The sequence below is a fragment of the Miniopterus natalensis genome, chromosome 3 (genome assembly GCF_054644295.1).
Source record: "Miniopterus natalensis isolate mMinNat1 chromosome 3, mMinNat1.hap1, whole genome shotgun sequence".
NCBI classification, from domain to species: Eukaryota; Metazoa; Chordata; class Mammalia; order Chiroptera; family Miniopteridae; genus Miniopterus; species Miniopterus natalensis.
In genome coordinates this window covers 97,088,107-97,223,733 of record NC_142083.1, presented here as the reverse complement: position 1 = coordinate 97,223,733, position 135,627 = coordinate 97,088,107, and the positions used below count along the sequence as shown (strand labels likewise).

The 135,627-nt window shown below is 51.0% G+C and overlaps 11 protein-coding genes across 16 annotated transcripts in view; 8 read left to right on the top strand and 3 right to left on the bottom strand.

The window, feature by feature from the left end:
- Positions 1-890, top strand: part of QPRT (quinolinate phosphoribosyltransferase) — a 14,082-nt gene extending 13,192 nt beyond the window's left edge. Inside the window, exon 3 of the mRNA XM_087815161.1 lies at positions 194-890. Coding sequence (XP_087671287.1) covers positions 194-616 — 423 coding nt within the window. The 3' untranslated portion in view covers positions 617-890. The remainder of the gene's footprint in view (positions 1-193) is intronic.
- Positions 891-10,825: 9,935 nt separating this feature from the next.
- Positions 10,826-12,177, bottom strand: C3H16orf54 (chromosome 3 C16orf54 homolog). Its single transcript, XM_016218549.2, has 2 exons — positions 12,121-12,177; positions 10,826-11,732 (listed from the first exon to the last, which is right to left on the bottom strand). The coding sequence occupies exon 2, from the start codon at positions 11,730-11,732 to the stop codon at positions 10,983-10,985; it is 750 nt and encodes a 249-aa protein (XP_016074035.2). The 5' UTR covers positions 12,121-12,177; the 3' UTR covers positions 10,826-10,982.
- Positions 12,178-32,862: 20,685 nt separating this feature from the next.
- ZG16 (zymogen granule protein 16) lies at positions 32,863-37,313 on the top strand. The gene is made up of 5 exons (XM_087815160.1): positions 32,863-32,907; positions 33,511-33,512; positions 35,733-35,794; positions 35,948-36,080; positions 36,998-37,313. The coding sequence occupies exons 3-5, from the start codon at positions 35,740-35,742 to the stop codon at positions 37,311-37,313; spliced, it is 504 nt and encodes a 167-aa protein (XP_087671286.1). The 5' UTR covers positions 32,863-32,907; positions 33,511-33,512; positions 35,733-35,739.
- Positions 37,314-50,253: 12,940 nt separating this feature from the next.
- On the top strand, positions 50,254-64,734 carry KIF22 (kinesin family member 22). Of its 2 annotated transcripts, XM_016218579.2 has the most exons (14): positions 50,254-50,332; positions 55,962-56,157; positions 58,183-58,310; positions 58,401-58,555; positions 58,781-58,990; positions 59,071-59,301; positions 59,440-59,593; positions 59,708-59,843; positions 61,555-61,723; positions 62,252-62,420; positions 63,050-63,117; positions 63,856-64,068; positions 64,169-64,228; positions 64,311-64,450. In XM_016218579.2, exons 1-14 carry the CDS (start codon positions 50,275-50,277, stop codon positions 64,359-64,361), a joined length of 1,998 nt encoding a protein of 665 aa, XP_016074065.1. In that variant the 5' UTR covers positions 50,254-50,274; the 3' UTR covers positions 64,362-64,450. The 2 variants fall into 2 exon arrangements, with proteins under 2 accessions (XP_016074065.1, XP_087671919.1); XM_087815793.1 differs by having other exon boundaries at positions 50,267-50,332; positions 63,856-64,228; positions 64,311-64,734.
- A 968-nt stretch (positions 64,735-65,702) lies between these two features.
- Positions 65,703-70,193, top strand: MAZ (MYC associated zinc finger protein). Of its 3 annotated transcripts, XM_087815790.1 has the most exons (6): positions 65,703-65,936; positions 66,020-66,876; positions 67,274-67,337; positions 67,609-67,780; positions 68,586-68,810; positions 69,115-69,194. In XM_087815790.1, the coding sequence occupies exons 1-5, from the start codon at positions 65,745-65,747 to the stop codon at positions 68,786-68,788; spliced, it is 1,488 nt and encodes a 495-aa protein (XP_087671916.1). In that variant the 5' UTR covers positions 65,703-65,744; the 3' UTR covers positions 68,789-68,810; positions 69,115-69,194. The 3 variants fall into 3 exon arrangements, with proteins under 3 accessions (XP_087671916.1, XP_087671918.1, XP_087671917.1); XM_087815791.1 differs by lacking the exon at positions 68,586-68,810 and having other exon boundaries at positions 65,704-65,936; positions 69,115-70,193; XM_087815792.1 differs by lacking the exons at positions 67,609-67,780; positions 68,586-68,810; positions 69,115-69,194 and adding an exon at positions 67,472-67,599.
- Positions 70,194-71,165: 972 nt separating this feature from the next.
- Positions 71,166-74,792, top strand: PRRT2 (proline rich transmembrane protein 2). Of its 2 annotated transcripts, XM_016218600.2 has the most exons (3): positions 71,166-71,324; positions 71,976-72,919; positions 73,270-74,792. In XM_016218600.2, exons 2-3 carry the CDS (start codon positions 72,041-72,043, stop codon positions 73,462-73,464), a joined length of 1,074 nt encoding a protein of 357 aa, XP_016074086.1. In that variant the 5' UTR covers positions 71,166-71,324; positions 71,976-72,040; the 3' UTR covers positions 73,465-74,792. The 2 variants fall into 2 exon arrangements, with proteins under 2 accessions (XP_016074086.1, XP_016074085.1); XM_016218599.2 differs by having other exon boundaries at positions 71,976-73,355.
- Positions 74,793-74,888: 96 nt separating this feature from the next.
- PAGR1 (PAXIP1 associated glutamate rich protein 1) lies at positions 74,889-77,506 on the top strand. Its single transcript, XM_016218601.2, has 4 exons — positions 74,889-75,045; positions 75,362-75,863; positions 76,067-76,149; positions 77,093-77,506. The coding sequence occupies exons 2-4, from the start codon at positions 75,382-75,384 to the stop codon at positions 77,290-77,292; spliced, it is 765 nt and encodes a 254-aa protein (XP_016074087.1). The 5' UTR covers positions 74,889-75,045; positions 75,362-75,381; the 3' UTR covers positions 77,293-77,506.
- Positions 77,507-78,042: 536 nt separating this feature from the next.
- On the top strand, positions 78,043-99,221 carry MVP (major vault protein). Its single transcript, XM_016218593.2, has 15 exons — positions 78,043-78,123; positions 85,089-85,237; positions 85,425-85,620; positions 90,356-90,479; positions 90,582-90,713; positions 91,270-91,364; positions 91,664-91,900; positions 93,396-93,677; positions 94,453-94,694; positions 94,769-94,966; positions 95,886-96,272; positions 96,979-97,095; positions 97,427-97,553; positions 98,078-98,266; positions 98,962-99,221. Exons 2-15 carry the CDS (start codon positions 85,113-85,115, stop codon positions 99,178-99,180), a joined length of 2,670 nt encoding a protein of 889 aa, XP_016074079.2. The 5' UTR covers positions 78,043-78,123; positions 85,089-85,112; the 3' UTR covers positions 99,181-99,221.
- A 4,908-nt stretch (positions 99,222-104,129) lies between these two features.
- Positions 104,130-108,216, bottom strand: CDIPT (CDP-diacylglycerol--inositol 3-phosphatidyltransferase). Its single transcript, XM_016218547.2, has 6 exons — positions 108,110-108,216; positions 107,882-108,016; positions 107,032-107,185; positions 106,492-106,573; positions 106,000-106,081; positions 104,130-105,864 (listed from the first exon to the last, which is right to left on the bottom strand). Exons 1-6 carry the CDS (start codon positions 108,150-108,152, stop codon positions 105,719-105,721), a joined length of 642 nt encoding a protein of 213 aa, XP_016074033.1. The 5' UTR covers positions 108,153-108,216; the 3' UTR covers positions 104,130-105,718.
- Positions 108,217-109,600: 1,384 nt separating this feature from the next.
- Positions 109,601-116,148, top strand: LOC148093587 (putative protein T-ENOL). Its single transcript, XM_087815789.1, has 5 exons — positions 109,601-109,696; positions 109,950-110,100; positions 110,365-110,398; positions 110,587-110,644; positions 115,855-116,148. Exons 1-5 carry the CDS (start codon positions 109,616-109,618, stop codon positions 115,888-115,890), a joined length of 360 nt encoding a protein of 119 aa, XP_087671915.1. The 5' UTR covers positions 109,601-109,615; the 3' UTR covers positions 115,891-116,148.
- A 1,153-nt stretch (positions 116,149-117,301) lies between these two features.
- Positions 117,302-135,194, bottom strand: SEZ6L2 (seizure related 6 homolog like 2). 2 transcript variants are annotated; one of them, XM_016218594.2, is made up of 18 exons: positions 134,542-135,194; positions 133,496-133,627; positions 132,527-132,826; positions 132,091-132,230; positions 131,606-131,807; positions 127,456-127,641; positions 126,636-126,804; positions 125,825-125,988; positions 123,900-124,100; positions 123,310-123,448; positions 122,511-122,707; positions 122,183-122,377; positions 119,650-119,841; positions 119,375-119,566; positions 118,818-118,856; positions 118,541-118,658; positions 118,323-118,419; positions 117,302-117,861 (listed from the first exon to the last, which is right to left on the bottom strand). In XM_016218594.2, the coding sequence occupies exons 1-18, from the start codon at positions 134,618-134,620 to the stop codon at positions 117,832-117,834; spliced, it is 2,772 nt and encodes a 923-aa protein (XP_016074080.2). In that variant the 5' UTR covers positions 134,621-135,194; the 3' UTR covers positions 117,302-117,831. The 2 variants fall into 2 exon arrangements, with proteins under 2 accessions (XP_016074080.2, XP_016074081.2); XM_016218595.2 differs by lacking the exon at positions 118,818-118,856.
- Positions 135,195-135,627: the final 433 nt, after the last annotated feature.

Genomic DNA, 135,627 nt, shown 5'->3' with positions numbered 1-135,627 from the left:
ATCCAAATGCCAAATATTGCTGATATTTGGCCATTTTTTTTGACCCACCAGAGTGGCAATTTCATGTAGTTTCACCTAATATGAAAGAAACCACCCCAGTACCCGGTTTCCTCATTGGCCCCAAGCTTGTGGTGCCCCCGGGACCTTCTGAATGCCAGTCCCAGCTGGCTCACGCGTCCCTCTGGCCCGTCAGGCAGTGGGCCTGGCGCGGCGGGCCGCCGACTTCTCCCTGAAGGTGGAGGTGGAGTGCGGCAGCCTGCGGGAGGCCCTGGAGGCGGCCGAGGCAGGAGCGGACCTCATCTTGCTGGACAACTTCAGGCCGGAGGTGAGGTGGGGCCTGCTTCCTGGGAAGGGCCACATTAGGGGCTGTCACCTCCCCTCGGCTTGTGTCCCGCAGGAGCTGCACTCCACGGCTGAAGCACTGAAGGCCCGGTTTCCCAGCGTGGGCGTGGAGGCCAGCGGGGGCATCACGCTGGGCAACCTCCCTCGGTTCTGCGGGCCGCACATTGACGTCATCTCTTTGGGGATGCTGACCCAGGCTGCCCCGGCTCTGGATTTCTCCCTCAAGCTGTTTGCCGACGGGGCCACTCCAGTGCCCCATGCCCGCGGGTCCTAAAACCGAAGAGGATGACACCAGCAATGAGATAATGTGGTTTCTTGGAACTTTACCTTTGCTCACCTGTTTCCTAATCTGTAAAATGGGTCTCATAAAAGATCAACCTTATAGATTTATTTGGTTAGTAATTAAACATAGTAAGTGCTCAGTAAATACTGGGAATGACCAGAGTTCATCTCTTCTGACAGGCACTTTTTTTCCGCACTCTGCCTTCTCTAAAGTCAAGGTGTGTCTTTAATCAATGTGTCTAATGGCCACTGTCAACCAGGCATCGGCCTTCAGGTAGCCGTTGCGGCCTGTACTTGCAGGTTATAGATAAAACCTGATAATCTATGTTGAAATAAGTCCCAAAGAGCTCTTTCTACAAATATAAGATATAAATAGTGAGTGATAACAAAGCTTTGGTCATAGTTCCATAGTATGGTAGTATGTGTTTTGCAATTGACATTAGATTTGAGGACATGGCATCAGGTATGAGATTCGGCTGGAACATTCTACTTGATTGATGCTGTAGTTGTACTGGTTACTGTCTTTGCCTCTCACCTCTGGCTACTGTTACCACCTCTTTGGTGGAGGTGAGAACCTGTCTCTTCCTCACTTGGGTCCCCAACAGACTTCACCATGCACCCTCCCCAAATGAAAGACCTCTATTTGGTGCTATACACCTTTTCAGGTCTGGTTCCATGGGGCCATCAGCTGGGAAAGGACAGTTGGTAGAACAGTTGGGCCAGAGCCAAGGTGTGTTGAGGGAGTGAGGGGTGGGATGGTGGGGGTACATGTTCAGAGGTGAAATTTCCTTCTATGCAAAGTCAGGACCCAGAGGTCTAAGCAGAGAATCTGAGTCCTGCTCCCCAAACACACACACCTGAGGTCTCACTCATCTGTGTGGCCGCCCCTACCCTTACCTCCAGCCCAGGGCTCATCTCTCTCTAACCCTTCTGGGTGGTTCTGTGAGGCACTGGATGTGAAGGCTCCTTAGGATGAAGGTGGCCCCCGAGGTGACCCCCACCAGAAGGATTCCAGTCTGGAGCCTCCTCTCCCGTCCCAGAACCTACTTTCTTCTCCACCCTTTGCCAGGAGAGAAAACCAGCTCTCATCCCCAAAGGCTACTTCCCCAGGGGGAACTGGAGTCCCACTCTGCCTCTTGGGAGGTAGCCTTCCCTTAGCCCCTTCTCCCACCCTGGAGACCAGCAAGGGGCCTGGGAAGGGGCCAGATCAAGGAGCTCACCCGAGATGTGAAAGCCCAGACACCTCACAGACCTCCAAGAGCAGGCTCCGAGCTCTCGGCGCAGATTCGCCTGGCAGAGATGCCGGCCGAAGTGGGCGCTGCCTTTGGTAATACCCTGAACTGCAGGGGTCCTTTTCACAGGACACACCTGGAGCTTCTCCTGTCCTCGAATACACACCTCCACCTCTGAATCCTGTCCTTTCTCCAGGGGGAACATGAACAGCTCAGCCAGGCAGCCGTCCCCACTCCAAGAACTTAGATCTCTGAGCCCAGCTCCTCAGACCTGAAGGGGGAGAACTGAACCCCCATAGAACCAGGGGGTACTTCTGGGTGCCAGCACAGGGGAGTTGGGACCATGGATGAGCTGGAAACTGGAAAGCAAAACATGTGGGATCCAGGAGGGAAGCAGCCTGATAGAAGCAGAGGGAGAAGTGCACCAGGAGTCTCAAACCCAAATGCCTCCAGGACCCCGGCAGATGAAATAAGTGGGGGGAGCTGGAATAAGACAAAGGGGAGTGACAAATGAAATCTACCAGGCTGAGTCTCAAGCTCACCCGGAACCCAGGAATGGGTCAGCCCTCAGTCACCTGCAGAGGAAAACTGCATCCTGGGCAGGCGAAAGCAACACGTGCCCCCCTGCAGGCAGAGGAGACGGCTCGGGCAAAGCCTCAGAGGTAGGAACGGCTTGGACTGTTTGGTGTAAGATCTGAAGCTGGGATCAGGAGAGATGAGATGGTCAGGAGCTGGGCTGGGTCCAGACCACAAAATGGTAGGTCAGAAGACTTGGATCCTGTCCTGAGAGCAATCAGCTTGAAGCTGGAAAGTGAGATAAGCACACTTGCAATTAGGCCTCGTCAAGTGCAGGAAGATCTATTTGAGGAGCTGGAGTGGCTCAGGGAGACCCCGAGGGGGCTGGAGCAGCACTCAGCAGGCTTGAACGTGGGCCTCGGCAGCGGGGCTGGAGGGAGAATGCAGGCAGAGAAACAGCAAGCGCAAAGGCTCAGAGGGCACTGACAGCCCCCTGGGGGGGCAGCAGGAAGAGAGAGGTGGGTATGGCTGTGGGGGTGGGGAGACGGGGTGGATGGCCAAAAGGAATCGCACCCTGAGCCGGTACTGCCCTGTCTATTTGGCTACCTCCCCCGTGCCTGGCCAGCCTGCGACCAGGTTCGGATGATGTCCTCAGGCTGCTCCACACCCAGGGTAAGGCCCATGCCCATTATGGCAAATGTGCCCGTCCGATCAGGGGCTGCTCAGAGACAGCATCGTCAGCACTGGCTGCTGCGTGAGGGGAACACGCACTGGCTGAGTGCCCTTGCTCAGCACAGGCAAGTCTCTTTCCCTCTGGCAATGCTCACGGGGGTGGGTGCTAGCGTCTCCATTTTACCCATTAGGAAACCCAGGCTTTATGAAGTTAAGAGAGCTGTTCAGGGTCAGACATCAATAAAGTGGTGGGACAGGGTTTGAACACCTACTGTGTGCCAGGCAGTATTCTAGACAAACAAATATACAACGAGTAAACAGACAAAAATTCCTGTCCTCATGGAGTTTATATTCTAGAGTGGGGGAGGGGTGGAGTCGGGGTGGGGGGGTGGGGGGTGGAGGACAATGAAAAACTGCCTGAGAATACCAAATGTCAAGTCCCCTCTTGGCCACCAGAGGGCACTGCAATTCCGCCATCTTCCACTCTCTGATTCCATCTCCCTTTCCAGGTTCCAAAGGTAACCGCCAAGGAGGCTATGCATACTAGTTGTAGCATCTGCTCAGGAATGCAAGCTGAGATATGTGTGTGTGTGTGTGTGTGTGTGTGTGTGTGTGTGTGTGTGTGTGTGTGTGTGCATGTGCGTGCGTGCGCACGAGCTCGCAGCAGTTCCTTGTTTACCTACCTTTCCGGCTTAATCCCTTATCAGATCGCCATCCAATTGCCCACTTACTCAGCTTTTATCTATCTTAATTCTCACCTACCCACCCCATCTACCCACCCTCCTTCCACCTCCCCATCCCACTTCCCACACCTCCACCCTCTCACCAACTGGGACACTCAGTCTAGAGGGTCTGGGAAGGAAAGAGGTCAAACCAGACTGACAGTGAACTCAGTGGGTATAAGTTTTAGAGTGCCAAGGCCAGTGAAAGCTGAAAGCATTTAAAAATGGCAAGACATTATTACCCAACCAAACTGTATCTGAAAGCAATTAAACTTTGGATCTCTAAAATATCCCACTGTGGTATTATGTGGTGTAGACACATGTATTAATTTATTGATAGCCCTTCAAGACAATATGGTAGATAAAATTCTATAAATGTTTCAGCACCTCTGTACTTCGCTCCAATCACTTCCTGAGTAAGAGAGCATTTGGGCAGTTACTCAGTAACATTTAAGACATGCTTTCTGGGGCCCTAAGTAGCTCAGCGTGTAAGACCAAACTACAAAGTACTGAAGAAAAGCTGACCACGAGGCTCTGAATAACAGTTCTATCAGTCTTATGTTTATGAGATTTGCCCCAGACATGTGGCTTTCTTTACTTCAGGTATGTAGTGCTCTTTGTTTTTATTTTTTAAAAATATATCTTTATTGATTTCAGAGAGAGGAAAGGAGAGGGGGAGAGAGAGATAAAAACATCAATGATGAGAGAGTCATTGATTGGCTGCCTCCTGCACGCCCCCGACTGGGGATCAAGCCCACAACCTGGGCATGTGCCCTGGCCAGGAATTGAACCCTGATCGCCAGGATCCCAGGTTGACACTCAACCGCTGAGCCACGCCCGGCTGGGCTGTAGTGCTCTTGAGATCACTAGAATCTAGCACAGCACACCCAGAAAATGATCGGGGGCAGAGATCCTTTTGGTGGGTCCCTGGGTGGCCTCTTTCCTCTTTCCAAGCTAAAAGATTCAGAAGCCTTAGCACCAGCAAAGAGTTGTCCAGTCACTTGCTTCCTGATATTTGGCTGCTTTGTAACCAAAAGAAAGCATCTTTTGTTGTTTTATTTCTTTGCTTTGCATGTATAGCATGAATTCAAGCCTAAACTCTGCCTTGAGGTTTAAAATCTCATTACATTCAAACACATCAGGTTTTTGCTGCAGAGCTGCCTCCTTGAGACCTCCCTCCACCGTCCACTGGGCCTTCCTTCACGTCTTCCTTGGGCCGGGTCCCTAGTTTCCTGGGTTCTGTGTCTCCCCCTTTCCTGCTTTATCCCTTGTTTGGGCTGGTCTATGCTCTAGAACCTTGATAAGCGAGGGTACATTTTCCAGTGTGGCTGGTGGGAAAGACCCTGGCCTTGTGTGAGCCCTGAGCATGCTGCTCCCTCTGATTCTTCAGGTGGCTCTTCCACCCGGGCCTTGGGTGGTTTCCTCACACACGTGTGCTGATTAGTGCTCTGCTGAATACTCAAGGGGGCCTCTCTACAGATCTTGGGGTTCTCTCTGGGCAACTCTCTCTTCTCTGCGTTCTGATCTGCAGCCTCTAGCTGCTGTGGTCTCCCTGGACTCTCAGCCCCCAGAAGTCCTGGGACTCCCGCTTCACTCCCCCTGACTCTGCCTGCAGTTCGGAAATTCTCAAAGCAGTAAGCTGGACCATCCTGAAAGCGCCGGCCTTGACTGTTTTCCTTTCTTTCTGGGGTTTCATTGCTTCCTTACTTTCATTGCTTGGCGTCCAGTGTTTTGAAAACAGTTATTTCATGTATTTTTGTCTGGTTTTGTCTGGCAGTGGTGGTTATTTCGAGCAGGAGGGTGACCTCGGTGGGAAGCGGGAGCCTGGGCAGCGGTGTTTCTAAAGCTCCCTGGGTCATTCCAGCGCACAGCCAGGTAAGGGCCACGCCACAGACCTTTCTCTACTTCAAATGGTTTCCCAATCAGACAGTCTTGGGGTATTTCCTTCCCTCTGTTTTCTCTGGAGCTTCCATTAGATGAGCATTGAATGGAATGATCCTTCATCTCTTAACTTTTCTTCATATTTTCCATTTCTCTGTCATTTTGCTCTACGTCCTGAGAAATGTTTAAAACTCTTTCCTCCCATGCCTTCCTTTGGTTAACTTTTTAATTTGGTTAACTTTTTAATTAGTTCTATTTGTAATTTGCAGGACTCCTTCTGTTTCTTCGACTGCGGCGCCTCCCTGGAAGCCCTGCTTCTTTACACCCCCACCCCCACCCCCCGGCTGGCTGTTCTGTCGCCTCGTCTTTTTCCTTTTTGGTGCCCTTGGTTCCCAGCTGGCCTCTCCCTGGAACAGGCTCCACGCTCCGCGGGCAAGTGTGTTAATTCATTAAACTACTTCACTTAGATCAGAGGTTCCCATTCTCCTCCCCTCCACCCGGGCAACATTGGTGATGCCTGGAGACATTTGTGGTTGTCACAACTAGGGGACCCTACTGGCACCTAGTGGGTAAAGGCCAGAGATGCTGCTAAAATATCCTATAGTGCACAGGAAAGTCTCCCAGAGCGAAGAATGATTGTTGGTCCCAATGTCAGTGGCGTGAAGGCGGGCAGGCTGCCCCGCCTCGAACCACCCAAGGCCAGGATAGTGAGGGACGCTTCACACCCGCTCCAGGAGCACTTGTCCAGGGATCTCCAGCTGATGGTCCAGCAGCCACATGTGGCCCACAGGCTTGCTTCACTTGGCTTTTATGGATAAATAAATTATCAATATATGTCAATATTTCGGTTGATTTTACCTAAAACCCCAGGTTTTTAGCTTCTGGTATAAAGTCAGAAGCATGGACGTGATTGGTAGCACCAAGTGGCAGATGCACTTAGAGAAAGCACGTGGTCTCTCTTTTTTTTAAAAAAAAAATATATCTTTTTATTGATTTCAGAGAGAGGAAAGGAGAGGGACAGAGAGAGATAGAAACATCAATGATGAGAGAGTCATTGATCGGTTGCAGCCCGCAACTCGGGTATGGCACGTGGTCTCTTCTCACCTCCGTCCCCGGGTTCACATCACTCACCTACATCTCTGGGCTTGGCCTCTTTATGCCTGTGAATTCATGACCCTCGCACTCTTTTGGAGCGGGGGCTGATTTTGTCCTGAGGACAAATACTGACTGTACCCAGGGATGGTCATGGACTGGTTCTGAGATAATCTTTTAGTTAATCATCTTGTTTTCTCTTCCATTGGTACTATTACTTTATTTATTTTTTTAATATATCTTTATTGATTTCAGAGAGGAAGGGAGAGGGAGAGAGAGAGAGAAACATCAATGATGAGAGAGTCATTGATCGGCTGCCTCCTGCATGCCCCCGACCAGGGATCCAGCCCGCAACCCAGGCGTGTGCCCTGACCCGGAATCGAACCCTGATCGCCTGGATCCTAGGTCGGCGCTCAACTATTACTTTAGAGTAACCGGAGAATATATACAGGAGGACCATATCTGCCACAGGTGGAGGTAGTGACTTGGGGCGTCACCAGGGCATGTGGCTTCTATGGAGAAGCCACAGCGTCAGCGAGGCTGCCCAGGAAGAGTGCGTCGAGGGAGAGCAAGCAGGCCAGGACTGACCGGAGGAAGGCAGCCAGCAAGGGTCGGAGGAAGGGCCAGGGAGAGGGAAGGGAAGCAGGGCTCGTGTGGAGTCGCGGAAGGCAGGGAAAGGGAATGTGTGAAGAACGGAATCAAAACATCTCATGCTGTCGACAGGAGGCTCAGGGTGCCCTTGGGTTAAGATACGCAGGCTGAGGTCTCTGTAGAAAGTGCAGAGGCGCTGCAGCCGGTTGCAGAGTGATGGGAGGTGAGAAAATGTGGGCTGCCGGCTGGCCAGACAGCTCTTTCCAGAAGCTTGTCTGTGAAGGAGGTGAGAAGCCATGTTGATGTGGTGAAGGGTGGAGAATTAGTTGTTGTTTGGCTGTTGTTGTTTAATCTTCACCCGAAGATATGTTTTCATTGGTTTCAGAGAGAAAGAAGGGGGAGGAGAAAGAGAGAGAGAGAAAGAGAGAGAGAAACGTCGATGTGAGAGAGACACATGAGTCGAAACATGAGTCGGTTGCCTCCCACACTAGCCCAGACCGGGGATCGAACCTGCAACCTTTTGGTGCACACGACAGTGCTCCAACCAACTGGGCCACCCGGCCAGGGCAGTTGGCTTGTGGTTTTAAGTGGGAGAGATTTGAACTTGTTTATAGAGGAAATAGCCTGGTTTTGTTGTGATACTGTGACTGTTACAACTGGACAAGCACATGCCCGCCATGAGACATCTAGAAATGCTGCATAAAATCAAACAAACATCCTTCAAAATGCACAGCTGTGTTTCAAGCAAGTAAGGGGAAGTCCCCAGGAGCCACACACAAGGAGGAAGTTGAAAACCAGAGCTGTGTGAGCTGCTGCGTGGTTGTGGAGCTTGGAAATGAAGGGGCTTGGGTTTTACATTCACCTAGAGGCTGGAGATGAAGCCTTGCCTGGAGTATCGGCAACGGAGACCCTAATATAGAGGTGAAACCCTCCGCGAAAGAGCAGGCCAGGGAAAAAAATCTTCCCATCAGCCCAGGGAGCAAAAAGAACCTTGTCTGCCTCACCCTGCGACCTGGGGGCAGTAGAAAGTCTCCACTGAGATTCGTAACCAAAGGTTTGCCCTCAGGCTTACACCATGGTTTCAGATCCCAAATAAAATTAACAAACAGTGCGGTCCAGCGTTGGCAATAGCCTTGAAGCATCCTAGGCAGGAGCAAACACAGAATCTCTATAGACACCCCTTCAAACTGGTCACATGGATTCCCGCTAATAAGGCCCTGCCGAAGCTGAGTTCACAGCCCGAATTAGAAAGCCTCGGAGGAAACCATCTGTCGTGAATGAGAGGACGGCCCCAGAACTCCAGCCAACAGAATGCGCGAGTAAAGGACCACGCAGTAAGCATGTTTCAAATGCCCGAAGACATAAAGGAAGGACTGAGCACGAGAATGTAATCGGATGGTGTTAAAAAGGAGAGGAGAGGTCTAAAATTAAGAGAAAGGAGCAAGGTTTACACTGACGCATCCCTTAGTCCACGCCACTCGTTCATTCCCTTTCCTTGGGCTCCGGTTATGTTCTAGACCAGGTTCTGGGGCTGGGAATATAAAGGGGACTTTGGGGATAGCAAAGTTGGACTCTGCCTCAGGAAGAGCTCATTCGCCAGAGCAGCATCCGTCTTTCATTCGATACATCCCAAGATGCCACCACTAGAAAAGTCCCAATAGGGCATCTCATTCTTGTTCAGAGAAAGAACTCGAGGCCCAGTAATATAAAAATCACTTTCCTGAAGTCTCCAAGTGAGTGGGTGACTGAGCCAGACTGAGAGCCGGGGCCTCGTCTCCAGTGACCCTTCGACGCTGTCCTGCTTCTGCTGAGCACTTGGTATGCAGGCGTCTAGGCTTGAAAACTGCACCTCTGTTCTCTTTCCCCTGTGGACTGATCACGGCTCATGGGCAGAGTTCCCACAACCCAGTCCTGTCAGCTGATCCTGATGAGAAGTGACATAATTACCCAGCTCATGAGAGAGATGGGACAGGAGCCCTGCCTTGTATCAGTTCTGAGTCCCTTCTTATCTCACCTCCCCGCTGCCACTAGAGAGACTGTGAGCTCCCTGAGGACGGGCACCAGGGCTGATTCTCCCACCCCCAGGGCCTGGTTCAGGGCAGGTGCGAAGGCCACATGCTGGACGGGTGCACCCAGGGAGAGGTCCCTCAGCTTAAGGGCTTCTCATTCCCCTGCTGCTCCCTCAACTTCTAGAATCCAAGGGTTGAGAGGGGAGGTCCAGGCCCAAGTGCTCCTGGCCCTCTGGAGCAGGAAGGGCCAAGAGGTGACCCCTGCCTGGCAGCATTTCCCCGGTGTGGGTGAACGTGGAAGGTCCCTGGCCGGCATTAAGCAGCACGGGACGGCCGGCCCTGCTTCCTGTGCAGGCCTTGGTCTGTCTCAATCCTTCCGAGGAGGTGTCAGGGTGGCAGCTAGACTGTCTAACACTTGCTGACTCACTCGGTCCTTTTTTCTTTTTTTTAACAAAGAAAGATCAGCCCTTTGGGTCTGTGCCTCCAGCAGGGAACAGTGTCTACTTAGAACTTAATGTCTTTGTTTACAATGTATTTATTTTACTTTCTATTTATGGCAAGTGATACTGGTTTTCCATTTACAAAGGTGACACAAGAAAGATTCCTTTTAAAATAAATTTATTAAGCAAACAGTAAACAAATTCAAAGAAAAATATAAAGTAAATAATAGTACAGGTGGTAAACCGATATGGCAAAAATCCTAACATTCATGACTGCAGGTCAGAGTGGAAACTCCTTGGCCTCCCCTGGCCCCTGGCTCTGCTCCCAAAGAGGGGGTCAGCTGATACAAATGGCTATAGGGCCAAGGACATTTGGGGGCTCCATTTCTCCCAGGTGGAGCGTTATAAGTAAGCCTGCCTGGAGGGGGTGGGGATCTGTCTCTCTGGAACACTCGGCAAGCTGGGAGGGAAGATGGCTGGGGGCTGCATTTGGGGAGCTGCCCTGACCTGGAATGGTGTCCCACTGGGTTCAACCTCAGATGTCCTTGGCCCAGGCCTCCCTCACCATGGAGGGGTAAGATTCAGAGGGCGGGGACGTGTCAGCCTTCAGAGACGGGCAGAGGAGCAGCTGGTTTTCTTTGATTCTAGGTCCCAGCTGAAGGCAAGAGAGGGCCTCTCCAGCTTAGCTCTCCAATTTTGCTGCTGTGAGCTGGGGTCAAAGTCACGGTTCATATATCATAAGGTGCTCCTTTATGTGTTTTCCTGGAGGAATGGTGGCTCTGGAAACTGGATTCCTGTCATCTCCTGCTAGCACAACTGACACGCGTCATCACCAACTCAGTCTGCTTTTCAGCACCCACAGACCCTTCCCTCCAGCACTGGCACCTTAGACGCACGGTGCAGGAAGGTGGAAGACTGTGTGATGCTCTTTCATGCCTGCCTCGTACCTTGACTTCTTAATCAGAAGTGTGATCTTGGCAGCTTCTGGCCCAGAGTCCGCCCCACCTCCACTCTTGGCACTGCAGCACCGCCTCCAGGCACCTAAGCTGAGGCCCCTGTGAGCTTCCCCAGTTGCATAGGCTCTGTCCACACCCAGCCTGCCCAGATCCAGGTCCAGATCCAGCTGAATTGAAACCCAGATATAAAAGGCCTGGGGCCTTCTTCCCTGGCCTCAGATGCCAGTTGGGTTCCCAGGCTGGAACATCAGGGACTTAAGGTCCCTCTGAGGTTGGCCTTCCTCAGAGGTCTCTGGGAAGCCAGTCCGACAGGCTCTGGGGATTCAAAACTGACGCTGGTCCGGCCTTCACGCCTCCAGAAAGCTGAGATCTGCTCCAGAGTGACCAGAGGCTGGAGGCCCCACTCAGGATCAGGGCTACCTGGCCGCTGCCTTCGGGACTGGGGGCTCCCCAAATTCATGCTGGCCTCTGGCCTCTGTTCAGGCTCAGCCCAGCTCACCAGGCCTGGGGCTTGGGGCCTCCCGTCCCAGGCCTGGGGCCCCCAGAAGGTACTTGGGGGTGGGGCCTTGGGTGGGGTCTGGGGAACTAAGAAGTAGGAAGGGGGGTGTGGAGTTGAAGGGGCAGGTGGGGCTGTTGCTCGGGCCTCCAAGGTGCCCCCAGGGGTAGGAGGATCTGGGGCCTGGTCCATCAGCAGGGGCACCGCGGAGCCGTACCAGTCCTCGGAGCGCTCGCGGGGGCTGCCTGTGGGCTCAATCCACAGCTCTCCCCCAGGGCGCCAAACCAGGGTGGGTGCGTGGGTGCTGGGGTCTGGTCGCAGGGAGCGGCGGAACAGGCGCTCGGCCAGCACAGCTGTGCTGAGCAGGAAGAGGGCGGCCAGGGCAGCCAGCGCCAGCATGATGGGGATGCAGGGCCCACAGGGCAGAGGGGGCCACGAGGCCGGCTCCAGCGCAGGGGGCCCCTCCATGTGCCCAGAGGGCTTCTCTGGAGTCCAAGGCATCTGGAGAGACAGGGATCGGGAGAGGAAGCACAATCCAGAGGCGGAGAGAGACAGCAAGTGCCCAGACAAGACTGACTAGCGAGACAGAGGTCGGGGGCTGGGAATCTGGCCTGAGAAACAGGCCCAGACAGGGACAGGAGCGGAGGGAACCCGGAAAGGGCCAGAGGAGCAGAGGGGGTGGGGGAGCACCCCTGGGCCTGCAGCCTGGCCTCCCTGCTCAGAACCCCCTTTCCCTCCCAGACCCCAGGTGCCTCGGACAAAGCTCTAAGGCCCCAAGGGCGCCTTTCCTCCGTCTCCTCAGCCCCTCAGGTCCTGCTGGGCCTAGAGGGAGGAAGCGGCGGGTCCTGTTCCCGGGTCCCCACCCACAGGGGCCTCCTGCGCGCCTCACCTCAGTCCTCGGCAGCCCGGCTCCCCTCTCCCTCCAGAGCAGCTCTTCCCTGAGCCTGTGGGAGGGCGCGGGGCAGGGCTGCAGATGCTGGCGGAAGGGCGGGCACCACCTGTTGCCTGGCAACTGTGTCCCAACTCCCCTGTCCCGAGGAGGGTTTCCACGGCAACCTGGGGGGATGTGGTCACTGCGGTGGGGAGGCGGTTCCTGGCAAGAGAGGTGGGGCCGGAATGGGCGCTGGCTCTGTTGAACTCAGTGTCACCTCATAGCCAGGCCCCAGAACATTCACCCTGAGGCCAAGAAAGAGGGGACGCAGACTCTGTCCTGTCCATTGCCCACCCCCTCCACCCAGCACCAAGGAGCCTCCCTCTGCCTGCTCTGTGGCAGTCGCCCTGTCCCTGTCCTGCCCAAAGGAGCTCCTGCCACCCAGCCTGCACGCTCTCCCTCTTGAGCTGGCCTTCTCCATTCTTTCCATGAACATGCACCTGTGTCACCTGTGTCTGCACACCATTTAGCCCCAGTTTTGGTTAGAAAATATCTGCGAGGTGAGGCCTGGGTAGCAACAATGTCAGGCCTCTGGGAAGAGTCCAGGGTCAAAAACAGGCTTGGGCATGTCTCCAAGATGCCTGACATTGGTCATCTCGGTTCCTTTCTCCTGCGGCTGAGGGTGGGAAGGGCCTGGGTGGGGATGTGAAGGAGTGTCATCAGCTCCTGGACTGGAGTCCTTTCAGATTGTGTAGTTTGACTCACCTACTGACAGATGACAAGTAAGCCCCAAATAAGGGAGGTGTTGTGTCCAAAGTCACACAGCCCATGTATGTAGGAGAGATGGGGAAGCAGAGATAAATTCCTGATCTGGGAGTTCCCTGAACATAACACAACTCTTACTAGGTATTAATATTTTGTTTTGCAAAATGACAGCCATTTAGTGTGAAAAGCTACAAAAGTATGTTGAAATGTTAGTGTCTTACAAAAGGTGGTGCCAAGGGCAGTCTGACTTGATGGCTCTGCCCTGGTGGTTTGGAGGAAAGGGCCAAAAGGAAATGAAGTGCAGCAGGAGTGGGAGAGGGTGGAAATGAAGAGCTCAGTGGCGCTGGGCCTTATGATGTATGCAGAGCCCTGATGAGGCTAGACTCTGATAAGATTGTAAGCCTTAAAATCTGAACAAATCTCGGAAGATGGCAGCACTGTGAGAAGCCGCAGAGTGACTCTGCTCCCAGCCACGGACTCGATTTAATCCTAAAATCCTACACAAGCAGCTTGAAAAACCCAGAGAAACACACCTGAGTGGACGGAGTGCAAGTGGGGAGCACTAAAGACACATCACGGAGTCCGGTAAGAGAGGGGGCGCGTAGGAAGGGGGAGGCCCCCTGAAGCCTGTGCTGGGCTCCAAGCCCAGAGGCTTGGAGGCGGCAAAGCTCCCTCCCTTCGGGAGTGCGGACCCGCATCCAAAAGCGGGGATCCCCACACCCGGAGCGAAGAGGGGAAGGAGCGCCCCGCGCACAGGGCAGGGGATCCTAGGGGAGCGCTGAGTCTGGGAGGGGTCGGCACCTTCCTAGGAAACAGAGCCTCTAGTCGCGCCTGCGACCAGCGTCTGGCGCTCGGGGTGCCGACCATAGGGAAGGCTGTCCCAAGGGCTGTGGCACTCAAGTGGCAAGGGATCAGAGGACTGCGCTGAGCAGCCGCACACAGGGACCCTCTGCCTCCCTAAGGGGCACTGTGTTGAGCCCCAAAAGCACGGACTCTGCGAGGTGCGAGGGAGGGGAGGAGCCCTCCCCGCCCTGAGCTCCCGGTGCCAGGAGGCTGGGACCTGCGACCAGCCCTGAGGGGCGCCGTGGTGGCGCATGAAGTCGCCCCAGTTTTGCTGAGACCAGCAGCGCAGGGAGCTGCGTGGAGCTGACTTTGGGTCGCCTCCCGCTGGGTGCCTCGGAGCGAGGGCGGCGGGACCCTGCAGAGCGGACTCTCTGCCTGTGTGTTGTTTTGTGCGTTTGCAAGTTCGATCATTTGCAAGTTCGATTGTTTGCAAGTTTGATCGCGGAACCGGTTCCCACCTTCCGGGCTGGCACTCTGCAGACAGACCAGGGGAGGCTGAGGTTCGGGTCTGCACTGGAGACCGTCTGAGGGACGGGCCTGGTGCGACCAGCCAACCAGAGCTGAGCAGGGAGGGGCGGGGCCCTCCGGCCTGTCCTGCAGCAGGAGCACCGCCCCCAGCAGGAAAGGGGCGGGTCCCGCTCACTGAGGCCCCAGACACCCCCGGGCACAGTCCTGAGGGGGAAGGGAGAGCAGCTCACAGGAGGACTTTATAAGAATAAGACTCTCAGGGACTGTTGTTTGGGAGCTGGAGGAAACGCTGCAAACCCCTGCTGGGGGCTGGGCAGGCAAAGGGCTCACCAGAATGTGTCTTTAATCGAACCCACTGGGCCCTGGCTGCCGAAACGGCCCAGACAGAAGAGGCAACAGGCTGAAATCAATCTGAAGCTGCAGCAGGACAGAGCCTGGGGAACAAGAATCAGAAGACAGGGGAGGGACTGAGGAGCTGGCGGTGGAGCAGAGACTAACTCCCGCAGAGTGAGGGCCTGACAGCGACACCTCTAGGGGGAGTGATACCCTGGGCTGCACTAGTCACCCTACACCCTAAAGACTCTACAGAAGGCTCTGGAGTAAGACCAGGCAACTACAAGATTGCAAAATAGCTGACAAGAGGAGGTGGTCCACAGAGAGCCCCAGATCAACCATCTACCTGAGGGCACCAGAGCCAAACCTAGATGGCTCCTCACATTGGGTGATACACAAGCACCTCCCAGGAGAACTGAAATCAGCACACAAAGCAGTGACCCTCAGACAACATAAGTTGCCCCGAAAAAAAAAAAAAAATACTCACCTGATTGACTACTTTTTTGTTGTTGTTGTTGCTTTTTTGCTGTTTTTTTTCTTTTGTATGGTTTTGTGGTTTTTTTGGTTTTGGGGACTTTTTTGTTTGATTTTTGTTTGTGGGCTCATTTTTTTTTTTCTCTTTTTTCCTTAAGAAGAAAAGAAAGGGGAGAAAACTTGTTTTTTATTCTTTTTTAAATTTTATAATAATTTTTTTTTCTTTTTTTCTTTTTCTCTACATTTTTTTAACTAATTTTTTTTTCTTTTTCTCCTTTTTATAAAAGAATTTTGTTTTGCTTTGCTTGTTTTTCAGTTTTGTTTTGAATAGTTGCTTTGTTTTCTTGTATCCTTGCTTCCAATATCAAGACTTTCTTGATATCCCTGCTCAACGACTGGGACTTTATCATTATATCCAAGTTTACTGCTTCCCTCTATAGTTTCCCCAAAATCTCTTACTGGACTCCCTCCCTGCCCGGCTTTATCTCTCTCTCCTCTCAATCCATTGGCATAACGTTTTTCTTCCGTTTCTTTTTTCTTTTCCTACTTTTCTTTCATTCTTTCATTAGGCTCCCTTCTGTCTTCCTGTCTGATTGTTAGTTTCTCCTATTCTCTTTATTGTATTTTTGTTTTCTCATTTTCAACTATCCTATTTCTATTCTCTCTCTTAATTCTTTGCTGGCCCTTCTTTCAGAATATTTTCTCTGCTTCTATTACCTCCCAGTAGCTTCTCTACTTTTTACATTTTAATTTATTATTAGTTTCTAAATTTTCACCAGTATCAACAACTATATACATCTCTCTCTCTAAGCGTTACTTTTCTTTTTTTGTTTTTGTTAAGCACCTTTTTTTTTCTTTTTTCTTTTTTTCTCTCTGTATGTGTGTGTGCGGGGGTGGGTGTGTTGTGTTCTCCCTTCACTCTCCCAGTTCTATTTTCACATGAGTTATTTTCATTGTTACTGTCAAGATATTTTGTAAAATACCTCCTGTTCCCTGGAAATTTAGTTGTGCATTGGCCTGCCTTCCCAGCACCCGTACAACAGCTTACACGTCGAGGTGGGGGCTGTGACACAGTTAGCCAACCTGAGAGAAGGGTCCTCCCAAGGACAGAGCAACAATAATCTAGACCCAACCACAACAGGAGAACATAAAGAAACCACAAAAGGGGCACCCACAAGAGGGTCACGACTAGAGCAAAGAGCTCAGAGGTATAAGGAAAACACACCTCTGGGATCCACTAGACCCACAAGACAAAATCCCATCCCACAAGGCTGGGGATCAGCAAATATATCTAATATATAGATACAAACACTAAGACCTACCAAAATGGGGAGACAAAGAAACAACCCCCAAATTAAAGACAAGGAAACATCGCCAGAAAAAGACTTTGATGAGATGGAGTTAAGCAAGCTATCAGAAATGGAGTTCAGAGTATGGATGGTGAAGATGTTCAAGGAACTTAAGAAGACTCTAGATGATAAGATCGAGGACCTTAGTGAAAATATGAAAAAGGAGATACATACCATAAATAAAACTCAGACAGAGATAAAGAATGCTGTATCTGATTTCAAGAATGCACTGGAAGGAATTAAAAGCAGGCTCAATGAAGCAGAAGATAGAATAAGTGACTTAGAAGACAAGGTAGAACAAATCACACAATCAGAGCAGCAAAAAGCAAAAACACTTAAAAAACATGAGGACAGTCTTAGGGAACTTTGGGTTAACATTAAATGAAACAACATTCGCATTATAGGAGTGCCAGAGGGGGAGGAAAGAGAACAAGGGATAGAGAACTTGGTGGAGGAAATAATTATAGAAAACTTCCCTAGGCTGTCGAAGGAGAAAGCCACACCAATTCAGGAAGCACAGAGGATCCCAAACAAGAGGGATCCAAAGAGACCCACTCCAAGACACATCGTAATTAAAATGGCAAATTGCAAGGACAAAGAGAAAATATTAAGGGCTGCAAGAGAGAGACAAGCAGTGACGTACAAGGGAACCCCCATAAAGTGACAGCTGATTTCTCAACAGAGACTCTTCAGGCCAGAAGGGAGTGGCATGAAGTTCTGCAAGTAATGAAAAGCAAGAACATGCAACCAAGACCGCTTTATCCAGCAAGGCTATCATTTAAATTTGAAGGTGAAATAAAAAGCTTCCCCGACAAAAAAAGGCTAAAGGAGTTCAGTTCCACAAAACCAGCATTGCAAGAAATGTTAAAAGGACTGCTTTAAGAAAAAAGAAGGAATAGTGAGAGAAAGGTACATCAGCATAAAGAGGGAAAATGGCATTAAATGAGTTGATATCAATAGTAACCTTAAATGTAAACGGAATAAACGGTCCAATCAAAAGACATAGGGTAGCTGAATGGATAAGAAAACAAGACCCAAATATATACTATCTACAAGAGACCCACCTGACAGCAAAAGACTCACACAGGCTAAAAGTGAAGGGGTGGAGTAAAATATTCCATGCAAATGGAAAGGAAAGGAAAGCTGGAGTAGCAATTCTTATTTCAGACAAAACAGACTTCAAAATAAAGACCATAGCAAGAGACAAGGATGGTCACTACATATTACTAAAGGGATCAATCCATCAGGAGGAAATAACCCTTATAAACATTTATGCACCCAATACAGGAGCACCTAAATATATAAAAAATTTCTTGGGGGACTTTAAAGGGGAGATTGACAGCAACGCAATCATAGTGGGAGACTTTAATACCCCACTGTCAGCACTGGACAGGTCATCAAGACAAAAAATCAACAGGGAAACGCAGACCTTAAATGACTCACTAGACCTAATGGATTTAATTGCCATTTACAGGACATTTCACCCCAAAGCAGCAGAATACACATTCTTCTCAAGTGCACATGGAACATTCTCAAAAATAGACCACATGTTAGGGCACAAGGCAAGTCTCTACAAATATAAGAAGATTGAAATCATATCAAGCATCTTCTCAGATCACAATGCCATGAAGCTAGAAATCAACCACTATAAAAAAACTCAAAAATACTCAAGCACATGGAAGCTAAATAGCATGTTATTAAACAATGAATGGGTTACCAAGGAGATCAAGGAAGAAATCAAACACTTCATGGAAAGCAATGAAAATGAACAGACAACAACCCAAAACCTATGGGACACAGCGAAAGCAGTCCTGAGAGGAAAATTCATAGCATTACAGGCACATCTCAAGAAACAAGAAAAAGATCTAATGAACCATCTAACACAACAACTAAAAGAACTAGAACGAGAACAGCAAGAAAAGCCCCAAGGAAACAGAAGGAAGGAAATAATAAAAATCAGAGCAGAAATTAATGACATAGAGACTAAAGAAACAGTACAAAAAATCAATGAAACCAAGAACTGGTTCTTTGAAAAGGTAAATAAGATTGACGCACCTTTAGCCAGACTCACTAAGAAACAAAGAGAGAGGACCCAAATAAATAAAATCAGAAATGAAAGAGGCGATATAACAACTGACCCAACAGAAATACAAAGCATTGTAAGAAAACATTATGAGCAACTATATGCCAACAAATTGGACAACATGGGGGAAATGGACAAATTCCTAGAAGCATACAACCTCCCAAAGCTGAATCAAGAAGAGGCAGAAAACCTGAATAGGCCAATAACAACTAATGAAATCAAAGCAGTAATCAAAAAACTCCCAGCAAACAAAAGTCCTGGACCAGATGGATTTACAGGCGAGTTCTACCAAACATTCAAAGAAGAATTAACACCTATTCTATTCAAACTATTCCAGAAAATTCAAGAGGAGGGAAAACTCCCAAACTCTTTTTATGAGGCCAGCATCATCCTAATCCCAAAACCAGATAAAGATACTACAAAGAAAGAAAATTACAGGCCAATATCCCTGATGAACATAGATACTAAGATCCTCACAAATATACTAGCAAACTGGATCCAGCAATACATTAAAAAGATCATACACCATGACCAAGTGGGATTTATTCCAGGGATGCAAGGCTGGTACAACATCCGCAAATCAATAAATGTGATACATCACATAAACCAAATGAAGGACAAAAATCATATGATCATATCAATAGAAGCAGAAAAAGCATTCGACAAAATCCAGCACCCATTTCTGATAAAAACTCTCAGCAAAGTGGGAATAATGGGATCATACCTCAACATAATAAAGGCCATATATGACAGACCTACAGCCAACATCATACTCAATGGGCAAAAACTAAAACCATTTCCATTAAAAACCGGAACAAGACAGGGATGTCCACTTTCACCACTCTTATTCAACATAGTACTGGAAGTCCTCACCATAGCCATCAGACAGGAAGGAAACATAAAAGGTATCCAAATTGGAAAGGAGGAAGTAAAACTGTCATTATTTGCAGATGACATGATACTGTACATAGACAACCCTAAAGATTCCATCAAAGTACTACTAGATTTGATAAACAAATTTGGCAAGGTAGCTGGATACAAAATCAACATCCAGAAATCAGTGGCATTCTTATACACCAACAATGAACTTTCAGAGAGAGAAACTAAAAAAGCAATACCATTTACCATCGCAACTAAAAAAATAAGATACCTAGGAATAAACTTAACCGAGAATGTAAAACACCTGTACTCAGAAAACTATGTGACACTGAAAAAAGAAATAGAGGAAGATTTAAACAAGTGGAAGAAGATACCATGCTCATGGATTGGAAGAATTAATATCATTAAAATGTCTATACTACCCAAAGCAATTTATAAATTTAATGCAATTCCTATGAAAATACCAATAGCATATTACACGGACCTAGAACAAGCATTTCGAAAATTTATATGGAACCAAAAAAGATCCCAAATAGCTGCAGCCATCTTGAGAAAAAAGAACAGAGTGGGAGGGATCACATTACCAGGCTTCAAACTGTACTACAAAGCCACTGTAATCAAAACGGCCTGGTATTGGTACAACAGGCATATAGATCAATGGAACAGAACAGAGACCCCAGAAATAGACCCACGCCACTATGGTCAGTTAATATTTGACAAAGGAGGCAAGAGTATCCAATGGAGTAAAGACAGTCTCTCCAATAAGTGGTGCTGGGAAAATTGGACAGGTACATGCAAAAGAATGAAACTAGACCACCAACTTTCACCATACACAAAAATAAACCCAAAATGGATAAAAGACTTAAACGTAAGGCACGAAACCATAAAAATCCTGGAAGAAAACATAGGGAGTAAAGTCACAGACATCCCATGTAGTAGGCTTTTCACTGATACAACTCCTAGGGCAAGAGAAACAAAGGAAGAAATAAACATCTGGGACTACATCAAACTAAAAAGCTTCTGCACAGCAAAAGAAAACAGCCTCAAAATACAAAGGAACCCCACGGTCTGGAAAAACGTATTTGCCAAGGATGAATCTGATAAAGGGTTAATTTCCAAAGTGTACAAAGAACTCATAGCACTCAGCAAGAGGAAGACAAACCACCCAATTAAGAAATGGGCAAAGGACCTGAATAGACACTTCTCCAAAGAGGCCATACAGAGGGCCCAGAGACACATGAGAAAATGCTTGACGCTAATCATCAGAGATGCAAATTAAAACCACAATGAGGCGTCACTTCACACCTGTCAGAATGGCTCCATCAACAAATCAACAAACGACATGTGCTGGCGAGGGTGTGGGGAACGGGGAACCCTAGTACACTGCTGGTGGGAATGCAGACTGGGGCAGCCACTGTGGAAAACAATATGGAGGTTCCTCAAAAAATTAAAAATGGAGCTGCCATTTGACCCAGTGATTCCGCTCCTAGGAATGTATCCTAAGAATCCTGAAACATTCATCAGAAAGGATATATGCGCCCCTATGTTCATAGCAGCACAGTTTACAATAGCCAAGATCTGGAAACAGCCCAAGCACCCATCAGTAGCTGAGTGGATAAAAAGCTGTGGGACATTCACACCATGGAATACTACGCAGCTGTAAAGAAGAAGGATCTTGTACCCTTTGGGACAGTGTGGATGGACCTGGAGAATATTATGCTGAGTGAAATAAGCCAGGCAGCAAAGACAAATATCACATGATCTCGCTTATATGTGGAATCTAAAGAACTTAATAAATTGATGAACAGAATAGAATCAATGACATGGAAGCACAGTTGAGACTGAGGAATGTCAGAGGGATGGAGAGGGGCGGGTGTGTGGAGGGGGAGAGAGTCACCAAAGAATTTATGTGCATATATACGCAACCCAAGGACATGGACAGGGGTGGGGAGAGGGACTGGGGAGGGGGAAGGGACGGGGGGAATGGGTCATTGGGGAGAAAAAGGGACATTTGTAACACTTTAAACAAAAATTTAAAAAAATAAAATAAAATAAAAAAATCCAAAGAAAATCTGAACACATACCGTTGAACTGGACACTTAAAAATCGTTAAAGACAGTAAATTTTGTTATATATATTTATGACAATAAAAATGTTGTATTTTTAAAAGTCCATGTAAGTAAACAAATAAAAGCTGAAAATTGTTATGGATGGTCTCTTTCAATTAGCCTTTCTTAAAAAACACACAACACTATAAGAGTAAACATTATTAAAAACCAGAAAGATCAAACATGATTTTTCGGTTTCTAAGGTTTCAAACTGAGTATTTGGATTCTTAACAGTCTTTTATCAATTAAAAAAAATAGCTTAAATTTTTTAACTGGTTCCTCAAAAAATTAAACAGAATTACCATGTGATCCAGCAATTATACTCTATGTATTCTACGCATATAAAGGAGAACTGAAAGCAGAGACTCAAACAGATATTTGCATACCAGTGTTTATAGCAGAGTTGTTCTCTATGAGCTGAAAAGTAGAAAAAACTCATATGTCCATTACTGGATGAATGGGTAGACAAAATGTCACACACACACACACACACACACACACACACACACAGGAATATTATTCAGCCCAAAAACAAAGGAAATTCTGACACATTCTATACATACATACATACATACATATATATATATTTAAATCCTTACCTGAGGATATGTGTTTTTTTTTAATTGATTTTTAGAGAGAGAGGAAGGGAGAGAGAAAAAGAGAGAAACATTGGCCTGTTGCCTCCTGATTGGTTGCCTCTCATACCCACCCCGACCAGGGATCAAACCCACAACTTTTGGGTGTATGGGACGACACTCCGACCAACTGAGCCACCAGGCCAGGCCATAGTCAACAACATGGATGACCCTTTAGGACATTATGCTCAGTGAAATAAGCCAGTCACAAAGGACAAATGCTGTATGATTCTACTTTCATGAGGTCTCTAGAGTAGTCAGACTCATAGAGACAGAAAGTAGAATGGTGGTAGCCAGGGCCTGGGGGAGGGGGAGGAAGGGGAGTTAGTATTCAATGGGGACAGAGTTTCTATTTGAGAGATGAAAAAGTTCTGGAGATGGATGGTGGTGATGGTTGTACAGCAATGTAAATATGCTTAAGGCCACTGAACTGCATTTATAGATCATCAAATGGTAAATTTTGTTCTGTATATTTTACCACAATAAGAAATTTCAATAATAACATAGAAAATGGAAACAGAGAGAAGAAAATTATTTCCCATAATCTCCTCACTCCCAAATAAACCTGCATACTTTTTTAAAAATATATTTTTATTGGTTTTTAGAGAGAGAGGAAGGGAGAGAGGGAGAGAGAGAAATATCAACGTAAGAGGGAAACTCTGATGGGCTGCCTCCTACATGCCCCCTGCTGGAGACTGAATCCAGAACCCGGGCATGTGCCCTGACCGGGAATCGAACCAGCAACCTTCCCATCGGGGCACGGGACGTGGCCCAACCAACTGAGCTACACGGGCCAGAACCAACCTGCGTCCTTGTTTACAGGCTCTGCAGGGTGGGGACCGGAGCCCAGGTGTCCTCGCTTCCAGGTTTCTCCCGCTCCTGCACCCAGGAATTTCTGCAAGAAGGAATCAGGAAGTTACCCAAGGAGTGGGAGCAAGAGGCAAGCCTCTGGGCCAGGGGTCTGGAAAACAGGTCTTCAGGAGGGTGTTCTGGGCTGTGGGGCGCGTGCTCCAGGGGCCAGGTGTTCGGGGGTAAGCTTGACTGCGCTGGGAACCAGGGGAAAAAACTTGATTTTTGTAGACGGCAGCTGGTGTGCTGCTGTGTGCAGCTCCGTCCTCGGTGCCCTTGCTCCCAGCTCTATGGGTGGTGTTGATGCAAAGTGCCGAGGGCTCAGAAAACCTCGGCACGTTGCTCTTCGCGTCCAAAGAAATCACTCGGAGGACTCGCTGTGAAAGACGTGGCCTTACTGGGACTTGGCGGCGCCGGGGTGGCCGACTGGTGAAGTTCACAGCCACTGGCTGCCACCGGTGAGGCTGAACCCCTAGGACCCGTGGGCCTGCGGACCGGAGGGGGCAGCAGGCCCACAGTGCTGTTGTTTCGCCACCGTCCAGACTTGCCCAGCACAGGTTTTGTAGAGCACAGAAGAGAGAAAAGCAAGGCACGCAGGGGGAGGGGGCCTGGCGCTGTGTGACTTAAAAATGCTGTGTTCTTGCCCGAGGAGCTGGCCAGGCTCCCAAGGTCTCGTCGCCTGCTTACTGATGGCCTTTGTTCAAGCATGGGAAGGCGCCCATGTTCTCATTTACCGTAAGGTGGTTTTAAAACATGTCTGCAAATTTCTTTTTTCTTTTAATTTTCTTTTTTTTAATCCTCAGTCAAGGATATTTTTTCCATTGGTTTTCAGAGGGAGTGGAAGGGAGAGAGAGAGAAACATGGATGTGAGAGAGACACATCGACTGGTGGCCTCCCGCATGCCCCCCACTGGGGCTGGGGATGGAGCCTGCAACCCAGGTACATGCCCTTGGCTGAAATTGAACCCGGGACGCTTCAGCCCACGGGCCAACACTAAACACTGAGCCAAACCGGCAAATTTCTTGGCACTGCCATTCTAAGATTGGGTCTAATCGCCACCTCTTGGATATAGGCTGGCCTTGGTGACTCACACCAACGGAATACAGAAGTGACAGCGTGGCTTCCAAGGCTATTTAAAAAGGAAGGATAGAGCTCCCACCTGCCCTGGGCACTCTCCTCCGGGCCACTCGATACACACCCTGGGAACCCAATGGCCATGAGTGAGAAAGCCCAAGATACTTGTAGGCGCCCTGGTTAAAGTCCCAGCTAGGGTCCCAACTGACGGCCCACCACCCAGCCCCTTAATGCGCAGCTCTTCCCAGCCCCAGCCTCTCAGCCACTTCAGCTGATGCCAAGTAGACCACAGGTGAGCTATCTCCCCGAGCCCTGCCCAAAACATGGATTTGTGACAAAATAAATATTGCTGTTTTAGTCATTAAGGTCATTAAGTTTGGGAGTGGTTTGTGACACGGAAATAGATAACTTGGGACATTCTATGTCAGTGGTTCTTTTTTTTTTAATGTTTGTGTTTTTTTCAAAATACGTTTTTATTGATTTCAGAGAGAGGAAGGGAGGGGGGGAGAGAGAGAGCCATCAATGATGAGAGAGTCATTGATCGGCTGCCTCCTGCACGCCCCCTGCTGGGAATCAAGCTCGCAACCCGGGCATGTGCCCTGACGGGGAATCACACGGTGACCTCCTGGATCCTAGGTCGATGCTCAGCCGCTGAGTCACGCTGGAGGGGCTGTCAGTGATTCTTTATCCCTAGCACCGTCCCCCTTTTCTGTCCCACTGTTTTAGGGTCTGAGTGGGGGAGGGTAAGGAGGAATACAGCAGTGAGAGCGCTGAGTTGGTTAAGGAATACCACAGGGGACTCAGCTGAGATCCACCAGCGCTGCTGTCCAATTGTAGCCACCAGCCACATGTGGTTCTTCAAATCAATTCAAATAAAATAAAATTAAATTAAAGTAAAATAAAATAATAAAATAAATAAATAAAATAAAATAATAAAAAATAAAATAATAAAATGTTCAGTTCTCCAGTCTCATTAGTTCCATTTCAAGTTCTCGGTGGCCATAAGCAGCTAGGCTGCTGTGCTGCGGGGCAGCGGCCCGCGTGCCGTCACCATAGGAGGGCCCGCTGGCGGCGCTGCATCGGAACCTCGCAGCCCAGGGTGGCCTGGGGCCCAGCAAGGCCAGCGTCACCCGGGGCACACGGGACACAGACCTGCGGGATCAGAAGCTGCATCTCCTCAGGATACCATGGTGATCTACAGGCGCATGAACGTTGGAAAAGCTTGGCGCCGGCCAGAAGGTCTCAGCCTTGGCTGTGCGTTAGAAGCACCTGGGAGCTTCTTAAAAAGCCTGAGCCGTCTGAGGTAGGAGAGGCGTCAGCCTTCGTTAAGGATTTCCAGGTGATTCCAATGCACGGCCAAGGCTGAGAGCCACTGCTCTAGTCTGTATCTCCTGGGGGGCCAACGGCCTCTGCCCTGGAGTGGGCACCTGCTGGATTCCCTGACCAGCGCCACTATTTGAGGAATTGTCTCTCCTGAATGGTTGCAGTAAGAGCTGTCACTTTCGTGCAATGTCATCAGCACCTAACCTTGAGTTCCTGGGATGGATGCCTCAGGCATGCTGGCTGGACTAATTACCGTAGTTCTTTCCCTTGGAGTTTTGAGACTGCCTGACTCTCTGGGTGATTGAATCTGTTAGATGTAAACGTTGGGAACTGTCAGTGGTCCCTCTCCTGTCACTTGAGCTGGAGAAGTGGAAGAAGCCAGCCAGCAGAGAGGAGCCCTGGAGAGAGAGATTTCTGATGGCGCCTGAGTCCTGGTTTCAGTTCTTAGCCAGTGCCCGGCTATATTCCTGTCCTTGGGTTCCTGTGTCCTTATAATACATTACCCTTTGTGCCTAATAATTTGGGTTAAGTTTCTGTGACTTGTAACCCAAACAGTGCTAATTTACATAATCCTGGCTCTGCTAACCGTGTTTCAGAACAGAATTTCTGACTAGACTCCACAGATTCCATGGTATCAAAGTTAATGAGTAAAAAACAGTTTTATGATTATTGTGCAGCATAGCACATTTCTTTTTTGTACTTTTATATATTGTGTCCTACTTCATAAAAAAAAAAGCTTTTTTACAAAAGCCACCTCCCCTCTAAGCTTATTGATGTCCATCTGAACTAACGGCGCCCTGACCTCCCAGTCTGCTGACCCATAAGGTGTGGGATGACCTGGAATCCTCTCCTTCTCACCCCTTTCCCAGTCAGCTGGTCCAGGAGACTGATGTCCCGAGGATGATTATAGGATTTACTGCATATGTAAAAGACCCCGCAGATGTGTCCGCCCCTTCCCATCGCACAGCCACCACCTGATTCGGTTCTCACCCCGTCTCCACAGCCTCCTGATGTGGTTTCCCTTCCTCTCATTTCTCCCCACCCCAGCCTTTTCCAGGTTAATCTTTTAAACAGACGGTTCTGATCCTATCACCTTTCTGCTTTAAATTTTTTGAGGGCCTACTGTTGCCAACAAGAATTCCTTGGCCAAGCACTCGAAGTCCTTCGCAGTCCAGCTCCAAACCCACTCCTCCAGTCTCACACTCAGACAAACTCAAGCTCCCGGAGCCTACTGTCTGCCTTGCTCGTGTGGTTATTTATTCATCCACCCATCCAATAAAAGCCCAGCGATGTGGCACTTTCCTGGGTGCTGGGGATACACAGTTTCTTTTCCTTTGAGATCAGAACAGTCCTCTATCTGGCCAACTTGCACTAGTCTGTCAAGACTCTGCTGAAACATCATTCCTTTGGGAAGCCTCCCGTGACTTCTCCAAAGACTATGAGCTGGAGTCCTCTTAGTGGTGGGTGGCAAGGGTGAGCAGGGAAGGCTTGCCAAGAGTAAATGATGCTGAGCTATTACCCAGGATCTCCTAAACAATAACTCCATTTCTGGGCTTCAAAGGAAAATGATTAGGAACCAGCCAGGATGGACTGGCCTGGACTTCCAAAGAGAGCAGCCAAGCCAGGCTGACTAGCAGATGCATCACCTGGAAGCGTGGCTGGACACCTTATTTCGGGAAGAGAAGCCAGTGTGGAGTGGGGTGCGTGTAGACAGGTGCGCTCCGCATGTGTGTGCGTGCATGTGCTAGTGCTCCCGCATGCCTGGGTGTCAGAATCCCCTGAGGACGAGCTCAGTGGAGCTGCAGCCAGGGGCACAGCTATGATTATGCTCTGGGGCATCTGGCTACTTTCGCATATGGAGTCCCCTAGGACTAAAATGCAAACTGTCAACCCCAAACTGAGTTGGGGACATTTTGGCTCCTAGTAAAATCACAAATCCAAGCAACATTTATTGAGTATCTACTGTGTGACATGTACAGGGATTCATCAGTGAACAATCAGACGTGGTCCCAGCACTTGTGGGGCTTACTGGGGAAAGGAAGCAGCCCAACGATTGTAGACCAGAGTCTTGAGCCCTAACAACCAACAAGGCCCAAGCTCCTGCTGGTCTCAGTATATGTTAATTATGTGCCCCTCCTTTGTGTGTGAGACTAGGAAGACTTCCCAGATAAAACTGCCCAAATTTCTTGGGGGTGGGCAGACAGGAGAGGAGGAAGCAGGCTTTCCCAGCAGGGCAGCCTCTCTGAGGAAACCTGTGTTTGCAGACCTGGAAGCCACAGTCCTGTGCCAGGTCCTGTCCAATCAGAAGGTCCAGGTGATGCCAGGTCTAGTGTACATGATCCTCAAAGGAACAGAGATTTGGGAGGTTGGTGAGCTACTCCCTGGAGTTCTGCTCACTCTCAGCCTAAAGGACTTGCTAAGTGACTGCCAGGTGCCTCCTTCACTTCTGGTTGGGGGCCCTCTGCCCAGTTTAGCCACCCTATACCTCAACAAGTCTCTGTAGCCCTAAACTGAAGCTGAAGCTGAAGCTCACAGGCCCCATCAGGAGATAAATGAGACCTGTTGGATCTCAAGGAAGCAATCAGTTGAGCTAAGTATGGGTAGGGGCCCCCTGCCCACTTGGCACTTGATGCAGGTCTCGCTTCTCTGCCACGATGCCATTTGGAAAATCACTGAGGCCCATTCCAGACTGAGTGGACGTGAAAAAGTGACGGTACTAGAGAAAAGGTATGACATCTCGTAACCTTGGTGCAATAGGAGCAAAGCTGAGGAGTACTGTGGATGCCAAGTCAGTGACTGGCTTCAGTTGGACACACACTGGGCTTTAGCTGGCCTGCAGTCTGTTCAGTTGAGAAGGAAGAGAACGGGATTGAAGCCTGTGTATGGAATGCTAACAGTACACGATTTAGGTTGATAACTAAAATATCAGGGATAGTTAGGAATTTTATGGTTTTCTAATTTCCACAGGATTTCCACTCCTTAGCAGGAGACTCGGGTTTTACTTGTGCTCACTTGATTCATATAGAAATATTTCCTTGGCACTCACCATGCACATGTCTGCTGGAGCTTTACTCTCACTAACCATTAAATGCTCACAGCAACCCTGAGAGGTAGGCACAGTTCTCTCTCTCTCTCTCTCTCTCTCTCTCAGAAAACAAGCAGAGAGAATTGAAATAACTTGCCCCAGGCACACGGCTTCTGAGCGGTGGCAGCTGGGTCCCCACACAGCCTGTGCTCTCCATCCATTGCTGTCTTAAGGCACTTGTGGAGAGAGCAGATCCACCACCATGTGTGAGAGCAGATGACTGTTTGAATCTCATGTGATATATATAAAGGAGGCCAAATCTGCTTGTATTTTTAGATAAATTCTTCCTGACGCAAAGCAAGAGTGAGTGCATCCTGGTAGAAGGACCTTGGCTCACTCCCACTCTGACGGCAGCTTGTCCAGCAGATATGAGCACTGGATCTGGCTGGTTCTAACCAACCCGGATGGAGGCGGACTTCATCCCTTCTAGTATTATATTGTCATGTGTTTAGAGAGTGATTATTCTTTGCCAGCGTGAAATAAAGGAAACAAAGGGAAGATCAGCTAAACAAAGGGGGAAAAAGTTGCAGTGGCTCAAACAATTCAGGAAGGGATGTGAAGACTGAGAGCAGTAAACCAGGAGGCTTAGAAAAAGTCACCATGTAACTATGCCTCAATAAAAGGACATTAAACCCAGGTTCCCAAGTGACTTTAATGCCAGTCACTCGGGCCAACTTACATAAATTCAGGTCTTATTGTGCATTTGACAACATCTCTATAATCCGTTTGTTGTTGTTATTTTTAGAGAGAGGGGAAGGGGGAGAGAAACAATGATTGAGTGCCTCCCACATGCTCCCCAACCCGAAACCTAGGTACGTGCCCTGACCAGGAATCGAACCCACCACCTTTTGGTGCACGAGACAACACCCAACCAACTGAGCCGCACCGGCCCCCGCGCATATCTCTAGAATCCGAACTCAAGCTAAGCCATAATTATTTTATTAGCTACCTGCGAGAAAGAGCATGGCTGCCCAGATCAACTTTACCTGAGAGACCGAAAAGCAAAGCTCTGTTGTGTGGAAGTCTGCAGGGAGAAGGGCGTAAGCATTTACTCAGCGCCTGCCACCTGCCAGGTCTCTACCAGAGGGGTCACAAAAATCGACTGGCCTCCAATTTACAGATGAAGAAACTCCGTAGGTCATGAAGCAAGTAAGGACTGGAATCAGCCTTGAAGCTCACGTCTCTTTATAATACAATATTCTGTCTGCGAGTTCTTAGTACATTGCTATTGGTTTCCGACTTCAGAAAATGACGGACTCATTTTGTAGCATATACATATATGAAATCAGTACGATGTATACTGAAATTAATATACTATTCTATGTCAATTACATCTTAATTTTATTTTTTATTTTATTTATTCATTTTTTAAAAATATATCTTTATTGATTTCAGAGAGAGGAAAGGAGAAGGAGAGAGAGAGAGAGAAACACCAATGATGAGAGAGTCACTGATGGGCTGCAGCCCGCAACCCGGGCCTGTGCCCTGACCGGGAATCGAACCCCGATCGCCTGGATCCCAGGTCAACGCTCAACCGCTGAGCCACGCCCGGCCGGGCTACATCTTAATTTTAAAAAATTAGCAGCATACACGACCTACAGTTTGGAAAACACTGTCCTTGAAGATTTTGGTTGATCTGGAGGCTGGTTTTTCTCACCTTACAAATGCAGAAATATTCGCTCCAAAGAATGAAATGACACCTCTAAGCTCACACAGCTAAGAGGTGTTGGATGGACCACAGCCCGGAATTCTGTCCTTATGTCTGGCATTCTTCTGAATACAGTTTCTCCAGAGGAATTGTAAATAAGAAGCTAAGGAGAGCCCAAATCCAAGTGTGCAAGAGGAGAGACCCAGGTGAGTGAAAAGACAAAGGAGGAGCATGCGACAGACGCCTCACTGCGGCCTAGGCATTCGACGGTCATTCGTGGGGCCCCTGCTCTGTGCCAGGTGAGAAGTAGGAGCTGGGGATCCAGAGGGAAGACAGTCCCTGCCTTAGAACGCGCTCAGGCTTAGCAGAAGAGGCATCCATGTCAACAGATAAATTACACTGCAGGGTAATTAGAACCCAGCCTAATGATGGAGGAAGCACAGCTGGAGACCAGGGCAGGGAAGGAGGAATTCTGTTTGAAGTGGAGGAGCTGCCAAGAGAGGAGATAGGCCTGAGGTGTTGGTGAGACAAGGCTAGGCGGTGGGTGCAGGGCAGTGCTGGCGGAGGTGGTGCTGTGGGCTGAATGTCTTGAGGGCACACGGTACTAGGTGGGCAGGAGGAGGGCATTCTAGGCAGCAAACCTCAGGGACAGGCACACAGGGCAGGGAGTGGAGGGACCCTCTTTGCAACTTAGTGAAGCCACTTCTGCTCACTAGACTATTCACTGGAACAGCGAAGGGTGAACGGATAAGCAATGTTCACATTTGTTTTTGCGGTAAAATCCTTTGTTCAAATGAAACTCTCATGGAGGCCCAACGTGCAAGTGAGGAGGCAGAGAATTGTGTTTTCCTTAACAGGAAACAGATGTCATTGTTTGGGAATTAAAAAAAAAAAATCCTTGATAGGGGATAAAGGGGCAGATTCTCACTCTGGGGTCTGAATTTGGACCAAGGCTTTAAGAAGAGGGTAAAGCTGCTTGGTCTGAAAGAGGGAGTAGCTCTCAGGCAGTCAGGAGGGCAGGAGAGAGGGCCCCAGTGAACCAGGGAGAGTTCCACAAGGCTCTGGCTATGGCCTCTCACCTCCACTCTTACCCACCCTGCAGGCCATTCTCTCCTGATCAAAATCCAGAGTGAGTAATCCTTTTAAAAGGCAAAAACCCTTCGCCCAGTCGGGCATGGCTCAGCGGTTGATCGAGGACCTAGGATCCAGGAGATCTCGGTGCGGGATTCACGGTCAGGGCACATGCTGGGGATTCAGGCTTGATTCCCAGCAGGGGGCATGCAGGAGGCAGCCAATTGATGACTCTCATCATTGATGTTTCTCTCTCCCTCTCCCTTCCTCTCTCTGAAATCAATAAAGATTTATTTTTTAAAAAAAGGCAAAAACCCTTCAATGGCTCCCCTCCCTCTCAAAAGGAATCCAAACTCGTAATCAAGGCCTCCCAGGCCCTGCACTCTCTGCCCACAGGCCGCTGTCCAGGCCTCACCTCCGGCAGGCTTCCTGCACTTGCACCAGCCCCCTGCCCTCCCCCCCCCTCACCTCCCCCCCCCACTGTTTCTAACTTCACCCCACACACTTCTTGCTTAGAGCTTCGGTGCTGCTGCTCCTTCTGCCTGACCGAGTCTTCACCCAAATATCTGCATTTCTCTCCATCACTTCAATCAGGTCTCCTCACAATGTTACCAGAGCAGAGGCCCCCAGCAGAGGAAAAGCCTCCCCTCCCCGCCCCCCACGCTCTCTGCTCCGCTTATTTCTCCAGGGCACGGATCAGGCAGTAACAGTAGTTGTCCATTTGTCAGACCGCGCACACTGGAGTGGAAGTGCCTGGGGTAGGATTTGACTCTCCCTCCCTGCCATCTCCCCAGCATCTAGAATGGTGCCTCCAACACATAAATGTGTGTTGAGTGAGTTGCTTTGCCAAGGAGCCCGAGGAGATCATCAGAGGGATTGAGACCGCAGGAAGCTGTCAGTAGCAGGAAGCTTTGGGAGGGTTTGGACTTTCACTGCCTGCAGGACTGGGGGTGGGGTGAGATTTAAGGCAACTTCATCAGGATTTTAGGGGGAGGGCAGGCTCCCAACTGGCATATGAGTTAATATGAAACAGGTCAGCCCTGGCCAGTGTGGCTCAGCTGGTTGGAGCATTGTCCAGTGCACTGGAAAGTCAAGGGTTCGATTTCCAGGCAGGGCACATACCTAGGTTGAGGGTTCTATCCCTGATCGGGGCAAGTAAGGGAGGCGACTGATCAATGTGTCTCTCTCACATCGATGTTCCTCCCCGCCCCCTTCCTTCCTCCCCATCTAAAATCAATTTTTAAAATGTGAAACAGATCAAGTGGGAGCTGGTGAGGTAGAAGCAGGGTGGGGCCTGGTGTCCCACTGCCTTCGCCTTCTTCCCTCTGGCTCTTCAGTCATGGCATCAGAGCAAACCCTAGACGTACCAGCGCTGGCTACCCAGTGGCCTTCCTTGTGTCTGGGACCCCTGGACGGTGAACCCGGAGACTCCTGCCACCACAGGAAAGTTATCTCTTACACTCTGGAGAGGGGGCTGGAGACTTGCTGTGGGGAACCAGGGACCAGTCTGCAGGCCTGGAGGAGACCCTGGGTCTCTGCATAGGTGGGGTCGATGCATCAGAGTGAGCCCATGACAAGGGCGGGGGCTCATATTCTGAGAGTCCCAGATGTGTCATGAATGGAAATATGAGGGCATTGTCCTTGGTGTTCACCCCACACCTCTCTGAGCTGCCACCACTGACTTCCTGTCTCTGGTCACGTACTGTGTGATATGCTCCTAAGAAGAAAGAGTTGGGATGGACAATAGTGTGAGGACAGGGAGGAAAGAAAGAGCTTGGGAGAAGTGGAAAGACAGAAGAGAAGAGGCAGAAGGAAAAAGTATGGAGAGAGGGAATTAAAGCAAAGCCCCAGAGCAGGAGATGCGGGAGGAGATCAAGACAGAAAGCAAAAGAGTGACAGGAGAAAAATTCTGAAGTGTTCCAAATTAAATGACAGCTGCCAGAGGGTAAGAGAAAGGGGCGAGAATCATTAACCAGCCAGGTAATAGCTGCGGCCGATGCCCAGGAGACGGCTGCGTCCGAGCGTGTTGGGGCTTCGACTCAAGCTCCAGGCATCTGCGGCCTCCACTGGCCACCACCGCGTCCCGAATCTGCACAAACTCTCAGACTCTCGCCTGGAACCGATCAAGAGCAGTGACTATTTCGTCCTTACGGACTGTGCGCTCTCCTAGAGCTGCCCCCTCCGCCTTTTCCCACGCCCCTTATCTGGAGCCAGTGTAAAGTCTTTCCAAAGGACTTACATCTTCCTTCCCCAAAACATAATGTGTAGCATTTATAAACATAGTGTAACTCCAGGACAGCCACAGGCTTGTCTTCTCCACCTGGCCCTGCTGCTGGAGGTTTAGACTTCATGCCCCGGGACCTGTCCTTTTCTGATGGCTCAGTCAACCCTTTCTTTTAAAAAGGCTTTCATCAGCCACAGAGGTTTTTATTTAACAAGAGAGAATTGGCAAAGAGAAGCAAACGCAGAGAAGTCAGGGATATACTGAACATTACGGCTGGGATGAGGTTCGGTCTTGGTAAAAGACTGGAGAGGTCGGAGGGCAGCTCAGACAACGCATCCTTGGCCTTCCTCTTGACACCCTGAATCTCCCTCCCAGGAGCTCCACCTTGTTTCTGGCTCCTCAGGGTGGGGCTCCCTTTGTTTCCTAGGAGTGTTCAGTCCCAGATGGTGAGCCTGTAAGGGGTGGGGTGCTCTGAATGCCCCACTAATGGCCATTAATGACTAAGGCTCCCTGCTTCTTTCTGCTGGAAGGACCTGCTGACTCAGAGGGTTAGAGGATCAACCCTGAGGGTCACGAAGTAGAACTCAGGAGTCAGTCCTAGGGATTATAGGTGGAGAGGAATCCATCCTGGAGGGGAAGGGCTTGCAAAGACCAGAAATCTCTGATGTCAACCCTGGGGAAGTTTCAGACCTGCTGAGAGGAACAGCTGTCCTGCGTAGGCTGAGGCCCTGCACCCGGAACGGCCTCCAGAGGAGGACCTGTTTGCTCTTAGTCCCTCAGCTTCCCACTTGCCCGCTGGACTAACTCTGTGTCCCTGAAGGGCATCTGCAGGTGTTCAAGTGTCCACCTGCGGCCCCAAGTCACCCTTCTCAGAGAGAAAAGGTTTGTGAAGGGTCTGGAAGTTTGAGAATGGATAGGTGGGAAAAAAGCAAGTACAGCAAAATATAACCACGGTAGAATCTACGTGGTGCGTATGTGGGTGTTCACTGTACAATTCTTCCAATTTTTTATGTTTGAACTTTTTCATATAAAATACCAGGGGAGAGAGAAAAAAATTGTCAGGCAAGTAGTGGGCACTCCTAAGTATAAGATGTGGAGGGTGTAATCCATTTCTAATGGCTGGAGAGGCAATGTTATTCTGAGAGATGACAGATTGCAGGTGAGAGCACCTGCAAACATCCAATAGAAGAGGGAGAACCTTAGGCCACACCCAGAGGTGATTTAGTAAGCTTGCCCACCCAAAGTTGTTGGCCCTTTGCTTGGTGATTTTTTTCTCAAGTTTATTTTGCCCCTCCTGAGATCTGGGCCTTGGCCTAGAGTGGACCCCACCCTGCCACCTGTAACCCTTGAGGGGAAGGGCAGGATAAGATGTTCCAGACCCCACCTGACAACTGACCCTAAGAGATTGATCATGTTTGCCCAGGAGGTGAGGTTCACACGATAAAGAGCAGGGGGAGGGCTTAGACCTACTATAAAAGATCTGGAGGATTCTGGGGGTTACTTTGCACCTGAAACTGCCAGGTAAGGGGTGACAGAGGCTGGTCTAAGAGGAGACGAGGATGCCTGGATTTGAGTTAGGGGGAATTCAAGCTGAGCAGGAGAAGAGCCTGCCTGGATTGAATGGCAGAGAGGAGACCTGGGTGTCAATAAACCGGGGCATCTGGATCTGAGCTAATTATAGGTGCATCAATATCTGGGCCTCAGCTGAAGAACTGGGGACACTTGGGATGCTCAGGGGCATGGACAGGGCCAAATTTGTGTTAGTGGAGAAAGAATTATGACAAATAGACTAGGCACCAGGGATCTAATATCTTGAGCTAGTTCTAACTCCTACAACTTGTCAGTCTATCCCACCTCCACCAGCACTGCTTGTAAACTAGTGTTGGCACAGTCTCTTCTCTCACTGCCTTCTCTCTGCAGGGGACTCAGGGACACACCTCTAAAGTGCTCTTTTCCTTCTGAGACCAGGGTGAAGCTAGGAATTTAAACTATGCCCCAGATGCCCCATAAGCCAGGCCAATCTATCCCGGGTGGACTTTAGTTAGGTTTTCTCAGACTCCTGGTTTGGTAAAGTCAACCATCTCTATGGTTTGGAGATTTCCTCTACTTCTTTAGAAAACTCCTTTCCTGCTTTGTGCCCAGAGGGAGCAGCACTCGACACAGCCTAATCCAGATACAGGGTTAGGATTGATCTCCTGGCTCGGGACAGAAGAGGAGGGTTGGCTACAGGCAGACCAGGGAGAGGCAGAAGGGTTGAGGACAAGTGTCTGCAAGGAACAGGACTAGAGGCCACGCCACCCTTTCAAAGCCAAGACTGGGTCGGCTAGGTCTGAGTCTCAGGTGGAGGACAGGGCTGCCTGGGTAAATGAAGTCCCGAGGAAAAGGGTACATCTTCACTTTCTCCTCTCTTCCCACGCAGCCCCAGGATGTTGACCATTGCTCTTCTTGCCCTTCTTTGCGCGTCGGCCTCCGCCAATGCCAGTAAGTGAGAAGCCGGGAGCCCAGGACCGGGGTCACTGCTGGTGGCCACGGCTTCAGAGGCAGGCCCGGGGCGGTGGGAATGGAGCTGTGGGAGGAAGGGGGAAACTGAGTGCTCAGGGGATTTCTCGCTCCATCTCTTCCTTTCCCCTGCAGTTCAGGCGAGGTCCTCCTCCTTCAGTGGAGAGTACGGAGGCGGTGGCGGACAGCGCTTCTCTCATTCTGGCAACCAGCTGGACGGCCCCATCACTGCCATCCGAGTCCGAGTCAACAGATACTACATCGTTGGGTAAGATTCTCTGAGTTTCTGTGGCTTGGGGACCTTCTGGGGTCTTACTAACTTGGGAAGTTCTCAGTCAGCCTGGGTCACACCTGTCTCAATCACCAAGTCCCAGGGATAACATGGTATGCAAAAGTTGCTAGAGGTTTGGATTAGAGACCTGTGCTGCTGAAACTTCTGCAACCCGAACATGAGAGACCCTGGGTAAATCACATACCATAAACTCTCAGGGGCCTGGACGTTGTCTAGTTTAGTCCCCAACTGAGGTTTATTTTTTCACTTTTATTTATTGATTTGAGAGAGAGAGAAAGAGGAAGAGAGACAGAGACAGAGACAGAGAAAAACATGGATTTGTTGTTCCACTTATTTATGCATTTACTCATTGCTTCTTGTATGTTCCCTGACCTGGGATCAAACCCGAAACCTTGGCATATCAGGACAACGCTCTAACCAACTGAGCTACCTGGCTGAGGCCCCACCAGAGGTTTAAATCCCCTTTGGCATCCTCCATCTTTGCATGATGCCTCTCCCAAAACATGTATCCTTTTGATCCCAGATCCACGTCCTGGGACAGCAGAGACAAGACTTTTTCCTCATTGGAGCCTTTCAGATGTTTGAGAAATTGCTTTGTTTCTTCCCAAGTAGGGGTGGGGGCATAGTGGGAGTCTAGACTTCAAACTCAAGTCTGACACTGTCTAGGTGATTCTGGGCAAGGTGTTTTCCCTCTGTGAGGCTGTTTGTGGTCAAAAGGAGGAGTTGAATTTCCCTGTATGATCTCCAAGGGCTCACCCAACCCTCACATACTGTGGCACTGGCAGGAGACTTATCATCCCTGTCACCAGTTTGAAGGTCTCGGGGTACAGGCCAAGAGGTCCGGAGTTCTCTTCACCCTACTCAGTGTCTCCTTTCCTGCCCTCCTTGCCCAGTCTCCAGGTGCGCTATGGCAAGGTGTGGAGTGACTACGTGGGTGGCACCCAGGGAGACCTGGAGGAGATCTTCCTGCACCCTGGGGAATCAGTGATCCAGGTGTCTGGCAAGTACAAGTACTACGTGAGGAAGCTGGTCTTTGTGACTGACAAGGGCCGATACCTGCCTTTTGGAAAAGATACAGGCACAAGTTTCAATGCTGTCCCCCTGCACCCCAACACCGTGCTACGATTCATCAGTGGCCGATCTGGCTCCCTCATCAATGCCATCAGCCTGCACTGGGACGTCTACCCCAGTGACTGCAGCAGCTGCTGAGCCTCAGCCTACTCCTAGGCAGGGCAATGCAGTGGGGGGAGGGGGGAGAACCCCCTTACCACTAACCCCATCCACATGACTCAATTAAAACAATAAAGGACATGGCTAAAGCTAGTGTGTATGTGGGTGTCTGCAGCTGGGATCTGCCTCCTTACTCTGGGTGTGGATGTGCGAGTCTCATTCTTGGCTCTCTGCAGGATGTTAATCTGGGGATGAGTGGGAGGATGAGGGGAAGGTGTGAAAGTCTTGGGCTTTTCTTTATTATTTATCAAAAGGAGATAAGATTCTGATTTGCACCAACTCATTTTCAAGGATAGCTCCTGAGAGTGTTTACCCAAATTGGAGTTCTGAGGCCGAGGGTAAGGCCCCGACGTGACTTACTGCCAAAACCCGAGATGCTCCACTCTCCAGCCCTCCCCTTCCCTCCCCTCCCCTCGTCCTCCCCTTGTCCTCCCTTCCCCTTGAGATACCACCTTTTCACCAAGGTTGTCACCTCACTCTCTTGACCTTACCCACTCACTATATGTGGGTGACCTGGACCATTATCCCCTGTTCTTTCCCAGAACCCACCTGCCACCTAATGTGTCAAGGCCTCTGCCTGTCACCCCAGCCTAGTTCCCCCCCACCTTTACCCATAAGCCCTGGTGTCCTTGCTTAGCTCCTTTAGAACTGAGGCTCCTTCCTTAAGAAGCCACCACCTCCTCACAGCTTCTATGCTGCCAATACCTCCTCAAAAAAGGGCATTCCAAAGTGGGGAGATTTCCACTGTGGGTTTCCATGAACATAAGGGATGGGTTAGAGTTCAGGGGAAGCATTAGAGTGACCGGATAGATTCAGCAATATAAAGATGCTTTGAAAATAATTCTTAGGACTCTAGTTCCAAGTCCTAAAACATTTCTTCCCAATTAGACAAAGATAACAGTCATGTACATGTAATTTTATAAAGAAATATTAACATCATAGAAATGAACTCATGCCTAGTCTATTTTTATAAAAGTTCCTTTGTCTTAAACAATTAATTCCATGGAATGGAATATAATGTCTCTGTAATTTTCTTTATTGAGATGTAAATCACATAATATAAAATTCACCCTCTGTGCCTTTTCAGTGGTTTTTAGTATATTCACAGATTGAACAACAATCACCACTCTCTAGTTCCATAATACTTTCATCACCTCAAAAAGAAACCCAAGCCCTAGTGGGTTTGGCTCAGTGGTTAGAGCCTCGGCCTGCAGACTGAAGGGTCCTGGGTTCAATTCCAGCCAAGGGCATGTACCTCTGTTGGAGGCTGGATCACTGCCCCGGTCGGGGCGTGTGCAGGAGGCAACCAAGCGATGTGTCTCTCTCACATCCATGTTTCTCTCTCTCTCTCTCCCCCCCTTCCACTCTTCTAAAAAAGAAAATCAATGAAAAAAATATCCTCGGGTGAGGATTGACAAAAAAGAAAAAAAAAAGAAACCCCGGGGGGGTGGGAGGGGGTGGAGGTGGAAGAGGGTATAGGAGGGATAAGTGGTGATGGGAAAAAAAATTAAATTAAAAAAATAAATAAATTTGGTTTTCTCCTGTGAAAGAAAGAAAGAAAGAAAGAAAGAAAGAAAGAAAGAAAGAAAGAAAGAAAGAAAGAAAGAAAGAAAGAAAGAAGAAAGAAAGAAAAGAAAGAAAGAAAGAAAGAAAGAAAGAAAGAAAGAAAGAAAGAAAGAAAGAAAGAAAGAAAGAAAGAAAGAAAGAAAGGGAAAGCAAGCCAAGAAATCCCACACCCTTTAAGCAGGGACGCATTCTCCTCTCCTGTCCCCTCGCTGCCGCTCACCTCCTTTCTGTCTCTATGGCTTTGCTTATCCCAGACATTTCCTACGGATGGAATCTTACAATGATGTGGCCTTCTGTGTCGAGCCTCTCCCTTTAACATGTTTTCAAGGCTCATTCATGTTGCAGCATGTATCAGCACTTCGATCATTTTCCCGGCAGAGTCGGAGAGCTTTTTGACAGGTCAGATGCCTGGTCGGCTTCAGGACGGCCTGCGAGCCAGCGGTCTCACTGCCCGCGAGGCGCTGGCGCTGCAGAGGCGCCGCAGCGGACGGCTGAGCGGTGGGATCCCTGGCTTTTGCCTAGTCGGCATAGTAGAATGTTGCAGAACATTTTACTTAAAGAAAACTGTCCTTTACTTAATGAAGTTTTTTTTTAAGTGCTGAACTGAGCCAGTCACACGTTTATCAAACATTCCCTGCTAGGTTCTAGGAACATAAAGACTGCTGAAGAATTGTTTCTTTTCTGCCAGTCAAGTGGTTTGATTGGTGCTGTAACAAAGGTGTTTTGCATAGGATGCTAAAGGAGCCAAGGGGTAAATCTCTCTGGGAGTGTCAGGAAAGACTTCGTGAAGGAAGGGGGCAGTAGGGGGTGCTGAGGCCAGCTTACGCAGAAATCTGAAGATATGGAAACTCCTAAGTGGTTCAGACAGCTAAAATGCAAAGTACAATTGGGAAAAGATGAAGTCTCACGGAAAGGCGGAGAACCCTGAATATCATGCTTAACTATTTAAACTTTATCTTATGGGCTACAGGAAGACACTAAACCGGGGGACTGATAAGATTGACAAGAAAATAAATTTTCTGGTGAAGGTGGGGGAAATGGACTGAAGGTGAAAGCAGGATAAGAAAATACTTAAGCCCGGCCGGCCGGCGTGGCTCAATGGCTGAGCGTCGACCTATGAACCAGGAGGTCGCAGTTTGATTCCCAGTCAGGGCACCTGCCCTGGTTGGGGGCTCGATCCCCAGGAGGGGGTGTGCAGGAGGCAGCCGATCAATGACTCTCTCATCAATGATGTTTCTCTCTCTCTCCCTCTCTCATCCTCTCTCTGAAATCAATAAAGACATATTTTTTTAAAAAAGAAATATTGCCTGGCCGGGCGTGGCTCAGAGGTTGAGCGTCGACCTAGGATCCAGGTGATCAGGGTTCGATTCCCGGTCAGGGCACATGCCTGGGTTGTGGGCTCGATCAATGACTCTCTCATCATTGATGTTTCTGTCTCTCTCTCTTCCTCTCTCTGAAATCAATAAAGATATAAAAAAATATTTTAAAGAAGAAAATATTTAAGAGACTAGGTCTGTGTCAGAAATGATAAAATGTCTGTATGAAGGCAGTAATATGAGGGAAAAAGAAAAAGGAAGAACTTGAGAGATTTGAAGGGGAGAGCAGACGTGGAAGAGCCTGATAACTGCAAGCATGAGGGGAGCGAAGGAGGAGGGTCTAAGAGAACCACCCCACCTGTGGGCAACCAGGATATTCTCTGAGGCAGAGGAGTACAAAAGGAAACCTTAATTAGCTTTTGGACCTGTTGTATTTTGAAGAACCCGTGGTACAGCCTGGTTGAGGTCCAACATCAGGCAGAGAGGTATTTGGGAATAAAGCTTTGGTACAGGGCTTAGATTCAGGAGACATCAGCATGTAGATAATGAAGTTCAGGTCATGAGAGCCAAGAAGTCCCCCAGGGAATGTGGAATACTGGACCAATTTTTGAAGCTTGGTCCAAAGAAAAAAAGAAAAGGGTGATCAGGGGGGCGGGTGGGGCGGGCATTGTAAAGGGAGCGAGGAATGGTGCACTGGAAGGCAAAGGAGAAATTTCAAGGAGTGATTAATGCCACTGAATCAAGAAAAGGACCAACTTCGGTTTCTTTGGCTTTGGCAATCAGGTCATTCATTATCTTGATAAAGTTTCAGTGGACTAGGGGTAGCTGGAGCGAGGCTGCAACTGGGTAAGAAATAAATAGGAAGTGGAGAAATACAGGCAGCAAGAGTCAACAAAGTTTGGCTCTAGTAAGCAGGAAAATAGGCTACTGAGTCATAGTTACAAGGGATGTAAGGGAGGAGAGACATGAGCATGTCTATATGATGAAGGGGTTAGAGGAAGAGGCTGAACCCTCAGGAGAGAGAAGACAGCTGATCGAACGTGGTGCCAGAGGTGACTGGGGAGGAGGATATGAAGGTGCTGCAGCGGGAAACTAAAAGGAAGAAAATAAATATGAGTGAAGATATTGGTTAGTTTCTATGGCGTAAACCTTGAGGGAGTTAATACCCAACCTTTACTTGTTTAGTTGAGTAAATAGAGCTAGTTGCTGTATCAGTCCGATTTTGCCAGAGAAAGCACCAGTGGGAGATGTATATACATACATGCATGAAGAGATTTACTGCAAAGAACTGGCTTATGCCACCGTGGAGGGTGCCTAGGCAAGTCTGAACTCTGCAGGGCAGGCCCACTGTTTGAAAACTCCCCTACCAGAAACCTCGGTTTTGCTCTTTTTTCCCCCCACAAATTAATTTGTTAGGTTATCAAAATTTATACTGTTAGTAACTTCATTTTCTTTTAAAATTTTTCAAGTTTTATTGAAGTACAAATGACAAATAAAATAGTAATATATTAAAGTGTACAGTATAATTTGATATATGTATATATTATGAAGGGATTCCCAAATCAAATTAACACATCCATCATCTCACATAATTACCCTTTTTTTAAAAAAAGGGTGAGCTTAGGATCTACTCTCTTAGCAAATTTCAATTATACAATTGTACAATACAGTATAATCACTGTAAATTATACAATCAACTATAATCACCATGCTATATCTTAGAGCCTCAGAATTATTTACCTTATAATTGGAAGTTTGAACCTTTTTTACCAACATCTCCCCAATTCCTGCACTTCCCAGTTCCTGGCAACCACTATTCTACTCTGTTTCTATGAGTTTGACTTTATAATTTTAGATTCCATATAAAGTGATACCAAACAGTATTGGTTTTGCTCTTAAACCTTTGAACTCAGTGGATGAGGCCAGCCAGATTATCCAGGGTAATGTTTACTTAAAACGATTGCAGATGCTAACCATGTCTGCAAAATAGTTTCGCAGCAACACCTACATTAGCTTTGATTGAATACTGTAAGATAGCCTAGCCAAATTGACACATAAACTACCTGTTGCACCTGATAAAACCTACTAGGACTGGGGTGGGGAATCGGGTATAAGGATTACTGAGTAATGTTGGGAACCTGGCTATCAAAGGTCCCAGTGGAGCTAGACCTAAGTTCTAGCTCCCCTAAGCTTTATGACTCCAGCCAAATCTCTTAACCTTTCTTGGTTTCAATTTCCCATTTGTAAATTGAGCTTATTTGGGTCAGATGCTCTCTAAGACTTACCTATCTAGCTCTCGCATCCTAGAAATTTAATTTTAGAAATTTATTGTTACATAAAAATAACTGGCCTCATTGTCCGGTGGTTGAATGTTATAAAGACCTGAGATGTGAGTATGGAGAAGGAGGGAGGTCCCAGACACATAACCCCAGATGGCCTGGAATGGGGGCGTGTCTGGAATGACTGCAGTCTGAGGCCTCCTCACATAGGGAATGCTCTGGATCATGCCTAGAGCGAAGGGCCCAAAGGCCACCAGCTGCAAAGGAGCCCAAAGCTCTTCTGATGATAGAGAGTTGAAAGGTAATCTCTCAAAAAGAAGACCTCCAGGCCTACAGGAGGTCACCAAGTTAACTGGGTGATGTGACTACATCCTCGTTTGGATCATCAGGGACTCCACAGTGGGTGGTACTGAGTCCTCCAGCTCCCGCTGTAGAGGGGAGCAGGGAGAGAGCCGTGCCAAGGGAACACAGGGCCAGGCCTCTCGAGCAGCCCCAAGAATAGAGAGCCCAACCTGCACAAGCTGATGTAGTCATCCAGGAGACAGCTGAGGTCAAGTCCCTAAACAACAGTTACCAACAGAATCCAACTCTGCAAGTAATAGAAGACTCCCTTTAGACAACAGTTCCTGGATTTCAAGAAAGTTTTGGGCATAATAAATTCAAGCCCAGCCAATGAAAGTGTGCAATCCTTGGCATTATGAATTTGGACTTGTGTGTGCTGGGGAAGGACAACAAATATAGATCGATTATTATTATTACTATTTTTTCATTATTTAGAGAATACTTTATTAGTTTCTGTAATCAAACCCATATAGATTAAGACCTTACATATTTATACAGTGCATTACCTCTGTACAAATGGAAAAAATTATGTTGAACGCTTCTAGACCAATATGGCTATTAATTTCTGTACAATGCCAACCCAACATGGTACAACTCGGATAGTTTTTCCAAAGTTGACAGCTCAGCTAAAGCTTCCAAAAATTCAAATTATATATATATATTTTAATATATATATTATATATGTAAAATTATATATATATATTTATATAAAAAGACCAATAGCAGTATGTTATGCATTGATAGCGGCAACAGCTCTTTCAGGTTCTGCAGTTATCTGAACAAAGTTATAGAGACATCCAGCACACTCCATTAAAAAAAAAAAGGTAAACAATTCTGTTCTGTTACTATTATGGTACCTGGCACCATTTTTATTTATTTATTTTTTTATTAGCTTCTCCATCATCATCTGGAAAGAAAACATTCTAGAATAACGTCATTAAAAATAGCTCTGATAAAGCACGGTCACTGCTATGTATCATAAAGCAGGAAGAAGATATTTTACATACACAGAGGCATGATACAGTCCTGCCCTGCATCTGTAATACTAGAGATACAATTAAAAAGGCATCGTTTGAGACTGATTCTGTTGTCCCAGCAGAGGTCCCCAGGGTGGAACGACAGCTCTGGGAAGAAACGCACCTTCTCAGACAGGCTTTCCTTTCATTAGTGGCATAGTTTTAGGTACTGACTTGCTCTTCCTGAATATCATCCAGAAACCGTTTAAGAAAGACCAAAGCAAACAAACAAAAACAACAACAACCCCCCCCCCGCCCCCCGCAACACCCCATTGGACTCATACAAAGATGACCAAGTGGAGACAGGCAAAACTAGATCAATTATTAACATCAGACATATGAGCGAACGTTTAAGGATAGCTTCAGACAGAAAGACTTTATTAGCACTCGTACATGTTGGGGGGTTATTTCGGGGAAAGCAGTAGGAAGAGATAAAGAATTGGAAGAGGCAACTAACTAACATTTATCGAGCATCCATTATGAGTTTAGGTACCCTTCAAAATTACCTCATTTAGTTGTGACAACAATCCTCTTGGAAAGTAGTAATATTATTCCCATTTTTCAGGTGAAGTCATCAAGACAGAAAGCAGCTGATATGTTTGTATGGGGTATGAGCCACACAAGGGCAGATGTCAGAGGTTGCTGTGTCCCCTTCTCCACCCAAACTTATACCCTTAACTATTCCCCAGTATTTAACAAACTCAAGCAAAAAACATCTTTTCTAGTTTCTGCTTCGGTTTGCCATCAAAGGGAAATTCACCCAGAAACCCTCTAAATCTTGATAGAGCAAATTAAAATGAGATTTGTTGGACTTAGTGCAAAACTAGAGCTCAGAAAAATTATATTACTTTATTCAGTCACATAAAAAACACTTATTAGGTGCCTATGATGTGTTAGGTACTCTACTAAGTGCTGTTACTTGTCCAAAGTCATAAACACAGCACGTAGCAGAGTGAGGGTTCAACTCGGGTCTTTCTGATGTTGTAAAACCTGGGCATTTTCTACCTGTCCATGATTTTCAAACGTCTTAGGAACAAAATCTTACACGGAATTCCTGTATGAGGATCACACAGTTGAAAGACCATGTCATGCTTTGACAAATGCCTATGCCTGTATAATCCAAACTCCTTCAAAGACATAGGACATTACTATCACCTCAGAAAATTCCCTTTGGGCCCTTCACAATCACTTCCTGCCCCCAACTCCCAAGGGGCAACCACTCTTCTGACTTTTTTCACAATACACTAGTTTAGCCCATTCTGTATTCAATCTGTTGTGACATTAACTCCACTGTACACTTATGAGAGAGCGTCATCCTGTATGCCAGAAGGGGTGGTGGGTTCGATTGATTCCTGGTCAGGGCACATACCTGGGTTGCTGGTTCGATCCCCAGTCAGGGTATGTGTGCAGGCAACCAGTCAATGTTCCTCTTTCTACCCTCCCTTCCTCTCTCTAAAAATAAATAAATATTTAGAAAAGACAAATAACATCTTGGCATTATTATGAAAATGGTTTTAACTTTGCAGAGGTCAGAGATCCCCAGATCACATTTTTTGTCTTCTCAAGGCAATTTTGGCAGAGCAAGCCTCATCCTTCCAGTGAGCACATCAAACTTGTCCCTGCACAGCGGCCACCAAAGCTAACTTCAGTGCTTAATGCCCTTTTGGAGAGACTGGCACCAGCTTCCTGGCCAGCTGTGGTGCTCTATTATCTAAGGCAGTGATTTTCAATCAGTGTGCTGGAAGAATTTTTAAAACATGCAACACCTAACTATTTAGGTCAGGGGCACTGACCTCTTTTCCCTTAGATTGTTAAATAAAAAAATGACAACAGCCAACACAACAATAGCCACCCTGTGTAAGTGAATCAAAATTATACCTCTTTTTTTGTCAGATGAACAAAAAATATATTTTTTGGTGTGTTTGCAGAATTTTAGTGATTAGTGTATGTGCCGTGAGATGGAAAGGTTGCAAATCACTGACCTAAGGACTCATTCTCCACCTGGCCCTCCAAGCATGGTCCTTTCTTTTCCAGCCTCCATTCTCTTCTTCATCACGGCCACAGTGCCTTTCACCCCAGGCGACCCTCATTTAATTTTCCCAGGCTTGAAGAACAGAATCACCTGCCTCATCCACCAGTCTCTTTCCAATTTTTATGGCATAAACTCTGTGTTCTACTTTCCCCTGCTCTCCTTTGCTTTTTAAAGGTCTAGCTTGGAAGTTAAAAATAATTCAGTTTACTTCTCTATGAATATCAGGTGTTTAACAACCCTGATTTCCACCAGGCAGATGCAGATCTTGATACCCATTCTTCCCTTTAAAGTTCTGTTTAGCCCTAGTGGTTTGGCTCAGTGGTTAGAGCGTCGGCCTATGGAATGAAGGGTCCTGGGTTCGATTCTGGCGAAGGGCACATACCTCTGTTGCCGGCTTGATCCCTGGCCCTGGTTGGGCCTCATACAGGAGGCAACCAATCAATGTGTCTCTCTCACATCAATGTTTCTCTCTCTCTCCCTCCCTTCCACTCTCTCTGAAAAGCAATGGGAAAACTATCCTCCGGTGAGGGTAAAAAAATTCTGTTTATTGTCTGTCACCATCACCCACTCACACACCCCTATCCCCACAAAAAACAAATTCCAGGCAAACAGGGACAATGTCTGTCTTCTTGTTTATCATGGTATCCCTACAAACCTAGGACAGTGGCTAGAACATGACAAGCAAATAATACACTGTGAACTGAATTATCTTACTCTTTGAATATTAGGTGTTTAACAATCCTAATTTCCACCAGGCAGATGCAAATCCTTAAACCAACCCTAGGAGGCAGATTCAACCATTATCCTCCCTTAAAAGCCCAGGAAATGGCCAGCCCGGCGTGGCTCAGCAGTTGAGCATGACCTATGGATCGAGGAGACCAGGGTTTGATTCCTGATCAGAGCACATGCCTGGGTTATGGGCTCCATTCCCAGGAGGGGGCCTGCAGCAGGCAGGCGATCAATGATGACTCTCTCATCATTGATGTCTCTCTCTCTCTCTCTCCCCCTCCCTTCCTCCCTCTGAAATCAATAGATAATATTTTTTTTTAAATCTGAGGAAATGGAAGCACAAAGAGGCTAAATCTCTACCATGGGTGACCTGGCACCAAAGTCCTGTACTTGAGCCATTTATTTATCCTTAGAACTCCTAACTCCTTGACCTATGCTCTTTCTTTTCTTTTTTTTAAATTACGTGACTTTTTTTTTTAAATCCTCACCTGAGGATATTTTTTTTTATTGATTTTAGAGAGCAAGAAACACTGATGTGGGAGAAAAACATCAATCGGTTGCCTCCCACGCTCACCCCAACTGGGGATCAAACCAGCATCCCAGGCATCTGCCCTGATCAGGAATCGAACCCGTAACCTTTTGGCGTATAGGACAACACCCCAATTGACTGAGCCACCGGCGAGGGTTAACCTATGCTCTTTCCACTATTTCTGGCAGGTATCTTACCAAATATCTGGGGACTGGCAACAAATGTGAAAACCTGAATAGCCCTTTCTGAAGTGCAGGGGAAACCAAACTGCCAATCCTCTAAGTCAGTGGTTCTCAAACTGTGGTCCAGGAAATTCTGGAGGTCCCTGAGACACTTTCAGGGGCGTCTGCAAGGTCAAAACTATTTTCATAATAAAACTAAGATGCCATTTGATTTTTACCCTGCATCCTATTTTTGAGTGGATGGTGGAGTTTTCAAGGGCCGATTTGATATGTGATAACACAAGAGACCAAATGCAGAGCACATATGAGAATGCAGCTATTTTCTCTTAAACCAGACATGAGATTTGCAAAAATGTAAAACAATGTCTCCCTTGTCGCATTTTTCCCCCTTTGGAAACATTAATTTTTAAATTAAAATGTTATGTTATATGTAATGTGTTATTTTAATTTTGGGGCAGATTTTAAAATGGAGATATAATTCACATGGCATAAAATTTACCATTTTAAGTATACATTTCAGTGGTTTTTAGTATATTCATTATGTTGTGCAACTATTACCACTGTCTAATTACAAAACATTTCCATCACCCCCAAAAGAAATTCCATACCTATTAGTGGTACCAGAAAGGGGGCCTGACTCTGAGTGGTCTGCCTTGGGCCCACCAGTAATGTGTGGGTTCTTGGCTTCGTGCAGGAAAGATTTCACAGCACAAGTCCAGGCAATTTTTAGAGGAAGTTTATTAAAGCTGGGGACAGTGAAGCAAGAAAGGACCTAGGATAGAGGAAGCAACTGGAGAGGGACTAGGTGGGGAAACGAGCTGAGGCTGGGCTGCTTTGGCTCACTAAGAAGTCAGAGACAGGGGGGCCTAGGGCACAGGTTCAGGGGGTTAGCCTGGGATGAGCTGCTGTTGCCCATTGCTCCCTGGTTCTAAGTCTCGTAGGGTCTCTTAGAGTTTAGGAGATGCATGCTGGTGAGGGAAGACAAGGGGAAGGGAAAGGCGCTGGCTGCTCCTAGGAGGGAGAGCCCGAGCTGGGATCTTCATTTTTGAGGAGTTTTAAAGGCTGGGAGTTTAGAGGAGGATCTCAAAAGAATATTCATCAGTTTTATGCTGATGTGCCAAAATGAGACATTCCCTTAACTCCCATCTGTCCTTTGGTGTGGTTGGCAAATGGCACTAATTGGATTTCTGCTATCTCCCCAAGTAGGGTGATTTAAGCTATTTACCCTCTGGTTGGGGAGAAGGGTAAACCATTTACTCTTAAGTGTCCTTGGTTTAGGAAAGATATAACTTTTTGATTTCCTAGATGGCTGTAAACTGCTTGGCCGTTTTTCTGTCTCAGTTTCCCTATTCTGCTTGTTCTGGTTTACTAGTCTGTTTTATTAACAATAGTCCCAATATACCCACCCCTCATCATCCTCTGGCAACTGCTAATCTACTTTGTCTCTATGTATTTGTTACTGATTTTTTTTTTTTTAATTCTCACCAGAGGATATGCTTTCATTGATTTTAGGGAGAGAAAGAGAGAAACATCGGTTGGCGGCCTCCCGCATGCACCCACAGGGATTAAACCCACAGCCCACGTATGTGCCCTGACTGGGAATGGAACCTGCAACCTTTCAATGCACAAGGCAATGCTCCAACCAACCGAGCCACCTGGGCAGGGCTGTTACTGTAATTTTTAAGTGCATTAATAAATATTTAAAATTTGTTTTCATTTCTAATATAGTAAATATGGATAGACAAAACCCATATAAACAAGATCTTTGGAGCTTCAATTTTTTTAAGAATCTAAAGGGATTCCAAAGCCAAAAAAAATTTGAGAACCACTGGCCTAATATCTGTATTTTACTTATTTTTTAATTTTCACTTAGATTTTTAGAGAGGGAAAGGGAGAGAGAGAGAAAGAAACATCAATTAGTTGCTCCTTGTGTGTGCCCTAACCGGGGATCAAACCCACAACTTTGGTGCATCAGGGCGATGCTCTAACCAACTGAGTTACCTGGCTTGGGCCTATTTTGTTTTTTAATAGGTTGGACATAATGTCTAAACAAGGGCCCTACCAGGAGCTAAAGATGCCATGACCTTCCCTGGGTAAGCTTCCGGAAAGGACAGGGAACTCCTTACCAGGGGGTTGAACCCATGGGATGCAGCGGCCTTGGGTGAAGGTGACTAAGAAACAGACTAAGCAGGCCTCCGGGGCTCACTCCGACGTGTCGGGCGCTGACAGGGTCTCCTTGGCTCAGACATGAGACATAAGGGGGCACATTTGGCCCCTGCACCTCACTTAGTGGCTTTGGGCAAAGTGACTGTCCCCAGCAACCTACAGGACTTTCCAGCGGTTAAAGCACCGCCGACTGGCACTGAGGTCAAGTCCCGCAGGCCACAGAACGAACCCCGTCTCACAGGCGCAAAACAACTTCTGAAGCAAAATCTGTATAAAGTGAAGATCGCTACCAGTCGTTTGGAAAAACCCCGATTCTAGGCAACATTTTCCTTATTCATATAATCGCCTCTTGCGCGAAAATATTATTTGGCGTGGGTAAATTTTTGGATAAATCGATTAATTGCCTTCAATTACTGTCTGCTTGATTCGTACCAAAACTCGCAGTTATTTGACAGGAAAAATTGGGCGAAAAGTCTGCACTTAAAGCAAGTCTACGCCTCGAAGCCGGGCGGCGCTCAGCAGCTCCCGCAAAGGCCGCTGTAGCCCGAAGCCCCGGGCCGGGGGTTTGCCCAGGAGCGCGGGCGCGGACGCGGACGTCAACGGCTGGGTAGCTGACGTGCGCGCATGCGTTCCGACAAGATATCTTGCAGGACTCCAAGGCGAGCCCTAGGGGGCGAGATAGCAGGGGCTTCCGGCGGCGAAGAGCCATGATTGGTGGAGCCAAGGGAGGGGCGGGGCACCGGGAAATTCGAACGGGAGAGGCGGGTCGAAGGAGGCAGTGGAATGGACGCCGGAGTCCCGGCGCAGCTGAGGCGACGCGAGATGGCGGCGGCGACCTCAGGTATGTGAGCCCGGCCTGGGCCAGGCGCTGAAGTCTGGAGCCTGGTGGGGGTAGTGCGTCGGAATCTGATCCAGGCTCCGGGGCCGTCCCCGAGGGGCGTGGGGACAGGCGGCGAAAGGTGGGAGTCGCAGGCCGGCCAGCCCACTTCGCTCTTCCCTTCTCACTGTTTTCTCCTCTGCGCGGATCAGTACACTCGGGTTGAGACCAGATCCCGGCACTTAGAGCCTCCTTTGAGCCCAGCGCACTTCTCTGTGAGCTCCAGTTTCTTTGTAAAATGGGGACGATGGCCCCATCTCAGGAGATTACGTGAGTAAGCGAGCGAAAAGTGGCAAACGCTCCAACCGTAAGGACAAAAACAAAGGAGCTGGATACGCGTTTAGGGGGGAAGGTTCTGTGTATGACGAGTTGTTCTCTCAGGGTTCGGGGAGATCCCTGAGAGAGTAGGAGGGCAGGCCAAGGTTTAGACGGACTGCAGCTGAGCGTGAGTTGACAGCGTAAGATGTGCAGAGACCACAGAAAACGGAAATGAGGGACTGTTTTCTTTCCCTCTAGCCGTGGAGGTCGATGCTATTTTAGAGTTGGAAAGGCTATTAGGACATTCAGAATCTTGTATGTATTTGTTTACATATGTCTCTGCTCCCTTCCTGCAGACTGAATTCTGGTCAGTGGTTATGGTGGGCACCACAGTAATTTATTCGAGTCCCTTACTGTTTGTCAGGCCCTGTGGAGAAACAACGCTGTTTAGTAGAATGTCAAACACATGTTGAGCCCTTGCTAGGTGCCAAGCACAATTGTTAGCACTTCATGGTGATGAATCATGTAATCTCCACATGCTGCTATGAGGTGGTTTACTATTATTCTCTGTTTTACAGATGAGGAAACCGAGGCATAGATGGGTTAAATAGGATGCGCAAAGTTAACACTACTGGTAAATATTGGGGTCTGAATTCACACTCAGGCAGTCTGATTCTAGAGCCTCTGCTCTTAACCATTATGTCCAAACACATAAAATTCCTTCTGTTTGAGCACAACCTGCTCTTACCCTTCCAAGACCCACTGTATCTGGTACATACTAAGTGTCATAAAAACACTTGAATGAATATGGTCCCTTCCCTAGAGGAGCTTATAGTCTGTTTTAGTAGATAATCATATAAACATATATTAACATGAAAAGCAATGAGAGATATGTATATATAAACTGCTATGAAGAGCACAGAATCTGAAGTAAACCCTTGGGTATTGTGGGAGGACTTTATTAAGAAAGCGATATTTGAGGTGTGTTTCAAAGATTGGATAGGAGTTTGCCAGACCTTGGTGGAGCAAAAAGACTACCAAGTGATTTCTTATTTATGATGTAAAGAGAGGCCAAAGATCCCCTCTTTGGCTCAATTTCCTCATCATAATAGAGGACAGAGTTAAGTTGAATGAAACTTGGGAATTGTAGGACAGGGGAAAACTAGAAGAAATACCTGCTAGCCTCGCCCAACTTCCAAGTTGCTTTTATGAAGGGGAGAGACTCTTGTCCTGTAAATAGTTGTTTACATGTGCCTCTTTCCTCCTCTCCTGGTCAATGAGCTTTGGGACAAGAGTGGTAGTGAGCCACTTTTATGATGAAAACAGGAAACGAACAAGTTAATACTTTATGTTAGCTTATTCATCAAATCTTAATCTGTTCAGCTAATACTCTCTGAGAGCCTACTCTGTTCTAGGCATTGGGGATATAAAGGTGAGCAGAGTAAGATTTGTTTTCACTGCGTTTATAGTTAGATGGAGAAAACAAATATGCAGTTACAATGGTGTGTGATTAGTGCTTGGATGGAGGAGCTAAAGTGAGCCATGGGTGCACCTAAGTGAGTCTTAGTGGGGCAGTGATTTTACAAGAGAAGGTTTTTTTTAGAGGAAATAGGAGTAAAGTGTTTACTTTAGTCTCTTGGTGGGAGGGGGTAGGATACAGAAGATATTCCAGGGAGATAGAATAGCATGTGCAAAGGCCCAAAGATGTGGACGAACTTGATGTGTTGCAGGAACTGAAGGAAATTCATGGTGGCTGAGCACTTAAGAGTGTAAGGAAGGAAATGGAGAGAGGATGATTGGCGGGGAGTGAGACTGTTGAGATGATGATGACCTTGGCAAAGATTGTGCCGTGGGAATAGAGAAAAGTGGACTCATTTAAAAGGTAGAATTAACATCTGTAATGAATAACTGATGTGGGAAATGGGAGGATGGAGTTAAGAAAGATTCCTATGTTTGGGCTAGTGCCTTTCATTTCAGTTAGCACAGAAGGAGGAGGATGTTGCAGAGATGGGGAAGAGTTCAGTTTAGTACACGTGGAGTTCCAAGTACCTTTGAACCACATAAGATGTCAGGGCAGCAGCCTGGAATGTAGATCTGAAATTCAGGAGAGAACTCAATTAGGTGTGCAGGTGTCAATTAGGATTCAGCACCTTTAAGATGGTAATTAAAGTGAAGAGAGCAGGTGACCGTGCCCATGAAATGAATCAGAGTAGTGGTTCTCAGTTAGAGGCAATTTTGTTTCCCATGGGGACATTTGGAGTCATTTTTGGTAGTTAAAATTGAGAGCAGTGGCACAAAATGCTACTGGCATATGTGTTTAGCATGCGTGCTAAATATTCCTACAATGCTTAGGACAGCCCCACCACAAGAATTATCCAGCCCAAAATGTCAGTAGAGCCAAATTGAGCAACCCCGGTCTAGAGAGAGGATAGAAGGAGCCTAGGAAAATAATTTAAGAATGGCAGAACCTGAGAAGTTGTGAACAGTGTGGGAGGCATGGAAACGAAGGAAAAAGTATATTTCCCAAAGGAAAGCAGATCAGAGTTTTGAATACTGTTGGGAAGTCAGATAGGAAGGGTTTGAGCACATCTACTGGATTCAGCAGTAAGGAGGTCATTGGGAATCCTGCTGAATGGTGAGGGCAGAAGCTAGTTGCTGCCTTGAGAAGTGAGTAGCAAGAAAGAGGGTAATAACAATATCTAACATTTACTGAGCACTTGCTGCCAGCACTGTGCTAAACACTGTATGTACATTTTTTCTTTGACTCCTCACAATCTTATGAGGGTGCTGTTATTTTTATATGTATGTTGAGATATTGTTATTTTTATAAAGAGAAACTGAGTCTTGAAGACATTAAGCCTTCCCAAGGTCATACAGCTGGTAAGTGGAACTTGTCTCAGACTCCAAGGCCCATAGGGATACAAAAATGAAGGGGCTGAGATGGCCTGGGGAGTCATGCAATGAATGAACTTTGGCATTAGACCTTTCTTTGAAGCTCCGTTGCTAACTAGCTGTTGACCATGAGCAAGCTAGCTAACTTCTCTATACTGAGGTGTCCTCATTTGAAAAATGGGGGATAAATATAAAACACTTACTGAGCTTTTACCAAGAACCAAGCATTTTTACATGAATAACCTTATTTACTGCCCTAACAACCCAGTGAGTAGGTATTTTTATTTATTCCCATTTTACAGGTGTGGAAATTAAGGCACAGGAATAGAAAATTATTTCTTAAAGTTATTTAGTTAGTTGTAAGTGGTAGGATTGGGATTTAAACCTAGGCTGCCTTGCCTTGAATAATTAACCTACCTACTGTATGCTAGTTATTGTGTTGGAATTTTGTGTTACTTCTTTTAATCCTCATTCAGCCCTTCCAAGGCCCACCTCACCCTATTTTATAGACAAGGAAACCAGGACAAATGAATGTTAAGTCACTTGATCAAGATCATAAGCTAATAACTGAGAATTTAATTTCTACTTACTTGCTGCTGACTTTCAGGATTGCCATGAAGATCAAACTACATGTGCTTTGTAAACCATAAAGTAAGCAATGGTATAATTAGCTTCATTTGTCAGGTGAAGGAACAGAGGCCCAGTTTTTGAAACAAACCATCTGCATGTGGGTAAATCTTACTTATGTATAAGATTCTTTCTAGGGGTAGTCTGTCTATCTTTCTGTCTTGCTGATTCTGTGCTGGCTAACACATACCAGCCTTTTGCTTTATATGAGGCCTGTGGCTCCCAACAACCAGCTGCTACAACCAGCAAAAAAGGAGAGAGAGTCAGAGCTGCCAAGAACTTTCCTTAGTTGGTAGACAATAGAGAGGCAATAGGACATCCTTATTAAAAGCAGATTTTTGGAGGTGAAGAGATCTAGGTTTGAATTTTGCTGTTAGTTGTGAACTACAGTATGGTATCCTCCAACATAAATTAGAGGAATACCCTCCTCATAAGATTTTTTTCCCAGCTCATTCAATCCTCACAAAAATGAAGTTTTTTTAGTTTTATCTTCATGTGTTTTCTAATGATACTCAATCTTTTTTTAATGACTTAGATTTAATTATCGAAAGCAAAACGTACTAAACAGAATGCTTACAATAGAGAAGGATTGCATGTCAGTGCCTTTTGCAAACTGAGCTGGGACAGAAAGAGACTGAGGGCTGCCTCTTAACTGCATCCCTGTCCAGAGTGTCATTGTTTTTTTTTCTCTCTCTCTTTTTTTTTTAATGCAAACACTAAAGCATTATAGAACTGGGCACATAGAAAATAAACCTGTATCCGCCATCACTGAGTGGTTTTAAGTGGGGGCAAATGTCACCTCCTAATCCTTAGAACAACCCTGTCTGGTGCTGGGCTTCTACACCTTGGCAATTCAAAGTGTGTCCCAGCAGCAGCAGCAGCATCTGGGAGTTTGCTAAAAATGCAGAATCTCAGGTATCACCCCAGGTACTAAAGCTAAATCTGTATTTTAACTAGATCTTCCAGGTTATTTGTGTACATGTTACGGTCTATATACATTGAACCTACTTGAAGAGGAGGGAAGGAACTGAGGCCAAGCTTGGGGCCATCTACATAATGGCCAGGGGGGAAAAGAGCTCTTCCCAAAATGAGCTGTGGCCACTAGCCCTCCCAATGTCATCCCCAGGGCCCCAGCCTCCAGGCCTTCTTTCCTGCCCCTGGTTTTGGAGGTCTCTAGTCTTCTAAAATGCTGGGTTTTGTTTTGCTTTTAGGCTCTGCTTATTTCTCCTTTGAAGAGCAAAAAAGACAATATAGACTATGATATACGATTAAGTAATGGTCACCTGGCCCCAGGTATAAAATACCAAGATGCTCACAAGAGCTGCTATACCTTTGTGAGCTTCTTCATTGATAAAATGGGACTAATAGAACCTATCTTTCAGGAATACCATATGTGCCTGGCATGTAGTCAGAGCTTAATAAATGTTAATGTTGGCTAAGTACACGTAACGTCATGGTTTCCAGTCCCTGACCTATATATAATTTCCTCCAATCTCCCGACCATACTCTGCCTGAGACCATGTATTTGATTCTTTTTTTCTTCCGTCCTGCCCTTCTCTGCTTGCCCTCACTAACAGAACAGAGTCCTGCCTCACCAGTTCTCCAAGAGGCCTCACGCTTTCACACCTCTATGCTTTTTGCACATGCTATTCCTTCTACCTCGAATATTTGGCAAGCTCCTATTCATCCTTCAGAGCTCAGCTATACTAGATACCTCCTCCTCTAACACTCCTACCCTTGCCTCTCAGCAAAGCTGGTCCTTACTTCTTCTGTGCTTCACCATACTTCATGCTAAAACTTATCTTCTCTCCTCCAGGAGCTGGTCGCTGTCGGCTTAGCAAGGTGGGAGCTGTCCGGCGCCCCCCTCCAGCTCGAGTAAGGGTGGCTGTGCGGCTGAGGCCATTTGTAGATGAAACATCTGGAGCAAATGATACCCCCTGTGTACGGGGCCTGGACAGCTATTCTCTAGAGATTGCCAACTGGAGGAACCACCAGGAGACTCTCAAATACCAGTAAGGTTCAGGCCATTCTTCCTTTCCATCCCCCTCTCTCCTAGGCCTGCTCACATTTATCACTTGCCCACATGGTTTCGCAGACCTGCTTCCTCGGAATCCTTGCTCCTTCCTTAGCACAGCTTTGTTCCCCACACCTTCAGTTGTTCATTCAGGAGATGTTCACAGGTGCCCATTGTGATGGGTCGTCTGTAGGATACTGTATTGTGGGGAAAGACCGAGGGCTAAATCAGACATATATTCACATTTGTGGGGGAAATAGGCACCAAGTAGGGAAGGGGCAACAAAGGTGAGCAGGAGAGCCCCAAATAGGATCTGGGGGAAGTGTGGGAAGGGTTGGGGGAACATAAACCAGCCAACCAGCCTAGGCTACATCTGGGTGGTGTCAGAGAAGACTACCCAGATTTGGGGGACGGAATTCACAAGGGCAGTTACTTTAAAATTCTTTTGGAGATTTAAAGTTCATACTCCTTGCCCTGTCATCCTAGGCCAAGGGGTGGCAAACTACAGCGTGCAGGAGTTTGACCAGGAGTCTTTATAATAAAACAATTGGAATGTAACCATGCTTATTTATTTACATATTGTCTAAAGCTGCTTCCCAATGGCAGGATTGAGTAGTTGTAAAAGAAACCATATGGCCCACAAAGCCTATAATATTTATTGTCCAGCTTTTTTTCAATACGTATATATGTGTGTATGTGTGCATATATTTTAATCCTCACCCAAGGATATTTTTTCCATTGCTTTTCAGAGAGAGAGAGAGAGAGAGAGAGAAACCAATGTGAAAGAGAGACACATTGATTGGTTGCCTCCCGAAAGGGAGATTGAGCCTGCAGCTGAGGCACATGCCCTTGGCCAGAATCGAACCTAGGACCCTTTAGTCTGCAGGCTGATGCTCTAACCACTGAGCCAAACTGGCTAGGGTTGAGGATATGTTTTTCTATTGATTTTAGAGAGGGGAGGGGAGAGAGAGAGAAACATTGATGTGAGAGAGAAACATCAATTGGTTGCCTCCTGTACTTGCCCAGACCGAGAAATCGAACCCGTGACCTTTTGATGTACAGGACCGATGTTCAATCAGCTAAGCCACACCAGCCAGCACTACTATCTGGCCTTTTACATAAAAAGTTTGCCAACCCTCTTCTAGGTCCTTAATAGTTTGTCTTTAATTTCTTTCTAATCTCTGCCAAATACATGCTATACTCCACTTAAATTAACCCCTGCTGTCGTCTTGGCCATAGCTTCTCCATCAGAGTGCAGTGAATGAACTATAGGTGTGTCGAGTCTCATTTAGTCATAAGCAACATCCTCTGTTCACTCCATTATGATGTACAAATACCACTTTCCATATACTATACTGTGATGTGAAAAAGATTGGGAAGCCCTGCCTTTCATACCATGTTTTGTTTGTGTGCCATTTTTTGTTTGTTTGTTAATCTTCACCTGAGGATATATATTTTTTCCATTGCTTTTTCAGAAAGAGTAGAAGGGAGTAGGGGGAGAGAAAGAGAGAGACATGATGTTAGAGACACATGACTGGTTGCCTCCTGCATGTGCCCTGACTAGGGATGGGGAGCGAACTTGCAACCAAGTTACATACCCTTGACTGGGAATCAAACTCAAGATCCTTCAGTGCACAGGCTGCCACTCTAACCACGGAGCCACACTGGCCACGGCTGTGTGCTGTTTTTGATACTTAGACTATCTTTCTCTTCTCTGGCAAAATCTTCCTTCCTCAAGCAGAATCAGTTACTACTTCTAGTGCATTGTTTCCTGAATCACAGCAGAGTATGGGTATCTGTTCAACTCATCAGACTGCAGAACTCCCAAGAGCAGGGACGTCAGATTCATGTCTGTATTCCTAACACCAGTACAGGGATTGGGATGGAACAAGTGTTCAGTTGGTGCTTTTGAGGGTCCTTGTGTAAGAATGAGATAGACTCTTTTAAATCTGAGGCTAGTATTATCCTGGTCTGGGTGAGACTGGAACCACCCATCATTTCCCTCCGTTCTTCCTGCCTGCAGGTTTGATGCCTTCTACGGGGAGAGGAGTTCTCAGCAGGACATCTATGCTGGATCAGTGCAGCCCATCCTAAGGCACTTGCTGGAAGGGCAGAATGCCAGTGTGCTTGCCTATGGGCCCACAGGGGCAGGTAAGGGAGCCAGATAAGGAACAGCTATGGGTTAGAAAGAGCTATGGAGAGGGGAGGAAAATCTCACAGCTCTCTCCATTCTTTTTCCAGGGAAGACGCACACAATGCTGGGCAGCCCAGAGCAACCTGGAGTGATTCCCCGCGCTCTCATGGACCTCCTACAGCTCACAAGGGAGGAGGGCGCTGAGGGCCGGCCATGGGCCCTCTCTGTCACTATGTCTTACTTAGAGATCTACCAGGAAAAGGTGAGGCCCTGTTCTGGTTGGGGATAAGAGAGACAAAGGGTCAAAGTAAGACCTGGTTCTAGAACATGAAGTTCTGCTGTAGCAAGGACTTAAAACCTAGAAAGACAGAGGTTGGGGTAGCAGATGGTTCAACTTTGAGAACCCAGCAGACAAAAGGAGCCTGATCCCCATGAACTAAGCAGCCTGTGTCTAGAAAATTGGCCCTATCTCTCACTGCTCCAATAGGTATTAGACCTTCTGAACCCTGCATCTGGAGACCTGGTGATCCGAGAAGACTGTCGAGGAAACATACTGATTCCGGGCCTCACGCAGAAGCCCATCAGTAGCTTTGCTGATTTTGAGCAGCACTTCCTGCCAGCCAGTCGAAATCGAACTGTAGGAGCCACCCGGCTCAACCAGCGCTCCTCCCGAAGTCATGCTGTACTCCTGGTTAAGGTGAGGCCCACAGACGGGTGAGGACCTGGGAATTCCCTTGGGCCTGAGTTAAGCCTGGGGGTCTTTGTTCTTTCCCCCAGGTGGATCAGCGGGAACGCTTGGCCCCATTTCGCCAGCGGGAGGGGAAACTCTACCTGATTGATTTGGCTGGCTCAGAGGACAACCGGCGCACAGGCAACAAGGGCCTGAGGCTGAAGGAGAGTGGAGCCATCAACTCCTCCCTCTTTGTACTGGGCAAGGTGGTGGATGCCCTGAACCAGGGCCTCCCTCGAGTGCCTTACCGGGACAGCAAGCTCACTCGCCTGTTGCAGGTCAGGCCACCCATATCAGGGCAAAAGTGGCTGGAGAAGGAGGTTCTCAGGCCTCCTGGGGGGTTGGGAAAAAGCAGTCAAGGAATGGAAACATGGGGCCTTCTGACCAGTCCATCCTGCCCAATACCCATCCCTCAGGACTCTCTGGGTGGCTCAGCCCACAGCATCCTCATTGCCAACATTGCCCCTGAGAGATGCTTCTACCTAGACACGGTCTCTGCACTCAACTTTGCTGCCAGGTCCAAGGAGGTGATTAACCGACCTTTTACCAATGAGAGCCTACAGCTTAATGGTGAGGACGGGGGTTGGCAGGAGTGGAAAGGCCAGTGTGGACAATTAGGGGTTTGCTGAGTCCATCAAGCAGTAGCACAGAGGCTGACATACCCCCCACCCCATCTTTCTTTAGTCTTGGCACCTGTTAAACTGTCTCAGAAAGAACTGGTAGGTCCTTCAGAGGCAAAGAGAGCTCGAGGCCCCGAGGAAGAGGAGATTGGCAATCTTGAGCCCCCGGCACCTCCAGCCTCTGCTTCCCAGAAATTCAGGTGAGCAGATGGGGGGAGACCTTGGGCATACTCCCTTTCCTATTATGTCTGGGTTGGATGCAGAGCAGCAGTGGGTTTAGCCTGTCTGATCCTTGAGCTGTGAACCTGTTCATCTCCTTAGTGCTACTGCCTGGGTCCCTCCAGAGGCTTCCTACTTGAGCACCTAGCCCCTCCCTTTCCATTTTCCAACCCCTTTAGGCAAAAACGTATTTTGGGGTAGCTGTTTCGAGGACAAGTACTTTTGCTTCTGGTGCAAAGAGTAATCTGGATCAGGTCTTTTGGGTCCAGAGTATTAGAGCAAAGCACAGGGAGCAGATGAAGAGATATGTCTCACTAAGACCTCTCAGTCTGTGTGTTATAGAGTCCCATCTCTTCGTGACTCTCCAAGGAGCTGGTTGCTGTCATAACATTGCCCTGCTTCTACCCTCAATCCAAACAAAGCCTCTAAACTGAGTCCCTTCTGTGTGGGGGGCTTCAACCCCCCCCCTTCTGATAGCCATGTGGCCCAGTATACGCTGATCCTCAGGTCACCTCTGTTTAGTGGTCTTGTTTTCTATATCTCACCACCTGCCCTCCCTAAATCCAAGGATCCAGTTGCAGTTTTAATTTTGCCCTGTTTCAACCAGGGGAAAAATTAAATAAAGCCTCTCTAAACTGTATACTGAACAGAGGTGAAGTGAAGAGACCAAGGATCAGTGCCCCGGGGGGCTATTGTAGCTAAGGATGGATGATACACATAAAAATGTGCTTGTTCACTCAGAAACCCATCTCCCATCTTCCCAAGGCATTTGTCAGCAAGCAGTTCCTTCTATGTGCACAAACTCATTCATACACACCTATGTATCTGTACCACATGTGAACAGGCAAGGTGTCTGCGAAGTAGGCATTCTGAGGGTGAGCTCAGAGGTGGGGCACATCAGACATATTCCGACCCTGACCTCAGAGGGCCCACGATTTAATAAGGGAAATAAGACTGAAATATCAGTATATGATGTAAGACAGGTAGTACAGAGTATATGATAAGGAAGGAGAAGCTGCTTGTTCTGCAAGAGCCGGGAAAGAAGTAATGACTTCCAATGTTCACCCATATCTTCTGATCCTGTTCTTCCTGGGCACTTGGATACAAAGAACAGGGCAGTCCCTGTCCTTGAGCAGCTAGTTCAGCATGTAGGCAAGAAGATGCACAATCAAGCTGGGCATCATGGGAGAGTTGGTATCAAATTCACATTGAATGATAATTGAGATCAGATGTGAGGGGAAAAGATTGCAGGCAGAAGGAACAGATGTTAGGCATTATCATGCTCAGGACTTTACTTGAATAGGTCTTTCCCACTGCCCATGGGAGAACGCCTCAGCATTTGAGATTCTTCAGTTGCTTTCAAAGCCCTGTTGATGACCTCCTCTGTGAAGCTTCCCTGACTGCTCCTCCAAATGAAGGGGCACACAGGCCCTGAATTTCTGGAACTCACGTGTTCATTAAATGCTTGTTTTCATCTGATCTGATATCCCTGAGAGGTTACTTAGCCAGGTAGTGACTGATCTCTACACTGCACCCAGAGAGTGGATGACTTGTTCAGAGTTGTCCAATATGATAACATAGGGTTCTAGAACCACATAAAACAGCAAGTTAAGGCATGATGAGGGGAATCCTGCTGCTGGAGAGGGTGATGAGAGAAGAGGTAGGTGAGGAGTAACCTTTTTGTCTGCTCAGCCCCCTACAGAAGCTAAGTAGCATGGACCCGGCCATGCTAGAGCGCCTGCTGAGCTTGGACCGTCTGCTGGGCTCCCGGGGGACCCAGGGAACCCCTCTGCTGAGCACCCCAAAGCGAGAACGAATGGTGCTCATGAAGACAGTAGAGGAGAAGGATCTGGAGATTGAAGTAAGTGTTGGAGAGGTGGGGGCTGGGATCCCTTTGGGCCTTGAGAAGCATTCTGAGGATCTTCAGATAAGGAAGGACACTGAAAGGCTGGACAGCATCCAGTTTTCACCCACCACTGGAATCCTTCAGTTTTTCAGCTTCTGCTTGAGTGTCCTTAACATGGCTGAACTTTGAAAAATAATTGAGATCAGATGTGAGGAGGTGCGAGGGGGGAAAAAAATCCAGGTAAAAGGAACAAATGTAAAACATTGCCATTTCCTAAAACCTAGCTCTCAAATTAAGACTCTCTGCTTGAATAGTCCCTCCTTTCAGTGTTTCAGAGGCTTGTTCTACCTCTGGGCAGCTTTAATCATTAGAAAGCCCTTAATTATATTGGGCCCCAATTGTCTTCTGGTAGCTTCTCCCATTGGTCCTCACCTTGCTCTTTAGAGCCTTGGAGCCCTGCATACTCACTTTCCTAATCCACTGTCCTTCAGGCTGCCCTAAAGCTGATTCTGGGTCACCTCTCTCCCTGATCCTTTCCAACAGAGGCTTAAGATGAAGCAAAAAGAACTGGAAGCCAAGGTGCGGGCACAGGAAACTGTGGACCCAAAAGAAAAAGAGAATTGCTCTCCCACAATGCTCCGACCCCTTGCCCGCCGCACCGTCACAGTGGCTAAGCCCCTCAAAAAGGCTGTGGTGATTCCCCTACAATTGAGTAAGTTTGGCTCTGGGGACCAGCCAGAAGGGCACAGATAACAGATCTCAGGAGGGAGGAGGTATTAGGAGCAGCAGTCCTCATGTCACTCATGTCCTCCCACCATATGCCAGCCCCGGGGATGGGTGAGGAGGATCTGAAATAGATGCACTGCTCTCAGGTGTTTAGCACAATGCGGTAGACTGACAAGTGCAAGATTGACTTTCATGCAAAACCAACTGAGATTACTTTCAAATATTGGTATAAGAAAGGTCATGTGGAGCCTGGCCGGTGTGACTCAGCAGTTGAGCATCAACCTCTGATTCAGGAGATCGAGGTTCAATTCCTGGTCAGGGCACATGCCCGGGTTGTGGGTTCCATCCCCAGTAGGAGGCGTCCAGGAGACAGCTGATCAATGACTCATCATTGATGTTTCTTTCTCTCTCCCTCTCCCTTCCTCTCTCAAATCAATAAAGACATATTTGGAAAAAAATAAAAAAATAGCCATACAAAGAAAGGTCATATGGAAACACAACAAAAGAAGAGGTTAACTTGGGGTGGAGAACTGGGGAACCAGAAATGGGAGAACCAGGTGGCTACCAGAGAGGGTGAAAAGTAGCTTCTGTAATGACTCCAGTTCTTTCTTTCAGTTCAGGAGCAGGCAGCATCCCCAAATGCCAACATCCATATCCTGAAGAAGAAAAGCCGCAAGAGAAAGGTGAGAGTAGCTAGAGGCTTAGGCTATACCTAGAGCCTATAAGTAAGGGGTTAGCAAGCTGTAGTGGGAGAGCTAAGGCCAGAGTTACACAACCTGTCAGAACATTCACCAACTATTTATAACTCTTCCAAGTTGCTTACTGTCTGAATAGAGATAACTCACAGGGCATTTAGAATGAAATGCAGTGTTATGCATGTACTTAGCAGAGTTGTTACTTTCCTTTTTTCCTGATAATTCTCACGCTCAGTAACCACTTATAGCATGGTACGTAACCTGGGTCCTGCCCTCTACAAACTTATCAGCCCATGTAGGAAAACATGATCTAAACACTGGATAAATGAAACAACAGTGGAAGAACTACCTAAAAACCGAGGTGGCATGGTTGAGGGAGGAGCCACTTATTGAGTACCTTCTCCTTTATGCTTCCCTAGGAGTGGAAGAGAGCTGCTGCTTTTTTAGAAATGAGGGACCAGATTTAAGAGCTTACTATGTGCTTTATGTTCATCAACTCATTCGACCTTTACAGCAACTCTTAGCGTTCTTTCACAAGTTGGATAAAATGAGAATCAGACCAGAGGGAAAAGTTTTTGGACAGACACTTGACAGAAGGAAAAGAGGCTGGAGAGGGTGGGTAAAGTAGCCTCTGTTAGGCTATGCTTGGCAGAAGAGTCCAAAGCCTGCAGTGGGCTGAACAGCAAACTCTGCTGTTTTTGTCACTCACCTCCCCCTACCTCACAGTTGGAGTGCCTGGATGCCACAGAGTCGAAGGAAATTGCTGAGGACTGCTGGGAGCTACAGATCAGCCCAGAGCTACTTGCCAATGGGCGCCAAAAAATACTAGATATGCTGAATGAAGGCTCAGCCCGGGATCTGCGCAGCCTGCAGCGCATTGGCCAAAAAAAGGCCCAGCTCATCGTGGGCTGGAGGGAGCTCCACGGCCCCTTCAGCCAGGTAATGGCTCAGGAGGACAGCCCTGGAATGGAGTTGAGGGATTTAGGGGGAAGAGTCTGGTATCCCCTAGACCCTTTGCTCATCGCTGTTGACCTGTCAGGTGGAGGACTTGGAACATGTGAAGGTCATGTCAGGGAAACAGCTGGAGTCTTTCCTAAAGGTGAGCTCGAGGCTTGGCCCCTCTCCCTGGCCTGTGCCCTGCCCCCGGCTCTAAAGCAGCTCTCCTCTTCCTCCTGTTGCAGGCGAACATCTTGGGTCTTGCCGCCACGGGCCAGCACTGCAGCCCCTGCTGACTGCCAGCTCCTCTCTTCACTTGGCCTTTTTTTTTCTTTTCAGTCCTTGTATAACCGCTTCTTGTATAAATACAGTTTTAACTCCGTTGCTTCAGCCTGATTCTTGGGACTATGGGTGGTGAGGCCGGGGTATAACTGCCCTTGGGACGAGCCACAAGCTCCGCTGTAAGTTCTCTGGGCGCCATCTTTGGGACATCTTTAAAGTAGCACAAGGTTGTGAGTAAACTATTGGAGCCGGAAAGGACGGTGGCCGATAGGAAACAAAAAGTTGACGCAAAAGCCTGTGGACGACGACCGACCGTTAGGCGGGCGCGCGCTTGGAGTTTAGCTCCGCCCTACCCGTGCCCCTGCGCGCGCTCCCCTTTCCACCGTTCATCAACGACAGTGGTTTTGTGCGCGTGCGCGAGAAATAACGGCTGCTGGCGGAGGGAGGAGGGGGGGTAAAATCTTTTAAGTGGGGGGAGAGGAGCCGCCGTCTCCCGCGCGCCCACCACCTGCGCCATCGTCAGCCAATCAGCGGCCACCTCAGGGGTCTCGCGCTTGGGACGACTTTGGCTGCCGGGCGGCTCCTCCAGTCCCTCCTCCCGTCAGAGTCCCTCTCCTACCTCCCCCCTCCCGGCTGGCCTCGCGCGCGCGCACTCGAGCTCGCGCCCGCTCCAGCCTCTTGTGTGTCCTCGCGCCCCCCGCCCGCCCTCCCCGCGCGCAGTGTGCTCCGCTCCCCCCACCCTCCTCCTCCTCCTCCATTCCCCCTCCCGCCAGCCAGCCCCGCGCGCCTCCTCCCTGGGTTCCCCCCTCCCCCACTGCCGCCTCCTCCTCCTCCTCCCGCCCCAGGGTGAGCACGAGCCACCTCCCTCCCTCCCTCCGCCATGGATCCCGGCAACTGGAGCAGCTTCATCTTCCAGGTAACAACCCCCTCCCCCCGCCCCCCCTCCCCACCCCCCCGCCCGCCCGCCCTCCCTCCCGTCCCCCCCTCCGCACACCCGGTGCGCGCGCAGCTGTCCCCCTCCCTCCCTCGCGCCCTCCCCCGCCCTCCCCGAGGCGCCGGCTGGGCGCGCGCGCGGCGGGGGCCGAGGTTGCTCCCTCGCTCCCCCCACCCCGCCCCGCCAGGCTCCAACCGCCGCTGCTGCTGCCCGGGCCCCCGCCCCCGGTCCCTGGCCCCGCGGGGCCTCCCGCCCCCACCGTCGCTGCCGCGCTCCGTGGCCTGCCAGGCGCCCTCCTTCCCTCCCTCCCGGCCGGGGTGCGCGGGCGGTGGGGCGGCCCTCGGGCCATGCGTTCGGCGCGGCCCAGCCCGGCCGGCCGGGGGTGGCGCCCCGAGCCTGGGCCCCACGCGGCCCGCGCCCCCGGCCCCCGCTGAGCCCCAGGGACCCCGCCGTGGCCGAGGCCATGTTCCCCGTGTTCCCTTGCACGCTGCTGGCCCCCCCCTTCCCCGTGCTGGGCCTGGACTCCCGGGGGGTGGGCGGCCTCATGAACTCCTTCCCGCCACCTCAGGGTCACGCCCAGAACCCCCTGCAGGTCGGGGCTGAGCTCCAGTCCCGCTTCTTTGCCTCCCAGGGCTGCGCCCAGAGTCCATTCCAGGTGAGTAGTGGCCGGCCGTGGCGGGCCAGTCTGGGAGGGCGCCAACTCGCGGCCGCGGCCCACATGGTGTCTTGTCTCCGCAGGCCGCGCCGGCGCCCCCACCCACGCCCCAGGCCCCGACGGCCGAGCCCCTCCAGGTGGACTTGCTCCCGGTTCTCGCCGCCGCCCAGGAGTCCGCGGCCGCTGCCGCTGCCGCCGCCGCTGCCGCCGCAGCGGCCGCCGTTGCTGCAGCACCCCCAGCCCCGGCCACTGCTTCCACAGTGGACACAGCGGCTCTGAAGCAGCCGCCCGCGCCCCCTCCGCCGCCCCCGCCGGTATCCGCGACCGCTGCTGAGGCCGCGCCTCCTGTTTCTGCCGCCACCATCGCCGCAGCCGCAGCTACCGCCGTCGTAGCCCCAACCTCGACGGTCGCTGTGGCCCCGGTTGCATCTGCCTTGGAGAAGAAGACAAAGAGCAAGGGGCCCTACATTTGCGCCCTGTGCGCCAAGGAGTTCAAGAACGGCTACAACCTCCGGAGGCACGAGGCCATCCACACGGGAGCCAAGGCCGGCAGAGTCCCTTCGGGTGCTATGAAGATGCCCACCATGGTGCCCCTGAGCCTTCTGAGCGTGCCCCAACTGAGCGGAGCCGGTGGCGGCGGAGGAGAAGCGGGTGCAGGCGGCGGAGCGGCTGCAGTGGCTGCCGGTGGCGTAGTGACCACGACCGCCTCGGGAAAGCGCATCCGGAAGAACCACGCCTGTGAGATGTGCGGCAAGGCCTTCCGCGACGTCTACCATCTGAACCGACACAAGCTGTCGCACTCCGACGAGAAGCCCTACCAGTGCCCTGTGTGCCAACAGCGCTTCAAGCGCAAGGACCGCATGAGCTACCACGTGCGCTCACATGACGGCGCTGTGCACAAGCCCTACAACTGCTCCCACTGTGGCAAGAGCTTCTCCCGGTGTGCACGGGGGCCCAGGGCCTTGGCCGCTCACTAGGCGGTGGGAGGGAGGGGCTGCGATGAAGGTGGCCTGGCCTTGGCTGGTGGGGAGGGAGAGGTTTCTGAGGATGGGGACTGGGAGCCACTCCCAAGGAGGAGGGAGAAAAGCCTCTCTGGGTTACCAGGGAGCAGGGGGTGGTACTTAGCAAAGGAGGTGGGTCCTTGGATTGTTGGAAAGCTTGGCGTGGACAACGCAGCCCAGCTCCAGGGGAGGGATTTCCTGCCTAACTAGGACTCTAAAGTCCCGGGCTTGGGAGAAAATGCAGGGACCTTTGAAAGGCCTCCTGTACTAGGTTAGGCAGATTTGGGGGCATCTCCACACCCCAGGGCCCTAACCCCAACCCCAACGTATCCCCAGGCCGGATCACCTCAACAGTCACGTCAGACAAGTGCACTCAACAGAACGGCCCTTCAAATGTGAGGTAGGAAGCCCGCCTCTTTCTGTCTTGGTTTTCATGATTTTGATCCTCATTATAGTTGTCTGAGTTCAGCCTCTCAGACCCCCTTTTTCTCTCTTTTTGCTTTTTCACTCCCATTTTCTCATCCCTTCTTCAAGGCCTCATCGTCTCACTCCCATTTCCTACAGAGCAAAGATCCCCAAGATTCTGATTCCTTTAACCTCTTGTTCCCCTCTCCCTACTCCCTGAAGCTTTAACTCTCCTGACACCCCCCACACCCCTCCCCCTTCCCCAGAAATGTGAGGCAGCTTTTGCTACCAAGGATCGACTGCGGGCGCACACAGTACGACATGAGGAGAAGGTGCCATGTCATGTATGTGGCAAGATGCTGAGCTCGGCTTATATTTCGGACCACATGAAGGTGCACAGCCAGGGCCCTCACCATGTCTGTGAGCTCTGCAACAAAGGTACATGCTGAGGGATGCTGGGAGGGCCAGGGACAAAGGGTGGGGACAAAGCCAGAAGCCCTTTCACAGATGTGAGTTAAAGGTGCTGTAGCTGAGAGCTCGTGGCATCTAGAGCCCTTTAGGAAGCAAATGAAGCAACATTGGGACCACTGAACATCATTAAGTTCTAAGAGATCATGGCTAGAAGAAATCTACTAGAAAGAGCCAGCTTCTGGGTGTGCGTGGGGAGAATGGGAGTGGGACTTGGCTGCTTTAGGGGAGGAGTGGTCAAGAGCGCCAGTGCCCAAGGGTTGAGAGACAAGGTTTCAGCTGTGCAGCCACAAGTTCTCACCTCCGGCTCCTGGGACCAGTGGAATACATCGGCAGGAGTTTAACAAGCACGCACCCTGCCCCAGCAGCAGAGAGAGTTGCTTTTAAATAGATCTGCTTATTCACTGAATAATTGGGCTGAGATTGTGTGGGGCACTGGAGGGAGGGGACACAGCCGTCTGTATTGAGGGTTAACGCTTCAAGTGGCTAGAAATTGAGTGGCCTGTCACCCCAGGAGAGATCCCCCAGCCATGGAGAATGGGTTCTGGGTACCAGTGCCAAGGAGTGGACACTACTCAATCAGGTCCCAAGCTCAGGGTGGGGCTGTAACTTACCAGCCCCAGCAGAGTAGTTGGCCCCAGGTTACCAAGGATGTGGGAGGAGGACAGGGCCATCTGAGGAGGGTGTCCCCAGCCTAGGAGAACAACCCCGTCTCTGGGGTCTCCACCTGGCTGACCCCATCCCCCCATCCCAATCCACCCCCCCCCCCCAATAGGCTTCACCACGGCAGCATACCTGCGCATCCACGCGGTGAAGGACCATGGGCTCCAGGCCCCGCGGGCTGACCGCATCCTGTGCAAGCTGTGCAGCGTGCACTGCAAGACCCCTGCCCAGCTGGCCGGCCACATGCAGACCCATCTAGGGGGGGCCACCCCCCCTGTCCCGGGAGATGCCCCCCAGCCACAGCCCACCTGCTGAGGGGGACCCCCGCACCCACCAGGCAAGGCGTGGGGCATGGCTGGGGGGAGGTGGTGTGTGTGGGACAAGGGGGCTCAAGGGGCCCAATAGGGGATCTTAGGAAGGCCAGGGATGTCCATCTATCACTCAAGTTAGGGAGACTTCTGGGGACAGGGAGGGCCCTTCAGGAGAACTGGGCAAAGATGCAGGCCTAAGCCTCTGGGAACCAAACAGGAAGTGAGCAACGGCTGTGTCCCAAGGGAGGGAGTCTGGGAAAGAGTCTGGGGCAAGGGGCAAGGCTCTTGCCATTCAGGTGGCGCTGTGATCTGGTGTTTCTCACCATGCAGGTACCGGTGAGGTCTGTCCAATGGCAGCGGCGGCGGCAGCAGCAGCAGCGGCAGCTGCATCAGTGGCAGCCCCTCCCACAGCTGTGGGCTCCCTCTCTGGGGCTGAGGGGGTGCCTGTGAGCTCTCAGCCACTTCCCTCCCAGCCCTGGTGAACTCCTAGTTGGTGAGGGGGAGAGAGGAGAATGGAGGAAAGTCCCTTGGTACCATCTTCTTTCCCCCCTTCTCTTCCTACCAACTCTTCACTGCTTTCCCCACCACCCAAGGAGCCTCCTGAAGGAAAGGAGGAAGAAATGTTTTCTTAGGGGAATTCACTAGGTTTTAACGATTTGTTTCTCCTGCTCCTCTCTTCTCCCTATCAGACCTGACCCCACACACACCTGTCCCCTTGGTTGTGTTGAAGCCCCCTGGACAGTAGGCAGGGGTGGCAGAGGACAGGAGTGGCCACTGCCCTTACCACCTCTCCTCTCTGTAACCCCCTGCCCTGCCCTTCCAGGGATTTGTGAGCCTTCTTCCTTGATGGTCCTTCTTGCTCTCCTTCCAGTCCCCCCCTACTGTCTGCTGCCCCTCCCTGGGGAGTTGGTGCTTTTTTTTTTTCCAGGGGGAGGGAGGAGAGAAAGGAGGGGAATTAAAGATTCTGTCCTACTAGAGAGGGGGAAAGGTGAGATTTGAGAAGGGACAGAAGCAGGGAAGGCAAAGGTTGTACCTTCATAAGGTGGGGTTGTTTAGGGTCAAGCCCTAAGCATCATCCTACTTAAGAATCTGTCAGGGGAAAACAAATCAAGGGGAGCAAAAGGAGCCACTTGGGCCAGAGGCAGGACAAGAGATGGAACTTTAGGAGGTCAGGGTAAATGGGGAGATCCAGGGACTAGAGGTGCTGCCTGGAGGTGGGGGGAAGGCAGCTGCAGTGTCTCCCCCTTTCCTCTTCCACCCCAGCCCTGGCCTTTTCATCCCTCTCCCCCAAGATAGAAGCTGTGGCCCTGGCCATGTCATCGTGTTCCTGTGTCCCCTGCATGTTCCCTACCCTTCACCCCCTCCTCTTGGCGTGGATCCCATTACAATAAATTTTAAATAAAAACTTGGCTCTGGATTGAATGAATTGCTCTCACCAAAGTCCCTGTTCCACCCCCAAGGGGTTTCTTCTTGGGCCTAGCATCAGTCCCAGCCTTGCTCTGTCTTCTGCAGCTCTTGCTCCTCCCCAGAGGCAGCACAAGTGGTTGCAGCCCAGATTCAGGGTGACGCCAAGTCTCCAGAGGCTGTGGAGAGCAAGTTCCGGGACTCCCAGGGCGGATGGGTACCTAATCTGGACAGGACCAGAATAGCCAGCCACAGCGGGTTTGAAGAGGCCTGGGTCAGAAACCCGAACAGTTGGTAGAACCCAGCCAAATACCTACATGCCCTTAAAGGCCCTGAGAGGTGACTGACGCGGAGGATGTAGCTTCAGAAAGGCTGGGAAGTCTGAGCCCTAGGACCGGGAGCCGTGAGGTTGAAAATAAAACTGCACTTGTCCCTTGGCACGGTCCACCCTGCCTTCACTTGGTCCTCTGCCACAGCCTCTTGGCACTGTTCCAGGCTACTGCAGCCTCTGCCCTACCCCTTGGAATTCCCCAGCCCCTGATCCTTATCAGGGACCCTTTTCTTGAGCCTTCCAGTACCAATTTCTGCTGCTGCTGCTTTGGTAGAGGTACTTTCTGCGGGCTCCCCAAGTTTTGCCTCATCTCCCTTCCCCTCTTTTCCTCTCGTAGGGGTGCGTCCACCCGGTATTTCCTGTCTCCGTGGACCTGCCTCTCCTCGCAGACCCCTCCGTTTCACCCAACCCTTTGCCTCTGCCATGACCCCCAGTGACCGTTGGCGGGAGGGGCCCGGGACTTGGGGAGGGGATACCCCCAAGAGGTGCGCGTGGGAAGGAGCAGGGAGGTGGCGCGAGTGGTCCCCCAGCCAGTTGCCTGGGCAACACGGCCTGGCACGCGCGGCTCCCTTGGGCGGACCTAGAGGGGCGGGGGCAGCGCCCGTGCGGCGGCAGCAGAGCGTAGGGGAGGGGACCTGAGAGGAGGGGACGAGCAGAGCAGAGCGGAGGGGAGACCTGCAGCCTCCCTCCCTCGCTGACTTGATCTCTCCCGGGCTGCGGCTGCTGCAGCGGCAGCAACGGTGGTGGTGGCGGCGGCGGCGGTGGCAGCTGCAGCAGAGGGAGCAGTCTGGCGGCCAGCACTGAGGTGAGGCGGGAATGGACTGAGGCTATGGGTAGGAGTGGACGGACAGACTGCAGACGCCAGGCAGGGCTGCACTGCACGGGAATTCGGGCGCCCGGCCTACTGGCTGCTGGTGTTGGGCGCGCCAACCCAATGGAAGGAGGAGGCGCCGGGGGCAAGGGGATCCCTGGGAGGGGCTGAGAAGGGGCTCAGAGGAGATGCCCAGGCCCTCAGGGAGGAGGGGGGACATCTGCGCCCCAAACACGCAGCAAGAAAACCGCACCCACTGGCGCCCAGGTAGGAGGGAAGGGTGCAGGAGTGGAATGTGAGTATGGGGCCTCTGCCTGTCGGAGTATATGGTGTCTACACAGCTTAATTCTGAGGTGCTGGGCATCTGCTAAGATCTGGGAGGCCGGATCTTGTTGGGGGTACCCAGGAAGAGACCATGGGGAGGATCCTGTTTACAAAAGGGTTAATCTTCCCAGAGTTCTCCAAGCAGAAGAATTTGAACAGAGCACTCCTCCCCAGAGATGTCCCACCCCAAGGCAAAGGAAACCCCAACTTTTCTTCCTCTCCCCAGAGGCAGCCCAAGGCTGGCCCTGAGACAGGAGCATAACCCTCCTGCTGCAGTGCTGAGAGCTGTTCTTCTCACACCAGGCTTGTCTCCTCCTCCAGGATTTGCTGCTGTCTCTGCTGCTCCATCCTCCCCACAGAGGCCCTCTCCCCTCTCCCATCACAAGATGGCAGCCAGCAGCTCTAAAGTCTCTGAGATGAAGGGGATAGAAGAGGGTCCCCAGACCCAGGGAGAAGGGTCTGGCCATTCCAAGGCTGGAACTGGCCCTCTCCAGGTCCCAGCTGTGGTCCCAGATGAGCCAGAGGCCCTGCAGCCAGGTCCAGACATCACTGTGGCCCCTGTGGACTCAGAGCCCAAGGCTGGGCTGGCTCCAGAAATCACAGAGACCCCAACAGGGGCCCCAGAAACAGCCCAGGCCAAAGACCTTAGCTCAAGCCCAGGAGGGGAACCAAAAGCCAACTCCAGCCCCAAAGAAGCATGCCAAGAGCCAGCATCCAAACCAGAAGTGAGCAAAGAGGCCACTGCAGACCAGGAGTCGGACCTGGAATCTGCAGGCCTGTTTGAGCCAGCCTCAGAGCCCACTCCCCAGCCGGACCTCCAGTCAGGTTCCCAGCCCACCCCCAAGCCAGCCCTTCAGACTGAGCCCCCTACCCAGGAGGACCCCACCCGTGAGGTCCTGACTGAGAGTGTGGGGGAAAAGCAGGAGAATGGGGCAGTGGTTGCCCTGCAGGCTGGCGATGGGGAAGAGGGTCCAGCCCCCCAGCCTCACTCATCGCCCTCAACAAAAAACGCCCCAGCCAATGGAGCACCCCCCCGCGTGTTGCAGCAGCTTGTTGAGGAGGACCGAGTAGGAAGGGCTCACAGTGGGCATCCAGGATCTCCCCGAGGTAGCCTGAGCCGCCACCCTAGCTCCCAGCTAGCAGGATCTGGAGTAGAGGGGGGTGAAGGCACCCAGAAACCTCGGGACTACATCATCCTCGCCATCCTGTCCTGCTTCTGCCCCATGTGGCCTGTCAACATCGTGGCCTTCGCTTATGCCGTTATGGTGAGCCCCACGGGACCCTGGCCCAAGCCTGCTGTGGCTCCCCGCTTCCTGCACTGGAACAAAGCCCCAGGAGTAGCCTGGCTTTCCCTCTCTGCATGGATCTCACTTCCAAATGACAGGACTTCACCCTCTGAGCCACTATTGCCCCACCCCTTCAGGTGGGAGGGGTGTCCAGACGTGTTTCACACAGCCTTGCTGACCTGTGCCCCCTTCCCCCTGCCTCTCCAACTCTCCTTCCTCTCTTACCATGGGTTGGCCTATCTCCTCTGGATGACTCTTTCACCTGATCCGTGCTGGGCTGGCTTCTCCTGACCTGGGCCATGGTGCCCCACTCCTCACCCTAACCTCAGTCCCGGAACAGTCTGCAGCAGGGGGATGTGGATGGGGCCCAGCGTCTGGGTCGAGTGGCCAAGCTCCTAAGCATCGTGGCGCTGGTAGGGGGGGTCCTCATCATCATCGCTTCCTGCGTCATCAACTTAGGCGGTGAGTGGGGGTCTGGGACAGGCTGGGAGGAATGGAAGGGTTGGCAAGGGCAGCTTTACTAACCCCTGACCCTGCTCTCTCCTGTCTGTCTTCCCTCCTTCTCCTTTGTCTCTCCTTGTCGTTGTCCCCCCCCACTGTCTCTGTCTCTGTTCCTCCCTCTCCTCTTCCACAGTGTATAAATGAGGGGCTCTGCCCTGCATTCCAAGACTTTTCTTCCTGTTGGGAGCTGTTTTGGGCCCATCCTCCCTTCTCCCCTGCAGGGAGCCCAATCGATGGCCCAGGCCCGCACCCATAGGGACCAAGGGAGCCTGAGCAGCCTTGTTTACAGCTTCCTTCCTGCTCCTGCATCTTGCCAGGCTCCTGTGCCAACTGTAGGCCTCCCTTCTCCCTGCACTGTTTCCAGTCTCCCTGCACTTCTGCCTGCAGCCAGTCTGGCCCCTTGGCCTCTCTATCCCTGCACTTCTGGAAACCTCCCTGAACATCTCCCAACCTCTTTTTGCCCTCAGCCTTCCTGCATCTCTCCCAACCTTCTTGCACTTCTTCCAACCTCCCAAATTACCTGCACCTCAAACCTGGTCTCCACCCCCCACCCCTCAACTTTCATTGTCTTGTGCCATCTTCCCCCATTCCTTTCTTCCTTCTCTCCTTTATCATCTCTCCTTCCCTCTCCATATGCTCCACCCCGGTCCTCTTCCTGCCTCATCTCCTCCTCAGCATCTTTTCCTCCTCTAAGGATCCTCTCCTCCACCCTGCTGCCACTATTTATTCTGCAAAAACTCCAGCACTTAGATCAGGCTGGGGAAGGGCAGCATGTCAGGAGAGGACTCTCTAGCCTGGGGCTGTTCTCTGCTGGGACCACCCGGGTCCGGATGCCTCCAGGGTGCCACAGGGTCGAGAGCTGGCGAGCCAGGGCTCCTTTGGGGACTTGTGCAGGAGTGGTGAGCGCTGTTCCAAACAGGCACCTGGGAGAAGGGAGGGGTGCAGCTGTTGACCCTCCCTGGTCAGCCTTAATTGACCTGCCTCACCTGGGCTTTTTAACCCAGTGGGCAAGTTTCTTAAAGGCGGGGACTGGGGTCACTCACATGCTTTGTAACGAAAGAACCCCCCAAATAGGACCAAAGCTCCTAATCTCAAGGAGCGAGGGAGGGGCGGGGAGCTATATAATAATTATTTTCTAAGAGCAGGTGGGAGACGTGTTGCACGCGACAGTCGCTAGGGAGGCGGAGACCGAGCTACGACGAGGTTGGGAATTAGCGGGTTTTTTTGTTTTCTGGGGAAAAAAAAAAAACCAAAAGTCTAAAAAAAAAAGGATACATCAGACTGATTATCCCTTTTTGTATGCCGGATGCTGCATGAGTCTGAAACACCAATAAATGGAGACTGCATGAAACTCGCTTCTAGCCTCAGTTAGTCCTCACGTTGGTCCGCCAGCGGGTGCGCAAGTCCTGCCCCTTTCGCGGGGGGACGGGCCCCGCGGCCATCTTTCCTGTGGGCCGGAGCGGCGCCCCGGCGCCCACCTGCGCATGTGCGAGCCTTCCCTCGCTCGCGGGCCGAGTAGCTCTACTGGAGCGGAGCCTCCGCGCCATCTCGGTGCGCCTGCGTACTGCGACCCTGCGCAGCCCGCGAGGCGGTCTCGGCTCCAGGTGCGTGCGGCGGGCGGGGGCGGCGCCGCGAGGTGTGGAGAGGGGCGGTGTGACGGCCGAAGGCGAGAAGAGCGGGCCCGCGGGGAGAGGGGTTCCTGCGGTTCCCTGGGAACCTCGGGTACCGGATCTCAGTCCGTGGGGCGGGGTCCTTGGAGGAAATTGAGCGCCCCCTCCTGGGCACGGGCGGTCTGGTCGCAGGGGCCGCTGTTGGAGTCTGATTGGTTGGAGAGACATCCTTAGGGACACCCCTGGGGAACCCAGTTCCGGGGGGACGGGGGGGTCCCCAACTTAGTATTCCTGCCTCCTATAATCGCAGGGTTCCTTCCCTAGTGGCTTATGTCCCTTGTCCGGGGTCATGGAGACATTGTGGCCACCGCGGCGGCGCCTCTGTCTGAAGAAGGAGAAGTGACCTCCGGCCTCCAAGCTCTGGCCGTGGGAGATACCGGGGGCCCTGCGGCTTCGGCCAATAAAGCCGAGGAAGAGGGGGAAAGAGCCCGGGAGGAGGCCGAGCGTGAGGGGTCTGGGACCGAGGAGGTGCAGGGCGAAGCCCCCTGCGCCGAGGGGGAAGAGCATGCCGAGGGAGAATCCGAGGACTGGTGCGTGCCCTGCAGTGATGAGGAGGTGGAGCTGCCCGCGGACGGGCAGGCCTGGATGCCGCCCCCCTCCGAAATCCGGCGGCTCTACGAACTGCTGGCTGCGCAGGGCACCCTGGAGCTCCAGGCCGAGATCCTGCCCCGCCGGCCACCCACGCCGGAGGCTCAGAGTGAGGAGGAGAGATCCGACGAGGAGCCAGAGGCCAAAGAGGAGGAAGAGGAAAAGTGAGGGCACACCCTTACACCTTGTCCCTGGGCTGCTCCCCTGAAGCCAGGAGGAAATAGGGAGGGGAGGTGGGACCCAGGAGCATGGACAATGGAGGGAGGGAAGAGAGAGGGAGAAAAAGAGCTGGCAGGCTGGGGGAAGCATAGGTGTGGGTGTTTGGGGAGACCACCCTCACCCTTCACTCTCTGTCCACCTGTCCCAGACCGCATATGCCCACAGAATTTGACTTTGATGATGAACCAATGACACCAAAGGATTCCCTGATTGATCGGAGACGCACCCCAGGTACTGACAAGAGGGAGGGAAGACTTGGGGGGAGGTGAAGGGCCTCTGCTCCTACTTACCCAAAAAGTGACTCTCTACAAGAAGCCTTTGTGTGGTGCCTTGGTTGCTATACAAAGTGTTGCAAGAGAGAGCATTCACACAATGGTGCTATCCTTTCAGCTTACATTGATAGCCCTATATTTCTTTAAGAGACTATCACAGGTAATTCTATCATGGCTCCCATTTCTTTATGTCCATCTCCCCAGAAGGCCAAGTCTTGCTGGTCATTCATTAATATCTAGATCCACACCCTTATACTACTGTATACATCTCCTAACCTGACCCAGTTTTCACCCTATATGCCTTCCTAGAACTGACCCTTAGAGCCATTCTTGATTTCTTTTTCTCTTATTCCAACATCCACGCCAGCAGCAGCAAGTCCAGTAGCTCTGCCTCCACAACATTTCCAAGTTCATCTGCTACTCTCCACCTTCAACACCATACGCTTATCCAAGCCACCATCTCTTGTCTGGATAGTTGCAATAGCTCCTAACTCGTCTCCCTGCCTCCAATCTCAGTGACCAGAATGATCCTTTTAGAACATAAATCATGTTACTTCTCTGTTTAAAATCCTCCAAAGGTTTCCATTGCTGAGGGGAAAGGGGAGAGCATGTCAAGAGGGAATCCACCTGCCGTCGAGGCTTCCAAAGGCATTTCCATTTAAAATAAGAGAGCCAAACTCCTTATCATGGCCTCCACCTAATTTCTTTGGCCTCATCTTTCACGTCTCCCCAGCTCTCTACACTCTTTGAACAGACCTCCCTGTTTCTACTCTGAGGCCTTTGCACTTGCTCTTCCAGTGCCTGGGATGGTTTCTCCAGGTAATTCCCCAAGTGATTAGTAACATCCAGGCAAGTGCGTACTGGCTCACTCCCTTTCACGTTTCTCACCTTCCTTTCTCCAGGAAGCTCAGCCCGGAGCCAGAAACGGGAAGCCCGCCTGGACAAAGTCCTCTCAGACATGAAACGACACAAGAAGCTGGAGGAGCAGATCCTTCGTACTGGCAGGGACCTGTTCAGCCTGGACTCAGAGGACCCCAGCCCCAACAGCCCCCCACTCCGGTCCTCTGGGAGTAGTCTCTTCCCCCGGCAGCGGAAATACTGACTGGTGCTGCCTTAGCAGTGTGTGTACTGCTGGGCCTTGGTCTTCCTTCCCTAACCCTGAGTGCTGGGAGACTTAGGAAGAGGAAACTCCAAGCTCCTAACACAGCACCCTGCCACAAAGAGGGCACATGTGTGTGTGTGTGTGTTTTCTGTTGAACACCTGTTTAGAGAACTGGACTGAAATTTATGAATCTAAAATAAAAAATACAGCCCTAGCCGGTTTTGCTCAGTGGTTAGAGCATCTGCCTGAGGACTGAAGGGTCCCAGGTTCGATTCCAGCTAAGGGCACATACCTCGGTTGCAGGCCTGATCCCTGGCCCTGCCGGGGCACGTGCAGGAGGCAACCAATCGATGTGTGTCTCTCACATCGATGTGTCCCCCCCCCCCCCACTCTCTGAAAAGCAATGGAAAAAATATCCTCAGGAGAGGATAAAAATAAAATAAAGATACGAAGCTATCTCCTCTCAGAGGAGTGGCCGCAGCTGGGGCCCTAACAGTTGTGGAAGGCAGAATTGCCTTCACCCAGGCTGGGAAGTTACGGGGCAGAGGTGAGCACCTGCCTCAGGTCCTCTGACCTTTCTCGGGCTTTCCAGGGAGGCCAGCTGGTTCTGAGGCAGAAGTTCCTGAGCGTTAATGAGCTGCAGTGTCTTCATCTGCAGTGAAAGCTGCCCAGAGGAGAAACGGAGAACCAGCTGCAAGGGCCCTTTAAATGCCTAAGCCCCACCCCTGAGCCTGCCCTGCCCTGCCTGCCCTGCCAGGAAGTGATCCCCTGGGCTGGGTTCCTGAGTTTCCCGGAGTCTGGGAGTCATTGCAGTCAGCCACACTTCTGGATGTGAGTACTGCAAACGGGCCCCCAAACCCCGAATCAGTGATGGGGCCTTGTGTCCCTCAAGGCTCTCTCTAGACCTGTCCTCCTCCTAGGGCCTTCCTTCTGCTCAGTCAGGTGAGACCTTTCTGAAGCAGAGTAGGGAGAAGGTGGGTGGAGGCTCGGCCTTTAGAGATTTTGCTTTCCTTGCTGGAGTTTTTTCTGTCTTTTTGAAGTAAAGGTAGATCAATTTGTCACCTTCCCACCTCCCTTACCTCCAAAATCTCAGGCCTCTGACTTCACCCAGATCAGTAGTAAGGACAGAGGAAGTTTAAGGGGTCCATTCACACGCTCTCCTGAAATTAGATTGGGCCCTGCTGTACTGGCCTCTCCCCATGGGGGCCTGGGCTCTGGTGATGTGGGATGTGATTTGTCCCCACTGAAATCCCTCAACTTTATCAAATATTGAGGTTTTCATACTGCCCCACTCTGGGCTCTGCCAACTGTGGGCCTTGCAGCTAGTTTGAGAAGCCATTAGCAGAGCGACCTTAAGGCAGGCTTGATTCAGGAAGGTGTGGAGTTTGGTGAGCAAGGCTTTCTCTCTCTCTTGCTTTGTGGGGAAGTGGAAAACAGGAAGCTCGTTTGTACCCACCAGCGTGTGATTCTGGGGATCTTAGGTCTCAGGAGTGAAGCATGGAGGGGTGGAGGGTGGTTGTTGAGACAGATGTCCCCTGTGTTCTGCTTCCTGCCTGGGTGGACCCCTGGGTTATTGGGGAAAGGTTGGCTGTCCGGAGAGGTGGCAACTGACTCCCTGGAAATGCCTGTTTCTGCCCTTGGCACACAGGGCACCTCGCCTGCCCTGGGGTAGTGCTTTCTGGGCAGGGCAGCTCTTTAAAGCCATGAGTAGGCTGGGCAGCCACTTTGAATAGCTCAGGCCTCCTTGTTGGGCGCTGCCCTCGGGTTGCAGAAAATGCTCACCTTTGAACTGCCATTGGCAGTATTTTCTGGAGAGGACCCAGCCCCTCCCAAGTCCTTGTTCTAAGTCTTATAGACATTTGTGCCTGATAAGCCAAGCTGCCCCCTGGTTTGGAGGCTCTGCAGTCCAGGTACCTGGGGGGGAATTCTGGCTTCAGCCATTGGTCATTCTGTGATCTTGAGCAAGTTCCTTAACTTCTAGGTTCTTGTGAGGAGTAAAGGAGTTAAAGGTACTTAACACCATGCCTGAGGCAGATGAAGTTCTTAATAAGTGGGAACTGTTTTTCAGGGGTACTTGCCAATGATACAAGTTCCCAAGTCTCCTGGAAACCTCCTCAGCCCATTGAGTCTGGGGTGAGACCTGGGAGTACTACCAGCTGAGTCCTACGACTGGACGGCTTTAGAAAACATTGATCTGGATCAGGGATTCTGAAGCTGGTTCCTGGGTCACTCCAAATCTAGGGAATCCTTGCCTTCAATGATTGGCATTAATTGGCAGCATGCCGGAGGGCGGATGGAGGTAGACAACAGGCACCCTGAGCTGGCAGAGCTGCTCCTCCCACAAAGTGGCCCAGTTGGGCTGGAGCTCAGATAAGACTTTTCTAGGAAGAAAAGGTCCTAAAATTCTGCTTCCAAATGATTGGTGTGAGACAAATCCTCAAGAATTTTTACTATAGTCCCCTAAAGCTATAGGATGTCTGAAAGCTGAAGGATGTCTAGGAGGAGGAAGAACAAAGATGAGCTCAGCTTACAGACAGCTGTTCAAGGGCAGGGAATTTCATTTCTTCTCCCCCACCCCCTAAAGCAGAAAATCATTTCCCTAAGCCAGGAAGCTGTCTGATGAAAACAGCCTCTCTGTAGTGCTTGAGTGTGTGACTCTCATTCTCCCAACAAAGACTAGAACGTTTAAAACCATTGACAGGGCCCAATCTGGTTTGGCTCAGTGGTTAGGACATCAGCCTGCGGACTGAAGGGTCCTGGGTTCGATTCCTGTGTAAGGGTGCGAACCTGGGTTGCAGGCTCGATCCCCTGCCCCAGTCAAGGTACGTGCGGGAGGCAACCAATTGATGTGCCTCTCTCACATCGCTATTTCTCTCTCTCCCACTGTCTCTTAAAAGCAACGGAAAAAATATCCTCTGGTTAGAATTTAAAAAAAAAATCAGGGGAAACTGGGAAGATGAGCACCTGTTTGGGCTGCACTTCAAGTGCATTTTTCTAAACCTAAGCTTGATAGAGGTGACGGTGGCAAGGCTGAGTCATCAACCTCACCTCTAACTGCAGGCCTGACTGGACAAAGAGCCAAGGGCTTGGGTCAAGGGGGCTTGTGTTGGCTAGGGGGCTGCTTGGCCCTGGCGGTGAGGGGGCTGGGGGAGAAGAACTGAAATTCCCTGCCCTTGAACAGCCGTCTGTAAGCTGAGCTCATCTTCATTCTTCCTCCTCCTAGACATCCTTCAAGTATCTAAACCCTTTAAAATTCACAAATCTCCAGTATCTAAACCTAGGACACAGTCACTTTTATTCCCGCTTTGAAGTCTAGAAGAGTAAGGCTCAGAAACTAGCAAGTGGCTCAAGATCATGCCGACAGTGACAGAACTCAATTCTTGCTATAGGAGTCAGGAGAGAGCTTTTAAAATATAGCCCCCACCCCAGACTAATTAAATCAGAATCCCCAGAGATGGATGGTTTCAAAAGATCTCCAGGTGATTCTAATGTATAGCCAGGGCTGAGAGCGGCTGCTTGAGACCAGAGCTGCTCATGGGGTTTAGTTAAGGTGCCAATGAATTCAGCAGCTCTCCGGTGGGGCCCAAGATTCTGCATTTCAAGCTTCCAGGTGAGGCTGCTGCTGCTGCTCACTGCACACCAAGACAGAGTGGCTGGTAACGCAGGCATCCGTTCTTTAAGATTCACTGTCAGGCACTCGCAGTTGACCCTGAAGATCTCTGCTATGTAGTGACTCGTCACTCATTAATTAAATTTAGCTGTAGCATAAGTTTATGTTTGAGCTGAGATACAGGTGAAAGCTGTCTTAACTAGAGGATGAACCCAGCTTTTACAGGCTTTGTTCTCTGCTCATCCATCCATTACCCCTTGGGGGGGGGTGCATGCAGGGAGCTGCCGGTCTCAGACTTTGGGTGAAAGCTGACTGGTTCTTACAGGAGCCTCATGACACTTGAGGGACATGTGGTCAGGCAAGTTTTGCCATGTATGCAGAGAGCAGACTAGGGCAGAGCTCAGAAGCAGGCACTAAAGGGAGGTCTGGATGGAGCTGAGGCCAAACCTAAGTCAGGGCAGGACCTTCCAAAGGTCAGCAGACTTCTTAACCATTGTCTTTTGAGGGCCCTGACCTACTAGAAGTAAAACGCTCTAGCTGTACATGTCATCTGGTAAACCACAAAAGTCTAAATCTGAAACTTGTCCTAAACATCCTGCCTGAGTCAAATGGTTTCTCTGGATCCCCTGAGAGGCCCTACATTGAAACTCACTTCTGCAGATGGCGAGTGAAAAGGCAAAGTCTGTTCTTGTGTAAACTTGGCAGATGGTCATAGTCAGGGAGGTCAAGACTAAGTCCTGTTATTGAAACAAGGATAGTTGGCAAGGGCTGGGCTTCAGAACAAGGCAGGCGCCCAGTTTGATCACTTGAAAGGATGATTCTCAGCTGAGTCATTGAACTGGGCCAGGCTCAGCCCCGCTGACTGAGCCCAGCTGGGGTGACAGATGGTGGAGAGGCCTCAGCCTTGGGGGGGGGGGGGCATCATCCAACAAGGAGCCATTGGAGACTATTTCCAGAGCCTGCTTCCCAGCCTTGCATAACCTAGACTTCAAGTCTTCCCTTTGGGGCCTCATGGACCCCTGTTTATACCTCCGCCCACAGCCCTAGCTCTTCCTCTCCCCCTATCTGACTTCCTAGCCAGGCTTCCACTGGCAGAGAACCTGGCAAAGAAGCAGCTGGAAAAGACTTCACTTGGCTGCCGGATGCCCCTTTCTCTGCAGTTCTAGCCCCACAGGTGGGGTGACACAAGACTTGCCACATTCCTGACCAGTAAACAGTGAGGGTTGAGATTGAGGTGCCAGGTGAGATGGGGAGCCTCTGCTAGGTCACTTGCTCTAAATGGATAGGGAAGTGGCCTCAGGCCATTCCCTGCCTCAGCATGTTTCTGAAGAGCCAGGCTGTGTTCCAATGCTTTATTTTGAATTATCCATTCCAAGTTTATTGGCCAGGAAACAGGAATGGGGAAGGCAAAGGACTTGTCTAAGATCACCTATCCAGTAAAGGGGAGAACAAAGATCTAGGCAGTTCCAGCCCCTGGAGGTACATGAGGGGCCCCACACCAGGGAGCAATTTCAGGGGTTGGAAGCACAGTTGAGTAGGAAGGGGCAGTAGAGAGGAAGGAAAGAAAAGGTCCAGAAAGAGTGAGGAGGGGAACAGAACCCTAAAAGCAGAACGCCAGCCCTAGTATTTTTTTTTTTTTAAATCCTCACCTAAGGATGTTTATTTTTTTATTTTTAAATTTATTGATTTCAGAGAGAGGAAGGGAGAGGGAGAGAGATAGAAACATCAATGATGAGAGTCATTGATCGGCTGCCTCCTACTGGGGATCGAGCCTGAAACCTGGGAATGTGCCCTGACCAGGAATTGAACCTCGATCTCCTGGATCATAGGTCGATGCTCAACCGCTGAGCCGTGCCAGCCAGGCCCGAGGATATTTTTCCCATTGCTTTTGCAGAGAGTAGAAGGGGGGGAGAGAGACAGAGAGAGAACACCGATGTGCCCCAACTGGGGCCGGGGATCAAGCCTGCAGCCCAGGTACGTGCCCTTGGTTGGAACTGAACCCGGGACCCTTCGGTCCGCGGGGAAAGCTCTAACCGCTGAGCAAACCATCTAGGGCAGCCCTAGTATTTTTTTAACATTACCTGAAATCAACAGCAGGGGGAGCGCTGGCTTTAGAAAAGCCACTCTCCTATGAGTTAAGGGGAATTCACATAAAACAGGAGCAACGGAAAAGTATCAAGGTCAAGTCCCATACAAAGTTGCAAGATAAAAGAATGAGGAGCAGAATAACATCCCTGTGATGTGAAAAGCTTACCAGGAAAACAGGCCAAAACTGTAACCTCTTAAAATGAGGTAAGGTGTTAAGGAAACAACAGGAGGCAGGAAAGCAGCAGATCAGAACTGTGAGGAAGCCCAGGCAGTCGGTCTGAACCTGCACCGCTGACCCTTGTAGGACGCTGCTGGAGCGGGCATCCCCCGAGATTCTCGCCCGGGCAGTGCCCCTAGCGTGCTGTGTGGCCTCGATGACTCATTGTCCGTACTGGGGACTCAGCCACTTAGAGCTACGCTGTCTAATGTGGGATCAACCAACCACTCTGGCTATTGTTTTTTTCAATTACAATTTACATTCAATATTATTTTGTATTCGTTTCAGATGTACACACTTGGCTTTTTTTCCAAAACAATTTATTGCATCATATTTGGTACCTTCACACTTGACTATTTTAATTAAAATATAAAACTTACATCCTCAGTTACACTAACCGTATTTCAAGTGTGGCCAGTCCAAAGACAGCACAGATTTAGAGTATTTCCACCATTGTAGAAAGTCCTGTTGGGTGCTGCTGAGTTAGAGCGCTTTAACAGGCGCCAGTGGTGGGGACTGTAGCAGCAGGAAAACCTGTGTCCCATCTACAGGGCACAGCTGCTACTTGGCTGTAGCCAGTTTAGCTATGCAGGAATGTAGGGCCTACTAATTCTTCAAGAAAAGCAGGAATTGGGAATTTGTGAAAACTCCCAATTTCTAAATCCCAAAACTGAAATTTTACAGGTTATATAGATCAAGTGAAACTTGGGCCTCTCCCTGATTCTGTAATGTCATGGTTCCTGTGGATTTTTCCTGTGCCAGTTCTCCCTCCTTGCTTCCCATTTCTCACTCAGGTTGGAAGCTAGATAAGTGGTGGAGTGGGTGGCTTCAAAATGTCTGACCAGCCCTAGCCAGTTTGGCTCAGTGGTTAGAGTGTCAGCTCATGGACTGAAGGGTTCTGGGTTTGATTCTGGCCAAGGGCACGTACCTGGGTTGCAGGCTTGATCCCTGGCCCCAGTCAGGGCACATGTGGGAGGCAACCAATTGATGTGTCTCTCTCACATCAATGTTTCTCTCTCCCTCTCTCTTTCCCTCCCACTCTTTCTGAAAAGCAATGGAAAAAATATCCTCGTGTGAGGATTGAAAATACTAATACTAATACTAATACTAATAATAATGTCTGACCAAAATCTCAGAAGACAAGTCTTTGAGTTGCTTAGTAAACTTGGTTCCCTTTGTGCGACTCAAAGGTACATGTTGTCCAAAGTCCAAGGCATGCTGAAGGCAGTGATGGGGTTCAGGTAGGAGGTGTGACTTTCTGACCTGGCCAAGGAGTTGCGGGTGGCCACTGACCAGAGAGAAAGGAGAGAAAAGAACCAGAATAATTTGTGCTGTTTCTAATCCAGCTGATTCTACAGGAGCATCCGTTCAGTCCAGGATCCCAGGACTGCTTCAAGCCTGGGTGGGGCTGGAGGAGCAGACAGAGATGATGCAAATTTTCCTGGTCTATAGGCTAACATTTGAATGCTGCTGGGGTCCTCAGGATACCCTGAAGTAAAGGCTGCCTGGCCCTGGAGGAGCCACTGCTCCCCACTGTGCTAGAGAAGGCCAGAGACCGACCTGCACTCACAGCTCCTCCACCGTGGGGCCTGGAGACCCCACGGGGCTCTAAAGCTGATGGGAAGGAGGGAGAGGATCAGCCGAGAGCCCTGGGCAGCTGTGTTGGGTAGTTCTTGGCAGGGGTGAGATCTGGGTGAGCTGTGCTGCCCTGGTGGGAAGAAAAAGCCTCCAGTGGGCATGGGGACAGTGAGGTGTAGAATAGCCTGAGTCGGAGGAGGCAGGGTCCTTTCTCCCATCTCCAGCCAGTTTTCAGGCTCGTGCCCGCCTCATCCGAGGCCCCCTGTGTTCATCTCGTATCTCCCCACCTGTCTCACTCTCTAGGCTGCCCTGGGCACAGCAGTTACCATGGCAACTGAAGAGTCCGTCATCCGCATCCCCCCATACCACTACATCCATGTGCTGGACCAGAACAGCAATGTGTCCCGTGTGGAGGTTGGGCCAAAGACTTACATCCGGCAGGACAATGAGAGGTTGGTGTCAGGACCAGGCTGCGGGGACGCGGGCTGAGGAGGGCCTGTCAGCCTGGCTGGCACGGCCACCCATCTCTTCTGCGGGTTGGCCCTCGCTGGGGTCACAGGGAGTTTCCTCTCCCATTCGCTACCTCCTTTGGGAGTGGAAGCCTCCTGGGTCCTCACTCCACTTCTCGCCCTCCAACAGGGTCCTGTTTGCCCCCACGCGCATGGTGACCGTCCCCCCACGCCACTACTGCACAGTGGCCAACCCGGTGACCCGGGATGCCGAGGGCTCAGTGCTGTTCGATGTCACAGGGCAAGTACGGCTCCGCCACGCTGACCTGGAGATCCGGCTGGCCCAGGACCCCTTCCCCCTGTACCCAGGGGAGGTACTAGAAAAGGTATCTGACTTGCCTCCCCTCTGCCCACTCCACCTGTCCTGCTACCTCGTCCTTGGGCTCCACCCTGCCTTCTGGAGGGAAAACAGATTGGGACGGGGGGAGGGGAAGGAGGTGGGAGTGCGGTGACATTTCCTGGTTTTCACTAGGGGTAAAATTGATTCATTGCCCCTCCACTGCCTTCCCCAAACACCCCTTCCTCCTCACATGCCCACAACAGACTTGCCCCTTTTGAGAGCTGTCAGCCCATCTCACCTAGTCACCCAGGCTCCAGAGCCTGCTGGAAACTCCTGGCCAGTCTGCCACTGAATGACTTGTGCCAAGAAAAAGCATTTTAATCATAGAAACGGTGCCAGACACTTGTGGTAGTGACAGCAGGGGTGGGCGAGATGGAGTCCAGGGTCAGCCTGTGGTTTTCCCACGGGAAGGCACTGGAGGCCTGCACTTGCAGCCAGGTCCTTGTTCCTGTCTCACTAGGGCCCCGGGCTTGAGCAAATGGGCATCCCGCCTTCCTTTCTATAACTGCCCTGCCTTCACGCCCTTGTCCTTTTATACCCGTTCACTCGGGGTCCCTCTGCTTAGCAGTGCTTCTTGATTGTGGAAGCCCGATAGTGTGACCCAGGGAACCCTGAGACACCCCTGTCCACTTAGATGTAAACACTTTGCAGAAGTGTGTGTGTAGAGATAGAAAGTGGTGAAAAATAATTAGAATGTTGCTTGGTCGGTGTGGCTCAGTGGGTTGAGCGTCGTCTCATGCACCAGGAGGTCACCGGTCGATTCTGGTCAGGGCACATGCCTGGGTTGGCGCTCTATCCCCAGTAGGGGGCTCAAAGGAGGCAGCTGATAGATTGATGTTTCTCTCTCTCTCCCTCTCCCTTCCTCACTCTCTCAAAAAATTAATAAAAACATTTAAAAAAAAGAATTAGAATGTCAACCCTTGAGGACTCTGAGTAAAGAGTGTAGGGGTATTCTTTGCATTAGAATAACCTTTATTTAAGTCTGAAACTGTCGAAAGTTGAAAATCACTCATACCCAGGGCCTACCTCAGACCAACTAAATCCCCGGCTGGGTGGGGAGTGATGGGGGTGGGGGACAGTATTTAAAAACTCCCTAGGGTGGAGAGAAAGCTTTCCTCATCCCTGCCTCTGACTCCTGCTTTCCAGCCCATAGCGGCTCAGGCCCTCAAACCCCAGGTGCTCCAACCCAGGAGGGCCCGGCCACCCTCCCTCAGAGCCCAGCCCCTGCGATGATGCTTTTCCACTCTGCCTGCACCACTTCCTTTCTGTCTTCACCAAGGGTGGCCCCAGGCTTGGGCCTCCCTCCTCCCACCCTCCTGTCCTCCTCAGAGCCTCTTTAATGCTCTTGCAATGACCCTGTTAACAACTTGGCCTTCCGGACCTCATCTCTACCCTGCCTCTTTGTTCTACATCAACCCCGCCCAATGCCATGTCCAGTCTGGACTCGGCTCTTCTCCCACCTGCCCCTGCCTCTGAAAATAAACTCCAGCCTCCTTCCTACCGTCAGTCTCCCTTTCCTAGCCCTCCTCTGTTGCCATGTCAGCTCAAGGCTTTTGATCCCATCTTCTGTCCCTCAAATTCTCTTCCTGGCCTTGCTTTCCTACCCCAGCTGAACCTCAGCATTTAACACTTGTGCCCTGGACCTGCAGTGAAACCAGGCCCTGGATCAGTGTTGCCACCTGCCCTTTCTGCACTCGCACCCAGGAGGGGTTTGCTAGCCGTGTGGACAGCCCCACCACCTCAACAGTACCGGACGCAGGGACTAGGTCACGTGGTTCATTCTAACCCAAGCCCTGCTCATCCCTTCTCTTTCTTCCCAACCAGCTTTCTCTCCATTTTTCTCTGTGTGCTGCTATACACCTTCTCCACTCTCTTCCTATTTCCTGCCCTCTCACTCTCCAACAACTTAGCCGCCTACTTAGTTAGAAATTGAGGCCATCTGACAGGATTTGGATTCTCTCCCCTTCCCTTCATGCCTACCCTTACCTGCTTCCTACCTGCTGGAGCCTCCAGGAGGTTCCTCTCCATCAGGTGGACCCAGGAAGACTCATCCTTCTATCTCTTTTTTTTTTTTTTTTTTTTAATCCTCCCCCAAGGATATTTTTTTCCATTGCTTTTTCAGAGTGAGAGAGAGCAAGAGAGAAACATCGAGGTGAGAGAGACAGGTTGATTGGTTGCCTCCCATACGCACCCTGGGGATTGAGCCTGCAACCGACGTACGTGCCCTTGGCTGGAATCGAAGCCGGGACCCTCTAGTCCGAGGGCCGATGCTCTAAACACTGAGCAACACCGGCTCATCCTATCTCTTGAAACCTTGCTCCCCACCTAGAACTTCTGTCCCCTGCCTTTAACTTCTTTACTACTGATGCCTTTCTCTTGGCCAGCTAACACGCTCTGCCTCTTCCATCCTTCCCTGGCTTTAAAGGCTTGTTTGTGTAAGCTTTTCACCCTAAGGGATGCATTCACAAGGCTGCCGAGTCCTCCCTGCCTTCCATCCCCTGCGGAAGCTCCTGCCCCCAGGGTGCACACTTCCAGAGGGGCCTATGCATGCACATAGAAGTGCTTCAAAGGACGTATTAGGACCTGTTTGCTAAGGGCTGTCACACTGGCATTTGCCAGTGTCTTTTGAATGAGTTTCTGCATCTTGGTACATAAGTCCTATCTTGTTTAATTGTTGTATGGAATTCCACATGATGTGTAGACGTTCAGTCGTTCCCCTACAGGGTGTCATTTTGGATGTTTCCAGTTTATAAGGGAAAATGGTGCTGCAGTGAAAAGCCTGGTCTGCGTGTCCTGTGCATGCTAGGTTTTGTTTTTTAAAGAGTAGAAAGTATTGCTGGGTCCTGGTGTACACACCCTACCTTTGTATGCACTTTTATGAATAGCCTGTGAATCTAATGTCTAGCTGTTTACTGCTTTACTTTCCTACTTTGTTGTCAACTTGCCCTTGGTGTTCTCTGCCCTGTTCCTTCACGAGCCCCTGCCCCCACCTCCACTGCATTCCTTGGACAAGGCCCCAAGACATCCAAACTGCAGGCCCAGCGGACAGGCGTCTGTGTCTCACAGGCCCTCTCAACCACTTCCATTGTTGATCTGCTCTCTTATTAAACCAGTGTCTTTACAGTTTGCTCTGTAGATATCTTTTTTCCATCTCCTTAGAGGTGTCCCCTGCCCTCTGCCCTCTCCGCCTTCAGCTTCTGTCCTGAACCTCCTGTGTGCCCTCTCATGCTTTCGTGGTCTGTATTGAAGCCACCCACCCCATACCTTAGCTCAGTGGCCCCTAATGCCTGTAGGAAGCCCTCTCCTGGATGTCCCACAGCCACTTCACACTGGACACCCAAAGAACACCTTCCCTGACCCCCTCATCCGTTCTCCTGTATCCCCAATGTCACTTGGTGATACTACTGTGCACCCAGTCACCCAAGCTGGGAGCCTGCCTGCAAAGGCTTGAGGGACAAACTGGATACAAAGGTGGCAGCCAGGAGACCAACTAAGAAGATATTTCCATCACCCAGGCAAGAGATGTTGGCAGCTTAGGTGAGGGCGAGGGCAGGGATAGGTAGTTAGATGGGATTTGCGATGGAACAGATCGGAAGTGGTCATGGAGGAGGTGTGGGAGGTATACTGGGCCACGTGCTCTTCCCACAGTGCCCTCCTCCTCCCACACCCTGATCGAAAGCCAGCTCTTCCTTTGAGCCCCAGTTCAAATGCCACCTTCTCAGGGCTTCCCTAACGTCTCCTTCATCGGAACTTCTGCAACCTCTCTCCCTTGACACTGTGCACAGTCTGCTTGAGAGAATGGTCTGTGTCTACGTCTTATCACCTGCTGGACCTGAAAGTCCGTGAGGACAGGTATGTCCGGCTGCCACCCCAGCCAGCAGAGGGCCATGCACATGTACGGTGCAGAGGAAAGGGCTCGCCAGCGCAGTGAGCCTCCGTCCCTGCCTCCCTCCAACCCAGTGTGTCTCAGTGGGCACAGCAGAGTTACTTGGCCTTCTCTGCCCCAGGGCCACCCAGCTGGAGTAAGGAGCAGCAAGTGGGCTTCACTAAAGACTGAGGTTCAAGTCCCGATTCTGTTCCTTACTTCTTGTGTGACCTCGATCTGTTCCTTAGCCTCTGTGAGCCTCTCTTTCCTGCCTCCCTCAGATCAAAGATCACGTGAAGTCCTACTCGTAGAAACACTTCTACAAACTTCAAAAAGGTTTGGCTACTTGTTGCCAGGTCCCCCTTCCTGAAGGAAGGAGATGTGATGACTGGAGTACAATGACTATCGTGTGACCATAAGGCAACCTTGAAAACAAAGGCATATGCCTGTTATAGCAGTTTATACCTTCCCACCTCCTTATATTCCCTAGAGGGCTCCAGTGCACACTAGGCCATGAGATACTCATTTATTCAGCTTTCCAGATATTTCTCCCACATCTCCCATCAAGTCCTCTACCCAGATTCCCGCCTACATTTCTAGTTCAAAACAACTTTAAGCACTTCCTCCAGGAATGTGTGTCCTTGGCTCATCAGCAGTGACATTCTCTTGCTTTGTCAACTCTTAGACCTTCAGACCAGATGGCTCTGGGACTACCCCTATCTTATACGTCCCGCTCTGGGTCTTATTTTGGGACATATGTAAAGATTGATGCTGTCGCTCTTGACCTTCGAGGTATCAGGTTTAAGTGCTGGGGTCACAGCACTGAATGCTCCATGACCCCCCTCTTTCCTATTAGGACATCACCCCGCTGCAGGTGGTTCTGCCCAACACTGCACTCCATCTCAAGGCGTTGCTGGATTTTGAGGATAGCAATGGAGACAAGGTAGTCGCAGGAGATGAGTGGCTATTTGAAGGACCTGGTAAGTTCTTTCCGTTGGGCCAGAGTTGGGCTCAGAGGCTCCCTGCCTTCCCATCAAGCCCCGATATCTTCTGACCTTCACCTCTGCCTCATCTCTTCCAAGGCACATATATCCCCCAGAAGGAGGTGGAGGTCATAGAGATCATTCAGGCCACGATCATCAGGCAGAACCAGGCTCTGCGGCTGAGGGCCCGAAAAGAGTGCCGGGACCGGGACGGCAAGGAGAGGGTGACAGGTGGGGCTGTGAAGGAGCATGGGGGGCGGGGGGAGGCCATGGCTCTGACTTTCTCAATTGCAGGGTGGGGAGTGGGGGAAGGTTGGGGAAAGCCACTTACAAGTGGCTACAGCCTGGGAGGAAGTGCTTCGCTGGAATCTTAGAAACCTTTGGGAGTGCCCACAGTTGCTTCCCCCAGGTCGGGATCATGCAGGTCGGGATCATGCTGACATGCCTTTCCCTCCCCACACCCTTTATCATGAGCTGGGGGCAGTGGCCGTGTCTGTTTCTAGATCAGCAAAGCAGGTGTTCACATGCAATTGGCAATTGTATTTGACAAATGTGATGTGTTTACAGTGTCTTAAACGCAGTGCTAACTCTGCCAGGGTGTGGTTCAAAATCCTTTACAAATTATAACTTATTAGGTCCTCAGACAACCTTGAGTCACTACTATTTCCATTTCCACATAACGAAACTTAGACACAGAAATCAGATTGCTTGCCTGGGTTTGTGGCCAGTGGCAGCTGGGAGCAGGCTTGGGTGACCCTTGACCCTTACCACTGCACCCTTGGCCCAGGAGAGGAATGGCTGGTCCGCTCCGTGGGTGCATACCTCCCGGCAGTGTTTGAGGAGGTTCTGGATTTGGTGGACGCAGTGATCCTCACGGAAAAGGTCTGTGCTCTGGTGGATGTGGGTGAGGGGACCCCGAGGTAGGGCACGCTCAGAGTGGCAGAAATGGTGGCAGATATATGAGCATAAAAGAGAAGCAATATTTCTAGGACCACTAGAAGAAAAGTTTAGAGGTCACGTAACCTGAGGAGTATCCTGGGTCATCTGAAAGGGTTAGAAAGTCCTCCTGGGTTAGTAGAAACTGACACTGAAACCCGGGAGCGTTTGGTGACCAGCGGGGTTCCCAGGTCCCTTGAGGAAGTTGGAGGTGGGTTTACTCATGCCCATGTCTTGCTCTGCAGACGGCCCTGCACCTCCGCGCTCGGCAGAACTTTCGGGACCTGAGGGGAGTGGCCCGCCGCACTGGGGAGGAGTGGCTGGTGACTGTGCGAGACACGGAGGCCCATGTGCCAGATGTCTACGAGGAGGTGCTGGGGGTTGTGCCTATCACCACCTTGGGCCCCCGCAACTACTGTGTGATTCTCGACCCAGTTGGGCTGGATGGCAAGAACCAGCTGGGACAAAAGCTGGTCATCAAGGTAAGTGCCTCCGCCTCCCTGGTGGGTGCCTGCCCTTTAGTTAGCAGGAGGGCCTTGTCCCTCTCTCCCTTCTCTCCCCATCCGGGGCCCACATTCTGGAAATGCCCACTTGTCGGCTCCCTCTGTGCCTATGCGCACGAGGTTCTAGCTCTAAGACACTGACCTGTTGATCTCCCTGGCAGGCTGCCTCTTCTGGGAGCGCCGCCCTGGCCCTGGCCCTGGCCCTGGCCCTGGCCCTGCCCCGTGCAGAAAACCAGGAAACTCACTGTCACATTTCTGGAAACTTTGTCATTCTGTGTAAAAAAACAAAAACAAAACACCAAAAAACCTCTTGGTTTACCCTTCTCCCCAGCCCCCACCTCATTCCCTCTCTGAACTAACAACGATTACCAGGGGTTGGCAAACTTTTTCTATAAAGGGCCAAATTCACGACTGGTATGGTTTTTGTTGCAACTACTCAGCTCTCCAGTTGTTCTGGGAAAGCAGCATAGCTAGCTTGTGGATGGACGAGGGTCGCTGTGTGCCTGTAACATTTTATTTGCCAAAACAGGCAGAAAAAAGTAGAAACAACCCAAATGTCTGTCAGTTGATAAGTGGCTAAAAAATTGCGGTGTATCCATATCTATACAATGGAATATCATTCAGCTATAAAAAGAATGAACAGGCGCTGAAGTTCGTGTGCTCACGGTCAGCTTGCTGCAACGTGGATACACTGGAACGCTGTGCTAAGTGAAAGACGCCAGGCATGAAAGACCCCATATTTCATATAAACTCCCGTTAATATGAAATGTCCAGAATAGATAAACCCCCAGAGACAGAAGATAGGTTGGTGGGCGGTGGGGTGGGACAGTAACTGCTACTGGGTGCAGTGATTCTTTTCAGGGTCATGAACATGTTCTGGAAGTAGGTTGTGGTGATGGTTGGACAGCTCTGTGGATATACTAAAACAACTGAATTATATACTTGAACTGGGTAAATTTTATGGCATGTGGATTATAGCTCAAATACATATGGGTGGGCAAAATAGGTTAATAATAATAAATAAATAATACAAGAATAAACTGTTTCACATACTCAAAACTGTAAACCTACTTTTGCCCACCACTGTATATATATATATTTTTAAAGGGAACAGGCCAGATCTGGCCCAAAGACCAGAGTTTGTCAATGCCCAGACTACACCATCCCAAGAAAACAAAACATAGGAGAAACGAAGAGTAACAATATGTTAATTCTTATCTCTTGAGCTTTTGAGGATCCAGGTCCTGACAATTCACAGGATCTTTTAAGGGCAGGTTTGACCAAATAAGATCTGCAGGCATTTGTAGCGAGCCTCACAGTCCAGATACCACTTCACAGTATTATAACGGGGGGTGGGAAAGGTGCTTTGGGGGCTCCTGTGCTCAACATGGGGCCCCATGGGGCTGGGAGAGGTGCCATCAGAGGCACCTGCAACTGGGTGGCAACTGCTCCTAAACCCATGTCTCCCCACTAGGGAGAGAAGTCTTTTTTCCTCCAGCCGGGAGAGAGGCTGGAACGAGGCATCCAGGACGTGTATGTGCTTTCGGAGCAGCAGGGGCTGCTGCTGAGGGCCCTGCAGGCCCTGGAGGAGGGGGAAGATGAGGAGAAGGTCTCCCACAAGGCCGGCGACCACTGGCTCATCCGTGGGCCCCTGGAGTATGTGCCGTCTGCCAAGGTGGAGGTGGTGGAAGAGCGCCAGGCCATCCCCCTCGACGAGAATGAGGGCATCTACGTGCAGGACATCAAGACTGGAAGGGTAACGGCTGAGGGCTGGACACTGTCACTGCTGTGGCTGTGGATGTGGCTTGCTCTGGGCAAGTGGGTGACGCTGGTGGGGAGAGGTGCAGGGTGGAGGCGGCGAGGGGACTTCAGCAGCCTCGACAGCAGCAGCTGGGCCGCAGGCGTTCTGCAGAGTATTTGCCTTTGCCCTCCCTTTGTCTTAAAAACCTAACTTCAAATTTTAGAAACACCCAAGGAGAAGGTGAGCGAGGTTCAGGGTGGGGGCTCTGTTCCCACCTCGGGTCTGGTCCCTGGTGTAAAGGTCAGAGGGGTGTGGCATAGGAACAGTAAGAACCCACCTCCCTCCCCCCCCCAGCCCTTACCCTCATGGAATCCTTCCTCTTCACCCCCTCACCTGAAACCTTGACCTTGGTTTGACCTAGGACCACATCTCCAACCTCTTGAGAGTCCAGCCTAGCAGTCGAGCTCAGAATCCAGGCAGTGTTAGTGGACATTCCCTGTTTCCTAGGGCTGCATCTGTCCCTAGGACACTGTCCAAGCTGCCCCAGGAAGGAAAATTCCAGGGGAATAATATCACGCACTTACTGTACCCCACGCTCGCAGCACTAGGCATGTGCGATATCATTCATTCCTCAGCCCCGTGAGGTAGCCACTGTCGGGCCCACCCAGCGGCTCATCCCAGAGACTGTGTCACCACCAGCCCCACTACCCCCAGACCAGTTCTGCCTCAGGCCTGGGGCGGGTCTCTCCCCCTTTACCTTCCCTGGCAGCGGCCCTCCTGTCGTCCCCAGGTCCGCGCTGTGATCGGCAGCACCTACATGCTGACCCAGGACGAGGTCCTGTGGGAGAAGGAGCTGCCTCCCGGGGTCGAGGAGCTGCTGAACAAGGGGCAGGACCCCCTGGCGGACAGGGGGCTGGAGATGTCCAAGACCCTTCAGCCCTCCGCGCCCCGGAACAAGACCCGCGTGGTCAGCTACCGCGTCCCTCACAACGCTGCGGTGCAGGTGTACGATTACAGAGAGAAGAGAGCGCGGTGAGCGGCCGGGGCTGGGCTGCGGGTGGGCGCAGGGGAGGCCCCGGGTGCCTGACGCCCGGCTCCCTCTGCAGCGTGGTGTTTGGGCCGGAGCTGGTGTCTCTGGGTCCCGAGGAGCAGTTCACGGTGCTGTCCCTCTCGGCCGGCCGGCCCAAGCGTCCCCACGCCCGCCGCGCGCTCTGCCTGCTGCTGGGGCCCGACTTCTTCACAGATGTCATCACCATCGAGACCGCGGACCACGCCCGGCTGCAGCTGCAGCTGGCCTACAACTGGTAAGGGGGAGGGGGCAGCCCCAGGAGAACCCCGAGGACAAGGGGTGCCTCCTTGTGCTGGGCTGAGAATAAGGGCAGAGCGCCTGACTCAGGGCTGTGGTCAAGAGGGACACGCGCGGGTTCCCGCAAATCCAGCCTGATGCCCAGGGGAATGGCAGAGGGTGTGGGCTCACCTCTTGGGAGCAGGAGTTTGGGGACAAGTTAGGAGGACACTTCCCCGCCAAAGTCCCAGCATGTGTTGAGCCAAACACACAACTGTAAGGCTGTCAGAAGATCTATCAGATGCTAGGGATGGGAGTGGGTGGAGCACTTGCTCTGGGGCCACCTGCCGGCGTCTGCATCCCATCTGCCATCTGCTAGCTGTGGATCTGAGCCAGTGACTTGGCACTTTCCTCGGTTTCCCCATATGTAAAATGAGGATGACACATGACCATCAATTTCACAGGCTAATGAGAGGATGCAGTGAGCATCAGAACAATGCCCTGTTCAGAGTTAGAGCTCAGATGGCAGTGACTAGAGATAGAAAAGATGTCACACTGAGGAGCAGTGCTCGACAACTCCCAAGGTGTTCTTCACCTCTCGGCTGAGTGGCCAGGACCGTGACAGAGGCAGATGAGGCACTGATATCTTTGGGGCGCTAGAGCGTGACAGCCAAGAGCGTAGACCCTGGAAGCCACACTGTCTGGGTTCAACTTTCTGGCCTGACATATACTGTATGATTCTGCCTATCACATAATCTCTCTGGACCTCTATTTTCTCGTCTGTAAAATGGGGATAATGCTCCTCCCCACCTCATAGAGTGACTGAGAGAATGAGATGGGACTTCAGACCCTGCTCGGCCTCGGAGGGAGGGTGTCAGAGTCCCAGTTGAAGATGAGCAAGTTGTTTCCTGGAGGAAAATGCTTCCCTTTGCTCACAGGCACTTTGAGCTGAGTGACTGGAAGGACCCCCAGGAGACAGCTAAGCTCTTCTCTGTGCCTGACTTCGTGGGAGACGCCTGCAAGGCCATAGCATCCCGGGTGCGTGGCGCCGTGGCCTCTGTCACCTTCGACGACTTCCATAAGAACTCGGCCCGCATTATTCGCACTGCTGTCTTTGGCTTTGAGCCTCCGGGAACCAAGGAGCCCAAAGCTGAGGCCCTGCTCCAGCCCCGGGACCGGGCCATCTTCCCCCAAAACGGACTGGTGGTCAGTAGCGTGGATGTGCAGTCAGTGGAACCTGTGGACCAGAGGACCCGGGACGCCCTGCAGCGCAGCGTCCAGCTGGCCATCGAGATCACCACCAACTCCCAGGAGGCAGCTGCCAAGTGAGTGAGGGCAGCTGCCCACAGTGCCCACCGTGGGGCCAGACCTCTCCAGGGTCTCCGTCTCTAGCCCAGTGCTGGGCCCTGCGTAACGTGGCACCCCGATGGTCAGTCTGCTGTTATCCTCACTCAGCAGACAGCATGACCCACTGAAAGCGTGAGCAGATGCCACCCTGCTCCCCTGGCTTCTCACCTTGCTGTGCTAGAGCCCGAACTCGTTTCTGCTGTCTCCCAGGCACCCTGGGGTCTCTGCTCCTCAGATGCACAGTTGGGCTTCAGGCCTCCTGCACTGGCTGCTGCCTGTGCCCAGGGTTCCCCCCTTGGGGACTTCAGGGCAGGCTCCTCCTGGGCCTTAGCCCAAAGGTCACCTCCTTGGAGAGCCCTTTGCTTTCTACCCTAACTGAAGCAGTGCCCTCTTTGCCAAGTCGTTATCATCGCTCCTTTTCAGGGAATTTGTCATTGTCTGAAACCACCCTCCTTTACTCGTTTCTTTCCCCCTGGAAGGCAAGTTGTGTGAAAGCAGGGCCCTTGGTCAGGACCGCATTCCCCTGAGCCTAGAACCATGCCAGGCTCGAGTGCTCACGCCGCTCTTCCGTTTCATGTTGAGTGCCTCCCATGGGCCAGGGTAGATCGGTGGTCCCTGCCTTTGGAGCTCCTGTCCCAGCTCTGGCCCCACACCAGCATCTTCTCTGTCCTCTCTCCCATTCAGACACGAGGCTCAGAGACTAGAACAAGAGGCCCGAGGCCGGCTTGAGCGGCAGAAGATCTTGGACCAGTCAGAAGCGGAGAGAGCTCGCAGGGAACTCTTGGAGCTGGAGGCTCTGAGGTGGGTCAATAACTAAAGGAAGCCCTGGCAGGGTAGCCCAGTTGGTTAGTGCTGTCCCCATATGCAAGGTTGTGGGTTCGATCTCTAGTCGGGGCACATATAAGAATCAACCAATGATGCATCGATAAGTGGAACAACACATCGATGTTTCCATCTCTCTCAAAAAAGATCAATAAAAAAATGAAAGGGAAAGGTGGCCTACCCAGGGTCTTGGCAGAGCAGCTGGTGGGGGAGCCAGGGATGTGTTTGTGAGAGCTGCTGTAGCATAAGTCAAGGCTGGAGGAGGGCAGGGCTTTCCCCTGGGTCCCTCCTGACCGTGGGATGTCTCCAGCACTGCTGTGGAGAGCACTGGGACCGCCAAGGCAGAGGCCGAGTCCCGTGCAGAGGCGGCACGCATCGAGGGACAGGGCTCTGTGCTGCAGGCCAAGCTGAAAGCAGAGGCCTTGGCCATTGAGACGGTGAGTGGGGGGGATGCCCCTGGAAGGGTGTGGCCTTGGGGTCTGGAAGACGCCCAATCCCTGCAGCCCCTGAAGACGAGTGGGGTACCAAGCACCCTAATGTACAGCTCTGTTCACATACTTGGTGGTTTTCCAAGTCCTTTGCCCTCTATCAGTTCACTTAATACCTGCCTGGAAGACACAGATGATTACTACACTAGTCTTACGTGTAATACGTGCTCAAACATTGGACAGCTTTGTGTCAGGTATTGCGTATGTTTTACATGCGTGATCTTATTTAATGCTTGAAATCCCATGAAGGTGGGTATGATTGCGTTTTACAGATGTGGGAACTGGGTCTTGGATTAAGGGGCTCCCATGGGTCACTGTCTAAAAGGTGACACAGTCAGGATTCATACCTAATTGACTATAAGTTTACAATTCCATCCCTTCCACCTCAGTTCCCCCAGGCTTGCTGGCTAGGTGACTTGCTGGACTGTCCTTGGGACCACATGATTGAAAGGATGCTGGGTTTTCCCTTTCAGGAGGCTGAGCTCAAGCGGGTACAGAAAGTACGAGAGCTAGAACTGGAGTATGCCCGGGCCCAGCTGGAGCTGGAGGTGAGCAAGGCCCAGCAGCTGGCTGAGGTGGAGGTGAAGAAGTTCCAGCAGATGACCGAGGCCCTGGGCCCCAGCACCATCAGGGACCTTGCAGTGGCAGGGCCAGAGTTGCAGGTGAGAGTGGGAGAGGACAGGGGCGTGTGTGTGTGTCTTGGGGCCATACCTGGAACCAAGACGGCAGAGTTGGGGAGGCAGATACATCTAGAGAGTGATGCTAGGGAGTGGTGGAACTGACCCTGTATCCATGTCCTGACCTGTGTCATTTGAGCACGGTGTCATTGGGCACTGTACTAGACTCAGCAGTGAACTGGAGCTTCTGGGGGGACAATAAACAGGTGGGACATCAGTGTGACAAGTGCTTCAAAGAAAGTCAAGTGGGGTGATACAGTGAAAGGAGAGGTGACATTTCAAATTAGGTGCCCTAAAGAAGGTCACTCTGAAGAGAGGATCCTTGAGCACTATGCAGAGTTGACAAGAGCTTCCCAGGAGAGGGTCCAAGTGCAAAGACACATAGAGAATGAAACTTGCTGCATTAAAGGAACAGAAAGGAACATTAAAGAGCACAGGGTAGAATGCAGGTAGCTGCAGGGAGGGCAAGACCTTTCAGGCCTGCTAGGACCCGGAGGACTAGCCTGTCAGGCTCCACTTATGCTCCTCACTGATCACTGACCAATCCTATGAGGACGGCTTGGATGGAAGCTGCAGTGGCAGATCAGAGCGGGTGGCAGCCACCCTAGAGAGGCAGCCAGGGGGACGAGAGAAGGGACCAGGGCCTGACTATCTTCTCGCCCTCTTCTTGCTCCCTCCAGGTAAAACTGCTTCAGAGCCTGGGCCTGAAATCGACCCTCATCACTGACGGCTCCACTCCTCTCAACCTCTTCAGCACAGCCTTGGGTCTGCTGGGGCTGGGGTCGGAGGCCCAGCCACCAGCCAAAAAGGCGGCCCACGTGCCCGGCTCCGAAGAACACATGCTTCTCCAGTCCGCTCTTGTCCCTCAAGTTGTTGGAAGCAAACCCATCGTGCCTTAGCTCCGCACAGTGTGGACAAATAAAACTTACACTTCTGGGCATTTAAACCCTCTTCTGTTGCCTCAAGCCTGTGTCAAAGGGAAACTTAATGAGGAGGGGAAGGCTGGGGGGAGGGATAGAGGATACCTCTGAAATCTTGAGATAGTTACCAGAGACTACTCCCATATGTAACCTGGAGAAGAAACTGAGGCAGGGAGAAGACTAACCCAAGGTCACACTGACAGACGGCCCCAAGGTCTTACTCGTCTGCCAGACTGTCCCTCTGGTAGCCAGCTTTCCCTAGACTCCAGGTGGGGGAGATTCCAGGGGGGGTGGGGCCTGCACTAGCAACATCTCTGCCGATTCCTCCAGGACCCCAGCTTGGTCAGGGAGCTGTGGAGTCTAATGCCCTGGCTGCAGGCGCATCCACCCTGCCCTTGGGAGGCTCCCTTTGGTGCCACCTGCTGGTCATGCCTCACCTGGCGGGCCTGCGCGCACCGCACCTGGCCTTTGTGTTGCCTCGAAGGGGGATGTCGGGTGGGGAGGGGAATCCTGCCTGGGGCGGTAGGAGCTGGAGCGCCTCCCTGGGCTTTAGTACCGGTTCTTTGAGAGCACGCAGGGTACCCCCTCCCCACCCTCCCCCACGAATAGTGAGGAGCGTTTATTTAGGAGAACAGTCCCTGTGCCATCAATCTGGGCACACAAATGGGGACTGCAAGGTGAACCATCCCTTCAGCCCTGTAGCGCTGTAGTTGCCAGGCCTGCCCAGTCTCTGCTGAGGAAGCACAAAGATCCTGGGGTGGAGGGAAGCTTGGGTTTATTGGCTGTGTGCCTAGAGGGGGCAGATCAGCCTCTGATCTCTTCGTCTGTGAAATGGTCCAGCAGTCCCCCTACTGAGCAGGGTTGCAGCTTTTTTGAGGGTCTTGACTCCTTTTCCCCCCACTGGGGCCTGACCCCATGAGCCCTGTCCCTTTCCAGTTGAGCTGCACTTGTGTGGCTCTTGGCTCCACTCGGGTCTGAGCTTGTTGAGGCCAGGGGCTGGCTGTTTGGCCCACAGCACTTGGTGCTGGCTCAGAGTTCTGGAACAGCCAGGTGAGTCAGCCCCTTCACCTCCACTTCCTCCCAACTCTCCTCCAACTTCCCCTGAGGGCGGTAATTAATTTAAAGCTCTCCAGCTGGAACCCGGCAGGTGTAGTTATGTTAGCACTGTTATTGCCGAGGGCCTCTGGGGGTGTCTGCAGGCAAGGTCATGATGGGGACATTCCTTCCCATCCTAGCCACCAGCTCCCACGGCGGTCTCCACCTCTGAAACCTCAACTGCTGCTGCTTCACCCTCACCTTCCAACAACCTTCCTCCAATTCAAGGCTTCGGTGACCTTGACCTTGTCCCTGTAATTCACTCACTCAAAACCTCCCTTAACTCCCTCGCCTCTCCCCTCCCGCCCTGACTGGCTGGGTGTTGCGGGAGGAGGAACATGCCACATGCTGACTGATCTGATTTTAAACTCGTGGCAACAAATTTCAAGGAGGCCTAATGCCCTCTGACTATACTTCTTGAGCTTGCGCTAGATCCCCTTCAGGACAACTCTTCCCACACCCTCTCCTCTCAACCTTCCACACCTTGCCCGCGTTCTCTCACCTCTGAGAAAACAAGTAAATTGGGCAGGAAGGCCTGCCCCACCCCAGCAAATCTAACGAACTACAGGCATCCATTCTCTCTGTCCCCCCTCCTATTCCCAAGGAGCCTCGCTCCTCCTCCCATGGGCTCTAGGTCCCCCCCATCTCAAGTCCTGCATCCACTCCTGCATCCATCACCTTTCTCTGCCGCCCCAATTCCTCCTCCCCTGGATCACTGTCACCAGCACACTAACATGCTCCACTCTTCCCTTATAGAACCAACAGGTAAACTCTCCCTCGGCCGCACATTCCCTCCAGCTGCCACCCCTCCTTTATTTTTCCTTCACAGCCAAATTCCTTAGCTCCAGTCCTCACCTCTCATTACCTCCTCAAGCCACTCCAATTAGCTTTTGTCTCCACCCCATGCTTCATGGAAACTGCAGCATCGCCAATGGTGTCCCCGTTGCTGACCCAGTAGTTAGGTTCTCCTTGTTCAGCCTCTGCCATCGCGCAACAGCGTCCACCCCTTTCACACGGGGTTCCCGTGACACCACCCTCTCCACTTTTCTTTCCACCCCACTGGCCACTCCTCAGTATCCTTGCCAGCTCCATGTCCTCTGCTCAGTCTAAATTGTGAGTCACCCTGGACCCTGATCCCTTACTCAGCGACATTCTTGGCCAGTCTCCCGGCTTTAGATCACCTCTATGCCACCGACTTCAAAACCCATTTCTCCATCTCAGACCTCACCCCTGAGGTCTGGGCTCATTTCCATTGATGACTCAGAGTCCCCATAGGAATCTCTAATGGCTCTCAGGCGTGGCCATATGACTTATCAGGCTCTGACCAATGAAATTCAGGGGAAGTCCCATCACCGTCCTCTCATCTCCCTTTTCCCTGGTGACCAGCAATATTCCATGTAGGGGCTGCTCTATCAGCCTGGGTCCCAGAGAGAAGAGTGGCATGAAGCAGAAACAGCTCACCCACAGGAAACATGCAGCAGGAGCAAGAAGAAAATACCTGCTGTATTACATCCCTGAGATTTGGGGGTGGGGCTATCACCGCAGCACAGTCTAGCTCATCCTGACTACGTGCAGCTCACAAAGTTGTGAGATACTAAAAGGTAGGAGAGGGGGCTGCTCTTTGAACTGTATGCATGAAGAGGGGCTCAGCACGGCTGTATGGTCAGGGAGACAAGATCTGCCTCCCTGACAGGAAAGCAGGCCCTGATAGAAATACAGTGGATTCCAGCTCGCACTGGAGCAGATTCTGTCAGTCCCTGGGTACCAAGCTTATCCTTGAAGGTCCCTTAAACTGCCCATAAAATACGGAACAGTGTGATTTCTGATGAAGTTCAACACGGCCTGATTTTCTCCAGCAGTGGAGCAAATGTCTTTCCTTGGTTGAATACCAGATAAAGGAACGGCTTTGTTTAAGGGCTCTTGTTAAAGAAAAATCTGTCTTTAAAGAGCAAAAAGCACACTCAGCATGGTAGGATGGTATTTACCAAATCTATTTTCTCTCCTTCCTAGGCACAAACTCATCTCTACTTCCCAACCTCCCTTGTACACCGATGTGGCCTGTGACGAAGTTGCAGCGCAGGCAATGCCAGCGAAGTATATGTGCCCATTGTCTGCCTTTCCAAACAAAGCGGTGCGCACCCTCCAGGGGCATCACCCCTGCCTGCCCACGCCGGCAAGATGGGAGGGGCCCGAGGGCCCAAATCTTGTGTCAGGAGAGCTGCTTCACAATCAGGAGCACGGATTAGGGCTTAACATGTTAAAAATAAAGTTCTATCATCTTTGAGGCACCATACATCTTGAGGTTTGATACAGCAGTTAGGGCCCCTTTAACTAATCACAGTATGAGAGCCAGGAGGAGACTCAAGGCCACCTGAGGGAGCAGCAGATTCAAGGTGCCCTTCCCGTGACCTCTCTGAGGCAGAGCCCCTTGAGGGGAGTGAGCCAAATAGAATGCATTGCATGGAGGTTCTTCATTTAGCCTGAAAGCATAGCGTTGAATTCCAGAAAGTGATTGCTGCACATATCTTAATCCATCCCGGGGGGGGGGGGGGGGGGAGTATGTGCCTATTCTCTGGGTGGCTTACCAGACTGGGTGGCTTAAAAGCAACAAAAATGTATTTCCCCCAGTTATGGAGGCTGCAAGTCCAAGATCAAGGCACCAGCATGGTCACGTTCTGGTGAGGTCCCTCTTCTTTTTCATAGCCAGCACCTTCTGGCTGTGTCCTCACATGGTAAGAGAGCTTGCAGGCCTCTTTTAGAAGGGGCAATAACCCCATTCATGAGGACTGATGACCTAATCACCTCCCAAAGGCCCCACCTCTAAATACCATCACATTGGGCATTAGGTTTCAACGTATGAATTTTGCAAGCACACAAACATTCAGACCATAGCAATATGTGATGACTCCACTACATCCCCCTGACCAAATATAGTGACTCCAATTCGGCCCAGACTTTCCCTGCCCCCTCCTCCAGGAGGTCCCAGGGCCACCTGATCCTAGGCTGTAAAATCAGGCTTGTCCTCTGCAGGTTCCCCCTGGGATGTCTGACCACTGGACATGGGACTGTCTTCAGTGCTGGCTCCTCAGGCCTCGGCACATGCTGTACTTGTGTGGAAGATGCTCACACCCCGGCCCAACTCTCCCTTTTCTTTTTCTGGTTGAGTAGCTGAATTTACAGTTAGACTCCAGACATCACTGTAATTGGTTAGGGCCCAAGAGCCAGGAGCCCTTCAGGGACAGAGGTGCTCAGAAGCCTCATTGGCGGGAGTCAACTCAGGAAGGATGGTCGTCTCACACCTTGACTGGGAACAGGCTGGGTAAGGGGACACCTGCAGAGCTGGAGTGATTCAAACTGTGAACCACCATCTTCCTCAAGTATGTGTCCCTGCCACCATCCTATGTATCCAAGAATCCGGGTGACTTACTGCAGTACTGTTCACGGTGGCAGAACCGGATTAAACAAATAATGGAACCCACCGCCGCCAGTAAGACCACGTACGTGGACTGCTGTGTGGTAAATGCTAAGGCTCTGGAGTCAAGCTCACCAGGTCGGCCTCCTTTTTAGAACCCCTTTCCTTTTTGGAAAATGGGCAAAGCTTGTTGCATTTGTCTAGTACACAGTGCAGTGTAGGCGTCAGGTGAAATGGGGCAATACAAGCAAAAAGCACTTGGCACAGCAGTAGCTTGTTAGCAGAACAGCATATACAAAATACTTTAAAATATGGAAAGATAGATGTGTAAGCATGAAGAATTTAGACACATAAGCAATGAGTAGCAGTGGTCGCTTCTGGGGAGAAGTGAGAGCTTAAGGTGGTAGTGGACTTCATCATCCTTTTTTAAAAAAAAAATGTTTTTATTGATTTTTGGAGAGGGAGGGAGAGAAAGAGAAACATCGATGTGAGAGTGAACCATCAATAGGCTGCTTCCTGCACGCCCCCTACCAGGGACCAAGCCCGCAACTCGGGCATGTGGCCTGACCGGGAATCGAACCAGCAACCTTTTGATGCACAGGACGCCCAACCAACTGAGCCACACCAGCCAGGGCCCACCCTTGTATAGTGTGCAACTGCATTTTCTTACCCTGTGAATATTTTGCCTATTATTTTGAAAGATTCCTTCAATAGCTCCATGTGGCCCTCAGGATAGTCCAAATGCCCTACTGGGCTCCTCAGGCTGCCTGATGGCTCCCCCAATTTCTCACCAGTTCTCCACTCCCCCAACCCCCAGCACGTACCAGCAACATGATTATATCAGGTTCCACTTTGGAAACTTGCTCTCTGGCCTCCGTCCTCAGCTGAAAACCAGCCTTCTCCTCTGCATTAACTCTTCTGGCCCCAACCTCTACCAGCTTCCTAAGATGCCACACCCTTCACTGGCACCTAAGCAAAGCAGTACAGCAATACCTGCTCCAATCCCCCAACGAACACCTCCCTAACTGCTGGACTCCTGCACGCCCCCTATCGGACTGTAACCTCCACAGTCCGAGGGCTTAGCACAGGGTTGAGGCTTAACACACACCTGCTGGATTTCAGCTCTCTTGGACATGCAGGCCTCCTGGCTAAGCTATTATAAAATGGATAACAGCTGCAAACAACCCCCAGCACAGGGTCTGGCATATGGTAGGCTCAATATAGTTTTAAAAAGGAAAGCGATTGCCAGACAGCAGAGAAAGCTCAAATGATAGGGGTAACTGTTAGGGGCAGATGCCCAGAACAATGTCTACCATCCAGTAGGGACCCAAAAACTGTTTAAGGAGCACAGTGATCTTCAACCCTAGGAAGAATCAATCACCTGGAGTTTATTAAAAGTGCAGACTTCTGGGGCCATCCCTAGAGATTCCAACTCTGGTGCCACATCCTAGAAGCTGAATTTTTAAAAAATACCCCATAGGTGGTCTAAGGACTGCGCTGAGAAACCAACTTAACTACTTGTGAATATTTATTAAGCAACTGCGATAGGCCAGGTTAAGGTTAATCTTCACTGTAGGAATAGAGAAGAAACAAGAAAAGTCAGCGCTTCCTCTGGCCAGGGGCAGAGTTCCGATCCCCTGCCTTTTGGGAAACTGGCCCTTCCCCCATCTCCCTCACGCAAGTGTCCCTAAAGTCTTGGGCCAAGCCGGACCCCAGGGCTAAGCCAGCTCTCAGATAAGCCTCTTAGCATCCCAGAAGCACTGGGGCTCCTGAGCATCCGTCCTGATCTGGAATCCAGGGGTGGGACTGGCCTTCAGGATTTCATGACATCACTGAACATGAAATCACTTCAGGAGAACATGACATCACTGAAGAGGCTGACCCCCTTCCAGCAGGCTGGACAACATATTAGGAAGACATGAGCCTGGACCTCCTAGGAGGGAGAGGGGAGCCGCGTGGCACAGTGAGCCTCCCAGGGCAGGTGGGCAGCCAGAGGCTGGAACTCCAGGGTCACTTCTTCTTGGCACGGTCTGCCGCATCCAGGGCAGCCATGTTGCGGGCAGCTGTGATCAGGTGGATGACACTGATGAGGGACTTGAGCAAGGCGATGGGGGCGGTGATCCACAGTCCCATTCGGAAAAGACCCACAGAGCCAACTGTGGGAAGGGAAGCAAAGGCAATACTGAGAAAATGGGATGGAGGTGAGGGAGGGGGCCCAGAAGTCTTTGGCCTTCATCTCCCCGGGCGGGCCAGAACCACCCCACCCTCTAGCCCAGCCCCTCATTTCCTACCTAAAGGTCCCTCGGAGAAACTGAACAGGTAGAGGAGGCAGTAGAAGAGCTCATTTCCAGCACACAGGGTAAACAGGGCAGGCTGCACAAACAGCAAAAAGGCTGCTTAAACAGGACCGTGGGCGTGTGCACAACCCTCCCCCAGCACACACACAGGGACAAGGGGCCAAAACTCTGAGGATGGGAGCTGGAACTGTACTGGGGAAATCGGGGTGCAGCTGCGGGGAGGAGTAAAGAGCAACCTCAGCATATTACTCCTTTCTTTAAAAACCACCTACTGCGCGCAGCAATTCACATAGGCCCTCCCCACTAATCCCACCCTCCCCCATTCCTCAGCTTACGGGGCTCTCTTCCCCTGGGTTGGTTATCCCTCCTTTGTGCTCATAAGCTCGCCTCTCCTAACCTGGGACCTCGCCTCTCCTAACCTGGGACTGGGGCCAGCCCAGGGTTTGCCTAAGCTGAGTAGGTAAGGGAGTGGTAGGAAATGCTCACTCTGGAGGTATAGTAGATGCGAAGCACTGGATTTCCAGACAGGTCGATCATCTTGTGACTTTCACTGCCTCGGACCACAGAACTTTGGGAGAAAGTAGAGGAATCCATGAGCGTTCATTACCACTGCCACCCATCTATTCCTCAGAGCGACCATTACGAGGAAGGTACTGGGATTGCCTCTGTTGTACACAAGAGGACCAGGAGCCCAGCTGAGGACCACTGTCTTGCCCAAAGCCACACAATTACCTAGTTGGGGGCAGAGTCAGGATTCAAATGCCACATTCAAAAGCCCCCAAACCCCTTCCTAAGAGCTGTTAGCTATTTGGAATCCTCAAATATCCAATCAGAAGCGTTTTAGGGATTGCTTATTCCAACTGCAAACGGGACTGAAGCTGACCCAGAGAGACTTTGCCCTTCAACAAAGCAAGCCGAAAAGGAACCTCTCAAGAAGCCTGAAGCCAATCCTGACACCCTCCCAGATAGTCTCCCTCCCCACTGCAGTGCCTTCTTCAGCTGATCAACAACCCCAGGGTCACAGACCTGTGGAGGTGCAGCCAGTGGCTGGCCACATCCAAGCTCATGCTGAGCTGGAAGAGAAGGGTGGCGCGAGGGTACAGCAGGGCCAGGTTGACCAGCAGACACATGGTGGAGCAGCGGTCCGTCAGCATGTCCAGCATGGCCCCAAACCGGGTCCCTGAAAAACGGGGGCTATTAGTTGGAAAGGGACTGTTAGGGGGCAGCAGATCTACAACAGGGGCCATATTTGGTGATCATTCTGATGCAAAGCCTAAAAGAAGAAAAAATGTCCACCATCCACTGCCTGGGGAGGAAAACAGGCTGCTCTCCATGGGGTATGAGGTCAATGGGCAAGGGTCACCATGACATGAAACGAGAGAGCGGAAGAGGGAGTGAGAAAGCTAGTTTACAAGTAACTCATCAGTCCCAGAACCAAGGGTCCAGGTCTCAAGACAAGGAGACTTGAAGTCCTAGGGGAAGTCGTGGAGGTGGGCCTGGAGGGCAGGTTCGGCCCTCCAGGGGCCAACTCCCTTCCCTCTCCAACCTCCCTCTAAACGGGCCTCCTGGAATCAGGACTGCTGTGCCTGGCACACAGTACATACCCAGTAACCACCACCTGAAGGGACATTAATTCAGAGACCTCCAGCACTGCCACCTGCAGCCTTGCTATTACAGCCCCGCACTATCAGTGGGTTCTTCTCAACAGCCAACCTAAATCCCTTCTGCTACAAAACCAGGCCATCAGTTCTGCCTTATGGAGATGGGAATGATGGAGTCCTCTGATTCCAGAGCACCCGCCCACCCCTAGGTCCTGAGGAGACAGGAAAAGGGGGCAGTGGGTTGTTGTGCCTCAAGGTCGGCTGGGAGTTGTCACCTTGATTAAGGATTCGAGCAGCGTATCCATCGAAAGCGTCCAGAAGCCCGCTGAGCAGGTAGAAGGAGGAGGCCGTGAGGGGGCAGCAGGGCATGAAGTAGAAAGAAATGATGGCGAAGACAATCCGGGCATAACCTTGGGATGGCACAGGGAAGACAGGGCGGGATCAGGATGGCTGCCCAGGGCCCCGCTCCCTGCCGTCCGCCCGGAGCCGCGGGCAGCACTCACCGATTAGGTTAGGCACAAACAGGAAGATATTTTCGCTGGGCATCGCGGCGGCCCCCTGGCCGCCCGGGGCCCGATCCGGAGGTGCCAGCTCTGTCTCGGCCCCGCTGCGCGGCCTCGCCCTCCGGCCTGGCGCACCGGCCGCGCCCACAGCGAGCGAGACCCCGCCGCCCCCGCCGGGCCCCAGGTGTTGAAGCTCGCTGCTGGCGGGCGCATGGGCCGCCCCAGATGTGCGCGGGGCGCTGGGGGCGCGCACACCCCGCCCTGCCTATGGGCGGACCCTCCCCTCCGCCCGCCCCGCGGGCGCTGCAGCCTCCAGCAGCGGTCCCTCCTGCTCCAGTTGTGTTCAGCTTCCGAGAACCTACTCTTCTGCACTCGTACTTCCGAAATTGGAGAAAGGAAAGAGAGGCTTTAAAAAATGGCTGCGGCCCCTTTAAGACCCGCCTGCTTCCTTTTCCTTTTCATCCCTCCGCCCCTTTCCATCGGCTCGTACCAAAGTACAGAGGGAGAAGAGGGGGCAGGGAAGCGTGGGCGCGGAACGGAGGAAGGAACGGCACGGGAGAGGCCCAGAGAGCGGCAGGCCTGGGTAGGTATGGCTACTCTGCTTCCTGAGGAGGGTGTGGCTCCCCGGAGACAAAGATAAGGAGGAAAAACTCCGCCCTCCTGAGTCTCCGCGTCCCCAAGAGGCCAGGTCACGTAGTACAGTCCGCATGGTTTTCTTCCCCGCCCCGCGGCCGCCCCGCTCTCGCTGGCCTCGGGCTAGAGAGGCTGAGCCGGCCGCGGCGAGGCCGCTGCTCGCGTGCCCCTAGTGGTGGGGGAGTTAGGTCCCGGGCTCCACCCTAAGCGACGTTCCCTTCCCGAGCCTCCCCAGCCTCCGGCGCCGGGGTCACGGACCCCAAGCGGGGACCTGGAGGTGGGTGGGGGAGAAACTGGAGGAGCGAGTGCTACAGGGTGGGAAAGCGCCCCCCCCCCCCCCCCCAGTCCCGGCCTTGGGTTCTAGAATCCCTAATCTCCTGGCAACGGGCTGCCGAACCGCCAAGGGTTTTTATAGCGACGGGTAGCGGCGCGACCCCCCGTTCCCCCTCTTCCCTTCCTTCCTCCCCCACCTCACCTCCCCGTCGCCAGCGACCTATAATAGGGTCTCCTTAAACCTCCCCGCCTTCCCTGCTGCCGAGTAGCCCAGGATTTCAACCCATCTGCCAGGTCGGGGGCGGCGAGCCGGCCGCCTAACCTCGGGAGGGGCTTTGGGTGGGAAGGAAAGAGAAGCCCCGGGCGAAGCGGGGGAGGGGATTGTTGTGGAACTTCTCACCCCGGGGAGATTTAAGGCAACGATTTTGTTACTTTCTTCAACCCCAGCCCCCAGCCCCCGCCACCCCCCAGGGGGGACTGAGACGGGATGGATTGTCTGGAGGCCGCCTTTAAACCTGGGCGTGGGGAACGGTGCCGGAAGGGGCTCGGGAGGTGGGCTGGCTTCTCAGCCTCACGGAGGCTCCACCCGCCCCCAGGGGGATGGAATCCGCGCCCGCCCGGAATAAGGAGAAGCGGGGCAGCGGGCTGTCCCAGGCTGCGGCGTCCCTGAGTGGAGGTTTGGTGAGCATTGGAGGCGGCTGCTGGAGGGGCGAAGTGAAGCCAGAGCTCCTAGGCCGAGGGCCCCCCGCTAGACTAGCCCACAGACCCCCGCGCTCGGCCCCAGGCCCACTCCCAGGGCCTCCTGGGCCAAACCTCAAGGCCCAGCCCTTCACCAGCAGACTCCTTAGGCCGCAGCCCCAGCCTGGGAGCCGCCAGGCCCGTGCTCCCACGTGGGGACTCCCAGGCTGAGCCCTTCCGACTTTCCCTTTATCAGAAGGCTTCATTGTCCCGCTCTGAGGAATTCCTGACCCGGGTCAGCACAGAACTCACCGATGAGGCCTTGTTTACTGCTGGCTACCACATGAACCCCGAGCCCACCAAAGAAAAACAGACACAAGACCAAGGGACTCAGATATTCAAACACGGTGATCCCCCCACGTCAGGACCACTGTGTCCAGGGACTCTTTCCAATAACTCTAGTTCCAGTTCCTGACTCCCTCCCAACCATAGCTGACTTCTCCAGGAGTCTGTGCCCATGTCACAGCCAGACTACCCCCGACCCACTAACCCAGCACCCACTCCTCACTGCTAGCTAAGGACCACCTCAGCCCCTTCCTCCCCAGCCACATCTCTTCCTGGCTATGTAATTGGGGGGTAGTAATTTCTCTGCCTGGGGCCTCCACTTCCAGAGTTCTTCACCAAGACCCAAGGCACGGACACTAGGTAAGTGAGGCTTCAGGGGAGATGCCCTTTGTCCTGGGAGAAAGATGAGCCTGTAGAGGGAGAGAGTGAGGGTTTGACAACATCCCAGCAGGGTAGGGGGATTTTAAACCATTCAGCCCTATTCTATTCTGCTCTGACCCTCAAATTCAGAGTTCTCATCCCTCTCCTTTCCCTTCCACCATCTTTAGCTCTGACAGAGACCAACTCTGCACCAACACACACCTTCTGCCATCCTCTCATGACAAGGTACGTACAGAGTCTCCGGATGACAAGGTCATTCAGTAGTAACCAAACATTCAGAGTCGGCATGATATGTCAGTCCCTGTTTTAGGAACTTGGGACACAGAAGGGAATGATACAGTCTTTGCTCTTGTATGGTTCAGAGTTTAGCGTGGGGCCAGTCAAGTGTACAGCCAATTACAACAGAATTTGGGTGAGTGCCCATAACAGAAATGGAAACGGGAAGAAGAGCACTAATCCCAGCCTTAGTTGGGACATAAACAAAAGGAGTCATGGGGCTTCCTGGAGGAGATGTCACCTACAGAAAGAATTGGTTAGTAGGAATATTCCAAGTGGCAGGCTTGTGTGAGCAAAGGCACAGAGGCGAGTCTCAGTAGATCAAGTGTGAGTATGTGTGTGTGTTCTTGATATTTTCCTAGCCAAGGAGTCATTGAAGAGTTTGGATCAGGGAATTTTATATCGGTCATTCTGGTGGTCAGTGGGGAGAGTGCACTGGAAAGGGGAGAGACCAGAGGTAGGGAGGCCAGTTAGAAATTATTCCAAGAGACTAAGCTGGAGATGATTAGATCCTGAATTGTCACAGTGATAGTAGAGATGAGAGCAGGGGCAGATATAAGAAATAAAGATCAGCTCTAGCTAGTCTGGCTCAGTTTCGGTCTGTGGACTGAAGGGTCCTGGGATTGATTCCAGCTGAGGGCTCGTACCTCGGTTGCAGGCTACACAGCAACCAATTGATGTGTCTCTCTCACGTCAATGTTTCAGAAATCTCTCTATCCCTCTCCCTTTTTCTCTCTCTAAAATCATTAAAAATATATTTTAAAAAATAATAAAGGTCATCCCAAAGCAATCTTATATATTCAATGCAATCCCTATCAAAATACCTGTGGCGCCTGGCCGGCACGGCTCAGAGGTTGAGCTTTGACCTAGGATCCAGGAGATCGTGGTTTGATTCCCGGTCAGGGCACGTGCTGGGGATTCAGGCTTGAGCCCCAGCAGGGTGCGTGCAGGAGGCAGCCGGTCAGTGACTCTCATCATTGATGTTTCTCTTTCTCTCTCCCTCTCCCTTCCTCTCTCTCTCTGAAATCAATAAAAATATATTTTTAAAAAAAATACCTATGGCATTTTTCATAGAACTAGAAAAAATTTTTTTAATCCTCACCCAAGGATATTTTTTTACATTGCTTTTCAGATAGAGTGAAAGGGAGGGAGGGAGAGGGAGAGGGAGAGGGGGCGAGAGAGAGAGAAACCTCAATGTGAGAGAGACATATCAATCGGTTGCCTCCTGCATGCATCCTGACCAGGGCCAGGGATCAAGCCTGCAACCGAGGTACGTGCCATGCCCTTAGCTAGAATCGAACCCAGGACCCTTCAGTCTGAGGGCTGATGCTCTAACTACTGAGCCAAACCAGCCAGGGCAATTCTAAAATTTATATGGAACCACAAAGGATCCCAAATAGCCACAGCAATCTTGAGAAAGAAAAACAGTTGAGCCCAGCTGGGCGTGGCTCAGCGGTTGAGCATCGACCTAGGATCCTTGCGATTGGGGTTCGATTCCTGGCCAGGGCACATGCCCAGGTCATGGGCTTGATCAATGACTCTCTCATCATTGATGTTTCTGTCTCTCTCTCCCCCTCTCCTTTCCTCTCTCTGAAATCAATAAAGATATGTTTAAAAAAAAAAAAAAAGAAAAACAGTTGAAGGAATAATGCTACCTGATATCAAACTATACTACAAGGCCATGTTAATCAAAACAGCATGGTACTGGCATAAAACAGACACATAGATCAATGAAACAGAATAGAGAGCCCCCAAATAAACCCACACCTGTATGGTCAATTAATCTATGACAAAGGAAGCAAGAAATTACAGTGGAGTAAAGACAGTTCAATAAATGTTGTTGGGAAAACTGGACAGATACATGCAATAAAATGAAACTAGACCACTTCCTTACACAAAACACAAGAATAAATTCAAACTGGAATAAAGACTTAAATATTAAGACCTGAAACCATAAAATCTTCTAGGAGCAAATATAGGCAGCAGACTCTTTGGCATTGCTTTTAGTAATTTTTTTTGGATATATCTCCTTGGGCAAGGGAAACAAAAAATAAATAAATGGTATTACATCAAACTAAAAGTTTTTGCATGCCCAGCTGGGCGTTGCTCAGCAGTTGAGCATTGACCTAGGATCTAGGAGATTGCGGTCCGATTCCTGGTCAGGGCAGATGCCTGGGTTGCGAGCTCAATCCTCAGTTGGGGACCTGATCAGCAGCAGGAGGCAGCTAGCTGATCAATGACTCTCATCATTGATCTTTCTCTCTCTCTCTCTCTCTCTCTGAAATCAATAAAGATATATTTAAAAAAAAAAAAAAAAGTTTTTGCACAGCAAAGGAAACTGTCAACAAAACAAAAAGACAAGCCTACCTAATGGGAGAAGATATCTGCCGATGATATCTCTAGTAAGGGATTAATATCCAAAATTTATAAAGAATTCATACAACTTAACACCATTAAAAGCAAACAATCCAATTAAAAATTAGCAGAGGACCCGAACAGTGCATACAGATGGCCAATAGACGTGAAAAGATGCTCAAAGTCACTAATCATCAGAGAAATGCAAATTGAGACTACAATAAGGTATTACCTCACACCTGTCAGAATGACTACCATCAGTAAATCAACAAACAAGCGTTGGCCAGGATGTGGAGAAAAGGGAACCCTTGTGCACTGTTGGTGGGAATGCAGATTGTTGCAGTCACTATGGAAAACAGTATGGAGGTTCCTAAAAAAATTAAAAATAGAACTACCTTATGACCCAGCAAGTCCACTTCTGGGTATTTATACAGAGAAGTAAAAAACACTAATTTGAAAAGATACATGCACCCCAATGTTCGTTGCAGCATTATTTACAATAGCCAAGATACGGAAGCAACCCAGGTGCCCATCAATAGGTGACTGGATAAAGAAGATGTGGTGCATATATACAATGGAATATTGTTCAGCCATAAAAAAGAATGACATCTTACCATTTGCGACAACATGGATGGACCTACAGGGTATTATGCTAAGTGAAAGAAGTCAGACAAAGACAAATACCACATGACTTTGCTTATCTGTGAAACCTAAAGAACAAACAGGGATGCCAGATGGGAGGAGGGTTGGGGTGAGGTGAAAAAGGTGAAGGGATTAAGAAGTACAAATTGATAGTTACAAAATAGTCATGAAGATGCAAATAAAGCACAGCATAGGGAATATAGTCAATAATATTGTAATAACTATGTATGGTGCCAGGTGGGTACTAGACTTATCAGGGGGATCACTTTGTAAATTGTGTAATTGTTTACCCACTGTGCTGTACACCTGAAAGTAATATAAAATAATTTTGAATGGAAAAAGAAAAAAAATAAAGACCAAGAAGATTAAGTTTGGTAATTGATTAGAAATGTTAGTGGGGGAAATTCATTAATCAGATGACTGCCATATTTCTGATTTGGGTGGCCTAAGTCTGATGATGTCATGCTTCTGTTCAGAACTCTACAATAGTTTCCATTTCAGAGTAAAAGCCAAAGTCCTCCCTGGCTTACAAGGCCCTACATGATCTCGCTCCTCCCCCACCCCATTGCCCCTCTGACCTCGTTGCCCAGAACTGCCCCCCTGGTTTACCCCACTCGCGGTCATGCCATCCTTCTCAGTCCTCCTGGAGCGTGGAAGTCATCCTCCCACCTTTGAACAGATTGAGTTTGAGGTACCTGTAGAAACTCCAGGTGGAAATACCTTGTAGCCAGTTGAAAACATGGCTTCAAACTCATTGGAGCAGTCTGAGCCGGTGATAGAGATCTGACCCGGGAGGGAGGTGGCACATGAAGGGTGTGCGATCGCCCTGGGCAGGGTGGGGGTGGTGTACAGAGCAAGAAAGAGAAGGAGCTGAGGATGGAGGCTTGGAGAACCTCTGCTTTTGAGACTGGCAGAGGCGGGGAGAGGGGCCCACGAAGAAGACAGAAGAGGAACTGACAGTCGCCGAATGTTTATTGAGTGTCCATGTCTCATGTCCAGCAGGCCATGGGAATACTCATGTCTCTGACCCAGGCTGCTACTTCAGATGTTCATGACCAAGACCAGAGGCAAATACAGCTGACAGCAAGCCATTGTTCTTGTCCTCAAGGAACTTTCTAGTACCTTTGGGACGTTTGATCTCTCCCGATTGGGCTTTGAAGCAGCTTGAAGTAGCAAAAAAGCCCGGGGCCTAAGTAGCCATTTGCTATTTACTAGATAGTTAGCCTTGCGCAAGTTGCTTCCCCCTCCCCCATGTGTCAGATGGGAACTTTGGACACAATGCCCCATGCGGGCCCCACCATCCCCTACCTCCCCTTCCCACATGGTACTTGAGGATTTCATCCTGAGCTAAATAACTCCCTCACCCACCTGCCAGCCCCGATGGTCCCGGGAGACTCCCTTATCAAGAAAGAACAAAGCGGCCTACAGATCCTCCAGTTCCCCCTGGAATTGTAGGGCATTGTAGGTGGGCAGATGTTGGGTGGGGGAATGAATAGATTGGGGAGGGCGGGTAATGGGCAAATGGTTAAATTCACTGGACGTTCAATAAGCTCTTGCTATGTGCCAGCACTGCTCTAGGAGCTGGAGTGTAGAAGGGAGCCGGATAGAGGGCCTGCCTTCAGGAAGTTGAAATGGGGGGTGAGGGATTAAATGGTAGAGAGATGGGCGAGCGGGTGGGTGGGTGAGGGCCAGATGGATGGGCAGAGTGGAAAGTTGGGTGGGGAGTGACGGGTAGGTGTGTGGGTGGACGGATGGAGGGAAGGAAGGAAGGAAGCAGAATGGTGAGTGGATGGATGGATGGGGAATGGCAGATGGGGGACGGGCTGGATGGATAGATGAAGACGGAAGAATAAAAATGCATGAGCTGACGACCACCTGGCTGGCTTGGCTCAGTGGTTAGAGTGTCAGCCTGCGGACCGGAGGGCTACCAGTTCAATTCCGGTCAAGGGCACGCACCTTGGTTGCAGGCTTGATCGCCGCCCTGGCCAGAGGGTGTGTGCAGGAGGCAACCAGTCGATGTGTCTCTCTTATATCAATGTTCTCTGTCTCTCCCCTCCCTTCCGTTCTTTAAAAATCAATGGAAAAGTATCCTCAGGTGAGGATTCACACACACACACAAAAGCCTTGGATCTAAAGAGTCAAAGCTGCCTTTTCTTTTCTAGGGAGCTCTGCCTAACAGCTTGACATCTGGAGGATGATCCCAACCCTTTTTGGTGCTGCCCTTGGCCTCTCATGCCCTCCCCCATTCCCCTCTAGAACGTGCCTCAAAGGTCCTCTTTCACAACTCATCAATCACTTCAGTTTGGGGGGGACTCCTGGTCATGAGCAGCATCACCCCTGAAGCCTCCAAAACAATCTGGAACCATCACAGCTTTCCACTCTCGGCTGGCAAGGACACCACCAGAAATCCAAGGCCTTAATAAAGAGACGGAGATCCTTCCCTCCTCCCAACCCAGGCAGTGCTCCAGCGTGACTTCTCTGGCAGGAGATGTGGGAGGAGTGTCCTTTTTCCTTTGCCAGATGTGTGAGCATATTATTGGAGTGGTTTAAATTCAGGGCTTTGTCTGTCTCCTAGCCAAACTTTAGCACCTTAAGGTCCAGGCCTGTGGCATCTGAGGTCTACCCTTGCTTCTGGTGCCCCTCTGCCATCAAAATCAGTGCTGCAGTCCCCCCTCTGAGCTTTGGGGTCTCATGCCTATGGGGACATATCGCATCCATTACTAGCCAGAAGGCCGTTCAGTAGGCTTTGTGAAGTTTGCATTTACATCCCAGTCTGGCCACTATTGTAGCTTCCTGAGGAAGTCAGTTCACATGTCTGAGCCTGTTTCCTTAGCTGCAAATGGGAATAACTGTCTCACAGGGTCCTTGTGAAGGTTAAAAACAATGCATACAAAGTGCTTAGCACAATGCCTGGCACAGAATAAATGCCCCGAAACTTATACTATTATCAAGATCAGTTTGCCTTGTGCTCTCCTAAAATTCAACCCCCTTTTGAGTATTTCAGTATCTTTTTGAAGGTCCTAAATGTTTAATTGTATTTAAATATAAAATTTTAAGTAAAATTCTAGACAAACAGGCTAGAGATTCCTTATAATGTTCAAAATTAAAGTAGAAAATGACACAGGATACAAAACAAGCTCACTGTTTGTGACATGCTGCAAATATGACCAATACTTGGTAGACCCTTAAGAGCAGATATGCTTAAATGCCAAAAAGGTGAGTCGGGGGAGATAGCATACTTAGATGGATACAAAAATTCCCAAAGGGGGTTAAACTGGTCATGAAACAAATTGACAACTGTTTGTCTCCTGCCAAACAGTGAGGAGGAGAGGGGGCTACTGCCAGCTAGAAGAGCCTGAAACCATCAGGCCCTGGTGGGCAGACAGCTGAGGCCCAGAGCGGGCTTGTCCCAGTCTGTCCTCCACAAAGGCTGACCCTAAAGCCAGGTTTTTTGACCCCTTGACATTGCCCTGAGCCTAGTCTTTAATTTCCACCCCCCTCCCCCGCAAAAAAATTGTTCCCCTTTCCCCAGCTCTCTCTCCAGAGAGGCCACCATCACCGTCTCCAACTCAGTGACCCACCTTCCCACACCCCACCAGCCCAATTACAAATGGTGATTTTCTGTTTATTGCTCAAAAACAAAAATCCAGAAGCAAAGGTAGAGATTGTGGGTTGAGTAGATGGCAGGAAGGGCATAGGGGCCTTGTCCCAGCTCTCCCCTTCATCTCTCCTCTTCTGACCCTCCAAGGCCCAGGGGTTAGGCCTGGGCCAGAGCATCTGGGAAGGGCAGAGGCTTCATGGCCAAGGGAACAGCAGAGCTCTCAGGGGCAGTCCTTATGGGGTACCCTGGGCTGGAGGGGCCCCAGGAGTTGTAGGGGAGCTGAGTTCCCATGCCAGGGTCCAAAAGCCAGTAGGGTGGGGTAGGCCCCTTGTTTGGCAACTGAGAAGAGTAGGTTTGGGTGGCAGGATGCTGGTTTATTTACTGTAGGGTCCCCAGAACCATCGAAGCCCCCCTATGGGACCAGGAGACTATTTACACAACAGGGAGGAAAGGAGCTGGAGACCAGGTCCTGTGCTCCTCCCTGCCCAGAATGAGGAGGGGAGGGGTGTCTTGGATCCTGCTGCCTTAGTCTTGGGGTTCAGATGGAAACTTCATATTCCCGTGTATCCTGGAGACAGAGAGATGGGATCAGTTGCTGAGTGGGATGGAGGTGGAGGAAGCAGCAACATGGGGGAGGCTACAAAGAAGGGGAAAGACCCTAGACTTTTAAAGTAACATCATTGGTGGTTTCGGGGCCGTGGGGTGGAAATAGGGGTGATTCTGGCCAGTGGATATGCTTCGTTCATCCTACAGTAAATTAAAATGACATAAAAATCTGAATTTCTGGATTGTCTTGAACAATCTGGCAATTGGGCCTGTTTCCACTATGGACTAGATGGGGCACAAATTCTCCCATTAGCCAAAGTCCTTACCACTCCCTATTGTTCACACCTGACTTGCTTTGTTCATTGATGTGGCCTTTGTAGGCAGCTAAGTTTGAAATTCCCAAGATAGAAACCTGGAGAGAAGGTTATGGAGTCCTGGGGGAGCTGAGCTATGTGGCACTCCCGGGGTAGGGGAAGGGCTCACCCCAGCTTCATACAGTGGATTGCTGAAGTCTGACTCCACAGTGATGGGGCTGTAGGAATGGGAGCCCGAGAAGCCGAAGAGGGATTTTCCCTGCAGCCTGGGAAAGGGAGGAGACAGAGAGGCTTATAGAGAGGTGAGCCCCCAACCCGCCTCACCCAGGCTTCAGCAGGCAGGCAGGACGTCCGCCCCGGACCCAGCTCCCTGAGTACGGTACTTACTTGGTGTAGTATATGTAAACGCCACAGCCCAGGACAATGACCAGGCCTAGGGGCAGCAAGATGGCCAAGGCGAGGTTTCCACCCTCCAGCTGCCGCGATGGGTCTGTGGTCTGGGTCACTGGTGGGAGGAGCAGAGGCTGAGCCCCGGGCTCTCCCAGCCTCCTGCCCTGGGCCCTGAACCCTGGGCCTCATTCCTCTGGGGCCTGGCCTGCCCCCAGCCTCTGCCTTGCCCTCCCGACTCAGCCAGGCCTGGGTCTCCACCTGTGCCCTCACTGACCTTCCAGTTTTCGGTTGTCCTGGAGCTCCTCATAGGCCACTGCAGGGAGAGGAGGGGGAGGGGACGGGGTCTGAGCCAGGGAGGGAAGGAGGCTGGGTAGAGGGCCGGGAGCCCAGTGGGGCTGGGCTGGAGAGCCTGGTTCTCCCTGCCCGCTGCTCAGCCTGGGCCTTATCTTTTCCTTGGTGGGGATGGAGTAGGAGGAGTCAGGGCAGGGCCTTCTTCCTCTCCCTGCGGACCACTAAAAGTTCAGGGTTCCTAACCCTGGGCAGTCTAAACCATCCAGGTCTGTAGAACTTTCAAAAATAGGGAAACTGAGACCCATCCAGAGCACAAGAGGCTTCCAAACTGAAGCCCCTTCTTCTAAACCCCTTAGGATAACTTTATGACTGTGAACTTCCCCAGGTGTTCTGGGTGTAGCCATGAGGATGAGAGCCCGCAGGAGGTGAATGGGGAGCTCAGCAGGGTTACCATTGGTCTCAAATTTGCTGCCTGACTTTCTCAGCCCTGTCACTCCCCGAACACTACTATGCCCCCTCCTGCCCTGTCTGCCCAGGCACCTTTGCAGAGCGGGGGCTGGCTGGTCCACTGTGAGGGGTGGCCGGGCACACAGGTGATGGTGACCTCGCCGATGAGCTCAAAGCCCTCATAGCAGAAGAAGCGCAGAGACTCGCCGGCCTGGTAGTGATGCTTGTACAATGTCTGATAGCCATTCTCTGGCACCCCGGGGTTCAGGCATGGTTCGTACTTCACTGCAGGGAACATGTCAGTCACATGCCAGCCACACTGCTGAGCAAGCCACCCAGCCATCCTTCCCAGATGTCCCCAGACTCACAGGCACACTTGGGGACCCGGTCACTCCACTTGGGTGTGCCTGTGTCCCGGCTGTAGCAGGTGAGGACGGCCGCTCCCTCCAGGCTGTACCCCGGCAGACAGCGGTACTGGACATGGGAGCCAACAGGGAAGCCAGCGTCCGAGGTGGTACGATGCCCATTGGTGATCTCACCAGGGTCAGCACAAGTCATGACTGTTGGCAAGAGGGCAAGGTCAAGGGGAGCTAGTGCCTTAAAAGGTCTCCCAGAAGCTTAGGGCCAGGAGAGGTCTGAACCCCCTACTTCCCACTATTTCTTCAGAATGAAGGGAGCAGGAGTTAGAAAAAGTTATAATTCAATATTTCCGGCTTCTTTGGGAAAACAGAGTAATTGGGGCAACCCAGGCCCCCATCCTAGGATAAAATTTTAAAAATTTAACCACTGTATTGAACATGCCAGCTAAATCCCAGCAGTGTCAGGCCTGCATGGCAGATCAGCAGCAGAACAGCAGCTGTCCTTGTTAGAGGGGCCCGGCCCTCCTGCTCCCCCCATTCTCATCATTCCCAGCCCGTCCTGCTCGCTGATGTGCTGCCTGGCCCTGCAGGTGCCTGAGTTTACGACCTGCTGGAAGAGACGCAATCATAGCCATTTCTTGTATATAGGTCTGTGCAAGGCATCCTGCTAAATGTTTTACAAACACGACATTACTCTGATAATCCTGAGAGGTCAATGCCACTGTCATCTGCCTTGGGGCCCAGGCCTGGGGGCAGTCAGATGACTGGTGCATGGCCACTCAGACAGGGAGTGGCAGAGCTGGAACCACCCAGGGTCATGGCTGTGGAGCACTGGGCTGAGATTCAGAGAGTTGGATCTCAGCTCGGCTTTGGGCTCAGTGTGCCTCCTTAGGCAGATTCCCTCCTGGAGCAGTGGGGCCAGGCCCTACCCCCTCTGGATCCTGCCTCCATCCTTCTCTGTCCTTGTCCCTGTCCCTGTCCTGTCTGGGTTCCAAACTGGATATCCTATGAATCCTCCCAGAGATGGGAAGCTGCATCAACTAGGCTTGTGTCCAACCCAAATCTGGCTTCCTGAAACTTACGCTCATTGACCCACCATTGTCCCCAGGGGCTGCTAGGTGGAATACCTACAACCCTTATCCTTGTAACAGGCTTCCCAAAACGGAGAAAGTGGTGAGATGCCACCCCTTTTTGCTCTTCTAAAAGATAAAAACTCCCAGCTCCTCTATTTATTTCTAAAGTATATGGTTTTTTAAAAATATGTTTTTATTGGTTTTTGAGAGAGAGAGGAAGGAAGAGGGAGAGAAACATCGATGAGACATGGATTGGTTGCCTCCCACATGCCCCCTACTAGGGATCGAGCCTGCAACCTGGGAATGTCCCCTGACAGGAGAATCCAACCAGCGACCTCTTGGTGCATGAAATGATGCTCAACCAACCCGAGCCATGCTGGCCTGGCCCCCAGCTGCTTTAAATGTCACGTCTTCTGGACCTGGCCAGTGTGGCTCAGTGGATGGAGCATGGGCCTTCCCAAAGGGTCATGGGTTCAATTCCCAGTCAAGGGCACATACCTGGGTTGCAGGTTTGATCCAGGTCAGGGGGAGTGCAGAGGGCAACCAATCAATGTGTCTCTCTCACATGGATGTTTCTCTCTCCCTCCCCCTCTTCCACTTTCTCGAAAAAGCAATGGAAAAAATATCCTCAGGTGAGGATTTAAAAAAATAAAAAATAAAAAATGTCACCTCTTCTGTGAAATCTGCCCCTTCCCTGGGACAAGTAACCTACCCCTCTTCCCACAGCTGTTCTTCATACTTACAGCAGCTACTACTTACTGTTTACACGCACCAGGCACTGTGTGAAAAACTGTCACTGGCTCTTCACAGCCCCCTCCCTATTCCTACTTCACCGATGAGGAAGCCGAGGCTCGGAGATGTTAAGTATTTGTGGTTACCACTCTGTAACATCCTGAGTTGTTTAACTAGCTGTCCCTTTCTCAGACTGTGAACTCTGTCAGGGTAGGGAGGGACCCCAATCCCTCCGCATAACCCCAACCCCAACCCAGCATGGGCCTTCAATGGCTGCCTGGGCCCTAGCAAAGTGACTCCCTGGAATGTCAAGAGTTGGGGACTGAGAGGCTGGCGCAGGACCTACAACTGGCAGAGCGCAACCAAGCATTGATGGGGCAGGGCCGGGAAGGGGTAGAGCTCAGACGGGGCCTTGAAAAGATGAGGCGGGGCCCAGAGGAAAAGGGGTCAGGGCCCTGAGCGGTGCAGAGAGTGGGATGCAGCCTGCGGAAGATGAGAATGAGGCCCAGCGGGTCCAGGGGAAACGGGGCACCGAGAAGCAAGAGTGGAACCCAAAGGGTATAGGGGCGGGGCCTGAGGAAGATGCAGGCAGGACCCAGCGAGAAGGGACTGAACTGGGGCAGGACTGGGGTGGGGACAAAGGGCGGAGGCGGGGCGCAGAGGGAAATGGGGGCGGGGCCCAAGCGGAGCTGCAAAGCCCAGCCAGGCGAGGGCGCCTGGGGTGGGTCCCGGCTCACTCTTTTGGCAGGCGGGCGGCGCTGCGCTCCAGGACAGGTCCCACTGGCAGGTGAGAATGTCGGAGCCCAGCAGCTCGTAGCCAGGCTCGCACTGGTACGTAAGCACGGTGCCCCGGATCAGGTCCCCGTGGGAAGCCGTCCTCCAGCCCCACTCCGGAGGTGGCAGCTCGGGGCACGTGTCGTTCCTGGGGACCTCTGCAGTGTAGACACAGCGAGTTTAGAGGCTGTCCTGCGGCTCAGGGCACCCTTCCAGCCTCGGGGCCTCGCTCCTCCTAGGGTCTCTGGCCTACTGGAGCCATACCCATCTTGGGACCCTAGACCTCGGTACCTTTGAAGTGCAACACGAAACCCTGGCCCAGGCCCGGGTTTGGGGGCCCAGGCGGTGCTTGGAACTGCAGCGTGAGGTCCGGCCCAGAGGAGAGGAGGCGGCGGCGCGGTTGAGGTCCCCGCAGCTGCGCCAGGACTCGGGCGCTGGGACCGTCCCCGTCGAACAGTGTCAGCATGTCCCCTTCTCGCACATTCAAGCTGCAGGGAGTAGGACCAGATATGGGGGCTGGCCTACGATCCGTCTGGCCCCTCCTCAGCTTTGACCAGTCATGGGCTTCTCTATGCTAGTCTCTCCAGGTTCCACCAGTTCTGTGGCTCCTCAAGCTCAGGGCCATGCGGCCCAACTCTAGGCCCCGCCTGAGGACCTGCCCTGGTTCTGTCCAGTCACGTGACCGCCTCATCCCAAATCAGCTCCCTGGACTCTCCCCCCACCCACTTCATGTTCTGTTGATGCTGCAGCAGCTTGAGCCCAGTCCCTGGGGGTGTGGGGGGGGGGGCTCAGAAACAGCCTGAGTGAGAGACACCAGACCGAGCCCCTTTTTCACAAGGGCCCCTGAGGAAGGCTGCATTACTGCAGTTACTTGTCCAAGGCCTGGCTAATTAGTGATTTGTACCTGGGTCTACCTGACAACCCGCACCCTGGTCAGGAACCATTAGTCGCCTCTTTCCTCAGACCATATATTCACCGAATCTTGTGCAGACAGAGGAGCCAGTCAGGCTCCGAAGGCAGGCTAGTGTGTTGTTACTCCACAGTTTGCTGAGCCCACACCCATCGCACCCTCTGCAGCACCCAAACGTACATCTCAACTTGGAGCAAGATGCGCTTCTCTTCCTGGACATGTAGGCCCCACACGCAGTCCTGGCCGGGGCTATAGCTCTGGGGCCAGTCTGGAGAGAGGACCACACCAGCTGGCTCTGACAGCTCCCCTCCACACATGGCTAGGGTAGAAGGGGTGTTAGGGTCAGGACCCCGGTTGGCATGCAGGCCATTTCACCACAGTCCTCACCACTCCCAATTGTATGCACCAGACCGCCTCACAGGTTTCCTATTATCTATCACCCACCTGTTTTTTCTCACCACCCCTAGTCCTGTTGTGTCCAATCCCCAGCCCTGCTCTTAATAAACTCTGCCCACTCTCCACCCAGTTCAAGACTTAGCCCAACTCCACTTCTAGCTCTTGGAGACATTTGGGTTGTGACCCTGAATTCTGTAACAAGCCCACCATTATTTAGCTAAGAAAACTGAGTCTCTGAAAGGGTCAGGGATTTACCCAAGGCCTGGGTTTATTAGGTTTGGATACGCAGGTCTCCTTGAATGGCCTTCGTAGGATTCCCAGCTCAGGGGGTAGTCTATAGACTGAAGGACTTATTGGGGATATGTAAGGCTCACCCTTGCAGGCTGGCTCTGAGTCATTCCAGTGGGGTTCTGTGGGATCCACACATTCGATGGCATTGGGGGGCCCAGGGGGCTCCAAGGCATATCCTGGGAGGCATGAGAAGGTAGCCAGCGCCCCTGGGCGGTACTCAGGGTCTGTGGTGGTGACATTGCCATGTGCCAGGAAGGGGGCAAAGCAGCGATCTTCCTCAAAGGCTAAGGAGTCAATCACACAAATTAAGCATTAGGACAGGCCTTAAGGGGTCTCAAACTGGGGGACTTGGGCTGAATTCAAGTGTTGTTTGGTTACTCAGTGGGTTGTTTAAAATTGAATGCCTTTGGACTCAGCTTTCACTCTCCAGTTTTCCCAAAACCCTAACACTCCTCATTTGTACATTTATATTACCTCCCCAGCCTCTGGAGAGAAGCCCCTAAGCTAGTCAAATCCCAGCCACCATTTTACAAATGAGGAAACTGAGGTCCACAGACAACCACTTGCCCAGTGTCACACAGTAGGGCAGTGGCAGAACCACATCTGAAACCAAGGTTGCTTAATTCCCAGCCAGAAACACTTGGCTCTGGAAACTGCAAAGGAGTGGGAGTGAGGGGGGCGGGGGGAGCATGACTTTGGAGCACTCATGTAGGTGTGCTGTCTTCTCAAAAATAACAGTTGGATTCTGATAAGTCCTGATTGTCCATGCTGTGGCTAGAAGCTAAAAGTGCAGCTAACGCAAAAGCTACTCAGCTTTGACTTTGGACTAAATCAGCAAAAATGAACATTTATAGAGCATTTTTGTTTTTCCCCACCTGATCATACCTTAGCTGCAAAACTATCTGTGAGCTAAGACTTAGGTGCCTGTGATACAGAACAGGAATCTGAAGCTCAGGGACCACAACTTTGCAGGCAGGCCTCGAACCTAGGAATTCTCTTTGCACTCTCAGAATATAACATGCAATTTATTTTTTACATTCACTGTCTATTTCACTGTTACTTAACCTTATAAGTTGTCATGGCCAAGTCCTACACATCCATTAGGGCCCAGAGCCAATTCCATTTCTCTCTTGATTCATACCAGGAACTAACCCCTCCCATTCTGAGCATTTCACTTTCTTTGTCTCTCTCCTGCTACTGTTTGCACAAATCCTCTGCTCCAGTTACACTGAAATGCTCCATTTCCCAAACAGGCCTTTCTCTACCTCTTTACCATTGCTCACACTGTTCCTTTCACCCAAAATGCTAATTCCCAATCTCTCTCTTTTAAAATTATCTCTATCCTGTAAGGCCCAGCTCAAATGCTTCTTCACCCATGATCAGTGACCTCCTATTTCTATCTGTCCAGCACCCAATCCCCCTTCATTTTGGCACACATGCCTCCTCCATTTCCAGTCCATGAGATTCAGCTGGAGCCAACTAGGGATGACCACGTGATGTGGATCTGCCAATCACAGCACCACCTGCCCCTAGCTGCAGTGACTGGCTCAGGCATAGGCAGATGGCCTAAGCCAGGCTTACGAGAACATTTCCTGGCATTTTTTTTGCTGAAGCTCTTAGGAAAGTTTTGCCGAAGCTCTTTCTGATAGAGTTACTAAGTTGGTAGTATGTTAGTCTAGAAGTGCTAGGTTCACCACAGACTGGAGTGCCTGAGAATAAAGCCAATGCAGAGAAAAGAACTGAGAGTTTAAGGTAATTGGCCTCTTGGTTGTGTACCTGGACCCAGCCATACATGAAGCTTAAATAGAAAAGGCCACCTCATGAAATTAGAAGGGGTTCTTATGAAGGGATCCTTGTAGCTTTGGGGTGGGGAGGCAAGTCAGATTTTAGGAATCTAAACACAGAGATGAGCAGGGATAGAGTATGTGCTTGTAGCCATGTGTGGGCATCAGGAAGAGGGGAAGGTGCGGGGGTTAGGGCTGGGGGCAGGGGGGTGGAGGGTAGTTACCTTCAAATCGGAGGCTTAGCAGCAGGGGGTTGGCAGGTGTCTCTGAAAGCAGCTCCACATAGAGGGACTGAGCATCACTGATGAGACCCCGCTCTGGGACATCATCCATGTCAGAGTCATAGATCACTGGGGACAGGGGACTGCCCCCTGAGCGCACCATCAGCCTGGGGTGGACAGAGGGTGGCCAGGAGCTCAGTTTCCCCTGAGAAGCTGCCTCATCTCTTGCCTACTCTTCTAGTTATTTTCATAGCTATTATTTTCAAACATTAATTTTATGCCATGTACTTTTCTAAGCCTTTACATATTTTATCTTAATCCTCACAAGAGTCCTTGAGTCAGATACTATTATTATTATCCTTCATTTTATAGATGGGGAAATTGAGGCACAGCGAGATTAAGTAACCTGCCTAATGTCACATAGCAACTGCTGGAAGAGCTGGGATAGCAGTTTGTCAGTTAAAGAATGATACTGATGACCACAATGGCAAATGACAATGGGAAACACGTTTCTAGTGCTTACTGTGTGCTGGGCACCATTCTAAGCACTTTACGCATCTTAATGCATTTATCCTCACAGAAACCTTGAGAGAGGCACTATTATCAACATTCTACAGATAAGGAGACGGAGGCACAGAGAGCTTGAGACTTGCCTCGGCAAAGTTTGCAGAGCTATATTGCCTCAGAAAAGGAAGGACTAACCTGCGTTTGACACAGATCCCAAGTAGGATCTACCCAAGGTCAGTCTGACCCCCACTGCAGCCTCCCTATTTCCCTGAGGTGGGGACCTCTGACCCAAGACCCAGACCCTCACCGGTCATTGTCCTCATCGAGTGAGACCCTCTCAAAGTGCAGGTGCAGCCGGCGTCCCTCAGCTGCTTCGATGACCCAACGGCAGGTGAGGTTGGGCCCTGCAGCTCCCCCAGGCTCAGGTGACACGATGCGGCCCAGTGTAGCATTGTGGATGGTGCCACCACAGGATGCTGTGGGCAGAGGAGAGGAGGTTAAGGTGACTTGTCCTCCCATCTTCAAGGCTGTTGCATCCACACCTTTGCCTGGGACCTGGCCTCAGCATGGCCTCTGCCCTACACATTCACCCCAGAGAACAGGGCCTTTTCCGGGCTACCACCCAGGTAGGCACCCAGACCTGGAATAGGAAAGCCCAGGATGGACACCCCCCAGGATGGAGATTCCACCAGAATGAAGACTCCTCAGATATGGACATGCTGGGATGGGGAATTATGGGGGACCCCCCAATTTAAGCCTTCAGATGGAAAGTCTTCAAGTTGGGATCCCCAGGATGAGGACTATTCAGGATAGAGACCCTCCAAAGATTTAAGACCACCCCCCAAGAATGTTTTCCTCTAGGATGAAGAGTCTCCAAAAGAAGGGACCTCCAGAATGGTGACTCCCGATATGGACATTCCCAAATGGAGATCCCCCAAGCATGGAGACTCCAAGGATAGAGACCCTCACTATAAAGAGCTCCAGATGGAGGCCTCAGGATAGCAACTCTTCAGGGTCGAAACCCCTTCAAGATGGGTGTTCCCCAAAGATGGAGACCCCCAGGACAGGATCCTTTCAAAGGGACTCCTAGGACCGAAGCTCCCCACCTATTGTAGCAGGAGACTCACCCATGCAGCTGGGGGGTTCACTGCTCCAGGCTGGCCGGGTGCTGTTGAGGCAGATGAGGGTCTCTTCACCCTGCAGCTGGTAGCCTGAATCACAGTGGAAGGTGGCAGTGCCTCCAGGGTGCAGGTCTGTCACACTCACATCCCCATGGGTAGGCCGGGGAGGGAAACCACAGCTCAGGAGGTAGGCTGGAACAGGGAACAGGGCCTCATTTTCCCATGCCTCCTTCTCTCACCAGTCCCCCAGCACTTCCTCCCCTCTTTCCAGGACCCCTGGGGGCACAAATGGGCTCCATACTCATGTGGGAACATTGTCTCATGAAGAGGTCATTTCAACATCCCTTACCTACCCACTTAGGCCCTTATTTTATAGATAAAGTACCAAAGACTCAAAGAAATTCTGGATCCTAGCTCTCATTTGCTATGCGACCTCTGGCAAATCAATTGACCACTCTGAACCCCATCCAGCTCTAATAATAACAAATAATATTTGCAGAGCTTGTTCACCTTCCAAAGTGAGTTCACATGGTGCTTTTGAGGTGGTCAGAGAAACACTGTGACCTATTTTCCAGGTGCAGAAAATGTGGCTCCAAATTATTAGGTGCCTCGGAGCAGTTTCTCCCCTCTGCACACACGGTGGCCTTTCTCTGGGCTACACTATGGTATTCTACCCTCAGTTCTCACCCAGAGGAACCAAATGAAACTCCTTTAGGAACCTGGATATTTTATCACTAAAGGCCTTTATCCTCACTGCTCCCTAAATGAATCTCCCAGTGCAAGTGAAGTGCTAGGGACAACTTTGCTTTTGTTAAGGAACTGTTTTGTCTTCTCCTTTCTTGCTGTGAGAACCCTGTAATCCTTTTTTGCACCAGCTGCTAGGAAGCTTGGAACTACATTGTGGCTTATCCCCAGCAACAAAGTCTTGTCCATCTGCACCCTATTTTCTCAACTTTAATAAACTTTACCTGGTACCAATTGTTTCTTACTTGTTCCATTTCATTTTATTACTTGAATTATTTCTGAAAGCCTCCTGAAATTCTTGTGGAATCATACAGGATAAAACAAATAAATGGAAAGTGATTTGGTAGTAAATGATGGACTCTGAATTCAATCTTGATAGAGCTCTGTGTGTCTGTTTCAGACCAGGCGGAGCTCATCAAGAAGGGCTTCTTGGAAGAAATACACCAAAGCTGGGTCTTGTAGGAGGGGCAGACTACAGTTAGCAGGGGGCTTGGGAGATCCCAGCTTGCCTAGGCCTTTGCTTTTTCTGACTCTCTAGCCCTCAGCGATTCTGTAAGAGACCTGGTCTCTCCCTATATTCAAAATTCAACAAGTATTTCCTTGATGGGTTCCTGGGGAGAGAGAGACGAAAAGACCCAGGCCTTGCTCTTTGGGAATCTACAGTCTACTAAGATAGACAGACATAAAAACAACCTTCTAGAAAACATTGATTTGAATAAATGTTAGCCTCTGTGATAGCTCTCCATGATCGACAGGATCGAGTCTCAGCGCTTTAGATTGACATTCAAGCCCAGCACCTCCACCTCCAATTCTCATCATCTATGACCCATATATCCTTCACAATGTAGGCTGTGATTCCTTATGGTCTCACCTCCATGTTTTTTCACACCATTTCCCCTACCTGCAAGGCCCTCTCCTGCTTTTCTCATCTTTCAATGAGTAACTGAAGTGCCATCTCTTCCAGGAAGGCTTCCTGACCCCTCTTCTCTCTGATAGAATTGGTTGCTCTCTTGCCTGTACACAGTCCCACACATATAATTTTATCATCACATTAACTACTGTCTATTGTCATTAAGAGACTGAATCAAGCCTTATTTATTTTGTCTCCTAAAAGTCTGGATTAGCTGATCAATTGATGCAGCCAAGAGGTAGTGTGGAACAGTGCAAAGAGCACTGGATTTGGAGACAGGCAGATCTGAATTCCAGTTCTAGTTCTATAACTTATTAGCTCTATGACCTTCAGTAGGTGACTCCGCCGCTAGGGCCTCTAACCCATTAAATGGCAATAATAATCCCTATCAATGAGGACTGGCCTTAAAGTAAAACAAACAAACAAACATGCAAAGCACCCAGCACATAAAAAGTGCTCAGAAAATGTTAATCACCTGCCTCTAACCAGCCTTAATTAATGAATGACTAAGAGTCAGGGACTTGGGATTCTGATTTCTGACTCTGCAAAGAATTTGCAGGTGACAGCTATCCACATAACCTCAGTCTTTTTTTTCCTCTCAGAGATGGAGTTGACAATGGCCACCCCCAGGGTTTCTGTGGGAAGCAAATGAAACAACAGTTGCTGGGCTTGGGGTGAGGGGTGATGGAGACTTTGGCCTGTCAGAGAAGCTAATGAGGCCACACTGGACCAGAGGCCCCAGCTAGGGCAGATTTGGAAGGGCTTAAACAGGGCTTTGGTCCCAAAGGTGCCTGGAAAAGCCGTAAAGAGAGAAGACTGAGACAGGTAATGAAGGCCAATTTATGAAATAGCCCTGCTTCCCCAAATGTTCTACTTAGCCTAGAGTCCTATTTTCAATGCCCCAGGGAAGTGGCTGCTTCAAGGAGGCAGCAGGGGGCCATTCTGTAATATCTGAAGTCCAGCCCTCTGCCCTAGACACAAGGAATGCCCTTGCTCCCCAACAACTGTATATGACCCTGACCACCAACTATATGTCCCTCAGTTCACTGTTTTCTCCACAAATAGGTCTAGTGTTGGGTGCCTCCACCTCGCACATACGAGTCCCTGGGGCAGGTCCCCAATGGAAGCCTCAGGATAGGCTAGAGAAGGTATGAAGAGAATAAGTTGTGTGTGTCCTGGGAAGGGGATTTGGGGTCAGCAAAACTAAAAGGGGGCAGGTAAGGCCATGAGGTGATATGAAAGGGACATTGGCTCAACTTAGTCCCGTTTCTGAGGAGCATAGGAAGGCATTTTGTGTGTGGAATGGAACAGTGGGCTTGGCCCCTTGCCTCATGCACACATGTATGCTAGAATGTATACTTGCATTGTGGGAAGGTTTCCCATACACACAGACAATCATGGATGTACATGTGTATAGGCTGTCTGTGGGTGGGTGCTCATGAATGCAGTCATGCACAAATATATCCCCCTTCCCTGTCCCCACAAGTCAGCAGGATCTTTCTAGGTCTCAAATCTGAGGCTGTCACTATCTGGCTTTAAACACTTCAAAATATTCCCTCCTCCCTTGCAGGAGAAAGGAGTCTGAACTCCTTACTGAAGCTGATCCAGCCTACCTCCTGGTCTGGTCTCTTAGCTTTCTTCTCCCCCCTCCCCCTTCCTGTGCTTTTACTGTAACAGCATGACTGACATTTTTTAGCTCCCACTGTGTATCAGATGCTATTTTAAGCACTTGACATGTATTGACTCATTTGATCATCCTAATAACACCACAAGGCAAGAATTATAATTCCCATTTTTCAGATGAGACAATGAGGCACGGAAAAGTTAAGTGACTTGTCCCAGATCACACAGCTACGACAACTCTATCTCCCATGGAGAATTACTCCAACTCTTCAAAGGACTGACGCTCTTTCTCCTCTCTGGGTCTTGGAGTGTGCCTTTCCAGCCATCGAGACATCTGCCTTTCTCTTTTGCCCACTCCTGCCATTTCCCTAGCTAACTCATCTTTGAGGTTTCAGCTTAGTCACCATCTCCTCCAAGACAGTGTCCCCATATTCCATAGGAGAAGTTTAGGTCCCTTTGATATTAGTTCCTTCTGCCTGAATTCCTCCACCATAGGGATATGGGTCCTTAGCTCATTGAACTATAATCATTCTGTTACTTGTCCATCTTCCTACCTGGATTCTGAGTTCCTTGAAGTCAGATTTACATGCGGCTTGTTCATTCCTCTCCCCAAGGCTAACACAGGGCCAGTATGAAGTGGGTGCTAGATAAACATTTGCTGAGTGAATGGATGAATTCTCACTTGGATGCATGCACACTCAGGCGCAGGTCTGTAAGTGTGTGAAATAACTGTGCACAGGTCTCTTCTGAGAATTCTGCCCCCAGGGAGCTAGTCAGGAGGAAAAGTCCCCAGCATTGCCCTGTGCTTGGAAGTCTCCTAGGGATGTCCCTTGTGCCAGTGTGGCCCCTGCCCTTCCACCAGCACCCTGGACTCCTCACCCTGATAGTGGATCCTGAAGCCACCTCCCCTTGGGACCCGAGGGCTCTGGAAGTGCAGGAGCAGTCGGTTGGTTGGGCTCCGGAGGACCTGTCCTTCTCCCAGCATGGAGGAGTTGGCCAGGAGTCGGGGGGCTAGGCCTGGGGCTCCCCCACCAGCCAGCACCAAGAGTTCCTCCTCCCGAGACAGGTTCAGCGTCTGCACCTAAAGAAGCCAAGACCCAGATCCCCCAGGACAAGTCAACAGGAGCGGGAAACCCCTGAAGTTGCCCCCGCCCCTCGCTTTCCTTTCCCCTGTATGTGGCAGCCCAAACACCACAATGACATTGGCAAGTTGTAGAACTTCAGGCGTCTTCCTGGCCATCAGAAAACAGGCCCATTTGTGTTAGGAAACAGGTTCTCTGGCTCTCAGGTCAAACCCGTGCACACCCCAGGGCCCAGAGGAAAGGGCTTGGTGGTTTCACAATCATGTGCTTCAGTCCGCTTACCTGGATCTCGATGCCGTAGCCGGGGTAGACACGGATGCTGTAGGTGCAGTCCAGGAGTCCCAAGGCGCCGCCGGTGCTGCTCCCTAAATCTGGAGACTCAACATGCCCCTCACCTTCCGAGATGTTGTTATTACACAAAACTAAAAAGATATAAGTGGCTGGAGCTGAACAAAGCCCTGTGTTCTTGCCCTGCCAGCCAAGCAACTCTGGGGGGCCGCTCTGCCTGCTCCCCAGCGCCCCCCCCAGCTGTGCCCGGAGCTCCTCTGCCCCGCGCCCCGAGCGCCCGCAGCGCGGGCGTGTGAGGGCTGCCTTGGTGATCGCGCACACGCTCCTCCACCTGCACCCGGGCCCCTCCTTTCACACCTTCCCGCAGCCCCTCCGCCTTTCGGACCCTGCTCCTCCGGAACACTGTACCCTTCCCTTTCAATCGCCTCACCTGGGCTGGTCACCGTGGTGGTGACAGTTGTGGTGGTGATGATGGTGGTCGTGGTCTCCTCCTCTCCGCCCTCAGGCCCGAGGGGCGGGCCTGGGGAGGCGGGGCCGGCAAGGGGTGGGGCCGTGGTCCCGGGGGGCGGGGTCAGCAGCTCGGGCGCGGTGGGGCCAGCCCCCCTACCCTCCTTAGGGGTGACGGCTGTGGTCAGAGGCCCTGTCCCTGGCTCAGTGGCCCGTGGCAGGAAGGGCGCTGCAAGGGTCTGGCCGGCTGGAGGGGTGGCTAGTGTGGGGTCTGGATCAGATCCTGGGACAGTGGAAGGGAAGTCAGGGCACAGGAAGAGCAAATGGGTGGGTCTTGAGTGGGGCACAGGGCTGAGGGAAACTGGAGGTTCCCCACTGAGCCAAGAGGCCTCCACCACAAGGTGCACACCCCCCGCTTCTACTTTCCTCACCCAAATTCCCCACCTCCTCCCAAGGCTTGCCTGACACCCTCCCCCTTTCTGTCCCCCATGCACCCCGGAACCAGGCCCTTCCATCCTGACAGTCTCCCTGAGCCCCTCTCGGCCACCCAGTCAGACCTGGTTCCTCCCCTTCCTCTCTCCTCTGCCTTGCTCTCTCTTTGGCTCTCTCTGCAACTCCCTATTTCTCTGATTAGAATTCTTATCACTCTCTGATTTTATGATCCTAGGTTTACTAACCTCTGTATTTCTCTCTTTCTCTTTTTGTGTCTTTCTCTCACCAGTTTTCTGGTTCTGGTTCTCTGAGTTTTCATCTGTCTTTTTCTCTGATTGTCTATGTTTCTGTCTGTCTCTTGACCATTCTGACTCAATTTTTCTGTCTATGCCCAGTTTGGTCTTTTTCTAACCATCACCTTCCATCTCCCTCTGGATTTTACTGGCCTGGTTCCCCCTTCCCCTGAGTTCATGTCTCTCCCTCTTCCTCTATGTCACTCTTGCCACTCTGGGAGCCTCACCTGGCAGGTAGCCCATCTCTGGTCCCTTCCTCAGCAGGGCCCCATGGAGCAGCTCGGCCAAGGCCTCTGAGGCTACAGTGGGGGCCTCACTTTCAGGCTCCGGCAGTGCCTCCTCCTCTTTCATGGGAAGACCTAAGAGATGAAGTTGTAGGAGTCCTGTTACTGTCCCACACTCCTAGATTCACCAGAAAGATCTTTCCTGGAGCTATTCCTCCCTCCTCCGCTGGGCCTGCAGGAGCTCACAGGGTCCCAGGCTGAGCTGAGAGCTAAGATGGAAGGAGGGGCTCCCAGCTGCCCCTCACAATCCTACCCCTTTCCCTGTTTTCCCCCAGGCCGTGTGGGCCTTCAGTGAGCACCTTGGCTCTAATGAACCCTGGACAGCGCCGGCAGGGTGGAGAAGCGGGACTGGTGCTGCATTCATTTTCACCTCAGTGGTCTTCTGGTCTCTGCGGAGGGTCTGACAGCACCTCCCAGCCCTTGCTTCCGCAGTGCCCAGCTTTCTCTCTGGATTTCTATCTCTGCAGTGTGGTGTTCTCTTCCCTTCTCTCTCTCTCTCTCTCTCTCTCTCTCTCTCTCTCCCTCCTTCATTCTCTGTGGTCTCTCCCTGGAGTCTGGCTGAGGGGCAGAGTGGGGTACTGAATATCTGGTCTCAGAGCAGTGCCTCTGTTCATTTGTCTTTGTCCATACATCCAAGAACAGTTGTGTGTGCAGTGCCTGGCATCTCTCCCAGCATCTCCATCTCCTACTCAGGTACTCTGCGTGTTCTGCCGCCTCCACAGACCCCCCCCCAACTTTCCCAGCCCTCCTTCCTGGATTTAACCCTTGAGATGCTGCTAAAAGATACCCTTACTCATTTCCCCACCTCCTCTATAGTGGGGTTAGGGGCTTCAGGTACAAACTAGAAAGGCCTAACTTGTCCCTTCCCATCAGCTGTGCCCCTCCCCTCCCCCAGGAGCTTGGAAGACCCAGGGTGTTCCAAGAAAGAAGGGAAAAGGACCCCCCTGGGGGCCTTCATGGGGCCCACCCCCACGATCCCATGTCCTTACCCTGAATCCAGGGGCAGCTCAGCAGAATTAGGAACAGCAGCTGGGGAGGCGGCGGATGCTGGGCCTTGGGAGTCCCCATGGCGACTCACACTGATTTCTTTTCTCTGCGCCTCTCTTAAATAATCTAGCTGTCACCTTTCTTCTGTCTCCTGTCTTTCCCTTTAATTATTTTCCTGCTAGCAGTTAGCAAGGAAGACAATTTCTCTACCCCTTGGGATGGAGGGGCAGAATTGGACTGGGGAGTCGCCTGGAGCCCACCCCTCTTTCCCAATCTCTGTTCTCCGCTCCGGGATCTGTGGGAGAGGGGGCGCGGCTCGGGCTGCAGGGGGTGGAGCCAAGAGGGCCGAAGGAGCCGGGCCTCCTGGGTTACTCTCTTGCTCGGGCTCCTGGGTCCACCAGGCTGATTGGACCCCAAGGTGGGATCCAGCTGAGGAAAGGCAAGATAGCTTCCGGGGGCCTGGGGTGGGGTCGAGGATCGGGAAGGTCCCTACTGGGCCTTAGAGGGGCTTGGCGGGGAGTGGAGGGGGTTGCGGAACCTAGAGAGCCGAGGCTCGGGCACTAGAGCTGAAGGAGGGAGAAGCTGAGAAAGGTGTCGAACCCACGTCAGATCCTGGGGACGGGCGAAGGGAGGAGCCTAGGATTTATTGGGGGGCGGGAGGGAGGAGGAGGAAGTGCAGATGGAGGAAGGAAGGGCCGTATGAGCCAGGACTGTAATCCTCACTCCCGCGGCCCCTAGGGGAGGCACGGGAAACTCTGGTCCCAGCGATAATTATGGGCCCCTCTCCCTGCCGTTACAGCAACATCTGGAATCTGAATCTCCTCTTTCCAGGGTGCAGAGGGGCGGCACAGCTGGGCTTGCGCCTGCTCAGTTCCCAGTGTGCCCCCAGCCCATATCCAGGCTCCCCATGGGACTTCCCCTTCCTTCCTACAGCAGCTCGTGCGTAATGGGCTTTCCCTCCTCTAGGAGAATGGCAAGTTTGCACGTTTGTGAGAAGTCTAAGGGGAAACAGGCTGGCATCTGGAGAGGAGAGGCCCGTCATCTCACGGACAACATGAGCCGGGCCAGCCAGCAGGGGTTTCAACTTT

What these genes read in the sequence shown, in the direction of transcription:
- C3H16orf54 (XM_016218549.2), bottom strand. Translation starts at nt 11,732, where the DNA reads ATGCCTTGGACTCCAGAGAAGCCCTCTGGGCACATGGAGGGGCCCCCT.
- ZG16 (XM_087815160.1), top strand. Translation starts at nt 35,740, where the DNA reads ATGTTGACCATTGCTCTTCTTGCCCTTCTTTGCGCGTCGGCCTCCGCC. An exon ending in GTCGGCCTCCGCCAATGCCA is followed by an intron (nt 35,795 to 35,947) that starts GTAAGTGAGAAG and finishes TTTCCCCTGCAG; the next exon opens with TTCAGGCGAGGTCCTCCTCC. An exon ending in AACAGATACTACATCGTTGG is followed by an intron (nt 36,081 to 36,997) that starts GTAAGATTCTCT and finishes CTCCTTGCCCAG; the next exon opens with TCTCCAGGTGCGCTATGGCA.
- KIF22 (XM_087815793.1), top strand. Translation starts at nt 50,275, where the DNA reads ATGGACGCCGGAGTCCCGGCGCAGCTGAGGCGACGCGAGATGGCGGCG. An exon ending in TGAGAGCCTACAGCTTAATG is followed by an intron (nt 59,594 to 59,707) that starts GTGAGGACGGGG and finishes ATCTTTCTTTAG; the next exon opens with TCTTGGCACCTGTTAAACTG. An exon ending in GGTGATTCCCCTACAATTGA is followed by an intron (nt 62,421 to 63,049) that starts GTAAGTTTGGCT and finishes TCTTTCTTTCAG; the next exon opens with TTCAGGAGCAGGCAGCATCC.
- MAZ (XM_087815790.1), top strand. Translation starts at nt 65,745, where the DNA reads ATGTTCCCCGTGTTCCCTTGCACGCTGCTGGCCCCCCCCTTCCCCGTG. An exon ending in TGTGGCAAGAGCTTCTCCCG is followed by an intron (nt 66,877 to 67,273) that starts GTGTGCACGGGG and finishes ACGTATCCCCAG; the next exon opens with GCCGGATCACCTCAACAGTC. An exon ending in AACGGCCCTTCAAATGTGAG is followed by an intron (nt 67,338 to 67,608) that starts GTAGGAAGCCCG and finishes CCCCTTCCCCAG; the next exon opens with AAATGTGAGGCAGCTTTTGC.
- PRRT2 (XM_016218599.2), top strand. Translation starts at nt 72,041, where the DNA reads ATGGCAGCCAGCAGCTCTAAAGTCTCTGAGATGAAGGGGATAGAAGAG.
- PAGR1 (XM_016218601.2), top strand. Translation starts at nt 75,382, where the DNA reads ATGTCCCTTGTCCGGGGTCATGGAGACATTGTGGCCACCGCGGCGGCG. An exon ending in AAAGAGGAGGAAGAGGAAAA is followed by an intron (nt 75,864 to 76,066) that starts GTGAGGGCACAC and finishes CACCTGTCCCAG; the next exon opens with ACCGCATATGCCCACAGAAT. An exon ending in TGATCGGAGACGCACCCCAG is followed by an intron (nt 76,150 to 77,092) that starts GTACTGACAAGA and finishes TCCTTTCTCCAG; the next exon opens with GAAGCTCAGCCCGGAGCCAG.
- MVP (XM_016218593.2), top strand. Translation starts at nt 85,113, where the DNA reads ATGGCAACTGAAGAGTCCGTCATCCGCATCCCCCCATACCACTACATC. An exon ending in CAGGGGAGGTACTAGAAAAG is followed by an intron (nt 85,621 to 90,355) that starts GTATCTGACTTG and finishes CTTTCCTATTAG; the next exon opens with GACATCACCCCGCTGCAGGT. An exon ending in TGGCAGGGCCAGAGTTGCAG is followed by an intron (nt 98,267 to 98,961) that starts GTGAGAGTGGGA and finishes TGCTCCCTCCAG; the next exon opens with GTAAAACTGCTTCAGAGCCT.
- CDIPT (XM_016218547.2), bottom strand. Translation starts at nt 108,152, where the DNA reads ATGCCCAGCGAAAATATCTTCCTGTTTGTGCCTAACCTAATCG. An exon ending in CACTGGCTGCACCTCCACAG is followed by an intron (nt 106,574 to 107,031) that starts GTCTGTGACCCT and finishes TTTCTCCCAAAG; the next exon opens with TTCTGTGGTCCGAGGCAGTG. An exon ending in GCATCTACTATACCTCCAGA is followed by an intron (nt 106,082 to 106,491) that starts GTGAGCATTTCC and finishes CTGTTTGTGCAG; the next exon opens with CCTGCCCTGTTTACCCTGTG.
- LOC148093587 (XM_087815789.1), top strand. Translation starts at nt 109,616, where the DNA reads ATGGAATCCGCGCCCGCCCGGAATAAGGAGAAGCGGGGCAGCGGGCTG. An exon ending in CGTCCCTGAGTGGAGGTTTG is followed by an intron (nt 109,697 to 109,949) that starts GTGAGCATTGGA and finishes TCCCTTTATCAG; the next exon opens with AAGGCTTCATTGTCCCGCTC. An exon ending in GACTCAGATATTCAAACACG is followed by an intron (nt 110,101 to 110,364) that starts GTGATCCCCCCA and finishes CTCCACTTCCAG; the next exon opens with AGTTCTTCACCAAGACCCAA.
- SEZ6L2 (XM_016218594.2), bottom strand. Translation starts at nt 134,620, where the DNA reads ATGGGGACTCCCAAGGCCCAGCATCCGCCGCCTCCCCAGCTGCTGTTC. An exon ending in CTTCAGGATCCACTATCAGG is followed by an intron (nt 127,642 to 131,605) that starts GTGAGGAGTCCA and finishes TCCCTGTTCCAG; the next exon opens with CCTACCTCCTGAGCTGTGGT. An exon ending in CCGGGTCCCCAAGTGTGCCT is followed by an intron (nt 119,567 to 119,649) that starts GTGAGTCTGGGG and finishes TGTTCCCTGCAG; the next exon opens with TGAAGTACGAACCATGCCTG.